This window comes from Eretmochelys imbricata, chromosome 6, assembly GCF_965152235.1.
Source record: "Eretmochelys imbricata isolate rEreImb1 chromosome 6, rEreImb1.hap1, whole genome shotgun sequence".
Taxonomy (NCBI): Eukaryota; Metazoa; Chordata; order Testudines; family Cheloniidae; genus Eretmochelys; species Eretmochelys imbricata.
In genome coordinates this window covers 126,119,826-126,264,004 of record NC_135577.1, presented here as the reverse complement: position 1 = coordinate 126,264,004, position 144,179 = coordinate 126,119,826, and the positions used below count along the sequence as shown (strand labels likewise).

The 144,179-nt window shown below is 46.8% G+C and overlaps 1 protein-coding gene across 7 annotated transcripts; it reads left to right on the top strand.

The window, feature by feature from the left end:
- The first annotated feature begins 32,660 nt into the window (after positions 1-32,660).
- Positions 32,661-131,437, top strand: GNG2 (G protein subunit gamma 2). 7 transcript variants are annotated; one of them, XM_077819640.1, is made up of 4 exons: positions 32,661-32,695; positions 121,452-121,516; positions 123,976-124,091; positions 127,739-131,437. In XM_077819640.1, exons 3-4 carry the CDS (start codon positions 124,005-124,007, stop codon positions 127,865-127,867), a joined length of 216 nt encoding a protein of 71 aa, XP_077675766.1. In that variant the 5' UTR covers positions 32,661-32,695; positions 121,452-121,516; positions 123,976-124,004; the 3' UTR covers positions 127,868-131,437. The 7 variants fall into 7 exon arrangements, with proteins under 7 accessions (XP_077675766.1, XP_077675761.1, XP_077675762.1 ...); XM_077819635.1 differs by lacking the exon at positions 32,661-32,695 and adding an exon at positions 42,541-42,681; XM_077819636.1 differs by lacking the exon at positions 32,661-32,695 and adding an exon at positions 42,703-43,006.
- The last annotated feature ends 12,742 nt before the right edge of the window (positions 131,438-144,179 follow it).

Below are 144,179 nucleotides of genomic sequence, written 5' to 3'. Positions count from 1 at the left end.
CCTGGAAATCAAAAAGGAATCCTACAAAAAGGGGAAACATAGTTGCATTGCTAAGAAGGGGTACAAAAGATTAGCACACACATGCAGGGACAAAATCAGAAAGGCTAAGGCACAGAATGAGTTACACCTAGCAAGGGGCAAAAAAGCAGTAAGAAAAGATGTTATAAATACATTAGGAACAAGAGAAAGATGAAGGAAAGTGTAGGACCTCTGCGTGGCAAGGAAGGCGAGCTAAGAACAGATGGTCTCAAGAAAGCTGAGGTGTTCGATGCCTATTTTGCTTCAGTCTTCCTTGTAAGAAAGTAAATTGTGACCAGAAAATTAACAAAATGAATATTAACAACAGGGGGAAGGGCACCAGCCACCACAGGGAAAGAACAGGTTAAAGAACATTTAGAAATGTTAGCTGTATTCAAGTCAGCAGGGCCTGATGCAATTTATCCTAGAATCCTGAAGGAACTAGCTCGAGCTAGTTGTTAGTGATTATCTTTGAAATCTCATGGAGGCTGGCTGAAGTCCCAGAGGACTGGAGAAGGGCAAACATAGTATCTGTCTTTAAAAAGGGGAACAAAGAAGACCCCAGGAACTATAGACCAGTTAGCCTAACTTTGATACCTGGAAAGACACGGGAATGAATTCTTAAGCTATCAGTTTGTAAGCACTTGGATGATAATAGGGTTATAAGGAATAGCTAGCATGGATTTGTCAAGAACAAATCATGCCAGCCCAATCCAATTGCCTTCTCTGATGGAGTTACTGGCCTAGTGGGTAAGGGGAGGCAGTACATGTGATAGACCTTAATTTTAGTGAGGCTTTTGACACAGTCCCACATGACATTCTCATAAGCAAAGTAAGGAAATGTGGTCTAGATGAAATTACTATCAGGTAGGAAGACTGTATTCAAGGAGTAGTTATCAGTGGTTTGCTGTCAGACAGGGGGACATATCTAGTGGGGCCCCACAAGCGTCTGTCTTGAGTCTGGTACTATTCAATATTTTCATTAATGACTTGGATAATGGGGTGGAGAGCACACTTATAAAATTTGTGATTAACACCAAACTGGGCAGGGTTGCAAGTGTAACACCAACAGACCCCAGTTGGCGGCGGGCAGGATCGAACCGGGGACCTCTGGAGCTTAGTGCATGAGCCTCTACAGCAAGAACTAAAAGGAAACTGTCTGTTAGCTAAGGCTGTAGAACAGACTCATAATCTCTCTCTCTCTAAGTGGTCTTGGTGCCACCAGATGGGACAGAACGCCACACCCAGGAGGTGTGTGGGTTACACAAGCACTTTGAAGGGTAGGATAAGCATTCAAAATGACCTTGACAAATTGGAGAATTGGTCTGAAATCAACGAGATGAAAGTCAATAAAGACAAGTGCAAAGTAGTTCACATAGGAAAGAAAAATTAAATGCACAATTACAAAATGGGGAATAACTGCTGAGAAGAAGCTGGGGCATATAGTGGACCACCAGTTGAACATGAGTTAACAATGTGATGCAGTTCCAAAAAAAATCAAACACAAAAAACCTAGTATCATTCTGGGGTGTATTAACAGGAATGCTGTCTGTCAGACACAGGAGGTAATTGTCTGCTCTGTTTGATACTTGTGAGACCTCAGCTGAAGTATGGGGTCCATTTCCGGGCAGCACACTTTAAGAAAGACGTGGACAAATTGGAGAGAGTCCAGAGGAGAGCAACAATAATGATAAAAAGTTTAGAAAACGGGACCTCTGAGGAAAGGCTAAAAAAATCTGGGCCTGTTTAGTCTTAAGAAAAGAACATGGGGGAACCAGATAACAGTTGTCCAATATGTTAAGGGCTGTTACAAAGAGGACAGTGATCAATTGTTCTCCATGTCCACTGAAGGTAGGACAAGAAGTAATGGGCTTAATCTGCAACAAGGGAAATTTGGGGTTAGATATTAGGAAAAACTTTCTAACTATAATAATAGTTAAATACTGGGATAGGCTTCCAAGGGAGGTTTTGAATTCCCCATCATTGGAGGGTTTTAACAACAGGTTACACTAAGACCTGTCAGGGATGGCCTCAGTAGAGGTGCGGGGACTGGACTAACCTCTGAAGGTCCTTTCCAACCCTACATTTCTATGATTCTGTGTAATATTCAATCTGAGGGTTTGTCTACACTACCGCATGGGGTCAATCTAAGATACGCAACTTCAGCTATATGAATAGCGTAACTGAAGTCAACGTACTTAGTTCTACCTACCGTGGTGTCTTCGCCGCGGTAAGTCGACAGCTGACAGTATCCCATCAACTCTGCTTGCACTTCGCGTTCTGGTGGCATACCAGAGTCGACAGGAGAACGCTCAGAGGTAGATTTATCGCGTCTATACTAGACTCGATAAATCGACCCCCGCTGGATCGATCGCTGCCTGCCCATCTGGCGGGTGGTGTAGACAAGCCCTGAGTATGTGCAGAGGAAAGGGAGTCTTATCTGGAGTATGCTGGCTATTTACGCTTCCAAGAGTAATGCCTCTATATGTGTTTCCCGGCCCCAGCAATGCAGCCCCAACCAGCATTCCACTCTGACTGTGGTTGGGCAAGCCTGGGTATTTTGGCTGTTCTTTTTCCTGAATGTTCTTGCCTCCACCCTCACTCGGTGTGCCTAGGCATCTAACAGAGAGATGGATGGTCAGTTTCAGCTAGCTTTATAGGCCATAGGAATTGCTGTATTGGGTTGCCCCATAGTCCATGTAGCCCAGTGTCCTGTCTCCAATGACGGCTGGTACCAGATGCCCCAAATGAAGTAGCAAGAAACCCTACCGTAGGCAAGTTTGGGATACATGGGCACGTCAATGTGGGATTATGGTCCACTGCTTGGTAGAGTCTTTGACTGGCATCCTTTTCATTTTTTCTAAGTCAAAATAAAATATAATAATTCTTTTCAGCGGGCGGGGTGGGAAGGTGTATATTCAGACATTCAACCTCAGATTTTCTCCATTTGTACTAAACTGAAGTGTCCTGCTGATGGCTGGCACCTTTTCCCATTTGAGGGGAGGAAGGATACTCTTCATGTTAAACCACAGGGCCAGACAAGCTAGACCATGGGGGTTGCATGGCTAGCTCTCTGGGACCTGGGGCACGTGGCAGAGGCCCAGGCTTTCCGACGTGGCCGATGCTTCCATTTTTGCACGCCTGGCTGGAGACATGCACAGCAGAATTAGAAAACAACGGGTACAGGCTGCAAAAACAGACCCACAGCAGCCAGTCTCAGAGTCCAGCTCACCTGATTCGTGAGCTCATGTGGCTCACACTGTAATAGCTGTGTAGACGCTGGGGCTAGAGCCCGTGCTCTGAAACCCGGCGCGGTGGGGGAAGAGCTCAGAGCCCAGGCTCCAGCTCAAGCTGAATGTCTGCACTCCTTTTAGCCTCGTAGCCTGAGCCCAAGTCAGTTGACCCAGGCTCTGAGACTCACTGCCGGTGGTTGGGGGTTTTTTTGCTGTGTAGTTGGACCCGAAGAGTCTTGTGCACATCCGTGAAACGCCCAGGCAGGGTTCCAGCCGTTGCACTGTCCTCCGGTTAAAAGGGGAGGGTGATTTAAACCCACAGAACTGGCCACTTGAAACATGTGACTAGAAATGTCACTGTGCTGGTTTTAGTCCCTAATCGCAGGATGCAAAGCTCCCTCAGAGGGAGAGCAACTCCCCGTGCTCATTGCTGGGGTTCTGTGCTATGTCTGCTCAAATCCAGTGCAGCTGGCATGCACGAAGCGTTGCCCAAGTTGACAGCCTCTGACAGGCCTGATTAGACGCATGAGAACCATTATGCAGGCGGGGGAGTAATGGACGCTGCAGCAGCGAGCTATTAGCCAGAGTTTCAAACTGATTAACCCACGACCTGGTAGCGTGCGATGGCAAGGAAACCTGCCAAAAATAGCTCCAGCAAGCCACTGGGAAATAGGGCTGGAGCCATGCAGGAAGGTTCGCGCTGAGATCTCTGCATTGGAACATGAGCAGTTGGATCTGGCCTGGGGTTCACAACAGGTTTAAGAAAGCGAGAGAGAGTAGATTAAACTCCGGAAGTTGGCAGGGGGTGGGGGGGGGAAGGGGGCAGCAGGAAGAGTGTGAATTTAGCATCACGAGAGCCTGTCAGGGATCTCTCCCCATCAGATGCTACATGGAAAGTGCATTCACACAAGTCTAGTCCTTCCGGAGCGCACGACCGCCGTGTTACACACACAAAATTCTCTGTTACTCACCCACTCTAGGGACACCCGCCCTTACCCTGTTCCTAAGAGCTCAGGCATAACTTTACATTCTAGGACACCCACGCTTACCCTCTTCCTAGGGCTCAGGCGTAACCCTCTTAATTTAGGCATTTAACTTTACCTTTCCGTGGGCGCCGGGCTCTACTTCTCCAAGCTCCGGGTAAACACCCCTTCCCTCTGGCCTCAAAGCAAACACCAATTCCCTCTGGACTCAGGGCTTAATCTTTTGCAGGTTTACGGGGTCTTTTACCAGTGAAAGAGCCTTACACACTAATATCCTACTTAACCTCTATTTAGTAACAATCACCAACACAGAATGCACACTCTACACATACAGTGCTCACCACTCCCAGTAAGACAGATGAACTTTTCTTGATGTCCAGTCAGGATCAGGTCATCTGGGGGTCTCCAGTTTCTGCATGGTGTCAGTGGCAGAGCGTTGAGGTCTGGCAGCTCTGAGCTTGGGTCTGTGTCCTGGAGCTGGTTCCCAAAGAACTTCCTTTGGGACCCCCGTTTATCTAGTGAAACTTGAGTCCTGCTTAGCTCTACCTTAACCAACTATTTTACTAACCAATCCTAACATATTGAAACAAAATTCGCTAACCAATCATACCCCACCACCTTAATTGATTTACATCTAGCAAAATTAATTATGTAACAGACAGAAACAATGAAAGAACCAGACAGAGACCACACAGACAGACAATAGGGAAGTGGGGACCATAATGACAAAACGATAAAGAAATGAAGATTTCACACCCACAACTGTTGATAAGTGGTTTCTTGCCAGACAGAATGCTATCAAACTAAGTTTTCTTTAACCACCTTAAGATCTGTTTCTTTATCTGGTGATAGTGGGTGCTATTAGGACAGGATCTCCTTCTTAACGGCCGGATCTTATAGTGTTTTAATGTCATTTAGCTGGAACGTGAGGATGCGACTTCCCGCTTCTGAGCTAAGGGCTGCTGCTCTCCTAACATGGCTGCAGACAAAGGCCTTAGGCCTTACAATATGGCTACAGGAAAAGGCCTTATCATTACAGTTGTCAATCTAGCAATGACAGGCTCTCCGCCCTCCCACCAAGGGCTTCTGACTATTTCTCCCCTTTCAGAGTCCTAAGTGAAGCAAACGAGCAATCCCAGGGTAGTGAAAGAGATTAAACAAAAAGGCAAAGAAGACAAAACAAGCCCGCAGGCAAGTCTAGCCAGGATATTTGTCCTCTTGTTCTTCAGAAGGGCCCTGGACGGATCATGGCCTCCCCAAAGCTTTCTGGGGCTCCAGTGTTAGCCTGAAACAGATTTTAAGGTGTATACTTTCTGAGGCCGCTCAGAAGATGGGCTAATCTGCAGGCCCTTCCCGCTCCCATACCCGGGGTAGTTAAGAATAAAATCAACAGGGTAAGGTGCAAATACAGCAAGATTTATTAGACCAACGTGGTCTTAAAAGCAGAAGCCTTGTTACAAAGCTAAATAATAATAGCACAGGTAATAGCAAAAGCACAAGTAATAACAAACAGCTCAGTTATTAACAGCAGATGCAAATGGACTTGCAGTCCAGAGCCCACAAACCTGATACACTGGGATAACCAAAAGACAATAAAAGGAAACTACAGTACCAGCTCTCTCCTTGTCCAGGGCTCGAACCCCGATCATCCAAGGGATGAACCCTGACTGTCCCACGGAACGAACCCCGACACCACAACGAGGATGGTTCTGGAATCCTGGACAGAGCCAATGAAGACTGGAAACGCTGGACCACGGGAACGCGGGAACAGGATGCGACGATCACCAGGTACGTGGCTTGTCTTCTGTCTTCCGTGCCCTGTGCGTCATCCTGAGCGGTAGTGGGCGGACTCGCCGGTGGAAATGGAAACAGGTGCGTCCAGTGTACGACACCGCTGGAACCTGACCCCTTACGCTATGCTCCTGGCCGAGCTGGACTCCTTCCACCGGCTGGTAATGTGGGAGACGCTGGCTGCCACGAGGCTGGACAGCCCCGAGCAGCAGTGCAGCTCCCACCTAAATAGTCTGCGGTTGCTGGGCAGGCCACGCAGTCACATGATCCTAACCGCTCCCTGCCTTTCCCACTCTAATTCGAAAAAGGCAAAGGGCGGGGCGGGAAGCTCTCCGTGAAGGAGGGCGTCCAAAATGGAGTCCAACTTGTTGATTTTACAGAACAAGATGGAAGCTAGAGGAGAAACATACCAAAACAAAGATTTTACCTCAACACCAGGACAAGCTCTACGAGACAGTCTCCTCCCCGTTTTTGGGGACAGAGGATCTGTGTTCCCTCTTCCTCAGAGAAGAAGAGGGAAGCTCAGAAACCTGCTCCCTCTCCAGGGCTGCTCCTGGCACTACTGAGCGGTGCTTCCTCCTTTAAACTCCTCTTCCAGTCCTGGCATGACTTGCAGGTGCAGCACGGTGAGGCGACTCCAGCCCAAAGGAGCTCCTGACCCCCTTCCATGCTGGTGTGGGTTTATACACCCTGTCCCAGAGCCATCATCATTCCCTGGCCCAGGAGCCAGGCTGCAACCCGCTGTCAGTGATCCCTGGGATACCAGAAGCATGTCGGCCTTCCGCTCGCATGACAACAAAACACTTGGAGGAGGGGACGATCTCCCCGCACGCCCATTCAGCACTCAGCTTCACACTCTGCAGCCATGTATTTAAGCTGTCCTTGTTTCCATTGTCTCGCCAGGAGTTTCAATGCAGCTGGGGAATGCAATTACTAACCAGTAAGGAAATGCAACCATTATGCATGTACAGTGACTGTGATGCTGGCAGGCCAGGGGCTAGCTCATGCCAAGGTCTCAGCTGGACACTGACAGATACACAGCTGCAATCTGCCTGTGGGTTAATAGTGGTACAATAGGTGTTAGAATGATAAGGAAGCTGTAACGATGCTGGTTCTGGTGGGACCCAACTGAGAGTGCCAATTCAGGACAAATTGCTTCAAGCAGGGCAGTTACAGCCCCAGGCTGGGGTTTCTATGCGCACCAAGGCAAACCAAACCAGCCAGACAGAGAAGACTTTGGTTTTACCCCACTGGCTAACCACAAGTCACACAAGCAATTCCCTTAGACACTCCAGTTTCCCAGTATCAGCACCAGGGCCACTCGTTATGGGGACAGATGGTTATGAAAACCAAGACCCCAGTAAAAGAAAAAAGGTTCTCTCGATCCTAAAGGACCAAGCCCCAGACCCAGGTCAATATACAAATCAGATCTTACCCACAAATCACGCTGTTGCCAATCCTTTAGAATCTAAAATCTAAAGGTTTATTCATGAAAGGAAAAAGATACAGATGAGAGCTAGAATTGGTTAAATGGAATCAATTACATACAGTCATGGCAAAGTTCTTGGTTCAGGCTTGTAGCAGTGATGGAATAAACTGCAGGTTCAGATCAAGTCTCTGGAGAACATCCACAGCTGGGATGGGTCTTTCAGTCCTTGGTTCAAAGCTTCAGTGTAGCAAAGTCCCTCCAGAGGTATGAAGCAGGATTGAAGACAAGATGGAGGAGTTGCAGCAGCTTTTTATATTCTCTTGCCAAGTGGTCTTTCTTTCTTTGTCCCAAAGACAAGCTGTCCATCACATGGCCTGGAAACACCTCAGAGTTCTGACCATAGGCAGGTCCCTGCATGCCTTGCTGAGTCACAAGGTGTATCTGCCTTCTCTCAATGGGTCAATTGTGTAGCTGATGGTCCTTAATGGGCCATCCAGCAGACTAGGCAGAGCTGACACCAACTTGTCTGGGGTGTCACCCAGAAGCATAGCATAAGTTTGAAATACAGACAGTATAGAGCCAATACTTATAACTTTAAATACAAAAATGATACAGGCATACAGATAGCATCTTCATAACCAGCCAACCATGACCTTGTCTTAGACACCTTATTTGACCCCCTTTATACAAGATTTGGTGCCACTACAGGACCGTGGTTGCAACAATGTTCTGTACAGTCCCAGTTCAAGTCAATAACATCATAGAATCGTTCAGTGTTTGGACTCTGTCAGATACTTGTGCGTTGGTGCCTGTGTTAAATCTTACTTGTTAATATCTGTGCTCCATATTGTAATGTAATATTGGAGCAGGTGTCATGTGACTGCACAAATCACCACAAAAGAGAGGGATATTAATTAGTGGAAGTAGTTGGTCATCTACAGAAAGCATCACACCCTTCCTGAAAGACGAGACCCCTTGATACCAGACGGGCTACCGCAGGATCTTACAACTGGAAACGCGCTACATCCGGACTGAGAAACCATCAACAACAGGACTAAAGACCCTTATTGTTGCTCTGCTCTCTTCTCCATGTAGAGGAGTCATGTGAGTGGACGGCTGCCATCAGCTGAGTGTGCAGCTCAGCGCACGTTAGGAGGGAGATAAAAACTCCAGACCAATGGCGCTAAGGATCTCAGTGCTGCTTGGACTCTGGGTGGGCAGGGTGTTTCTAGGCATAAGCAAGAGATCCCCAGCTGCTTAGCCTGGGGTAGCCCTAAAGGAAAAATAGAGCTTGCTGATTATAGATGCCTACATTACCTTCTGAAATCTAAGGCCCAGTCTACACTACAGACCTTAATCGATAGAACTACATCGCTCAGGGGTGTGAAAAATCCACACTCCCAAACAACATCGTTATACTGACCTAACCCCCCATGTAGACATTGCTATGTCAGCGGGAAAGCTTCTCCTGTTGCCGTAGCTACCACCTCTCGCGGAGGTGGGTTAGCTAGGCCAATGGGAGAGCTCTCTCCTGTCAGCTAACGGCATCTTCATTAAAGCATTACAGTGGCGCAGATACATCAGTGCAGTGTTTGAAGTGTAGACTTGCTCTAAGACTGTAACTCATTCACGTGTCTATATTTGCTTGCTTTAACCCTGTAAATAATGCTCCGATTTCCTTTTCCTAGGTACTATAGGATTGGCTTCAAGCCTTGTCTTTGGTGTGAGACCTAAAGTGCAATTGACCTGGGGTAAGTGACCTGTCTTTTGCGATCAGGACTCATCTGAATATTGCTGTGATTCTTGGTGTAAGAGCCCAGCTATCTCAGAGCTATGCTCACCTGGGGAGTAAGACAGACCCATGTAGCCCAGGGGAGTGTCTGAGTCTCTGTATTAAGGCCATTAAAGGGCCTGAGGAGTTTGCCCTTGGTACAGTGGGTTGGTGAAATCGAAGTTTAGAACTCACAACCACTGTGGGGCTTGTGCCCTGTTTTTTAACAGCCTGCCCCCAGGTTGGTACTCATGCTTTTGTGTCACCATTGGGAGCATCACAGGATGGGTCCATGTGGGCACCTCCTTGAGAGAACTGCTTCTCGCGATGCTAATATTGACCAGTGCTGTGGAACAGCAGTTTTGGACAAGGCTACACTACCAATGAAACAGGGGGAACCCTCTGACCATATGTCTTGGTCCCAGTTTCAGGACATACAGTGCTACCATGAGAATGAATGGGCTACTTCTCAATGCATGGGCATATGATTATTTCCTAACCGGAACTCACCACTGGCCTAAGTTGTGTATCCCAGAAGAGGTCGAAGCAAGTTACAATTCATTATGTGTATTGCAGTAGCACCCACGAGCCCAGGGCTCCCTTGTGCCAGGCGCTGTACAGACACAATGAAAATATGGCCCCTGCTCCCCTGCTTGTGGGGATACAGACAAACATTTTGAGCAATGGTGTTTCTTCTAGGAAAAGCCCATGTTACAATACAACTCCTCTTGTGTCCATTGACAATACCAGGGAGGTCAGGACTGCTGCGTACTCATGCTTATGACTAGATGCCGCCCGTGAACTCGTGTGGTGTGGGGAAAGGGTCCTTGTGACTACAGAAAGGAGCAGGCAGACACAATGGCTGCCAGGATGCTGAGTGCAGTATTGAGCCCTAGAGAGTATAGAATATAATGTCACTGATATCTTGTGGCTCACGGACCATAAAAGGGGAGACCATATCACGGACCATAAAAGGGGAGTTGGTGCTTTTAAGCCAGTTCCATTGGCATCCTTGTTGGCAGTTCCAGTAGGTCCATGGACTCAGTAGGCCATGAAATCTGAGCTACTCATGCACCCCTAGAGATGGTCTCTCCAGAACAAGATCAAGGTTCCCTGGGGAGATGGCGGGGGGGCAGTCTGCGTTGCTTTTGTCACATGGCATCCCTTTTGTAAATGAGCGTAGGACTAAAGGCTGGGATTGTCACAGGAGCCCAAGGGAGTTAGGCACCCTACTCCTATTGAATCCAGTGGGATTTGGGCACTCACCTCCTGTTGACTTCATTCACCCTCCCAGCCGCCGTCTCCCGGCCTGCTCCGCTGGTACCTGCTGGGATTTAGTATTGACAGGACTGTGAAATGATGAGGGAGCAGACGATGTGGAGGTAGCAAGGACGGTGAGAAGTGCTGGTGTTCCCCAGCTGGCGTCAGCGGAGCATGTGACGCACGGAAGGAGAGCATATTGCACTTGTCTTCTGCAGAGACCGAGGCCCCGGAACGGCGCCTAGACGGTCCCCATGGCGCTGTGCTCCGTGGACTCTAACGGGCCAACAGATTTCCAAAAGATGTCCCACTTCCTGCCTGAGCAGAAGGCTGGCAATGGAGCCTTAGCAGTCTATGTCACGGCCCTTGACACCAGCCCTCTTGAGAGTGTCCCGGGAGTCTCGGGATATTCTGTGGCTTTTCTGGATGCCCCAGCTCCCAGAGTCGTAGGTGAGAAGCTTGGCTTTCATTTAAAAATCTGAGTTTCTAGAACGCCTCGTTCTAGTGAAAAGCTTGAAACCCTGAGCCCAAAGGCTCACTAAAGAAGCCAACTGAAAGAACCCTCAATTTATTCTCATTGTTTAAATAGCATTGTAAAGCCAGTGCCGTGGCGTTCACATTTGGACCTGGCCACATTGCCATGGAGGGTCTAACCTCTTTCCAGGGCATGCTCTCCTCTCGAGGGATCTTTTCCTCCCCAGAGGCTTTTATCGCTGTGTCCGTGCCCCTCTGTGTAGTCCCGTGCACCTGTACAAAGCGGTGTGAAGTGCTAGGATATCAGGATAATAGTGTATACCAAGAGATGGAACGTCTGTGGCCCCATCCCCGTCGTACCTGCATGCCTCAGCCTTTGCTCTATTTACCCTCTCACCACCTCTGTGAGGGAGGGAAGTAAGAATTATTATTCCCCTTTTACTGAGAGGCAAACTGGCTGGCCTTAGGTCACACAGGGAGTCTGTGGCACAGCAAGGACTTGACCCCAAGTCTCCCAAGACCTCAGCTAGAGCCCTAACCATTGGGCCATCTTTCTTCTCGCTTGCACTGCTATGAACACCTGCCCAGTGTGCAGAGCAAAGGAGAACCTGTTTGTCACAGCTCCAGTCGAGCGCCCCCTCTTGGCCACTCACTAGACGGCTGTGAGGGGATCCTGCTGTTGAGTCCCCGCGTGTTTCAAGCCCATAGATCCCAGGCCCTGTCGCTGCCTTAGGGCCTGCAAGCACTCACAGGGTGCAGATTTTCTATCTGGCACCCTTCCTATGAGCTTAGACCATGCAGCCTACTGCCTAGCTGCTGGACCCAAACTTCCCCTGTATCTTATGCCCACGTTCGCTCTGAACTTCAGGTGTGCACCATACTGGCTGCAGTTTAAGGCTCTCAGGGGCACAGGATAAGGTGGAGTATGTAACACATGCAGACTTTGCACTGGATGCTAACCCGTTATTGCTCTTTCTTTAATAGCACGACAAATACAGAAACCTGTCCAAGTGTGATAATAAACTCTACACACACTTCCCTGCCTCAGTTTCCTCACCACTCCAGGGCACTCTTCTGGCTGGGGTCAGGGTCACGTGGAGCTGTCCAGGGTCCTTCGTTTTGCAGTGCATGGCTTGGAGCCTTCTTCCCTCGGCTCACCTACTCTGTCTGTTCCCTTCCCCTGGCCTGCCCAAACTTCCTGTGTGGCTCCTTGTTGACCCATTCCCCATGAGTCCTTGTGTAACCTCCTGCTTGGTCACCTGTGTCCTGCTGAGAGAATTTCCACTCACTCCATTTCTCGCTCTTCTTCAGACAAGAGGAGAAAGCCTCTGCTCCCAGCTTGAGCAAAGACATTGTCCCAGGGACCTTGAATAGACAGTCGAGTTCTGACGACCCACCGCTGTCCCTGGGCTGGGAGATACAAGCTTACAGGCTTGACAGCAATGTCGGATGCACAGAGCCAGAGAGGCCTTCCATCCTACAGCAGTTTCATAATAGCAACTTCAACGTATCAACCAGATAAGTTATACAGAGAGACTCCCCAAAACCATTACACTGTCCCAGAGTACCCAGAAGGTAGACATAAGAAAAAACAGCAAAGGGACTACAGTTAATCTCTGCAAACAGCAGCCCAGTGCTTGCTCTGGAAAAGAACAGTAACTGGTTACCAAGGGCTTGATCCAAGGCCCATGAAAACCCTTCCATTGTATCAACTAGACTTTGGATTAGCCCCCACGTGCAGGTGCCCTCTGCAGAAACATCACTTTATAAGGGTTCAGGAAAGGGATAGTCAACTATTTTTTGTGGCGGTCCAAATTTCTTGGTCAAGGGACAATCAAGGTCCAGACTCCAGAGAAAATAATTCAAAACATAATAAGTAAATAAAAAGATTTTGGGGTCTGTTCAAAAGCGTCTGGGAGTCCAGATTTGGCCTGCAGTCCACCTATTGACTACCCCTGTGGGAAGTGGAAGGGGGTGGCATGGTGGGCGTCCCATAGTTATTTGGCTAATCAAATGAGACCAATCAGCCAATGCCCCATCTCTTTTTTTTGGCGTTGGCTTCCCCTCCGGAGCGTGCTTCCTGGTTTTATTTCTTCTTTTCTTGCTTTCTTTTGTTTTTCTTCTTCCTGCATCCGGCAGGAGTCAAATGCACTTGAACGGCCATCCAAAAATATCTGCTTTCCGGAGGGGATTCCAGGCTCTCTTCCTATTGTCTGCCTGAAACACCTGGCACGTCACTTGGCCTTGTGAATGAATGCCAGGAGCAGAAGCAACATTTGAATAGGTAAGGGTGAGTCATGGGCCAGCTGAGCTTCCAATAGCTCTGCAGGACAAAGGGAGAATTTGGGCAAGAGGGGGGACCAGTAGGTGGCAGGATAGGAAGAGCCAATGGATGGATGGGGTTGTAGGATCATCTATTTACAGCAGGTATGGGGAAGGTTTGAAGTCACACACTCGGGCATGCCGGCAGAAGTGATTCTACCCATCTCCTCAGCTTCCTGCAGCCGTGGTTCTCATGAGGCCATCAAAGAGATCTTGTTTCAATTTGGGAGCCAGGACAAGTTCATGCAAATCTGTCTCCCAGTACTGGTGAGGTTATGTCTGCAGTCTGCTGTCCCAACCATAAAGGAAGGATCCGTGCCTGCTCGAAGAAACAGTGGCAGTCTAACATAGACAGTGCAGTGCAGACACAGGCCTAGTCTCAGATGCTCCCTGTGCTTTCTGGGGTGGGCGTCCATGTGGTTGTTGGGCACGCAGGGAGCAGGAGGGAGTTCTGAGAGCAAGGGGTGGCGTGGCAGGAGGACTCAAGACATGGGTGGGAGGAAGAGGCAAAGGAGGTGTTGAAGAGGTCTGTGTGGGAGGAGGGACATGGGAGTGGGGACAGAGATGTACTGGGGTTTGAAGGTGAGTGGGAGAGGGTAGAACTTGAGGCAAAAGGCAAGAGAGATGGGGGGTGGGGTTGGATTTGCAAACACTTCATTTTTTCCTGATTTTTTTTTTGACCCAAAAATTGCAATTTGGACAACGTCGCCCTGCCCCCAATGGAGGGATTTGGAAGCAAGTGCAAGCGGGCAACAAGAGAATGGAGATGGGGGAGATACTGGAGATACTGTGCAGTAAGAGGATGATTGAGGGCTGCAGATAAATGTGGGAATGGCTGGATTGGAGATCACCAAAGGGTGGAGCACCAAAGGGTGGTCCACTGGATTGGAGATCATGCAAAGGGTGGAGGGATGAATGGTGTGCGGGATGGGAGATGTTTCTACAGATACAGCAGCACCCTGAAGCTGAGAGATCGGTGTTCAAGCCCTCGTGTGGCTCCCAGGTTGCACCATGCATCTCAGTCAGAGGGGACGAGACCCATGGTGTCTTGGAGTGATGTAGTCCAGTGAGCTGAGCCCATCAAGGAGCAGGACTACAACTCCCACAAGCCAGTGCAGACCCCCGCAGGAAAAGGTGGTGTAATGCTGACTATTTCAGTTCACGCTGAATGGAGATTTCGTTTCAGTTTTTCCCAATGGAAAATCAAAACATGTTGGAAATGACACATTCTATTGGCTGGAAAATTCCCGACCCACTCTAACCCCAGCAAAGGGACCCAGTGAAGGACTACGTGCTGTGTGCGGCTGCCCGGGCATGGGCCTGTTATTTTGATATAAAGGCACATAACACGTAATGCAGAATGCCTGGGCACCAACGAGAGAGAGACCGACTGAGCCTCCTCTGGCTGGGAGTGTTTAACTGGATCAAAATACAGACACTAGACATCTGGTCCGCTTTGCCCAGGATTCTCCACTGGCCCATCCTCTTGTTTGGGATGCAGTGATTCAAACATCAGACCCAACTGCCTCTCAGATACTGAAACCTGCATGTGACTAGCATCCGCAGTCTAAACAACCAGGATCTTTTGCAATGGACCAGGCGGCTCTGAAATAACATTTCCTTATGGCCTGGACTGGGTTTGAAGTATTCAGGTGCCTTTTCTCCCTCCTGTTGCCTTGTTCTGGTCCTCCCCAGGTCACTTTGCATACAGCTGCCCCTGCTGTGAGGAGATTCAGGCTGAGGCCTGTTGACTGGCTGCGGCCTGCTGCTAGCCAGCAGGGTAACATTTGCCAAGTGCTGGATAATGGGAGCAGATCAAAGGAGGCGGATGTAAATGTTATTCACGCCAGGGTACAACATGATTCGGGAAGGAGATTTGCCTCCCTGGTTCAAGGGGGAGGACTGAGTGGATTCGAACAGTAATTGACTGATGGGTCAATTCCTCTCCTTGTAGAAGTTCATCACAGGTGAGCTTAGCTGAGGCCACCTGGGAACCCAAGACTTTACCATTTCAGTTCTTTCTGTAACCCCGGTTGTTGGCGGGCAGGATCGAACCTGGGACCTCTGAAGCTTAGTGCATGAACCTCTACCGCATGAGCTACAAGCAATATAGCCCTTAGCTAAGTCTTAGAGCAGACTCATTAATCTCTCGCTAAGTGGTCTCCGTGCCACTAGATGGGACAGAACACCACACCCAGGAGGTGTGTGGGTTACATTTCCACTTTCTCATCCCGCCAGCCTTCTGACTGACGATGGACTGTAGGAAACAGCTGCTGGCAATTGGCCAGCATCACCCACTCCAGATCCAAATGTCTTTAGAATTCAGGGGTGCTCCAGGCCTGGCGATTTGCTTTGAGCCCATCTCCAGTTGCTACTTATGTTCATCATCATCATCATCCTCATCATGCTCTTTGACTACTACGCTCACTTCGTCCCTGGCCTTGTCGCCAGCCACGGTGCCCCCTCCTCCCACCCACCCCAAGTCCATTGACAATGCTGCTGCCAGGATCCAAGCCCTGGCTCATTGCTCTGGCCACATCACCTATGTCCTTCCACTGGCTCCCCCTCATCAGCTAGAGCAAACATAGGCTCCTTGCCTACGAAACCCTTATCATTCAACCCCACCTTCTCCATACCATCTACTAGTTTACTAAGCTGTCAGTGCTGGCCTTTGTTCTGCCCGTGATGGTGGCGTCGACCACCTGCCTGTCCACTTCTCCTCTAGCACCTTTCTGACGATCTCCGTCCCCCACAAAACTGCCACAGATATGGGGGGAAGCCCTGTCAAGATCCATAAAGCTGTCACTGTCACGAAGCCTGGGTCCCTCCCCGTCTGCCATTGGCAAGGCAGGGGGTGAGCTGTGACCTCTCTGCTAAACTTTGTTTTAGCTTTCCCCGGCCTCCCATCCAGCCCACCGTGTTGGTCTGTTTCACGCCCCTGTTGTGGCCAAGCTGATGTGTAATCTGTGAGCTCGCTGAGACAAGGACTGTTGGCTTTGTTCCATGTCAGCACCAGGCACAAAGGGGGCTTGACTCTTGATTGGGATCTTGGCGCTCTCTCGTAAGACAATAACACAGTCCAGTGGAGGGCATGTGCCCTTTAGCAACTCTAGTTACCAGGATGCAAACGCGACAGCAGTTGACTTTCCTACCCTGCCCTTTAATGGGGTTGAGTGGAAGCTGGAGCATTCCGCAATAGGATCTTTCTGTTCCTTCATCTACATTTGTGCAATTCTAAGACTACAAACAAATCCACTCTGCAAAACAGAGGCCGATTGGAAACGCCCCCCACCACCCAACCCCTCTGGATGTACAATTGACCCCCTGGGAATTCTGTAACCCACTAGTGTTAAGGACGATCCCCCCCACCGACCCCGGACTGCCGTGCTGAGCTTCATAGAATGATGTGCACCTCATTTATGATTTCCTAAAACAATTGCCGCTGACGAGCTTTTCCTTTTGTGCCCCAAGACTAGAACTGGCCCTGAGAAGAGCTGTGCCCAAAGACGGACAGTTGAGGCACTAGCCGTTACAGGTGGGCTTCAGGGGTTGGCATACGGCCCACAGTAGTTCCTTGCTATTTGCCAGTGCAACAGGAAATACCAAGCGTAGCTAATTGCATCACTCAGGAGGCAAAGGCAGGAGGAGAGAGAGAGAGAAACAGACTCAGAGGGTTTTTTTATTGTTGTTTGTTACTAAGAATATCCTCCAGATTTTATTATAGTCAGATGAAAACTTAGATGGTTTCAAATTATGATCTGATAGTTCCCTGCGCACAGACCTTCAGCCCTGCTCTGCCTCCTTTTCCCAACCACCGGGAGCCACCTCTGAGGGCTGGGGAAAAGAAAGGTAAGTTAGGGTGTTTCAGAGAGCTCAGCAATGGCCCAATTCTGCTCCCAGTGAAGCCGGTGGTAAACCTCCCATTGACCTCAGTGGTGGCAGAAGTAGGTAGGCCAGTGCTGAATGCTTCTGAAAATCCCCACCGTGCAAGGAATGTCTCTAGCCCTAGCCCAGCCAGTCCTGCGCTCACCAGCATCTCACGCTGCTGCCCAGCCAAAGGGGGGCACTACACAGCATCCTGACTTAGAAGTGGCCTGACACGGCCCTCGTATGAAGCACTGGGAGCATCAGTGTTCAAGGACCTTCTCTTGGGCTCCGTGGCCCTAGGAAAATGGTCCATTGTTCACCGCCATGGTGCCCAAGAGCTCAGTCCCCTGCCAGCTGAAGTCAAAGGGAATTGACTTCAGTGGAGGCTGTGGATCTGGCCTATGGTTCCCTCCTCCCCCCTCCCTGCCCCGCTGGCCCAAGAGACATATGATGGTGATAGAGCGAGTCTTTCAAAATGTGCATTGAGGTCTGTGACCTGGTCATCTGGCCCTTAAGGTCAGTCCTCTCCATCCCATGGCATGGCTCTTTAAGAGGTGGAGGTGGTCTGATACACAAGGCCTGAGGAGATATGGGCATAGAGGTCCTGGGCAGATGTAGCATTTAGATGGACTCCTGTTACTGTACCTTGGAATCTTGCAGAGAGGGTGAGGCAGGGCTTCCCTCTCACCCTCCGTCGTATCAGGACAGATGCCTGTAGACACTCATGGGAGTAAGAGGACAGCTGCAGGGCCCTGCGTTAGCTGGGAGAAGCCAGAAGCCGGGGAAGGTCTGGTCACTGAACCCACCCAACCTGAGGGTAGAAGGATGGATTGGGGAAAGGGCCAGCTGCACGTGCCTCTACAGCTGGCTTAAAGTACAACACCTGCTATGGAAGGAGAGTTAGGAGGCCGCTGTCTTAAGGAGAGGGGCAAAAGTCCTGTGTGAAACGCAGCCCAGCTCCAGGAGAAGGGCTGGGACCTCCTGAACAGGGGCGGCAACTCGCCAGGATTCTTATATGGACCTAGAGTGGGTGTGAACTGGAGTTTCCCTCTGCAGAATGAGTAAATAAACCAGTCCCCAATGGGGACTGTATAGAGTGTGCCTGCAAGGCCACAGAAGGCCACAAGGGGGGATAAAATCCTCGGCTTGTCCTATACAGTCGTCTTTAATGATCCCTGATTGTGCTGTCCTGAGGAGCACTGCACGCTCTGCAGTGTCTTGTTGAGAATCTTTTAAACCCCCCTCTGGGTATGCAAAGGTGTGATTTGCAGCTTGTGTAGACACAAACCATGTTACCTTTGATCCAGCTAGCCTGGCTAAAAATAGCCATGAAGACGCAACAGTGTGGACTGTATTCGCCCACCTGGTACTCCTGAGTTCAAACTCCCATCACTAGCCCATGCTGAAGCCCATGCTGCTGTATCTTCACCACTATATTTAGCGAGCGAGCTAGATCAAAGCTGGCTTGGGTACCTCTCGACATGCTGCAGTCACACCTCTGGTTGCAGCGGCTAGTGCTGTATAAGGGTGTGGGCAATTCTAAGGGTCACCCTTCCCCTGGTCACACAGCAGGAGCTCTGTGAACGCTGCCCAGAGCAGAGAGCTGGCCACAGCCAGGGACAGGCTTTCGCTTGGGTGCTGTTATGTGGCCGCAAAGTTACAAATGGCATTAAAAATATTTGTTTAACACAAGCGCTCCTTGCATGGACACTGTGACAGGGTGGATTAGGCCCAGAGGTAGGTTAGGCTGGAGGCCTCAGGGTCCTGCCACATTTGTCTCGGGTAAGCAGCAGTGGAGAGGTCCTCCAAGCAGGCTAGAGGGGCTGCAGGGGAAACAGCCAATCAGGACCCAGGAGGGCACTATAAAAAGGATCTACAGAGCTGGGGAGAGGGAGCAGTTCTTTGTTTGAACTGGTGGAGGGTGGATGGCTGATGGAACTGTGGTACAACGGCCAGCCCAATGCTCATAGGGACCAGGGAAGCAAGGAAGAGCTCCTGGCTGGCTACTGGGCCTCAGGTTAGAAGAGCCCAGCGCTAAGGGTAAGACATTGGTAAGGGCTGGGGCCGCAAGGAAGTGGCTCAGGGAACTGAAGACAGTTTTACTAAAGCAGTGAGTGGCTGCTATTCTTAGGTTCCTGGGCTGGGACCTGGAGTAGTGGATGACCCAGGGTTCCCCTCACCCCACATAGGTCACTGGGGAAAGGCCTACAATTGGATGTCAGTAAACCCCCAGAAGGGGACTGAACTGTCAGGAGGCCCAGCTGAAGACTGAGGGCAAAACCACTGCCTACAGGAAGGAAGCTCTGGTGGTACAGCCCAATGGCAGGGCTGGGACTGTTTAAAGACTGTGGACACACCCAACCGGGGGGGAGGCATTTGTGAGAGGTGGGTGCCAACCCCATTACAGACACCATAAGCCAGACACCCTCCCAGCTCCTCTTCATCCCACATGGCCGCTTTAGCTCTGTGACTGTTTGTAATATCCGCCTGGCCTGGCCAAACCATCATGGAAAATTTGCCAGGTCAGCCACAAAATCTATACGTTCACCTTTCACTGTAATGAGAAAACTGTTACTTTACTCTCAATGATCCCCCTCGGCAAATGGGTGAGTGGAATTCTGCACAGTTGCTTGATCAGGCTGTGCTACGGGGAGGTGCTTCATGGAACAAATGCCAGCTCCGGATCCTGTGACACAGAGGCACGTTGGTGGTTCACTACTCTATGTTAGCAACTCTGCTCAAATCTGACAAACTCACTGCACCTAACACGCTGTTGTCGTGATATATACCCAAAAGGTGACACGTAATATCTCACTGGAAAGCTAATAACTCACTGATCATTAATATTCTTGGGTGGTGTATGTACAGGGTGCGTACAAAGAGTTATGGATAAAGTATGTTTGGCAAGCAAGACCTAAGTCCAGTCTGTCCTGGACAAAGGAATGTGTATTTGCTTGTCTGGCCAGGCTGGCTGGCAGGCAGAGACAAGGAAGGTACGTTTACATGTAAGGTAAAACAAAGCTAACGAGCAGGAGAGAAAACATCCTGGCTTCTGTATCCCAGCTGGAGAGAAAAACTTCATCTGGGGATACGCCTCAGAAGAATACATTGCAAATGTTTACTGGGCTATAATGAGAGGGGGGCTGAACCTCAAATGATAAGCAACTGAATCAGCTGCTTGTATGCAATATCACTGTATTATAAAAGTGTATCAAGTAAAGTTTTTTCTGCGATGCACCGGTGATTCATCTCATTGTGAAATATCTCTGTTAACACTGTATGAGGAATTATGGATACTCACTGATATTCTGCTTTAAAGTCTGTGACCAAACACAAGGAGAAACATGTTTGCTCCAGACAGGAGTGAAAGCAGCTATCTAACATCTCCAGTGTAAATTAAACATCATGGGATCACAAAAATGGAAATCCCATTTACACATGAATCAGCATGGTGATGGGAAGTCAACAGGAAGGGGAGAACAGCAGGAAATCTTCCTTCCTCTGATAACAAGGTGAATAAACTTTGGGAGATATAAGCAGAAATAGAAAAGCATTTTGGTGTCCATCACATGGGAGATTCAAAGGGCCGGAGCTCTTCAAATCACAGAACACTGGATAAATATCTAACAGTAGCAAATGCCAGGTGCTTCAGAGGGAATGAACAGAACAGACAATCATTGAGTGATGCATCCCCTGTTGCCCATTTCCAGCTTCCCGCAATCAGAAGCTAGGAACACTTCAGAGCATGGTTTTTGCATCTGTGCCCATCCTGGCTAATAGCCATTGATGGACCTTCCTCCATGAACTTATTCTTCAACCAAGGGGGCTGAAGTCTCTGGGAAATGACTATAGGTGAGAAACCTGCTTAGGAAAAGCAAAAATTTTCAGAACTTGCAGAAATTAAGTTTTAGTCTTAAAAGTTCTGTTTGCTTGTCGCCCTTTCTATCTTTATTCTTTATACTAGGTATCCCTTAATCCTATGTCCTTTTGTTAAATATACTTTTACTATTAAATGAGTTTTTGGTGCTTGAAATAAGAGTGTGTTTGATGCCAGTTAAATTGATGAGCCTGCAGTGTGTGGTCTCTTTAAAGGAAAAACAAACTCAGTAACTTCTGAGAGTGTTCCAGGAGAGGGCTAGACACTGCAGGGGGATATCTCTGGGGAACTTGGGAATTGGGGTTCACGATTTGTTACCTGAAAGGCAAGGTTTAGGCCGGCAGAGCCCTGAAAAGTTTGCTGGTAGGGCAGACAGGCTGGTGTCACGCAGCTGAGCAGTAGCAAAACTCTCACTTGCTGAGGCTGAGGGATAACACGGTTACTCACAGTTCTGGGTGCCTCAGCAGATTGTCACATTGGCAGACAGTGTTGGGGAAATTCGGGCCTGGGAGGGGATTGGGATCACCCTGCAAGGAGTAACTGGGCAGTGGAAGTGAAGGTGGGACCTGCATACGTATATGCTGGCGGTTGGTGCCCAGGTTGTGAACCTCAGTAGCCTAGCATTGAAGGCTGAGTTTCAGGGCCGGTAGTGACACCCCCCTCCCCTTCCTGGTCTGCACTGAAGAGATGCTCTGGGCACTGCGAGCCTATTGCCTGGGACCTGGGTCACACCTGGTGTGAATCAGCAGTAAAGCTGTTGAACTCAGTGAAGATCTACTGGTGAAAAATCTGAGTAAGATCAGAAGCAGGCCCTACTCTTGATGTGAGCTGTGGTTTCTGTTTGGGCTAACATGTCAGTGTACATTTGTTTGGGGTAGGTCGTATGCCCTGTAAAACCAGGACTGGCTAGGAGCTCTTCTTTGACCTTACTTTGCTATTACAACCACAGAGCATGGTGAACGTATTACTTTGTTCTTAAAAATAGAAAAGAATTCTAGCTCCGAACTGATTTGGCAGGGGTGGGGAGCAATTATACAAATCTTTTCCTGCTGGGTTAACTGTTGCTTCAAATACCCTGAGGACCCCTTTCCAGGTTCTGCAACTGGCAGCTGACACCAAAACCTGTTGGAAACTGAACCACCGAAACTGCAGTTAGAACTGGTATCATTTGGTATAGCAAGTGACTCCTTCCACTACCGATACCTTTAACTTATGAGAAAATGTATCGAAGTATTCTTGATTTCTCCAGACCACTGCATAGTTCTTCCCTTGCTGCTTTGCTTATATTAGCTGCCAGTGGCATGATGGCAAAGGACTTGCCCATATAAAGCAGAAGATGAGGCTAGCCACTTCAGGCCAGTAAAGCATAAACTGAAAGCATGTGGGCATGCTCAGTTAAGAACAAAAGTTCTCTGAAGATAAATGTAAAAACGTCATTGGAGTAAGGAAACCGCAGAGCAGCTGCTGAAGGGGTCTTGGAGCTGGCTGATAAAAATATTAATGCTTTACAAGTGACATGGAAAAGGAGAAGTCTGTTTCTGCTTTTGCTGCTTTATGATTGTGAGAAGAGAGCCTGGAAAAAATTAATTTTGTTTGGTTTTTATACTTTAGGAATAGCAGGAATATTAACAGTCATATTCCCTGTTTTTTCATGAGAACTCCTATGACAGTGATGTCCAATACGTTTGCCACTAGCCACATGTGGCTAATAGGCTATTGAATTGTGGCTAATGCATGTGGCTTTTTTATAATGTGGCTAATAAGAAAAATTCAAAACCACAAGTCTGGCTAGCAGTGTGGCTAGCATCGTATTTCTATTGGACGCTGCTGGGGACTAGAGAACTGAAGCAAGACTTGTCTCAGCCTTCACTTGTGTTTGAATCTTGAACAAAGAGCTTTTCTCCCAACTGGCTGTCAGGAGTTTGAAGTACATAGAAGTTAAACAAACTCTTTGGTTTTTGTTACCCCCAAACGCCTTCCCTCTCTCCGTTGTTCAAGCTTCAGTCTCTTGTACGTGTGATGTCAAAATTCCATAGAGACTCTTGGCAGTAATTCACAGTAAATTGGACTGGCTTTTTCTACCGTGGCAACAAGCAGCCCTCACCCACTCTTAAAGAAAACACTACAATTTCTATATACATCATAAAGAAACCAGTGGTTTGAAATAGAGCTGGGCAAAATTAAGAGGCAGGAGCTGGGAATTTTACAATTTTTTTTTAAATTCCCCCCCCCCTTTCCAAAATTTAAATATTTAAAATTTGAAAAACTTCAGCTAGCTATAGAGGTGGTTTTTAGAAATGGAACAGAATTACTGAAACTCATCAATATTATTCCCGATTTTCTTTATAAAATTTTGAAATTTCATCAAAATTTTAAATTTTCTCCCCAGCTCTGTTTCAAACACAACTTCCCCCCTTAGAAGCATTTCCATTTTTTTCAGCTATTAAAAATTAGATTTCTAAAGAACACAACGTTTATGGTGGATAGTTTTCTCCTGCAAAACTACAGTAAGTGTGGAGTATAAGATACATTTTTGTAATGATGTGACATCATTAGTAGAGACAAGGGTTAAAGCTGGTTTCTACTGCAAGGGGTTTTATGATAGTGTTAATACAAAAATAATTCCAGTCCTGATGTTTTGCTGTAGCAGGATGATAGAAAAATAGTTTTTATATACATGTTCCTTTGACCCACTCACTTGCACTCTGCCCACTAGTTTCTCTCCTCCAGGATTTATTCTGGTGTTCCCAGCCACTGAGCAACTTCAACCACTTAAGATATTTAAAAACAAGCTGCCACAAAAATATTTTCTCCTCTCAAATGATTCTATGTTTCACCCAAGGGTGCTCTTGGTATTTCTGCAAAGAGACTAACAAATCCATGGCTGCCCTGAAGAGTCTCTGGATAAGATGGTTCAGGGAGAGTTCTCCTTGGGTATTCATTTCAACAGTGCCCCAAGTGTGTCTGACCATGGCACCTGGTACTAATCTAGTAATCCCCGGGGTACAGCTGAAATGATGTGCAATGCTATTGGAATCTGAAGATGCATGTATAACTGTATTCATGGATTCCTGTGACGGGTCATTGTCGCAGCCTGGTCCAAGCCCCCTCTCTGTTCGAACACCAGACTGTTGTGATCGGATCCTGGTTCCCCCTGTGGTTCCACCTGGAACTGGGGTACCACTGACCCCGTGAACCACCAGCCTGGACCCTCTCTCACATTGAACTGCTGTGACAAGCTGCAAAGCCCTCCAAGCTTGCACTTTCACCAGCATTCACACAGGTAGGGACACCCCTGCTGCAGTTACATGCAGGCTGTCTAATCACCAGCCTCCCAGCCTAGGACCCCAGAGCAGGACCATCCTGCCCTGGTCAAATCTGGCCAGTACGTGGGTTTAATACCAAGTCCACCTGTATGTGAAGAGGACCATACACACTTGTGGTAACCAAGCTGAGATTTTTCCCAGACACCTTAGTCAAATGCACACTGGTTTGGATTAAAACATAAAATAAATTAGATTTTCAGTGATTATAAGTGATAGGAAACAGATCAAAGCAGATTACCTAGTAAATAAACAAAAACCACAAACTGAGCTTAACATACTAGATAGGTAGGATATGAATTAGCAAATTCTCACCCTGAGTGATAAACAGGCTGGCAGATTCTTAAGTCACAAGCTGCTTTTGCTTTGCAGCTTAGGTTTCCCAGGTTTACATACACAGGATACCATCACTTCCCCCTCGTTCAGTCTTTGTTCCTCAGGTGTTTCCAGGTGTGTTGTTGTTGGGAGAGAGGGGTCCCATCATGATGTCATTTCCCGTTTTTATATCGTCTTCCCACTTGTTGGAAAGCTCTTTTGCTGTGACCTGGGTCAAACAGTTCCCATGGCGCAGTGCTATCTCAGAGAGGTTTCTGTTGTCCACAGTTCCTGGGGAATCCTGGTGCTTGTGGCATTTCCTCAATGAGCCATTCACATTGTTTGACCTTTTTACTGTCGTACCTGAAAGGCTGTGTGTGGGTGTGTTCAACCTCACTACATGTTTCAGTATCACATACGTAGCCAAACTTCGTAACTTCACATACGCCGATAGCACACACAATCCAATGGGATATTACTGTCTAGCAGATCAAGACTTTTAGAATGATACCTCACAAGGCACACTTTGTTCAAAACATTTCCTAATTATGTGGCAGTGGTGAACAGACGTCCTGTTTTTAAAGGGATAGACCTGTATTTAAGCCCTCCTGCAGGTGTCCTCACGTTTTCTTAAAAAACGGCAAATTGTCCCATATTTTATCTCTCCCCCACATCGGTACTGGTGGGTCCTGCTGCCAGCTGGATCCCTGTTCGCCAGCTGCCTGCCCACCAGTGTTAAGTGGGGATATCCAGTGGCCAGCGATAGGGGTGGGTGTGCAAGGCTGGTGGCGGGGCGAAGATGCAGTGCGCGGGGGCTGCGTGTTGGCTCTCAGCCAGTCGGGCCCCGCCCCGTTTCTGACCAGCAGTGGCTGCACTCTGCAGCAGCCGGTGAGTGCGGGCAGGTGGCGAATGGTTACCTGTTGCCTCTGCTGCCATCCATCGTCCCTTTATGTTCTCCCCCTCACTGTCCTCTCCCTGCTTTGCCCCTTTGCCCCCCAGCACCACTGCTCCTGCATTTACCCCCCCCCACACACAGCAAAGTGCGTCCCGTTTCCCAGCGCTATGTGGAGAACCAGCCCCTGGTCAGAGCGCTCAGCTCACCAACAGCCTAGCCGACAGCTCCTTCCTTCCCCCACTGCCTCTGGCTGGGCTGGTGCCCTAGGAAAGCCCCAAACCCTCCGGCCTGGGGCGCTGGCCAGGAAGAGTCAAGCCCTGCATGTGCCAAAGTCCTGCACCCTGCTGGCATGGGGAAGGCTCTCTGTCCCTCAGCTAAGATCTGGGGTGGGGGTGGGGACGGGGGAGGAAGCAATTTCCAGCCTCTTCATGCCCCGAACCTGCAGGCTCCGCAGCAGCCCCCGCAGCAGGGGCTTAGCACCCTCTTTAACTGCCCTCCCGCCCTGCCCTGGGCCCTGTCCCCAGAGAGCATGGGGCTGCTGCGTCCCCTAGGCACTTTCCCCTGCTGAGCCACCTCTTTGGCCAGGTTCCCTGAAGCCCCTGCAGTCAGGTTCCCTGGTGCACAAGGCATCCTTAGGGCTTAACTCCTTCCTGCCCATGCTGTAGACAGAGGTGGCTGGGCTATGTTGGTGGCCTACAGCAGCCTGGAGGTGTTAGCTGTCTTTCGGCACTGTGGGCAGGAAGGGACAAGTGAGGAGGGCGGGTGCGGGAGGAGAGAATAGATGAGCTGTAACGGCCCAGGAGCCAGGAAACAGAGCTGTAAACAGGGGAGTTTCAGTGGGAGTTTGTAAGGGGAGTTTGTATTGTGGTGCTTGTTTGGGGTTTGTTTTTGCTGTCGGGGGTGGTGTTTTGGTGTGTTTCCTGTTTCCCAGATTAACAGGATTTAGCGGGGAAGGCTATTACAGATACAGAGGCAGCAGTGCGAGTGACCCGTGTAGTGGAAGACACAATGAAGATGACTGGATGTGGAAGCTGTGGTATGTACATGATCCTGGAGTGGGTACCTGGTAGGAGTTTTGTCTGCATGAAATGCCGTCTGATAGAGCTGATGGAGGAAAAGATCCGAGATTTGGAGACGCAGGTGGAAAGTCTGAGTTTAGAAAGGCGTTCGAGCAGATTATGGAGCAAAGACATGAGGTATCTGAAGGGAAAAGCTCAGACTTGCAGATGGAAGCAGAACTGAGGAATTCTGAGGGGAGACTGGGTGAGGAAAGTGGTCAGTGGAAGCATGTGACTAAAAGAACCCAGCAGAGGAAAAGATGGGCTAGTGAAGGAGAAATAGAGCTCAAGAATAGGTTTGTAGAGTTGGCAAATGAAGAAGGGGCTCAGCAGGTAGTCACTGAAGGTGGAAGGGCAAGGAAGAAAAGAAGAGCGGCTAGTCCTATAGGAAAAGGAGAAGAGTCAATGGAGACTACACCAAAAATGAGCCCCAGGAGGATACAGGATGGGTTGAAGAAGATTACAAGGGAGAATAGGAATGGAAAGAACTTGCAGCCAGAGGGAACAGGGGATAGACTGGAGAATAGCACCGTCACCAGGAAAAGGCAGGTCTGTGTGATCAGGGACTCTTACTGAGAAGAATAGACAGGCCTGTAACCAGAGCTGATCCAGAGAATAGAAGGGTGTGCTGTCTTCCAGGTGCTAAAATATGGGATGTAGACCTGAGGTTGAAAAGGATCCTAAAGGGAGCGGGAAAGAATCCCCTAATTATCCTTCATATGGGAACAAATGATACGGCTAGATTCTCGCTGGAAAGTATTCAGGGAGACTATGCTAGGCTGGGGAAGACGCTTAAGGAAATCGAGGCTCAGGTGATCTTCAGTGGGATTCTGGCTGTTCCTAGAGAAGGGCAACAAAGGTGACAAGATTATGACTATCAACAGATGGCTTAGACAATGATGCTATAAGGAGATATTTGGGATGTATGGCCACTGGGAGGCATTCATGGACAGAGGACAGATCTCTCGGGATGGACTTCATCTGAGTAGGGAAGGAAATAGACTTCTAGGATGGAGGCTGGCACAACGGATTAAGAGAGCTTTAAACTAGGAATTTGGAGGAGATGGTTGGGAGATGTCCAAGTAATCTCCACGCCGGATTTTAGCATTGAGGGGGAAGAAAACGAAGTAAGAAAGTATACAGCCTTGGGTAGGAGAATGGATATAAGGATGAAGGGCAGTGTGGATACAAGTCTAATAGGTTATACTGATAGTAAAATGACCATGCCTAATAGGGTACAGAATGTGAGTGAGGCCAAACAGCAAAAATTAAGATGTTTGTACACCAATGCGAGGAGCCTAGGTAACAAAATGGAGGAACTAGAGCTACTGGTGCAGGAAGTGAAACCAGATATTCTAGGGATAACAGAAACATGGTGGAATAGTCGTCATGACTGGACTACAGGTATTGAAGGGTATGTGCTGTTTAGGAAAGACAGAAATAAAGGTAAAGGTGGTGGAGTAGCATTGTATATCAGTGATGAGGTAGAATGTAAAGAAATAAGAAGCGATGGAATGGATAAGACAGAGTCTGTCTGGGCAAAAATTACATTGGGGAAGAAAACTATTAGAGCCTCCCCTGGGATAGTGCTTGGGGTGTGCTATAGACCGCCGGGATCTAATTTGGATATGGATAGAGCCCTCTTTCATATTTTTAATGAAGTAAATACTAATGGAAACTGCGTGATCATGGGAGACTTTAACTTCCCAGATATAGACTGGAGGACGAGTGCTAGTAATAACAATAGGGCTCAGATTTTCCTCGATGCGATAGCTGATGGATTCCTTCATCAAGTAGTTGCTGAACCGACTAGAGGGGATGCCATTTTAGATTTGGTTTTGGTGAGTAGTGAGGACCTCAGAAGAAATGGTTGTAGGGGACAGTCTTGGCTCAAGTGATCATGAGCTAATTCAGTTCAAACTGAACGGAAGGATTAATAAATAAATCTGCAACTAGGGTTTTTGATTTCAAAAGGGCTGACTTTCAAAAATTAAGGAAATTAGTTAGGGAAACGGATTGGACTGAAGAACTTATGGATCTAAAGGCAGAGGAGGCCTGGGATTACTTTAAATCAAAGCTGCAGAAGCTATCGGAAGCGTGCATCCCAAGAAAGGGGAAAAAATTCATAGGCAGGAGTTGTAGACCAAGCTGGATGAGCAAGCATCTCAGAGGTGATTAAGAAAAAGCAGACAGCATACAGGGAGTGGAAGATGGGAGGGATCAGCAAGGAAAGCTACCTTACTGAGGTCAGAACATGTAGGGATAAAGTGAGACAGGCTAAAAGTCAAGTAGAGTTGGACCTTGCAAAGGGAACTAAAACCAGTTAGTAAAAGGTTCTATAGCCATATAAATAAGTAGAAAACAGAGAAAGAAGAAGTGGGACCGCTAAACACTGAGGATGGAGTGGAGCTCAAGGATTCATAGATTCATAGATATTTAGGTCAGAAGGGACCATTATGATCATCTAGTCTGACCTCCTGCACAACGCAGGCCACAGAATTTCACCCACCACTCCTACAAAAAAAAACCTATATATAGGCATGGCCCAATATCTAAACAAATACTTTGCCTCAGCCTTTAATAAGGCTAAAGAGGATCTTAGGGATAATGGTAGCATGACAAATGGGAATGAGGATATGGAGGTAGATATTACCACATCTGAGGTAGAAGCGAAACTCAAACAGCTTAATGGGACTAAATCGGGGGGCCCAGATAATCTTCATCCAAGAATATTAAAGGAATTGGCACATGAAATTGCAAGCCCATTAGCAAGAATTTTTAATGAATCTGTAAACTCAGGGGCTACACCGTATGATTGGAGAATTGCTAACATAGTTCCTATTTTTAAGAAAAGAGGGAAAAAAAGTGATCCAGGTAACTACAGGCCTGTTAGTTTGACATCTGTAGTATGCAAGGTCTTGGGGAAAAAAAATTGAAGGAGAAAGTAGTTAAAGACATTGAGGTCAATGGTAAATGGGACAAAATACAACATGGTTTTACAAAAGGTAGATTGTGCCAAACCAACCTGATCTCCTTCTTTGAGAAATTAACAGATTTTTTTAGACAAAGGAAATGCAGTGGATCTAATTTACCTAGATTTCAGTAAGGCGTTTGATACCATGCCACATGGGGAATTATTAGTTAAATTGGAAAAGATGGGGATCAATATGAAAATTGAAAGGTGGATAAGGAATTGGTTAAAGGGGAGACTACAAGGGGTCCTACTGAAAGGTGAACTGTCAGGCTGGAGGGAAGTTACTAGTGGAGTTCCTCAAGGATCGGTTTTGGGACCAATCTTATTTAATCTTTTTATTACTGACCTTGGCACAAAAAGTGGGAGTGTGCTAATAAAGTTTGCGGATGATACAAAGCTGGGAGGTATTGCCAGTTTAGAGAGAGACTGGGATATCCTACAGGAAGATTTGGATGACCTTGTAATCTGGAGTAATAGTAATAGGATGAAATTTAATAGTGAGAAGTGCAAGGTCATGCATGTAGGGATTATTAACAGGAAATTTAGTTATAAGCTGGGGACGCATCAATTAGAAGTAACGGAGGAAGAAAAGGACCTTGGAGTATTGGTTGATCATAGGATGACCCAAAAAGAAAAGGATGACTATGAGCCTCCAATGTGATATGGCCGTGAAAAAAGCTAATGCGGTCTTGGGATGCATCAGGCAAGGTATTTCCAGTAGAGATAAGGAGGTTTTAGTACCGTTATACATGGCACTGGTGAGACCTCACCTGGAATACTGTGTGCAGTTCTGGTCTCCCATGTTTAAGAAGGATGAATTCAAACTGGAACAGGTACAGAGAAGGGCTACTAGGATGATCCGAGGAATGGAAAACCTGTCTTATGAAAGGAGACTCAAGGAGCTTGGCTTGTTTAGCCTAACTAAAAGAAGGTTGAGGGGAGATATGATTGCTCTCTGTAAATATATCAGAGGGATACATACTGGAGAGGGAGAGGAATTATTTAAGCTCAGTACCAATGTGGACACAAGAACAAATGGATATAAACTGGCCATCAGGAAGTTTAGACTTGAAATTAGACAAAGGTTTCTAACCATCAGAGGAGTGAAGTTTTGGAATAGCCTTCCAAGGGAAGCAGTGGGGGCAAAAGACCTATCTGGCTTTAAGATTAGACTCGATAAGTTTATGGAGGAGCTGGTATGATGGGATAACATGATTTTGGCAATTAATTGATCTTTAAATATTCATGGTAAATAGGCCCAATGGCCTGTGATGGGATGTCAGATGGGGTGGGATCTGAGTTACTACAGAGAATTCTTTCCTGGGTATCTGGCTGGTGAGTCTTGCCCATATGCTCAGGGTTTAGCTGATCGCCATATTTGGGGTCGGGAAAGAATTTTCCTCCAGGGCAGATTAGAAGAGGCCCTGGAGGTTTTTCGCCTTCCTCTGCAGCGTGGGGCACGGGTCGCTTGCTGGAGGATTCTCTGCTCCTTGAAGTCTTTAAACCACGATTTGAGGAGTTCAGTAGCTCAGACATAGCTGAGAGGTTTTTCGCAGGAGTGGGTAGGTGAGATTCTGTGGCCTGCATTGTGCAGGAGGTCAGACTAGTTGATCGTAATGGTCCCTTCTATGAATCTAAGACACGGGCCAGGTCATCCCTTCCCCAACTCCCCTTTCCCTCCCACACAGTGCCGAAAGGCTGCTGCTGGCCACATCCTGGTGTGAACCCTGGCAGAAATCTGAGGAAACGGGGCATGTGACCTTGTGCATGCACGCCCATACCCATATCCCTGCATGTGTTGCCTCGGGAAGACATGGTACCAGGAGAGGTGGGTCCATCCTGGAAGGCAGAGAGCACCGGGAAGGGAGGGTCATGTTGCTCAGTCACACCCCCCCACACCCCCTCCCCCTGTGTGAGAGAGGTGTATGGGAGTGTGTGTGTGCGGGGGGCGTGGCATGGCGTAGGGGTGTGTTTGTCACCCCTCCCCCTGTGACCCCTAAAGCCAAGAAGGTAAATAAAAAGAACCCGACTAGGCAGTATTTCTTTTTAACAGGGGCTCAGTCAGCTTAATGTTCATTTGAAGGTTTGTACCGCATAGTTCTGATTGCCGTTGAACTCACTTGAATAGGAGTAATTTTACCAGGTGTCCCGTATTCAGCATAGGGAAATATGGTCACCCTATGAATAAGGGGGTTGCCAGGGTGGTACAATGGGTAGTGGCTGAACACTGGTCGTAGCTCTGGATCTCTCAGACACACTCCCAGGTGTGGCCCCTGTGTCCGACACCCTCCTTGGGCAGTGGGACCCTGCAGTCCAGCTGCCTAGACCCTGGAACCAGAACCAGGGCCCTCCCTGGCCTCCTGTTGCTTAGTGCGTTTTCCCAAAGCCCACCTGGCTGTGGGAGCTCTGGTTTGCCAGTTAACCCCTTCAGGGACAATGTGGCGGTAAAGCCAGGAACATGGGCTTAGCAAAGGAATTTCTTAGCCACAGACACTTTACTCTCAGAGCACAAGAGAGTCACTGATCTATGGAAACCAATAAACAATCCTGAATGCCACCCCACCTTGCCAGTCCCAGTTAAGCCAGCCTAACCCCTGGTGTAGACAGCCCTAGGTTGCTGGAAGAATTCTGTTTCTCTAGCTGCTGCCTGTCGGGGAGGGGGATTACCTGTGCTGATGGGAGAACCCCCTCCTCTCAGTACATGTAGCGTCTACACTGAAGTGCAGCCAAGTCCCTGAGTCCCATTTGACCCTCCCTGGTGTTTAAAGACCGAACCAGTTGGACTCAATTGAGAGTTATCTGCGATGACTAGAGCTGAAATCTCACCAGTTTAGGGGCTCAGCCTTAGACCGGGTGTGGGACCAGCATTGCCACGAAGACGCAGCGGCAGCTGAAGTCCCCCCACTCCCCGGCGGAATCACTAAGAAGTGGGCTAAAGGGTGGAGCCTCGGAGCGTGGCATTGCAGGCGTGGCCGTGAGTGGCAAGCAGTAGCCGAGGCGGCGGTCAGCGGTGGCAGAGAGAACAGCAGCAGCGAGCCAGTGGCAGAACTGAGGCTGCAGCCGCACCTCCGAACTCTGGGTCTTCGCTGATCAAGGACAACCACTGTGAGTGGGGTGCCGCAGGGGGGAAGGGAAGTGCTGTGGGAAAGGACACTGGTCCGTGGGACTTCAGTCACGTCACGAGTCCCTCTTTCCTGCTGTTTGGTTTTTTTTATACAGTCGGTTGGAGAGGCGCAAAGGAAAACGGTGGGGGGCGGGGGGGACGCAACCCAGGTTTAGATCATTTGACAATGTAGAGTTTGATTTCAAAGCAGCTCCCGTGACTGGCTGGGATTCTGGCATCGGAGGTGCTGTTCCTCCATTGGCTTTGGTTAGATTATTGGCATCTGCTAATGCTGTTGAGTAGGGCGCTGAGAAAGCGTTTATGAAAGTCCTCTGTGCAGCAGTTATATGTAGCCATCCTTTGACCTCCCGATGGCCAGCAACGGTCGTCACGCTCGGTCCATTAAATGTTGTAACAAATCCAGTTGGTACCAGGCCTCGTGGCAACGTTGGGGATGGCGTACAGCTCCTCCGGCTTCAGAAGCACAAGCCTCTCCCTCCTGGGCTAATGGAGAGTATCCATTAGGTGTTGGCAGTACAGGACCTATGACACAGATAAGCTGTGTGCGTGTGCCCTGAATTAAAAATGAAAATTTGTGAATCCTTTCAACTGCAATTAAAATGAAGCCCCACACGATCAGATGAAAGGAAAAATCACGAGAGCCACATTGTGGCTATAAGTAAAGTGGATGTTCAAGACTTCCAGTTTGGGGGAATTAGTCACCAAAAAAAAAGGCATCTGTGTAATTCTCCTGTCATCTGGCCAATATGCCTGGCAAAAGGTATTCCCCCCACACACACACACACTTCCTCCCCCCCCCTCCTATGCAGGCTCATGATCATTGAAAAGGACTTCCACTCCCCATCTGGGACAGAAAAAGATTTACAGTGAAAATGTTTTTCCCCTCTCTTGGGTGTGAGGAAATAGGATTACAGGTTGTTGGAGAGGTTTTTTGTGGATTTTTTGTTTTTTAATTACTGCCTGCCTTGTGTTGCACAAAGGCCGACATCATCCACTGCATTTGCATGGCAACATAGGAAATCAGTCATTCAGTGTTGCCTTGGTAACTAGAGGGGAAACCCATGTTATCACAGTCCATTGCATCCTTTCCAGGAAATCTACAGAAATTCTAGATGAATGCAAGAAGCAAAAGGGAGGGGAAGCTCAGAAGTTCTTATGACATGCCCTAGCAAGACAAGCTGATTGTAGCCTGTGTTTATGCAAGAGTTAATCAATGGTATTGAAAATGATAGCTCTCCATCAAAGGTTTGTCTCCTAAACCCATGACGCAATATCAGGCCCAGATGGTCTAATTTCGAATACTCAGTTACAACGTTTCGAACTGAATTGAAAAGGGGCCTGTTTCCAGTCCATGCTCAGGCAAAGGCACAGGATGCAAAAGTCACAGCAGCCATGTGTGTAACCCCGGCAGTGCAGCAGATAGAGAATAAAAACAATGGTGTAACTTTTCATACCACCATTGACTTCAATGGCACGACAATGATTTTCCCCACAGGTGGAGGATATGGTCCTGTGAGCGTCGAAAAATGTCAGAACTTTTCCATTAGACCAACTACAAAATCAGTCCCCTGCCACATTGCTACTTGTTCCTTATTCAGATCTGTGCTCGTATGAGATGTCTGTTTGCTGGTCGGTGAGAATTTCCAGAAATCATGAAAGGAAAGTCTTGTGGTTAAGGAGATGGAGTGGGAGTAGACCAGGGTTCAATTCCTGTCTCTGCCCCTTGTATTCCTTTGTGCACACTATTTAACATCCCTCGACCATCATGTCCCCATCTGTAAGAGTGGGATGATTACGCTCACCCACTTCCGTGAGGCTTTATGAGCCTTCTTCCATTAAGCTTGTAAAGTGCTTTGAGGTCCGTGAGGGAAAAGCTCTATCAGAAAAGCTAAATGTTGCCATTATTTCATTAAGATTGTACATAAGGTGGATAGATGTAGTCTGACAGCTCTGTGGCATAGGTCTGAGAAGGATGCTTTAGATAGGTGTGTTGTACTAACAATTACTAAATGATACATGATGTTCATCACAAGTCAACTAAAAGATGCTAACTAGAAGGGCATCTCCTTGAGCTCCGTCTCCGCGGGTGATCCTGTGTAGCAAGCTGTGGCTGCGTGCATGCATACTGGCTGTCAACAAGGATCGCATTTGTGATCTGCTGTACCAAACGGCCCAGGGCCCTGCTACTTATGATCAAGGAGCGATTGTTAGCTGTGAGTAAGCAGGAGGTTGATGTAGCTACAGTAGGTAGCCACGCGTGATAGACATGCACTAAACCAGCGCATTACACTGGGCTATTTTGAGTGTGTATAAACTGAAGCCATTAGCTTCAGAAGTTTATATTGGTTACAGAGGTAGGCTCTGACCCCGGTGGGAGACGTTACTGCGTGTCCTCAGAGACCCAGGCTCAAGCTTAAGGGTCAACTCTTGGTGATACAGGATACTGGTCATGGGTCCACCCATGCATCCAGGCTTAGAAAGTCCCCTTATTAGTAAACATCTCTCCAAATGATTTCATGCAGCTAAACAGTCCTCACGGCTCTCGGAGCGCCTCTGAAAATCAGGATCAAAGTGTCCCAAATGAGGCCCCCCCAGACCAGTGACCACTTCTGAACATTGCTGTCTCTTTATCCTGCTAATAAAGGGTGTCTCTTGTAAAATGCGTATTATCATTATGGATGGGTGTTGCCAGAACACCTAGAGGTCCTGACCAGGACTCCGTTGTGCTAAGCACTATGCACTTGATCAGGGAGATGGAGCAGCTTCCAGATGAGGAGTGATTAAAAAGACCGGGACTGGTCATCTTAGAAGAGAGGACTAAGGAGGGATATGACCGAGGTCTATACAATCATGAATGGGCAGGGGGGAGAAAGTGAACAAGGAAGTGTTGTTTACCCTTTCACGTAACACAAAAACCAGGGGTCAGCCACAGAAATTAATAGGCAGCAGGTTTAAAACAAACAAAAGGAAGTATTTTTTTTTTCACACAGTCAACCTGTGGAGCTCATTGCCAGGGGACACTGTGAAGGCCAAAGTTATAACTGGGATAGATTAATCAATTAGCCAAGATGGTCAAGGATGCAACCCCCATTCTCTGGGTGCCCCTAAACCTCTGATTGCCAGAAGTTGGGATGGGATGGATCACTTGATAATTGCCATGTTCAGTTCATTCCCTCTGAAGCATCTGGCATTGGCTACTGTCAGAAGACAGGATATTGGGCTAGATGGACAATTGGTTTGACTCAGTATGGCCATATACTTTTACATTCATATAAAAGGAGTCTCTGACTCAAAGAGCTCTGGTTCTTGCTAAAAGCTCTGTGGTCTCCCACATTCTTTGGGGCCAGTACCCCTGGTTTAGAGAGGATTCATGATACTTTTCAGTAGATTGAAGATTTCAAATCCCTCATATCATTCCTTCTCTTTGCAATCTTTTCTGCTAGTCAGAAACACAATCAGCTCCGTTAAGCTGCTTGAGCCAAGCCAGACAATGAGCCCATTAAAATATTACAGCTTTCATTAAGAATTTTAATAAAGCAGCATCATGTAAAACGCCACCTGATTCCATGGAGATTCTTGCTTCACAGCCCCCAGGGGCATGTTTACACTGCAGCAGGGAGCGAGCCGCCCAGCCTGGGTAGTCAGACTCGCACTAACGGGGCTCAAGCTAACTCAATAAAACCAGCAGTGTGGACCTTGCTGCACTGGCAGAGGGTCAGGCTGGCCACCCACACTTGGACCCTCCTGATCCCCTGGGTGAGCTGGTATTTAGCAGCTCAGACTAGCATTTTGAACTTGCCAAACCTGCAAAAATCTATATGTTTTACATCTATAAAGCATTTCATTCCATCTTCAGTGTGTATAGTTTCCTGCAAAGAACAACTGTAGACTTCTTTTGCTCTCTGTGCCTGTAATTTTGCAGGTGCAAATAATTATCCTGGTGTACAGTTTAGGCTATTTACACCTACAAATCAGATATTTAAAAGTCTCTAATCAGGTGCTGACAGCTAAATGAGCTAAATTGTGTCTGGTTATTTTTGGGTGCAAATACTGGGGGCAAAAAAGGAAGCCATCTTAAAAAAAAAAAAAAAAACAACCAAAAACCCAGCAATAAACCCTACCTCAGTGCTTCCCTATGGTAGATTTCTTCCCACATGTTCCCCTTTAGAGCTTTCAGACTTGTTACAGGACACTTTAGATTAAATGACTAGAAACGGAGTTATATTTGTTCTTACAACATCAAAGAAAATACGAGGGACCAAATATTTAAATAGCCTCCTTACAGATGTAGTGTCACCACCCAAGGCAGTGCAGCTAAGTGGACGGTGCCCTGGACTGGGGGGCTGAGAAGATCTGGGTTCTATTCCCAGCTCAGCAATGCTAGGGGAGAGGGAGATGGGGACAAACCTGCCTGGCCTGCAGTTACCTCACCCCAGAGGATTCACTGCTCCGTTTGGAAAGGTTTGCTTAGAAGCAAAACACTTTGATTAGCTCCTACAGGCAGCATGGTGGTGGGTCAGGGCCAGACTGTGAAGGGGGTGGGGACTGGTGGAGCAGGCTGACAGTGTGTATGGGGGGGTGGGGGAGGGAGGCAGGGGAGCAGGGCTGCAGTATGTTTGGGGAAGTCAGGCCCGAGAGGTGGGGGGAGCAGAGTGGGGACAGTGTGGGGGGGGAGGTAGCAGTGTGTGTGTGGGGGTCAGGCTACCAAATTGGGGGGGGGAAGCAGTGTGTGTAGAAGAGGGTGGGGAATAGCAGAGGGGGTAGCAGTGTGTATAGGGGAATCAGTCCGGGGGGGAGGGTGCCGGGTAGCAGTGTGTGTAGAGGGGAGACCAGCAGGTGGGGAAGTGGGGGGGTCAGCGTGGGGGGTAGTAGTGTGTGGGGAGGGCCAGCATGAGCTGGGAGTGGTAGGGTGGGTACGGGATGGGGAGGAGATGGAGGTGGGGGCAGTGTGTGTAGGGGGTCAGGCCGGAGGGATATCCGTGGGGGAGGGACAGTGTGTGTAGGGGTCAGACCGGCCTGGGGGGGATATCAGCGGGGCAGAGTGTGTTGGGGGTCAGGCTGGGGGATACAGGGTGCAGTGTGTGTTGGGAGTCAGGCTGCGGGATGCTGGCGGGCAGTGTGTGTAGCGGCAGCCAGAGGATATGGGGGGCCAGGCTGGCCTGGGGGGGGTATCAGTGGGGCCAGGCTGGCCTGGGGGGGTATCAGTGGGGCAAGTGTGCGTTGGGGATTAGGCTGCGGGATGCTGGGGGGCAGTGTGTGTAGCGGCAGCTGGGGGATATGGGGGGACAGGCTGGCCTGGGGGGGATATCAGTGGGGCAGAGTGTGTTGCGGGTCAGGCTAGGGGATACAGGGACAGTGTGCGTAGGGGATGAGGCAGAGGGGGAGTGTGTGTAGGGACAGCTGGGGGATATGGGGGCGCAGTGGGGGGGTGGAAGTGTGTGTAGGGGTTGCGGCTGGGGGGATATCCATGGGGCAGCAGGGGGGGAGGGGGTGGCAGTGTGTGTAGGGGTTGCAGCCGGGGGGGATATCCGTGGGGCCGGGGGTGGGGGGGATATCCGTAGGGGGCGTGGCAGTGTGTAGAGGGGGTGCGGGCGGGGGGGGGGATATCCGTGGGACAGAGGGGGGGTGGCAGTGGTGTGTGGAGGGAGTGCGGCCGGGGGGGGATATCCGTGGGACAGCGGGGGGGCAGTGTGTGGAGGGAGTGAGGCCGGGGGAGGAATATCCGTGGGATGGGGGGGCAGCGTGCGGCGGGGGGGATATCCATGGGACAGCGGGGGGGGCAGTGTGTGGAGGGAGTGCGGCCGGGCGGGGATATCCGTGGGACAGAGGGGGGGTGGCAGTGGTGTGTGGAGGGAGTGCGGCCGGGGGGGGGGATATCCGTGGGACAGCGGGGGGGCAGTGTGTAGAGGGGGTGCGGGCGGGGGGGGATATCCGTGGGACAGAGGGGGGGTGGCAGTGGTGTGTGGAGGGAGTGCGGCCGGGGGGGGGATATCCGTGGGACAGCGGGGGGGCAGTGTGTGGAGGGAGTGAGGCTGGGGGAGGGATATCCGTGGGATGGGGGGGGCAGCGTGCGGCGGGGGGGGATATCCGTGGGACAGCGGGGGGGGCAGTGTGTGGAGGGAGTGCGGCCGGGGGGGGATATCCGTGGGACAGCGGGGGGGGCAGTGTGTGGAGGGGTGCGGCCGGGGGGAGGATATCCGTGGGACAGCGGGGGGGGGCAGTGTGTGGAGGGGTGCGGCCGGGGGGAGGATATCCGTGGGACAGTGGGGGGGGGCAGTGTGTGGAGGGAGTGCGGCCGGGGGGGTATCCGTGGGACAGCGGGGGGGGCAGTGTGTGGAGGGAGTGCGGCCAGGGGGGGATATCCGTGGGGTAGGGGGGTGGCAGTGTGTGGAGGGGTGTGGCGGGGGGGGTATCCGTGGAGCAGAGGAGGGGGTGGCAGTGTGTGGAGGGGTGCGGCGGGGGGGATATCCGTGGGGCGGGGGGGTGGCAGCGTGTGGAGGGGTGCGGCGGGGGGGATATCCGTGGGGCGGGGCGGTGGCAGTGTGTGGAGGGGTGCGGCAGGGGGGGATATCCGTGGGGCGGGGGGGTGGCAGCGTGTGGAGGGGTGCGGCGGGGGGGGATATCCGTGGGGCGGGGCGTGGTGGCAGTGTGTGGAGGGGTGCGGCGGAGGGATATCCGTGGGGCGGGGGGTTGCAGCGTGTGGAGGGGTGCGGCAGGGGGGATATCCGTGGGGCAGAGGAGGGGGTGGCAGCGTGTGGAGGGGTGCGGCGGGGGGGGTACCCGTGGGGCAGAGGAGGGGGTGGCAGCGTGTGGAGGGGTGCGGCGGGGGGGATATCCGTGGGGCGTGGCAGCGTGTGGAGGGGTGCGGCGGGGGGGGATATCCGTGGGGCAGAGGAGGGGGTGGCAGCGTGTGGAGGGGTGCGGCGGGGGGGGTATCCGTGGGGCAGAGGAGGGGGTGGCAGCGTGTCGAGGGGTGTGGCGGGGGGGGATATCCGTGGGGCAGAGGAGGGGGTGGCGGTGTGTGGAGGGGTGCGGCGGGGGGGATATCCGTGGGGCAGAGGAGGGGGTGGCGGTGTGTGGAGGGGTGCGGCGGGGGGGATATCCGTGGGGCAGAGGAGGGGGTGGCGGTGTGTGGAGGGGTGCGGCGGGGGGGTATCCGTGGGGCAGAGGAGGGGGTGGCGGTGTGTGGAGGGGTGTGGCGGGGGGGGATATCCGTGGGGCAGAGGAGGGGGTGGCGGTGTGTGGAGGGGTGCGACAGGGGGGGTATCCGTGGGGCAGAGGAGGGGGTGGCAGCGTGTGGAGGGGTGCGGCGGGGGGGATATCCGTGGGGCGGGGGGGTGGCAGCGTGTGGAGGGGTGCGGCGGGGGGGATATCCGTGGGGCGGGGCGTGGTGGCAGCGTGTGGAGGGGTGCGGCGGGGGGGATATCCGTGGGGCAGAGGAGGGGGTGGCAGTGTGTGGAGGGGTGCGGCGGGGGGGGTATCCGTGGGGCAGAGGAGGGGGTGGCAGTGTGTGGAGGGGTGCGGCGGGGGGGGATATCCGTGGGGGGTGGCAGTGTGTGGAGGGGTGTGGCGGGGGGGATATCCGTGGGGCAGAGGAGGGGGTGACGGTGTGTGGAGGGGTGCGGCGGGGGGGATATCCGTGGGGCAGAGGAGGGGGTGGCAGCGTGTGGAGGGGTGCGGCGGGGGGGGTATCCGTGGGGCGGGGGGGTGGCAGTGTGTGGAGGGGTGCGGCGGGGGGGATATCCGTGGGGCGGGGGGTGGTGGCAGTGTGTGGAGGGGTGCGGCGGGGGGGATATCCGTGGGGCGGGGGGTGGTGGCAGTGTGTGGAGGGGTGCGGCGGGGGGGATATCCGTGGGGCGGGGCGTGGTGGCAGCGTGTGGAGGGGTGCGGCGGGGGGGATATCCGTGGGGCAGAGGAGGGGGTGGCAGTGTGTGGAGGGGTGCGGCGGGGGGATATCCGTGGGGCAGAGGAGGGGGTGGCAGTGTGTGGAGGGGTGCGGCGGGGGGGGTATCCGTGGGGCAGAGGAGGGGGTGGCAGTGTGTGGAGGGGTGCGGCGGGGGGGGATATCCGTGGGGGGTGGCAGTGTGTGGAGGGGTGTGGCGGGGGGGATATCCGTGGGGCAGAGGAGGGGGTGGCAGCGTGTGGAGGGGTGCGGCGGGGGGGGGTATCCGTGGGGTGGGGGGGTGGCAGCGTGTGGAGGGGTGCGGCGGGGGGGATATCCGTGGGGCAGAGGAGGGGGTGGCAGTGTGTGGAGGGGTGCGGCGGGGGGGGATATCCGTGGGGGGTGGCAGTGTGTGGAGGGGTGTGGCGGGGGGGATATCCGTGGGGCAGAGGAGGGGGTGGCAGCGTGTGGAGGGGTGCGGCGGGGGGGGTATCCGTGGGGCGGGGGGGTGGCAGCGTGTGGAGGGGTGCGGCGGGGGGGATATCCGTGGGGCAGAGGAGGGGGTGGCAGTGTGTGGAGGGGTGCGGCGGGGGGGGGATATCCGTGGGGCGTGGCAGCGTGTGGAGGGGTGCGGCGGGGGGGGATATCCGTGGGGCAGAGGAGGGGGTGGCAGCGTGTGGAGGGGTGGCGCGGGGGGGTATCCGTGGGGCAGAGGAGGGGGTGGCAGCGTGTCGAGGGGTGCGGCGGGGGGGGGATATCCGTGGGGCAGAGGAGGGGGTGGCGGTGTGTGGAGGGGTGTGGCGGGGGGGGATATCCGTGGGGCAGAGGAGGGGGTGGCAGTGTGTGGAGGGGTGCGGCGGGGGGGGTATCCGTGGGGCAGAGGAGGGGGTGGCGGTGTGTGGAGGGGTGCGGCGGGGGGGGGATATCCGTGGGGCAGAGGAGGGGGTGGCAGCGTGTGGAGGGGTGCGGCGGGGGGGGGATATCCGTGGGGCAGATGAGGGGGTGGCAGTGTGTGGAGGGGTGCGGCGGGGGGGGATATCCGTGGGGCAGATGAGGGGGTGGCAGCGTGTGGAGGGGTGCGGCGGGGGGAGGATATCCGTGGGGCAGATGAGGGGGTGGCAGTGTGTGGAGGGGTGCGGCGGGGGGGGGATATCCGTGGGGCAGATGAGGGGGTGGCAGTGTGTGGAGGGGTGCGGCGGGGGGGGATATCCGTGGGGCAGATGAGGGGGTGGCAGCGTGTGGAGGGGTGCGGCGGGGGGGGTATCCGTGGGGCAGAGGAGGGGTGGCAGCGTGTGGAGGGGTGCGGCGGGGGGGGTATCCGTGGGGCGGGGGGGTGGCAGTGTGTGGAGGGGTGCGGCGGGGGGGGGATATCCGTGGGGCGTGGCAGCGTGTGGAGGGGTGCGGCGGGGGGGGGTATCCGTGGGGCAGATGAGGGGGTGGCAGCGTGTGGAGGGGTGCGGCGGGGGGGGATATCCGTGGGGCAGATGAGGGGGTGGCAGTGTGTGGAGGGGTGCGGCGGGGGGGGGGATATCCGTGGGGCAGAGGAGGGGTGGCAGCGTGTGGAGGGGTGCGGCGGGGGGGGGATATCCGTGGGGCAGATGAGGGGGTGGCAGTGTGTGGAGGGGTGCGGCGGGGGGGGGATATCCGTGGGGCAGATGAGGGGGTGGCAGTGTGTGGAGGGGTGCGGCGGGGGGGGGATATCCGTGGGGCAGATGAGGGGGTGGCAGCGTGTGGAGGGGTGCGGCGGGGGGGGGTATCCGTGGGGCGGGGGGGTGGTAGTGTGTGGAGGGGTGCGGCCGGGGCCGGGGGGCTCTGCGGGGTCCGAAGCTGCGGGGCCCGCGGGCGGGGAGCGGCCCGTGGGCGGAGGCGGCTGCGCGGGGCCGGGCCGGGGCGGGGGCCGCAGCGGGCGCGGGGCGAGCGCGGAGCCAGCGGCGGGGAGGAGGAAGTCGGAGCCGCGCTGCTTCCTGTCCCCGGGAGGATGATCGCAGACAAGGCTGGGTGGGGACGCCGCTGAGCCCGCCGCCCCTGCCGGAGAAGGCAGCTCCAGCTGTTCCCCCTCGGGCGAGCCGCGAGCGGCGCTAGAAGGTAAAAGCACCGATCTCAGGGCGGCTCCGTTCAGCTCCGGCCCCGGCTGCTGCTGGCTAGCGAGGGGGGCGAGCTGGGCGAGTCTCAGCCGCCGGGTCCTTTTGTTAAACCGACCCATTTACACCGGGGCAGGCAAGCGGCGCGACGCTGTTTCCACCCAGTTCCCCGCGAGCCGGAGCCGGAGCCGGGCGGCGCGTGTGCATCGCTCCCCGTGAGCCGGCGCGGGGGCTTGGTACGGTCGCTCGTTTAAACCCGCCTGCTCACACACGCTATATGGTTGTGGAGCGAGGCTGCCGCTGGAGGATGTGAATTGCAATCATCACGGGTAAAAGCGTGCGCGGAAATTGCTTTGCTTGACAGCCATAGGTGCAACTGGGCTCGAGAGATCCGCCTTGCGTGGCTGCAGTTTGCAAACGGTCTGGTCGTAGGCACTGAGGGTCAGAGGAAAGTGGCCGCTAGACAGGCATACCCTGCTCAGATAGCCACGGAAACCGCCCACGCTCCGCTGGGAGGTGTTAGGTATATTTGAAGTTGTTTACTCTAAAGCAAAGGAAGAAACGGATTCGTTCGAACCCGTAACCGTGCGTTCGTTTCAGCTGGAAATGCTCCGCTTTAGGAAGCATTTCCAAAGTGTTCACTTCAGCTTTCTCGACAAAATGGGCCGTGGCATTCAACCTGATGATGGTGAGATGGAGCACCAAAAAGTAGAAGTGCAGATTGCTGGTCTCTTAGCAGAATGGTGGCCAATAAACAAGGTGCAGAATGCTTTCCCCTGGAGAGATCCTATGATAAGTCCGTTTTAATTTTAAAATATCAGTGTCTCCTACTCCCCTTTGCAGTGCCATTCACAAATCGGAATACAGGGAAGGGACTGTTTTGGGAATTCAGATTGTAAAAATTTTGCATGGAAAAACAGATTGGGGATTAGACTGTCCATAAAAATGGGACCTTTTACAAAGAGTCCAGTCTCCTCAACAAAGATTTAATTTAGAATTTTTGATCCTCAGTTAATCAATTGATTTACCATTGTAGGAAAAGCTTTTTCATGGATGAATGAGGTCTAGTGTTCCATTTATTTATTTGTTTGGGGAAGGGAAGGGGAGGGGAGGAGAGGAATTTTCATTTAACTGAAATCAACCTTCCTCCCCGAAATAGTCAGTATAAAACCAAACTCCAGCATTTCAATCATACATAAATGTCTAATTACCAGTCTCTTTGGATTAGAATCTTTCCACCCCTTAAAGTTATCATTTTATACCAAAGATGGAATACCAAAGTATTATCCACACCCTTACTCCACCTCCTCATACAGAAGCATTTGGACAAAGCACAAAGGAGCATCTGTACAAAGGATTTGAGTTCAGATTATTATTTTTATTACTGGGATTTAACAGGAAATACTGGTGATCTGTAACTGTTTAATGAGGAGTAACCATGGCAGAGGAGTATTTTGTCTACATTGCTGTTAGAAATATATGCAAAACTATATAAATGATATACAGATGCAGGTGGAAACGAACTTGGGAAACTTAATTCCCTGGGTTTGTTTTTCAAATAAGGGACTCGATGGAGGAGAATCACTTGAAATGTAAGTCTTTCTTGCTACCTTGATTGAAAATGGCTTTATGTGTATACAAAAATCCCCATCTCTCTCACACCACCCCCAAGATATTATTAAAGTTAGAGAATAATCAACTAAAAGGTTAACTTGTAGGACAGAAGTAATTTTCATACTGTGATACCTGTTGTATTTAGCTCACTGTAGTCATTTAAAATTCAGTTTGTTTCCATATTTTATTTAAGGAACCAGAGACTGGCATAAAACTGATTTTTCTGGCCAACTCCCAATCAGGATCCTCCCACTGCTCTCCCTAAGACAACACCGAAGCACAGCTTGTAGTTCTCTGCCCAGTAAACAAACCTCTGAATTGTCAGATAGCTTGGACCAGAAGATTAACCTGTATTTCTATGCTGTATAAGGGAAAAGGTTTCCATGTATACTGGCAGCATGATATGTCCAGTGCAATAATGGGTTTTATTTTTGGTTGTTTTGGGGGTTTTTTTTTTGCTTATAGTTTGGCTGTATTAACTGGATTTCACTGAATACATTTTGAGACTGAAATTTTTAATCCTCTTTTCTGCCATATGGCCAGTGGATGAACTGAAATGAGACTCCATTAATTATCCCATAGAAAGCACTAGGGTGAAGCGCTTGTGTTTTTTAAATTGCCTGCATCTCCTGAGTAGATGTGGTGTGTTAGAAGCACTCAGTGCAAAAGCCTGTCTCTAATGCTGTAAAAGAGCCACGCGGAGATTCTTGATCAGTTTAATTTAAGGCAGTGCTCTGAATGCAGGCCCCATGTGCTGTTGAAGCACTTATTCAGAGGATTATAATAGGTCTTTTCTAATACACCACAAATCTTTTGATTATAGCATTTCTCAATTCAGCACAGCATTGCAGTTGGTACCGTCCGTTCCCTACCCCATTGTTCACCATGAATATGGACATAAATCAGTACCACTAGCCTGCTGATCTATTCTGCATCAGTCATAGTACTGTTTGGATGAGATTCCTCCCCACCACCCCGCCCGGAACCAAGAAGGGACCAAAATATATTAGTTTTTTTGTTTTGCTTTTGTTATGTTTTCCCCAGAAAATAAACTTCCCCTCCCCCCCTTTTAAAGCTGGCCTTAAGAAGAGCTCTGTGTCAGCTTGAAAGCTTCTCTCTTTCACCAACAGAAGTTGGTCCAATAAAAGATTACCTCACCCACGTTGTCGCTCTTATCTCCTGGAACAAACATGGCTACAACAACACTGCAAACTACATAAGGAGTCATGTCTACATACTAAACATATTTTTTCTTCTCATTACAGTATTAGTTACTGTACCAGGAGCCTATCAGAAACAAGTGTGGAACCGATGAGTGTTTCCAGAATGGGGAATCAGGTCATGAGATCCCATGTCCTGTTGGTTCTTTAATATATTTTTTCCCTTGCACAGATGCATTTTCTATTTTTGCTTTAGGCAAGGAGGGGATGGAAGAAAGGGCAGGCAGGGTGCCCTGATTTAGGGAGGGCGTTCTGGGTATAAGGAGCGTCCTGGAATATGGTGCATCCACATCGCGTGGGAGTGGAAGGAGGGCATTCAGAATGCGGGAGGAGTTGGCAATTGTAGTGCATGGGTGGGGGGATAGTGGGAAACCGGGCTGGAGAGTTAGGGAGGAGCCAGGCTGTGCACAGTCTTGGAGAAGGATTTGAACTGGATACAGAATGATCCATTTTCTTTACTGGAGCTGCTAATTGCTTTTAAATGCTGCATGAGGAAGGTTTCTAAGCAGCATTCAGGAACGACTTGGCTAGCACTGTGAGTTTCTTGCTGGACTGCTTCTCTCCAAGGCATGCTTCGTGCCGCTGTGCTTTTCCATCCCAGTTATCCTTGTGACTGAGTGTTAAAGGAGGGAGTGTCCACTTTACTTGTGGGAGTTGCAGTGTGTACCTTCTGCTTTTGTTCGTCAATGGTGTATTTAATTTCCCATATCTGCCAACTCAGCCTCCTCCTATGTGATGCGGATGTGTCTTCAGGCAATGCACAGGAGGTGAGAAATATTTGTGGTCCTGTCTCTTTGTTTGGGAAGCCTTTTCCCTACTCCTTTGGGGGCAGTGTAGGTGCTGTACACCCAGTGGCAATCCTATCATAGAATCATGGAATATCAGGGTTGGAAGGGACCTCAGGAGGTCATCTAGTCCAACCCCCTGCTCAAAGCAGGACCAATCCTCAATTTTTGCCCCAGATCCCTAAATGGCCCCCTCAAGGATTGAGCTCACAACCCTGGATTTAGCAGGCCAATGCTCAAACCACTGAGCTATCCCTCCCCCCTATGGAAGGTGGTATGGTATATATCTTGAGCAGGAGTGATGAACAGAGCGAGTTCAACCAGAAAATATCTGGGACTATAAGCAGTACAGAATTGAGGATCCCCTCCTGCCCGCCCCCCCCCCCCAAAAAAAAAAAAAAAAAAGGTGTCTTGGATTTTGTTGCCTGCAGCTTGGGAACTAATCTTGAAATGTGGGAGAGCAGGTGTAGCAGTGAGGTTGTTTCCATACCCTAGTGAGAGTCTGGTGTGGTACCTCTAGGGAATCCCGCTGGCACAGCTCTTACTCCCCAATCTCACCGGGGCCAGCAATTTATTCGGAACATATTGAGACTAGCTCTCCAGACGCAGAACAAGCAGCAGAAATCGGCTCACCTGAGATCTTGGCATGAGCAAGCACTGCCCTAGTGGGCTGCCGCTGCAGGGTGCGTGTTCCAAGTTCAGGGAGTCTGGGAGCCTCCGCCCCATGCCAGCTGGAAGCTCCAGGGAGGGGTCAGTCCTGGTTAATGAAAACCTCTGTCCCATTAGAAAGTGACTGTAAAACACAGTTCAAACCAGACAGGGCTGCACTTAAAGTGCTGCTCTGTCTCAGGCAGTCTGCAGAGACATACGTTAAAGGAAACCTTGGGAGCTGCATTGGCTTCCCATTCAACTGAAGTAGCTAACTTCAGATGGGCTCAGCCAGTGCCCAAGCATCCATCTTGGTGCCTTCTCTAGCCATCTGGTTCTCGTGCTGGCCTTCGAGAAATTGGCTCGCAACTGGATTTTGATTTCAGGGAAAGTTATAAACCTAGTTTCCTCCCTGTTGTTAAATACTTCGGTGTGTGCATTTCCTGGTGGCACGGCACTACCTCTGGGTGTGTGAGTGACGATGCGAGGAGCCAATACCATCTTAACCTCTTCTGGATGATGAGTCAGATTCTGCCCTCGCTTACACGCCCATGCCACCGCAATGTGGCCAAAATCTGGCAAATCTCTCCCCTGGTGGGGGAACGTGGGGTACTGTAGGGTCACCATATCTGCTCTTAGGCCAACCACTCTGCCCACTCAGCTGCTAGCCTAGGATGTGTGGTCAGAAGATAGAGGGGCGGTCAGGCCTCCCCTTCATTCCAGTGATCCCCAGCCATCATAACCACTCCTTGGGGTCCCCGCCCACTGGTGCAGGTTAGAGTAGCCTAACCCATAGCCGGGGACTGGCCTGGTGAAGGGCAACCCCTGCTTGTGCAAACCCTCTCCTCAGCTGCACCAAGAACTCCTTGGCCAGAGCTTAGGATCTAGCTCAGTACCTTTATCTGCTTGGCTTCTGGCCAGTGAGCTGGCTTACCATGAAGAGTGAACAGAATCCACAGGTTTTTTGTTTGCGAGTTGTTTGCCTAGAAGGAATCAGCCAGTTAGTTGCCAAGAAAAGGCCGATTTCAAAGATGTGGAAGATGTAATGCAGAGGAAGAAGAAGTAGCCATTCTGGCTGGATTCAGGCCAAGGTGACGTTCTGCTCTCATTTTGAAAGGTGATGATGTTAGGCTGTGAGAGAAGAAAAGGGTTGGTTTGTTTTCTGGCAAGCTCTAAATCATACTTGGTCCTGCAGTAACTTACGATCAGCAGAGCTTTCCATAGTGTGTGTCTAGGTGAATGATTCATGATTTCTGCTCCGTATTTCCTAATTTGCCAATGAAATCTGCTTTCCATAGATGACAGCTGACAATTAGCCTTGGCTCTTGTTAGCAGAGGACAGTAATTGGCAGATGCATTGGAGAACAGCTGACTCTAGCCTTGGGGAAGATAGAATTAGAAGCAAGTAAAATGGACTGAGTGCCGGGTGAACAGAGCTTTGAGCTTCCACCGAACAGTGCTGAAAAGAGGCTAGTGAGAGCCAGTGTGACCATAAGCCAAGCCAAGCCAAGTGGCCTGGAGGATGCTCCTTGCATGCTGGGGGCTGGGTTCTCAGGGCTGCTGAGGCCCTAAGTAGTGGAAAGTGGCTTTAAAGCAACCAGAGATGGCCTGTGGAGCATTTGCTCTGTGCAGGGGAACGCTGCTTGCCAAAAGCTGACAGAGTCCGTGCAGCAGTTTTGTGCACCCCGTTCACTCCTCATACTGGGTGGGAGGAGGGGATGGTTTTGGGAGCAGGGAGGGGAACTCTGCTAGCCCTGATCCTCCACTGGCATAAGTTAGAGCTGCTGACCTGCAACTTTAACTTGTGCCTAGGCCCTTTGGCTCAGAGTTAGAGAACTATAACCAGGTTCCTTCTGTGTTCGCCCTCTACTTGGCTGAGTTTGTTTGGGGCGGAGAATCTGCCCCATCAAGTTAGAATTCCTTCCATTGTATTCTCTAATCCACTAGCAAATATCATGTCCTTGCTTCTCTTGCTTGTTTTAGTTCTACCTTTTAAAATAGGGCCACGAGATTGCAAACCATTTGCAACAGAAGCACATATGTTATCTCTAAACAATTGACAAAGTCCCATTAATTGGATTATAGTGCTGGGACTTGCATGGATTTATTTTAGATGGCTGAAGCATACAAGGGGTTGGTTTTTTTCTCTGCTCACACCAAGAGGAAGGCAGAGCCGATTCTGTCTCCAAAGATCACAGCAGCTGTGTTCCACGATAACTGAGGGGACAGTATTCCTTCAAGGCGCGTGCGTGCGTGCATGCCGTCTTCAGCCTAAAAACGGTGTTTCAGAGGCAAAGCTTTTTTTCTTTCTAAAAATCCGTGAGTCATTTTAAGAGACAACCACCTCCAGTACATGTGGTTACCATAGTAATTAGCCCTGGCAAGATGGCGGATTGTGCGATGTTAAATCCCTGTTGAAGTCTCTCACCAGGAGAGACCTGTAGTTGTGTGGACTCTAGGAGAGACCCTCAAGAGTTTTGGGGCCTGATCCTGTATGCGCCACCCAGGTGAAAGTCCCCAAGGAAGGTAGTGGGAATTTTGCCTTTTTTGAAGAGCGCAAAATTAGACCTGAATGATTGTAAATTTTGCCCTCGACTCCAGAGCTGCGAAAGCCACCGTTGCCTGAAGTCTCCTCGCACACAGGACCCTGGAGCTGGTTGTCCAAGGTTTTCAAGAAGACAGGCCCCCTTTCATGCCCCGCCCCTCGGGAGAGCGTCTGTTACTAAGGGAGTTGAAACGCTGAAGCAAGGAGACAGGCTGGGGGAGCGGGTTCCTCTTCTTCAGAGGGCAGATGAGAGCCACAAGGATGCCGAGACAACACCTCCCAAGTCATGAGTGCAGCGGGGCAGGGCCTGTGTGCTATGCTCTGGCTCTTCCCTCCCCGTTCCAGAGCAGCATGTTGGTCAGCGAGTGAGGCTGATGGGGGGGGCCCACTTTGTTTCTAAGCCACAAAGCTGGGAAATCTGGAAGTGCAATGCCTTGATGCCTGTGGGACACAGCAGCGAATGTCCAGAGGATTGGAAGGGGGTCGGGGCTACCCTGCCTGTATCCATCCACCCCAGACACAACCTCACGTCGGAGGGATTTTCCCTCTGATACTGCTGCTTGCTGCCACCCTCACTTTGAACGTTTTTCAGGGCTATTCCCTGAGCTTGGTTAAAAAGCCAAAACAATACACGGACATGGTGCCTCGGGCCCGACTGCGATTCTCCTGCCATGGCTAATGCTCATTCTTACTTCTGTTTCTTTCGCTACATTCTTATGGGGTCTGTTTCACTTCCTTGCTTCCACTTGTCTCATCTTTTTACTTTTTGCTGATTGGCTCATCAGTTCGGTGAAGCTTGCTTTGATGTATCCCCCCCTCCCCTTTCTAAAACCTCGTCAGATGTTTTCTCATTACTGGCTTCTGCTTCAGCGTGTTGCTTTGCCGAAGTGCGGGCAAATCGGATTTTGAAGTCCTCCTCCCTCTACTGGCTCTCCTAAGATGGACAAGATCTTGTATTGTAGCAATGGAGGGAGACGTGCTTTAATGCTTTGAATGTAGGCAAAGAATGGCTCCTTCGCAGAGTGGATCTGTGTAGGCTAGAACTCTCATACACCTAGTCCATGGGCTGGATCCCCGGCCTGTTTGATATCTGTATGTGGCTTGCATTGTGTCCAATTCTGGGGAATCTAAGCTTTCATTTTAAAACCCTCGCTATTTTTAATCATCAGCATTGTGAAGAAAGTTCCTGTTTGAATGTCACTGGTACGGTGTTGTCTGCCAGATTTGGAAGATACCTCTCAAAGCCAGTGTTTCAGGGTGTGAGCTCCTCACTCGCACTAATCGCATGAACTTGAAAAATTAATTCCAGGTGATGAAGACTAAAATTTCATTTGCCACAGGAAGGCTGTGATCTCTGGGCAAGCATCTCATTGACATCCATGGGAGATCTGCTGGGGATTTAGGATATAGCCCTAAATTGATACCCCTGCTCATGGGCCATAGTTAAACATGGGATTTGACCCTCTCCCCTGAAAGAGTTTGACACCACTCATGTAAATGTCACTGTTTCAAATGATTACAAATATGATGCACTGGCAAGGAGGGGGGGCATTACAATGGAGTGGGGAACAGTTCCATTTCGGCTGCATCTTGCACCCTGCCTTCAGCTCGACTTTTGCAGACGGAGCACCACTCACCGAAGGAAACGTTCCAGCATTTACAAACAGCCGGCCAGCTTTCAGCTCTTAGCCTAACTTATAGCAGGAAGCAGGAGGTCAGGTAAAAGTTTAAACTCACATGAGCTTTGATGGAAGCAGGAGTAGCAATAGGCGTCTGGGAGTTACTTATGTTGTTCAGACCCTTTCCTCTTTTCTAGCTGCTGCTGTTTCTTCTTTTTGGTTCCTTATTCATGTCCGTTTCTTCTTGTCCCCATCTACAATAACAGCTGGAGTAGTCCTAGGGAAACGGTGAGATGTCACCAGTGAATGCTGTGGCCAGATCTAATGAGCATACAGTGCTTTGGGTGTAGAACCTGTGACTGACGGGGGGCCCCTGAGAATCTGGATGTTTGAAATCTATCCCTGTCACCTCCGCGGAGAGCCAGGCCTGACAGCTTAAATACACAATTGCTTCCCTCCCAAGGGCAACGCACAGGGCATGGGATGCCCCTTAAATTGGCCATCTTGCAGCAGCAGCTGTACGTACAAATCTAATTCACTGGCAGAAGTCCGAGGGGGAACTACTGCTTCACAGGCAAGTGCTCTGTGGCTGTACTAAAGCAACAATGATTGGGGTTCAAGTCGGTCAAGACAGCTCCAGCCAGAATCTGTGGTCTGCCAGCCAAAATGGTCTTTTATTTAAGACCAAGAAACGTAATACTCAACGTGGGAGGAAAGTTAAGTTTGTGCAACATTGTGGTGAGCAAAGCATCAGTAAATACAGTGTTACGGTTCCCACGCCAGCCGTAACCGGGGCCTTGTGTTGCTTCATATGCTGTTAACTTGCCTGGCTTTATATAAAAATATGACTATTAATGCAAATACTATATATACCCAGGGGAACCAGGTGATGGTTGCTGTGGGAACCAAGACTTTGAATTTCCTGACTGGTGTGCAGAAAACCTCACTCATCATTTTGCATTAACAGTTTATGGCGCCTACCTTTTCTAAAGGCCAATCTGTGATGGGTGATGTGAGCTTCAAATGTATGCACCAAACACTTATTGCAACTCTTAATTGACTGCAGCTAGGGTCTGGCTCCAGCTGCATAGGGGGTCTGATCCATTGAAGTCCTTGGGAGCATTTCCATGGGCTTTGGTCGAAGCCCATAATTCGTAGATTAAGGCTGTTTGAAAGTGGAGCTCTCTCCAAAGCTTTGAGGGTTTGGAGAGAGCAGGAGCCTGAGGCAAACCCTCCTGGGTTTGGGTTACGAGGCCAAAGCCCAATTGACGAAGTCTGAAAAACCCAAAGCCACTTTGGTTTTGTTCACTGTTCCATCCAGAGCTCCCCAGCTTGCTGCACTGTAAAGCAGTTAGTGTCCAACAGTGTGCAGCATGGTCCGAGTCTTGGACAGCTCCATCACTTTTGTTTTATTAACCATACTACTTCAGACATGTCCAGGTCATGTGTCGTCCCACGGCAAGTTTAAAATAGATCTATATTTGGAGATATCTGAATTCAAAGAAAGTCTCTCAAGATTGACTTTAGCCAGGAAAAAACACATTTCTCCCCGCTTCCTCCCGCCCAGTGAAGAAATGAGCAAATGGAATTGTTCCAAGCTTTACAAACAAATGAATCCTCTGCCTGCAGAACACTCCATGGTGACTGGACAATGGATGTACTGTGACTGCTGCTTAAGCCAAATCAAACTAGTTTTCATCCTTATCTTGTCCTCCCCTTGCTCCTCACTCATTAATTTTCTTCACTTGTTATCTCTCACCATCATTGTCGCTCAGTCTATGTAGTTTTTCTGAGAGAGGATCAAGAGGTGACTTGACTATGGTCTACAGGTACCTACATGGGGAGGAGATTTCTGATAGAAGATGGCTCTTTAATCTAGTAGGAAAAAGTGTAACGAAATCCAGCAGTTGGAAGCTGAAGAGAGACAAATTCAGAGTAGGAATAAGGTGCAAATTTTTAAGTGTGGTTGGTGGGTAATTAAGCATTGTTCAATTTATCTAGGGGGATGGTGGATTGTCCAGCTCTCGCAGTCTTTAAATTAAGGCCGGATGTCTTTCTAAAAGAGATGCTCTAGTTCAAACTGAAGTCATGGGCTTAATGCAGATGTTACTGGCTGAGGTTCTCTGGCCTGTATGATGCAGGAGATCGGACTTGATGATCATAACGATCCCTTCTGGCCTTAAAATCCATGAATCCTCTGGTAAGGTGGTCAGCTCTTTGAGGAAGGGTATGTCTCTTTATTACACAGGTACCTCACTCTGCACAATGGGACCCAGATCCCTGATTGGGGCCTTTATGTGCTACAGCAATACAAATAAATAATTATAATTAAGAACATAAGAATAGCCATACTGGGTCAGACCAAAGGTCTATCCAGCCCAGTATCCTGTCTACCGACAGTGGCCAACACCAGGTGCCCAAGAGAGAGTGAACCTACCAGATAATGATCTAGTGATCTCTTTCCTGCCATCCATCTCCACCTTCTGACAAACAGAGGCTAGGGACACCATTCCTTACCCATCCTGGCTAATAGCCATTAATGAACTTTATCCAGTTCTCTTTTAAGCCCTGTTATAGTCCTAGCCTTCACAACCTCCTCAGGCAAGGAGTTCCACAGGTTGACTGTGCGCTGAGTAAAGATAGACTGAGACAAGTATAAGCCTGAGCGTTTTTTTCTCCCCCAATTACAAGTGCTTGGAAATGGGGCTCTTATAATGAAGTGTTCTCTCGGTCATAACTAGCGTCAGACTTATATGTAAATGTCAATATCTTCCTGGTGCCAGGAGCAAACAACTGACTGTCTAGTGATTAGATTACTCAGAGAAGTTGAAAGTGAAATCAGTCTTGGAGCAGCTCATGGTGAAAGCGACGCCCTTTGCAACCCTGGCTGAAGTTACAGCAATCCAGCTACACTAGTCACCCTAATTGATTTAACTGTATAGCTTTAAATGGGTTATTGTGATCCACTTACTCGGTGTGACCGCAACATGAATGGGTGTTGCAGGACTGGGAAGCAGACAAATGAGAGAGATACTGTACTAACTTTTCACACTTGTTAGATAAGCTCTTCTAGCTGGTGGGTGGGATCTTGATCTTGGTAAAATAGGTTTATCAAGCAGTCTTGTAGTCCTACCACAACAGCCTTAGGGAAGAACATTTCCCATAATTGTTACTAAAAGCAGTTTTTCTTGCTGGAAAAATTGCTGGCCACAGCTAGGTTCTGAAAGAGTAAACCTAGTCCAAGAGATAATAGGAGGATATAAGCCAACTACCAAATTCAAGTAAGATGTCTGAACATCAGTTAAGGAAGTGTTATTTTACCCCAATCGTTGGATCCTCCTGTCTCCGTGCAGCAGAATGCTCACTTGATTTCCTAGGGTGTTAGGCACACTCAAGCCCCAGTCTTTCAGTGTGATGGGGGTGGATGCACTTGTGTGTCCAGGCTGAGTCCTGTAGAAATCAGTGTTGTTCACCAAAGGTGCAGGGCAAGGTCATGCAGGGCCAGACACCAGGAAGATTTTGGGGGAGATTTTCTTATGGTTTTGAAGCAGAGATGAGAATGGACTAGCAGAGCATTGCTCTGCATTACTCATTGTGATAAAACACCCAGTGCACGAAATCCAATGGATAAGTAAAAGGAAGGAGGAATATGTCTATGTGACATTGTGGGTAAGATTTTCACAGCCGTCTATGGGATCTGGATTCCAGATCCCATAAGGACCTCCCACACAAGGTTAAAATGAATGGAAATTCACTTCAGTTGCAATAGGGGGATTGGATGTCCAAAGAGGATGAGGTTTTTTTAAATGGTAATTTGTAGGTAATTTAGGTTTGCTCAGAAGTAGGAGAGAATCTCCCTCTCCCAGGTTTTCCCTGTGTGTAGAGCATTTAGACAAAGAGAGGCTTATTGCTATACCATTGAAATTAAACTGTGCCCTCTCAGCACTCTCTGGAAACTGCTGTGCCCTTTGGAGCAAAGCCAGTCCCGAAAAGTGTGCTTCAGTCTCTTTAAAATGCCAAGATTATTCAGCAGCACCTAAGGAACGTGAATTTTAATCGCTGCTGTGGTCTGTCAGCTGTGGAATCTAAGAGTGATTGGGTGCAAAGAGATGGGAATCAAAGTAGTTTTAGGGGTCACAGTCCTAGGGTGGCTGGCCCTTTAAGGGGAAATGGGGCCTCAGCCCCACCTGTGACTAGATGTGCTCACCTCCCCAGGTGGGTAATAATGAATGAGGCCATGTGACTAACTTGAGCCAGGCCTGGAGAGAGAAGGGAGGAAGAGACAAATTCCTGGGCTAGTTCTTGGGGCAGGGGGTTTAACTTTCCCACCAGGCAGGACGGAAGCCTGGGAGCAGCTGATGGAAAAAGCGGGAAGTAGCAAGGCTCCTGCAGGAACCCTGGAAAACCAGGGGGAGAGCAGCAGAGGCGGCTGGTTTGCTGACCATGTGGAGCCAGATGGCTGGAAAAGGCAGGTGGAGGCCTGTGGAGAATTCTGACAGGATAGGGCTAGGCATAAACACTGGCTCCGTGGGTACTACGGGGCTGGAGCACCCATGGGGAAAAATTCGTAGGTGCTCTGCACCCACCAGCAGCCACGCTCCCATCACCTCCTTTCCCACCCTGAGCCTGCTGCATCCCTGTTTCTCCGCCCACCTCCCAGCACTTCCCGCCACCAAACAGCTGTTTGGCGGCGCTTAGGACTTTCCAGGAGGGTGGAGGAGCAGGGACGTGGCGCGCTCAGGGGAGGAGACGGAGAAGAGCCGGGGCAGGGGCGGGGACTTGGGGGAAGGGGGTGGAATGGGGGTGGAGTGAGGGCAGGGCTAGGGCTGGGGGTCAAGCACCCACCAGGAACCGTGGAAGTCGGCGCCTATGGGGGCTGGGTGTAGCTTATTTTGAGACTTGACTTTCAGGATTGTTTTAAACTGTTCTGTTAATAAACTCAGCCCCCAGGAATGGTGTCTCTGAACAAAAAGCCTTTGTGGATTATTCCTGGGAACTGAGCAGAAGGCAGCTGAAGCAGAGTAGCCGTAAGGTCGGGTCTCGGGAGGCGGTTGACCCTGTTAGTCATCAACTGGAAATTTAGTCAGTTTAAAAAAAACAAAACAACAAACAAACAAAAAACAACAACAAATAAAACCTAAGTAAGAAGTGGTGTCAGACACTACTCCTACCCCTGGGTCCCCCTCCCAGGGCTTGTGGCTTACAATCACATTTTCCTATTTTAAAGTGCTTTTGTTTAGTCTGTTGCTTTGGGAAAGATCTGTGCAGAGCCAGCTGATGGATTCTGCAGGGGAAGCACTGAATGAGGGAATCTGTCTACACCGAAAGTGCTGTCAAATGCAGAATGAACAAACTGGAGAGGGGCGGGGGTGGGAAATGGGGAAAGAAAACTTGTTTTCTCATTTTTCACGTATTGCCATCTCGGGTGTTTAAAAACGTCAGGAGAGAAGGAGGAGTTCTTAGCTTGTTGGTGTCCCTTAAGTTTCAGGTGGCTAACGCAGCATGTCTGTGAGGAAGTAAACCACCATTAAGACCAAAAAAACAAACGGACTCAACCAGTTTGCTGGTGTCAGCTCAACGGCTAACCAGGAAACTGTTTGCATTGCTTCTCTGTATGTCTTGTCCCACTTTTAGCTCCCGCTGAGGTGCTCCATGATGTCATCCTAATGGTCTCTGATAGTTTCTGGGGCCTAGGGGAGACTGAGCAATATAAGGCCACTAAAATGATTGGGATTCTTGTTTCTCTTTGAAGCTGCTCATCTTACACCCCACAAAAATCTTCCTTCCTGCACTAGAGGATCTGTTCTATTGCAAGCAATTGACAAGATGAAATCCTGTCCCTCATTGAAGTCCATGGAAAAACGCCCATTGATTTAAATGGGCCTAGGATTTCACCCACTGCACATGTGGGTAAACAGGACTAGAGCCCTTATGTTTAAGCCCCATTAATATAGGCGTCTGCAAGTTGAGCTAAGGGAGAATTCCTGCAGCTACTACTGGTAGTAATAATACCTAGCTTTTATGTAAACCCTCTTCATCAGGAGATCTCAAAGCGCTTTACAAAGGAGGTCAGTATTCTCTCCATTTTATACATGGGGAAACTGAGGCACTGGGCAGTGGAGTGACTTGCCCATTGTCACCCAGCAGGCCAGTAGAGGAGCTAGGAATAGAACGCAGGTCTCCTGAGTCCCAGGCCAGTGCTCTGACCACTAGACCAGCAGTCCTTTCGGGGGAGGGGGGCCTGGGGCCCCCCTGCTGAAACCCTGAGCCCTGTCGCCCCCCTATGGAGCTGAAACGGCGCGGTGTGGGGCTGAAGCCCTGAGTTCCCCTTCCCTCTCCCCCCTTAAGCCAGGAGCAGCATGAGGCTGAAACCCTGAGCTTCCCTCTCCGCTGAAGCTGGGAATGGCGGGGCTGAAACCCCAACCTTCCCTCCCACCCCCCACTGAAGCAAGGAATGGGGCTGAAGCCTTGAGTCCATAGGCAAAGTTAAAGGGGCACAAGGGTGTTGCCACCCCCAAACTGTAGTGCCTTACCCAGAATGGGCCTGTCCTGGGGGCAGCTCCACCCCCACCACATCCCTCCTCCTCTCCCTCAGGCCCCCACCTCTGGTCAGATCTGGGTGGGAAGCTGGAGCCAGGCAGCTGCTCCTCTGGCTGCGGTGGTGCCATGGAGTGGGCAGCTGTGGCATTCCCCTGTCTGCTGCTGGTGCCCAGGTTGTGGCTGCTCCTCAGCTCCTACCCCCCTTTTCCTGCTCGCGCAGCTGATCAGAGCTGCCCAGGCTCCGGGGCTGGCAGAGGCCTCAAAAAGAAAAAGTTGAGAACCCAGTAATAGAAAGGCCCTCATCCTCTCTGTGGTCCGGCCACTAGATGGCAATGCCATGTGCACCTTTCACTTCCCTATTGAGTGTGTATTGTCTGCAGCCTGGGTGTTAGTTTCTCTTCACCCAGGGAGGAGACGTTCCCACAAACCATGAACAGATGCACTATGCTGTCCAGCGTTTGCAAGTGTCCAGCGATTGCGTGTCTTGCTATCTTGTGTTACCCCTGTTTTTTGAGTCATTGAGTATATGTTAAAAATCTGACTGGTGAGCCTCCAGTTTGGAATATATCCCCCGAGAGGAAATTGACACACTCACCATAGAATTTAGCTTGCAAAATGCTCGGCTGTGTACAGACACCCAGTAAGAGGCAGTCCCTGTCCCAAAGATCTTGCAGTGTAAACGGATAAAGGGTGGGATGGGAAACAGACACAGAAATAGATTGTCAAGGTCATGCAGCAGGCCAGGGTGGCATTGGGATTTGAACCCAATTCTCCTAATTCCCAGCCTACTGCCTCATCCCGTGGACTACGTTGCTGCAAGCTGGAGTTCTGTCATGTGTAAGTTTAAGGATTATGGGCTATCAGAAAGGTTCAAACATTGGACCTTCAGGTTCCCCAGCATGTACCTGTACCACCTGAGCTTAAGGGGTAACTGTTGCACGTCCCATGACAGCTCACTGTAATAATGACAGCTGGTAGCATTGCTATTAAGGTTGTCCGACACTTCCCATTATAAGACCCTGTTTTCAGTGCCATGTAACTTTATACCTCAGTTCCCCATCCATAAAATTGGGCAAATACCCTCTCATCTCATAGGGGTGCTATGAAAATAAATCCGTTCTGTATTTGTGAAGCACTCAGATAATGTTGTGATGAGGACCACAGACAAGCCTGGGGGGAAACTAATCATTCTGATTTCAGAGCAAGGTGTGAGTAGCATGCAGTGAACGAGGCCTTGGGACGCAGGGATAGCTCAGTGGTTTGAGCATTGGCCTGCTAAACCCAGGGTTGTGAGTTCAATCCTTGAGGGGGCCACTTAGGGAACTGGGGCAAAAATTAGGGATTGGTCCTGCTTTGAGCAGGGGTTGGACTAGATGACCTCCTGAGGTCCCTTCCAACCCTGATATTCCATGATTAGGTATGCTATGTGGTTAAGAAGAGAGAACCAAACTGGATAGATGCTCATTCCTGAGCACTGTCCATCTTGTGCACTGAATGAGGCAGGGGTCCTGTGAATAAAATAATGTGTGATCATGTAATTAAAGACTGTCCAATTAAGGGGCCAAATTAAGCTGCACAGGCATCCTTAATTGTCGCATTTCCTACATGTTCAGTGCTTGGCTTTGCAATGTTCCTTTAACACAGTATTCTACAGAATATGCAATGCATGATGAGGGGGTGTGGCATAAAACTTCTAGCTGCATGAAATAGCAATACTGGTATTAGCTGGGTGTGCAAAGCCATGAGTGAGGTTATGCAGGTTGTTCCAAACGCATGCTGCTAAAACCTCCATACCGCACCGCCAGGTAGTTCGTGTATACCCAGGGATATTACAGAAAACCCACTTTCGAAATGTTAGACTTCTTAAAACTTTTACTGGGGCTATTGCTTGTGTCCCTCCACCTGTGAAACCAGAGGGGTCGGGGAGAGAAATATAGATTAAGAAATTGAAAATCTCTATATGTCCCCTGAAATAGCTCTTCTGCACTTTGCAACATCTGAGCTTAAAGAAACCCAGTTGCTCAGGGGTTTGCTGGGAACCTCCCCTTAAAGTGGTTTAAGTTCCTGTTTCTAGCTCTGTTGCAGTGCTAGATACCAAACCTTCAACCAATCACTAGCTCAGGTCTTCAGAGGGGGTGTGATACTGGGGGGAGGGGAAGTTCCACACTGCGGGAGGCGGGGGGACTATTTATGCGCCAGGCTGCTTGTATTTTTCTGAATGGTGGCTGTATGAAGCTGCTCAGAGGTTTGGTATGTTAAAGGAAGTCTTTAGGATATGTCTGTGTGCAATTAGACACCCACAGCTGGCCCCTGCCAGCTGACTCGGGCTAAGGGGCTGTTTAACTGCGGTGTAGACCAGTGGTTCTCAACCTTCACAGAGCACTGTACTCCTTTCCGGAGTCTGATTTGTCGTGTGTATCCCCAAGATGCACCTCACTGAAAAAACTGCTTGCTTACAAAAATCAGACATAAAAATACAGAAGTGTCGCAGCCCACTAGTCCTGAGAAAACCATATAATTATAAAATAAATTAATGGGAATATAAATATTGTACTTACTTCTCAGTGTTTAGTATAAACAAGTCATTATCTGTATGAAATTTTAGAGTTTGTACTGACTTTGCTAAGTGCTTTTTATGTTGTTGTAAAACTAGGCAAATATCTAGAAGTGTTGATGTACCCCCTGGAAGACCACTGTGTACCCCCAGGGGTACCTGTAGCCCTGGTTGAGAACCACTAGTGTAGACGTTCCAGCTCAGGCTAGAGCCTGGGCTCTAGGACCCTGCGAGGTGGGAGGGTCCCGGAGCTTGGGCTCCAGTCCGAGCCTGAATGTCTACACCGAGGTTAAACAGCCCCTGAGATCAAGTCAGCTGGCATGGGCCAGCCACAGGTGTCTAATTGCAGTGTAGAGGTACGCTTTAGTGGGCAGAGTGCAGGTGGGCAGAGTGCAGGTTAGAGAAATCTAAGGTTCATTGTAAACCCCCGTTTATTACCCACAGAGATCATCCCCATGTGCAGGGAGCGGTTAGTGCTCACTGCCAGAGCAGCTGTTCGCACAAAGCGCCTCTGCAAATAGACACAGACATTTAATTATGGAATCTCTGGTGTTTACAACACTTCTAGAGATCAGTAAGAGACAAGAGCTGCTACTCTTAACCTCCCCACACAGATGGAGCTAGGCGACACGTAGCATTTTCCTGATGACTGACTGACTCCAGAAAAATAGTGGCATGGTTAAGAGTATATTTGTGCTAATTATAGCAAGGTCCTTCCAGCTCTGTCATATATACACTCCTCCGACAGTATCATAGCACTGTTCTTGGGAAGCTAGCTTCTTCTGCATTTTAAAAAAAAAGGGCATTCTTATAAGGAGGACCGTGCTAAAGAATGGAGAATTTTAAAATTGGGAATGACGAGGACATATTTTCCTCTTAACCACCTGCAATAGGGAATGTGTGTAACTCCCATTCTCTACCCTTCCGCAGAAAGCCTGCAAAGTCCTATGCACCGCTAAGTCCCTAGCGATGCTGACTGTTGCGATTTTATCGCATGTCTTGTGATACTTGGAGGCTTTCTTAAAGCCCCAACTCCTGGAGGCACGTGATTAGGAAAGAATCTAAGCTTCTGTTTTTTTTCTTAAGTAAGTTTTTAGCCACCATGGTTGGGGAGAAAAGCTTGAAAATGTGACCCTGCTGCACCCCAAATGCTGTAAAACAGAGGCAAATAAAATAACCCCCAAATCACTCAGATTCTAAGCCAATATCCTGTTTTTTGGGAGCCTGACTCATGCTTTTTGAATACTTGTGGGTGGCAGTTCTGAGTCTGTTGGTGATTTACTGTATGAGTGTCCAGTGTCTAGTACGTTGGGACCCTGATCTGGTCGAGGTCTGTAGAAACAATATCATAGCAATCGTAGGAATGTAGGACTGGAAAGGAACATGATAAATCATCTAGTCCAGTCCTGTGCACTGAGGCATGGCTGAGTGTTAAGACCATCCCTGACAAGTGTTTGTCCAACCTGTTCTTGAAAACTTCCAATGATGAGATTCCACAACCTCCCTTGGCAATTTGTTCCTGTGCTTAACCACCCTGACAGAAGTTTTTCTTAATGTCCAATCTAAAGCTCCCTTGCTGCAATTTAAGCCCATTGCTTCTTGTCCTATCCTCAGTGGTTAAGGAGAACAATTTATCAACCTCCTCTTTATAATAACCTTTTACGTACTTGAAGACTGTCTTCATGTCCCGCCTCAGTCTTCTGTTCTCCAGACTAAACCATGTCATGTTTTCCAGATATTTAATCATTTTTGTTGCTCTCCTCTGGACTTTCTCCAATTTGTCCACATCTTTCCTGAATTGTGATGCCCAGAACTGGACACAATACTCCAGTACCGATATGGGCTCAACTGAATAGAGTAGAAGAATTACTACTTGTCTTTCTTACAACAATCCTCCTAATACATCCTAGAATGATGTTCGCTTTCTTGTGACAGTGTTACATTGTTGACTCATATTTAGTTTGCGATCCACTATAACCCCCAGATCCTGTTCTGCAGTAATCCTTCCTAGGCAGTCATTTCCCATTTTGTGTTTGTGCAACTGATGATTCCAACCTAAATCTAGTATTTTGCATTTGTCAGTGTTGAATTTCATCCTCTTTATATCGGACGATTTCTCTGGTTTGTCACGATCATTTTCAATTGTAGTGCTTGCAACCCCTCTCAGCTTATTGTCTGCAAACTTTATAAATGAACTCTCTCTGCTGTAATCCAAATCATTTTATGGAGATATTGAAGAGAACCAGAGTCAAAGCAGATCCCTGCAGAGCCCCTCTTGATACGCCCTTCTGGCTTGACTGTAATTCATTGCAAACTATAATATATATAATATAAATTACTATGTCCCAAAAGCATGTTTTGAACCTTTGTGGCATTTAGTGATGCATAGGCCTTATGCACTGGGACTTGTGGGAACTATGCTTATGCATAGAAGGGAAGGGGGACAGAACAATTAGGTAGAGCTGGTTGAGGGGGAAAATTTACCAAAAATGTTGAATTTTTTTTTCCTCCCCACCCCCACCACAAATTTCAAATTTTAAAATATCACAATTTGTTGTTTTTGTTTTTTTTAACCTTCTCTCTACTCTGTATATTATAGTCTAGCATTTTAAAAAACTGTGGGTGCAGATTTATCTAGCTCTTAAGAATGCCCTGGCTGGGGATAGATTTCATAGAATCATAGAATATCAGAGTTGGAAGGGACCTCTGGAGGTCATCTAGTCCAACCCCCTGCCCAGAGCAGGACCAATCCCCAACTAAATCATCCCAGCCAGGGCTTTGTCAAGCCTGACCTTAAAAACCTCTAAGGAAGGGGATTCCACCACCTCCCTAGGTAACGCATTCCAGTGTTTCACCACCCTCCTAGTGAAAAAGTTTTTTTCCTAATATCCAACCTAAATTTTTCCCACCGCAACTTGAGACCATTACTCCTTGTCCTGTCATCTGCTATCACCTGAGAATAGTCTAGATCCATCCTCTTTTGGATCCACCTTTCAGGTAGTTAAAAGCAGCTATCAAATCCCCCCTCATTCTTCTCTTCCGCAGACTAAACAATCCCAGTTCCCTCAGCCTCTCCTCATAAGTCATGTGTTCCAGACCCCTAATCATTTTTGTTGCCCTTCGCTGGACTCTCTCCAATTTCTCCACATCCTTCTTGTAGTGTGGGGCCCAAAACTAGACACAGTACTCCAGATGAGGCCTCACCAATGTCGAATAGAGGGGAACGATCACATCCCTCGATCTGCTGGCAATGCCCCTACTTATACACCCCAAAATGCCATTGGCCTTCTTGGCAACAAGGGCACACTGTTGACTCATGTCCAGCTTCTTGTCCACTGTCACCCCTAGGTCCTTCTCTGCAGAACTGCTGCCAAGCCATTCGGTCCCTAGTCTGTAGCGGTGCATTGGATTCTTCCGTCCTAAGTGCAGGACCCTGCACTTATCCTTATTGAACCTCATCAGATTTCTTTTGGCCCAATCCTCCAATTTGTCTAGGTCCCTCTGTATCCTATCCCTACCCTCCAGCGTATCTACCACTCCTCCCAGTTTAGTGTCATCCGCAAACTTGCTGAGGGTGCAGTCCACACCATCCTCCAGATCATTAATGAAGATATTGAACAAAACCAGCCCCAGGACCGACCCTTGGGGCACTCCGCTAGATACCGGCTGCCAACTAGACATGGAGCCATTGATCACTACCCGTTGAGCCTGACAATCTAGCCAACTTTCTACCCACCTTGTAGTGCATCCATCCAGCCCATACTTCTTTAACTTGCTGACAAGAATACTGTGGGAGACCGTGTCAAAAGCTTTGCTAAAGTCAAGAAATAACAGGTCCACTGCTTTCCCTTCATCCACAGAACCAGTTATCTCATCATAGAAGGCAATTAGATTAGTCAGGCATGACTTTCCCTTGGTGAATCCATGCTGACAGTTCCTGATCACTTTCCTCTAGTCTAAGTGCTTCAGAATTGATTCCTTTGTTGGAATTTGTTGATTTGTTGACAGATTCTAAGGGTCAAAAAAAGAATTTCAGATTCTAAGTGCCCAATGTTATCTATCAAAGCTGGGTCTTACTGCTTTCAAAGTAAAGCCCACAGTGATTTAAATAATAATTTTTTTAAAAAATGTTAAATTTCTACACTGTATTTCAACCCTTACTCCTGGGGGAATTCTGGACATGCTCAGAATTCATGTCCCTCCACAGATTTCTTTGCTTCACTGCAGAAAAATGACTTTCTGATGGGGAAGCAAAGGGAAGCCACAAGAGCGGCTATGCAACCCTCACTGGCAGTAGGCTTTTGGTGCCCAGGGCAGCAGGCAGAGAGGTAAATCACTGTGGGGCAGGGGGCGGGACTGGGGAAGACCCAACTGGTGGCTCCTACCCTGCGCCAGGCTCAGCTGCTAGTCCCAGCTGGACTGAGGAAGACAGAACTTCCTCTTCCCCTGCACAGCATCCAGGGCTGGATCAGACCCACCCCCAGATTTCTCCCCAGGCATGAGGAAGCTCTGCAAACTACTCCCTGCTTCCTGCACCCATCACTCCTCAGCTGCAGGGGGAGGGATCTCTGTACAGGGAGCTGCCCCCGCATCCGCCCAACCCCTGTGCATCCAGACCCTCTCATACCCAGACCCTCCCACCAAGCCTCACCACCCTCTTGCACTGTGAACCCCCCTCATGAGGCCCACCTCCTCTGCACCTGGACCAGCCCGATGAGCCACCCGCATCTGGACCCCCCATACTCAGACCCCTCTGCCAAGCTCTGTCCCTCCCCAGGTGCCCCCCAACCCCACTGAACCCCCAACGACCTTCTCCTGGACCCCCACTGCAGAGTCCCATTACTGTTGCACCCAGAACCCCTCAGCAAGCCCCTGTGCATCCAGATCCCCCACTGAGCTGCCCGCATCCAGCTTACCCCACACAGAACCCTCTCAACCCACATCTGGATCCCCCCCACACTAAACCCCTCCACACTTGGATCCTGCAGGGCTGAGCCTGCCTGCCCACACCTGGTGCACCTGGCATGGAGGGGCAGGACCCTGGGGTGTTTCTGGGGCAGGCCCGGTCCTTGCACTGTGTCAGGATTGGGTGCAGTCTCACCTCTGAGTCCATGTCCTGGGGGCAGAGGGGGAGCAGCTGCAGAGTGATCTCCCACCTCTGTGCAGCCAGTAGCCTGTGTTTCCCCAATGCCATGCTGGAGCCTCCACATTTATGTGAAAAATTTCTGCAAAATTCTGTAAATTTTAATATATTGTGCGCAGAATTTTAAAATTTTTGGTGCGGAATGCACTCGAGTAAACCCTGTGTAACCTATGCCTGCTTGGCGCTCTGTCCCCCTCTAGTGGCACTTAGCCCAGCTACCGATTGATGAGTCTGCTACAACCATGGCTAATAGTCATGCACCTTTTAGCTCATGCAGTAGCTGCTCGTACATTAAGCATCAGAAGTCCCAGGTTCGATCCTGTCAGCTGACAAGAGGGGTCTGTCATTTTGCACAAGGCAAAATGCCTAAACCACCTGAAAAATAGAGTTTATAGTGGGGAAAAAGTGGAAACTGACCATGGATGAGCATCATAGATGAGATGTTTTATTATTCAAGTGAAACGAGTGGAGGAAGATGATTTTGTGCTCCTAAAGCAAGCTGTAGTGAAGCATTCAATTATCTCACACCCTTGTGGAAATAAGTAGTCAACAGAGAGGTCCATTGTCTTTCACTAGGTTGAGCTGTTGATGCTCTGAAGCAAATGGAAGAGGCATCAAAGCCTGGCATAGGCACCGACTCCATGGGTGCTCTGGGGCAGAAGCACCAACGGGGAAAAAAATAGTGAGTTCTCAGCACCCACCAGCCGCAGCTATTTGGTGGCACCCCCGACCAGCTGCTTGGCAGCTCAGGGAGGGGTTTGAGGGAAGGTAGAGAGCAGCGGTGGGTGGGGGCCTCGGGGAGGGGGCTGGAGGAGGCGGAGCGTGGGTGGAGCCTCAGGGGAGGGGGGCGGAGTGAAGCCTTGGGGGAAGGGGCAGAACAGGGGCAGGAAGAGGTGGAGCGAGGGGCAGGACCTTGAGGGGGGGAAGGGCGGAGTGGGGGCAGGGCCTCAGGGTGGAGTTCCCCCCCCCCGCTCCCACGGGAAAACTAAAAGTCGGCACCTATGCCTGGTGCCATTGCAGGAATGTGATTTGAGGTCATAATGGGGATAGATTTCTGCAGCTTCTCTCACCCTTTAATAAGGGGCTTGAACACAACTTCTGGCCACTTCGTTTGGATCTTGCGTGAAGTGTAACGTTAAGTTGCAGAGGCGTTGCTCGTGCATCTCCTCCAGTTGCTCCAGTTTCATTGCTGCAATGTGAGAATTGTGTCCTGGATGCTAAATCCAACTGTTGTGCCTCCCAATGTGTGTTTCTTGGCTCCCTAGCCAGGACTGAATAAGAACGAGCAGCTACTCACATTTGCAAAGCAGCTGCTGCTACGTTTTTGGACCAGCAGCTTGATATTATGTGGGTTCAGTGCCTGGCTCAGGCAAGGCAACCGTGGATTGTACTGAGAAAAGAGTAGCAAGGGAACAGCACTTGGGCAAAGAGACCCGTGATGTGGGAAGGGGCAGTATCACATTGTACTTACTGTGACAATTTGGGAAAAAACAGGGGTGAATAATGGAGCCGGGATTTGCCATTTTTATCTAAATGTAGGGGTAGCTATTAAAAACCGTAAGGACTGACCCATCCAGGTTCTCTTGAATCTCAGGCTAGATTGCTTGCGGGAGGAGGGGATGTGGATGTGGGGAGATGGGTAACGAGATAGCAACCTTTCACCTCCAGGTTATTGGCTTATTCTGGCCCAGGTCTGTAGTCACTAGGCTTAGTCATTTCACTTGTTTATTCATAACCCTGGAAGCCGCTCAGGTACCATGGTGATGCTGTGAAAAATATAGGAGCCTCAATAAAATAGCAACCACCGCTACGCGACTGGTGTGAAATGAGTTTCGCTCCAGTTCTTGTTGGAGTGGCCTCCTCGCACATGAGAGTCTGGCTGGAAATCTCAGAGAAGGCAAGGGTTAGATGGGCATGGAAGCTAGCTCACCCTACCACCCTGTGACAGTGGTGCCTCGGGGAGCCAACTGCAGTCACTCAGTCAGGGTGAACTTTGCAAACAGACGGCAAACAAACCCCAAACGCTGGTGGATATTCCAATAATTAGATTTACCAAGGCAGCCCCAAACAGCTTCTATAGCACCTCCCTGGTTACTCAGAAGTCTGAATAATGCAGTTCCCCTAAAGTAGCCAGCTTCCGGCCTCCAGCCAGACACACATGTCAAACATATGATGATAAATTCTGAAAATGTTATTTCTTCATAGAAAAGAAAAGGTTCTCCTGACCCCAAGGACCAAGCCCCAGACCCAGGTCAAATGGTAACTCAGATCTTACCCAAAATACATGCTTATAGTCAATTCTTATTAACTAAACTAAAATTTATTTAAAAAGAAAAAAGAGAGTGTGTTGGTTAAAAGATCAATATACATACAGACTTGAATTCAATTCTTGAGGTTCAGATACATAGCAGAGCTGAGTTTGTAGTTGCCAAAAGTCCTTTTAGAAATAGTCCACAGGTTATAGTCCAATGTCCGTACGTATTCAAGGTGACTCCAGTCCGTGACTGGGGATCTCAATCCTTATGGCTTAAGGTTTCCCCCCTCTTGAAAACCACAGCTGATCTGAGATAAAGAAGGATCGTGGCCCAGGGTTTTTATACATTTCCTGCAGCCTTTTGGCCTCAGAAAACAATAGGCATAACTTTCCTTCTTCCAAACATCATGGCAATTAGCACAGGGTAATTTATCCATTAAACAGTTCTGATACAGGTTACCACAACCTTCAATATATAGACAATAATACAGTTTCCCTCAAGTGTCTTCCTAAATACTAATACTTCTTTTGATCTTTGAATCAAAACTATAGACGAGACTTGTTGGCTTACATCACAAGACATGAACAAACATCTACCCTTCTATCTCTAACAATACAGGCTTGCATTTCAAAGCTTTCTTAATTTACATATCTTCCTAACCAGTCTCTCAAGTTTGGCCATGGGTCTGGTAAGTCTGTGAGTTAATTGGTTTCAGAATAGCAGCTCTGTTAGTCTGTATTCGCAAAAAGAAAAGGAGGACTTGTGGCACCTTAGACACTAACATTTATTTGAGCATAAGCTTTCGTGAGCTACAGCTCACTTCATCGGATGCAATTCATTCTGTCATCTTTCAATAAGATACTATATTACACTCATAACGTCACACACCCCTACAGCTGTTCCCTTAACGCTGATGCTGCGTGCCTTGTTTGAAGTGATGGCCGTTGTCCGGTGCATCCTGTACAAGTATTTCAGGAGCAATCGTACAAAGATTCACACACGCTGATTCCAAGGTGTGATTTGGTGTCTCGCATTAAACGTTATGGGTTGCTTTCCCTGTAAAAATACACGTTGTTTGTCTTTTGTACAATCCCCCTGTAATTTTTTTTTCAAACCTATGTGGTCACCATACAGAGTGCAGCTAGACAAACTGAGGCTAGAAAAAAGAGGCAAGTTTTAACTGTGAGGGTAATTAACCATTGGAACAGCTTTCCTAGGGATGTGGTGGATTCTGTGTCGCAGGAAATTTTTAAATCAAGGTTGGGTGTATTTCTCAAAGGCAGGCTCTAGCTTCAACAGGAGTAATGGGCTTGGTACGTGAACCACGTGGTGAAATTTATGATCTGTGTTCTATGCAGAGCAGACATGTTGATCCTAAGCATCCCTTCTGGCCTTAGAATCTATGTATCTATGAGTTGGTTTGCACGGGCTGCCAGTCTGATTCATTTTGCCAGCACTAAGTGTTTTGGGTTATGCTTCTTGCCTTGCTCTAGTTAAATGTGTCCGTCATAGCCCAGTATAAGATATTCAGTGTTCATTTAATTCCTTTCTGGTCCAAATTCTTTGCCTTTACCTTGTATTAGTCAAAGATAAGGGAAGAGGAGTGCGATAATGAAATGTACAATCTGTTCTGTGCCGAAAATCGAATACGTGTCAGAGGTCCAAAGAAACATGTTTTAAGATTCATAATATCAGAAGATTGCCATGCAGTCTTTACCTGAAGTGAACTCTGTGTGATGTAAAGCGCTAAATGCAAGACTGCAATGCCCAGGTTTAGGTCACATCAGGGGTCAGATTGGGCCCCCTGGTGATCCTGTACTTTTCCCTGGTAAAAGAGCTCTTGTGCTCCAGAATCTGTGTATTTATTTTGTTTTAAAAATACAAATGTCTAGCCCTTATAGTTGCAGAAATAATCTACTGAATATGGACCTGGGCAGTAATGTTGCATGAGTCTTCAGGCAGCTTGAAAGACTAGCTTTAAAAGATGTGAGTGCTTCATTTATCACATTGGGTGGTTGACTCTGAAGCCTAATTATTACAAGGTAAATCTAAATGTTGTCTGTTTCACTGCTGACCCAGGCATGCAAGGAAGAAAAAGGATGGTCATAGTATAAAGATTTGCGTAGCCTATTATGAGAGGCAACATCTTTTGGCATCATTGGTGGGTGGGTCTTTAGTCGGGGGTGGAGCCTGGGGGGCTACCAGCACTTATTTTTTTCCTCTGCAGTTTGATGCCTGGCTGAAGTGGACCCAATTCCTGCTCGAAGCCAAGAACTCAGTCCCTGCATTTGGATGTAGTTGCTCTTTCTTCAGCCCCGTTATGTCCAGCTCTGACAACTGGTTCCAAATAAAGAGCGTGATCCTGGTGTCCTATCTCATTGCAATCAGTGGGAGTTTTTCCTGAATAAGGCCTACAAGGGCTGGGCCCAAATAGATTTTTCCACTAGCCGAGCCCTATTTAAGAACAACATTGAAGCCTGAATAGAAGAAATTCACTTGCATTTTGAAACCACTGGAAGACTTGGCAGTGGGATGATACAGCCAGAGCCAGCAGACTGCAGAAGCAGTGAAGGGAGTGAATATTTGCATTTCGATTGGAAATCTGGACACTGCAAATGAAGCCTGGCCTTAAAACGGTTTGGACAAAGACATAGTGTGCCTCAGAGATGAGGGGGTAAAACTGCTGGCCAAAACTAGGGGCAGAGAGGCAGCCAATAGATTGAAGGGCTAACCCATCTTCAGTGCAGCCTTTGCATACAAGAGAGAGAAAATGCTTCTTGAATTTTTACATAGAGCCATCTCCTGGGTCGTAACCCTCCGTCTGAGGAAACTCTGGTATAGCTCTCAAGAGCCAGGGGCAAATACCGATTTCAAAGTCAAAGATGGTCCTGCTTTATGCAGTTGCCTCTGATTGTCAGCATTAGGGAGCTGATCTCTTCAGTTACACTCAGATGATTTTTGAAAAGGCCCTCACTAAGGGGTTCATGGGGAAATTGCCTAGACGTGGTATTTTCATATGTCAGTATAAATTGAGGTTTTCCTTTGAAAGCCCAGATAACATGCTAGTGAAAAGACTAAAGCTTGAGAAGCTGAAATACAAACAAAACACAGTGTGGTAATGGTGAGTCCAACCAGTACTACAGAAGTTTTCATGCTGGAATGGAAGGAATATTGCAAAACCCCAGGCCCTTTATAGTAGCTCAGTTTCCCAGAACTGCCTCTGAGCCCTCATGCCTCTTTCCCAGGATTTAGCTTTCAGTTTAAGACTGTTTCCCAGAATCCCCCCGCATTCGAGCCTCCCCCAGTCAGGTGCAAACTGTCTCCTTACTCCGAGACCCTTCAGCGAGGTGCATCATTTAGAGAGGAAGGACGTGCTTTTTGAAGGAGAATAGGTGAATATGCTCGGACTGGCAGTATGAGTCTTCACTGCAGATTTAACTCGAGTCAGAGTAGCTGCACTGGGATATAATTAGGTTCAGTAGAATTGAGTTTTAATTTTATTATAAACAACGAGGGGTCCTTGTGGCACCTTAGAGACTAACAAATTTATGCCGAAATAAATTTGTTAGTCTCTAAGGTCCACAAGGACTCCTCAGTTTTTTGCGGATACGGACTAACACGGCTGCCCCTCTGAATTTTATTATAGTTTCTATGTTTGTTTCTAAGCATTGTTTCCCCCTATTTTTATATATTTAAGCTTTCAAAGTTGCAGGAAATCCTGGGTGGGGGACAACAGTAAGGATTTAATGACAGCCGATATTGAGGTTCAAAAAACCACAAATTGTCAACATCACATGTCAAAACTTACGAAGTAAATATCCTTAAATCAAACCCCAATAAATTCTTAAGTAGCATTTTTCTTACTTTCTTGCTTTGTAAATCTTTATCATCATCTATGGAAATATTTTTTTCATTGGTTGGTGTGTGTGTGTGACAGATTAGCAATTTCCTGCAACCTCTGTGGGATATCTTCTTGTATTGAGTTTATGTACCAATTGTGGGCCAGGGATTGTATGTAATTTGGGGGAGGGTGTCCAGAGTCCCTCCAGGGACTAAGAATAAAGGGGTGTGATTAGGTAAATTTGCTCAGGATGTAACACCTCCAGAGAGGTACCACGCCCTGGAGAGGCTCCCATAAACTGGTTCAAACTGGATTCTCCAGGGGCAAAGACAAAGAAAGGACTTCTGGATAGACAGCAGGCCCTTTAAACACAGGCTGTCTGATCCAGCAAGTGGGCAGGACCCTCTGTCCATGGGAAGCCCTAATCTTTGAGGAAGGGCTGGAAGGACCACAACCCTTTTGGGAGACTGGGGGGCGTGGGGTGATCTCTGGTAAGCTCATTAGTATGTGTGTAGGTTCTTTTAGTGTGTTTAATGTTTTCTCTGTAGCGCTTTTACCTTAAGAATAAATGTGCTAGCTTAGAAAAAGGCGTGTGATACCTGAAAACCATGGGTGATCACAGCTGTACATAGCCTCTGAAGAGACAGCAAAGCGCAGAGGCAGGCCTGCTTAGGCAGTCTGGCCTACTGGGAATATCACAGTCTAGGAAGGGAACTGTGAAGCCTGGAAAAACCCCAGTCAGGAGGGAGAGAGACACATGTCTCTACCCAAGAGAGGAGCTCAGAGAGGGTGCCCTGCTGGGCCGCGGAGGAGGAAATACAGGTGCAGTTGCCCTCCATGAAATTGGCATTGACTGACACTTCACAGTACAAATCTAACCCTTCCGAGCCTAGCTCTGACACTTGGGTTGCTGTGTCCACACCGGCACCGCCCTCGCTTGTGCGTGCGTGGTGCTGAGTCTTCCGGGAGCACAGCCCAGGGTTCTTAGAAGGGCCGTCCGCTGAGCCCTTCTAGGAATTCTTTCCCACGGAGTTGTGGGAGTACTTGTCCGTCCGTTTAGGGCACATGGGGGAATTGTGGGAAGGCATTGGAGCCCTAGGAGCACTCGCGTGGTGCTAGCTTGTGTCCGCACTACAGAGTGGTCATATTAGCCGCTGACAACTTGTGCTAACTCAAGTTTTAGCCTGTCGCTCCTCTTGGGCCCACAATGGGAATTAAAAGCACCACCGCACGTAGGGGTTTTTGTGTGTGGACAGGACTTGTGTGAGGGTAACATCCGAATTAACTCTGCAGTGAAAACAAGCTCACAGGTGGCAAACTAAAATACAGCTCAAAGCCAGGCAAGTCAGCGTTAAGGTAGGGAGTCATCCTGGCCCCCAACTAAACTAACTTAACAAGCCATGGGCTTCTCCAAGCACCAAGCTGTGGGATCTGTGCCTTATAAAGAGTTACTCATCAGCTTTTCAAGGACACTTGGAGCAGGAGACAACTACAGTAGACAAGAGAGCCCATTCATGCTGAAGAAAGGGATTTGATTGTTTCTTCTACTCCCAGGGAGGCTAGGCTTGGGGGAATCCCATTGGTTTACTTAGTCTGTAAGCTCTTTGGGGCAGGGATTTTTCTTTACTATGTTTGTACAGCACCTGGAGTGAAGGGCAGAGGCAGCCTCTGGGAGTTATCACATTGCAAATAATAAACCTGTAGGCTCATGTGTGGCATATCCTTGCCAGAGGAGTGACTCTGGCCCCATACTTTGATGCCCCATCCTATGCCCACTCTAGAGAGTATTGAATGTTATCAAGGTGGCATTGGACGTTTATTGCCTTCACATTTGCTCATTGCTGCATGCTGTTAGCTGACACTCTTGTTGCTCTGCTGGGGTGTGCTGTAATAGTCTGGCAAGACGTAACTATGTAAATTAAACCTCCATGCAGTTGCTGTTACCCTTCCGAGCAATCTCAGCATATTCCTGAAATAAACCCTAATGCTACCAAGGCAGAGCTAACTGAAAATTTCAGACTGATGTTTATCACTTTTAACCAGACAGCCCCAATCTTGCCATATCCATTTTCCGAATGGCTAGGCAGCCCCCCAGCACTGTTTCATATCAATCTGAAATCGGTTTCCTGTACAGAGCTTCACATTTGACCTTCAATCTGGCGTGCTTAAAAAAGAAGCAATGCAACCGCCTACGCTAATAAGTTTCTTGGCGTTAAGTGTAGAACTTGATTGTCAGCAAGTGAAACGTCAGTGAAACACACCCACGTTAAACGGCACGCAAACCAGTCTCTCAAACCTTCCATTGTGAATTACTCCTCCCAACGGAGCGTGTCCGGGAATAGCAGAATCCTAATTGCCAAACAGGCCAGAAAAGAGAATGGATGGAAGAAAAGTCTGGACTTCATTTTATATTCCAGTGGTATGAGTTTTAATAAGACAGTTACCATAATTTGTGATTAAATTGCCCTAGCCAGGCATGTACACGGCATGTTTTCTTAGCAGGTGCAGGGCCTTTCACAAATATATCGGCTATGGCTTAGCAGTTGTGAATGCAGCTCGCTGGTCAAAGAAGCTGCGATGCCCTCTGATTCTCAAACGCATTGTAGCCCTTTTGATAGGTGGCAAAATGCAAAAACAGGAATGCTAGATTATGAGGAAGGATGTCTCACAGATGTGAGACCTTGGGAGCCGGGAAACTTCAAAGACTGTTCTACTGAGATGTGCCAGATGCTGTGTGCACATGGGATGTTCGTAGACTATTGTACCAATGTATCTGCATGTTCCTGGCTCGCTGGGTGGATTTCCTATGGAATCTGGACTCGCTGGAGGGTGATTAATGCAGAGTCCTGACGCCGGTTAAGCTGATACCCTGCACTTTGAAGCGTTGCCTTCTGGGGGAAGTGGCATTGACTGTTACCTGTTTTGGGAGGCCAAGGCCCCAAACTGATCTGACTCAGGGTTCTCCTGCATCCAAAAACTGACAGGAGAGCCCTGCTGGAAGGGGTTGAAAGATTTTGCAATCTACTGGAGTCCCCAGGGTGGAAGATGGAGAACACCAGGGACAGCAGGCCACAGATAAGCTCCTCATTGTTTTCAAGAGACATTTTCTCTGTAATGCTTTTTGTTCTGAATTAATACAAGGCTTTATGAAAGCTGACTGGCCCCTGGTTAACCCTCTCCTTGCCTTGGAGAGAGAGCAGGATGGCAGGTGCTTAACTAAACTCCCAGTACTAAGGTGATAACAGTGACCTGCAAGAGGAGATTGCACCCTAAATCCCTAATCTTGGGGGAGGGGAGTGTGAGTTCCTTCCCTGAGCAAGGTGACAGCCAGAGACCAGAGCCCTGAGAGGGGGAGGAGGGCAGAAGTGAAGTTAACACTGGAACTGGAACGGAACAGGCCTGTGGTTAGTGCACTAGCATGGGACTTGGAAGACTTGGGTTCAAGTCCCTATTTTGCCACAGACTCTTTGGGTAACCAGGGGCAAATCATTTACTCTCTGGGCTTAAGTTCTCCAACTGTAAAATGGCATTTCCTTACCTCCCAGGAGAATCAACACCTCAAAGATTGTCAAGCTGTCAGATACTTTGGTAAATACCCAGTACATAGATCCACTGGTCATTAGTTTTTGGATGCCAGAGACAGCAAAGGTTGGGGTGGGAATTAGACGCCCCATTGGCGTAACACTGTGGCCCATTATGTGGAATTGCACATTATGAGCAACTTATCTTGAAACTAGCCATTATATTGGCTCAGTCCTGTAATTAGACAAGTTTATTCCCTTTTTGATTAGGTCTTTGAAGGAACAGGCAGGTGTCGGTTATAGGAGAGGGGAAAAAAACCACCTTCGCAATTACTATTCATTGTGGGGGTGTGGACAATGTAATTTACAAACCTGTCAAATAGTCTAGTGCTACCCATGGGAGCATTAATGTAAAGTAAACTGAGGCTGACAAGTGTTTCATTAGACAAACATCGCTGTTTGGTAGACATGCATTAAATGCACTGTAGTGCCTGGTGGTAAATAACAGGCTGTACACTTTTTGGTCCATAATTCAGGCCTGTCTGAATCCACAGAAGCAATTCCTAAGATTGATTTGTCTACCTCCAATAGTGATTGAATAATTATTCAAATTGCCCTGTAGGTAATCCAGACACCGTATGTAATTTAAGGACACATTTAGTATATTAAAGATTTCTGGCATTTGATTGAATTTTACTGGTGAAACCTATTGGAAAACAAACAGCATTCAAATTGTGGGCAAATGTGATCATACAGTGGTAGCCCCTGGAAAAACTTAGCACAATTACTAGGCTCTGCATCCTGGACCATAGTTCAAACAGAAGTTATACGCTTGATACAGAAGTTGCAAGGTGAGGTTCTTTGGCCTGTATTATGCTGGAGATCCAGCTAAATGATTATGATCTGGTCATTGTAAATCTGGCCATGAATTTCACACTGGACCAAGCCGCACTGCTCAGCTACTCTACGTGTTGGCATCCCCACTCCACTAGGCTTGCCACGAGACTTAAATCCTGCAGCAAACCTCCTGCAGCACAAGCTGAAATCCACCCGTGGCTAACAGAGCTGGAAAAAGCTAGCTGTTGAGTGTCACCTTATTTCCTCAAAAACACTGAACCACATTCTTACAATGGTATGGCACGTCCTCCATGGAGTTACATCCAGGATACATTTCCATGGAGTTCCATCAAGGTTACCTCAACAACTCAGCGCAAAGGAAACACCTGGCAACCCTTGGACATGGTATCGTTGCATTTGTCCCAGAGACTTCCATGGGAGTTGCATCTGCTTATATCCAATCTGAACTTGGCCCATCACAGCAGAAGGTGGAAAAGGAGATTAGAAAGGTAGGGCAGTGAGTTGGGATAGTTTCTACCCCATTTAGGGCCTTAATTTAGCAGCCAGAGTGGGGAAAGGGGCCAGGCCTTGTCATATCTAAGAATCTGGCCCAATCTACTTTCTAATACTTAAAAACGGGGAACCCAAACGAGGGAAATTGTTGAAAACCCCCCAACCCCCACCCCCAAGGGACAGCCCTGTAGGATTTAGGCAGGGTGGTCGCTTCACTGCATTACAGCTGATTTGAATTGCTGACGCATTTGCTAGTCTTACATACCTGGGATATAGTCCCACTAGCTGATCCGGACAGAAGACACAAGCAGAGGGTGAAGCTTTACTTAAGTCATGACCTATGTAATGCTAATTTGAGAACTTTGCCTGCTGAGACATTGAAAGCCCAATTTAAGCTGCATCTCCCCCTGCATCAGTTTATTCTTAATTTCCTGATTTGCTTGTCTGCTGTCTATTTCCGCAAACATAATACGTATGTTTTTTTTTTTAATATATTATTTGTATAATTCCCACAGCGTGTCAGGCACTGTGCTAACAGGTCTGCAGACTAGGTCCTTCACCCAAAAAGCTAGCTATCGCAGAGCCAGATCCTGCAAACCCTTATATGCGTAACATTCATGATGCTCAGGTTCCCAGTGATTTTCTATTATTTCTATGCCACTAGCATCTAGATACCCCATTGTGAGGCGTACTCTACAGAAAACTGTGTCCCTGTTCCAAAGAGCTTAATATTTAAGGGGTGTCAAAGTTTGACTCAGACTCACAATTTATCAGACCACTCTGTTTTATTAGCAAAGCTGCTCTGCTAATACATTTAGAAGTGAGCCCCCCGAGTGGGGCTTGTGTCTCTTAATTTATACAGCTTGCTGGAGAACAAGTTACAGAGACGTTACAGACAAAAGAAGAAAAAGATTTTAGTCACCACCCTTCGAGATCCCTGAGACCAGTCACGTATCTTCAATTACCTGCCACCCTTAACAATCTCCTTTAACAGCTTCCAGTTAACTTAACTAATTGCCCTTCACACCTTCCATTCTGATGCCTGCTTCTCAGACGTGCTGGCTCTATCTTAATTGCTTCTCCATTCAAAAGCTAACTGTCCCTACGTGTGCTCCCTCAGATACTTTGTAACATGTTTTGGCATGCCCTCTCATATACAATGTATCCAGCATGTCCCCTTATACAACGTTATACTTCCACAGGGGTATGTCTACACTGCAGTCTGAGGGGTGATTGTGGCATGAATTAATATAGCAATGTAGACACCGTGGCACTGTCTGCCATGGTTCTATTTTTAGCTGAGCTAGTGCTGGTAAAGCTAACACAGGATTGTCTTCCCATGCCGCAGTCACACCGCGGATTGCAGTGTAGACCACGCCAAAAGACAAGACAAACCAGAAAGCAACTTGCCCAAAGTACTTGCCAAACGATCTCCTGTCTTTGTGTGAGATGCCCCGAGTAGATACTTGGTTGGTGAAGATTGAAGGATGGGATGGGATGGCATAGGAAGTAACGTGCATGGCCAGTGATGTGTGTCATGTGCCTTATTCATTCCAGAGCTGTTAGACGTGAGCAAATGGACAGGAAAAGAATTTGTCTTTGAAGGGAGAGCAGAGGTTTATGGGTCTCTGCGGAGAAGGGTGTGTTTTAAGGAAGGACATGAAAGAGAAGACCACGGAGATAGGTGAGGCTGGATAGGAAGTGGGCTCCAGGATAGTAGGGGAGGGATATGAAAGGCAAATGCAGTGGCAAAATCCACAGTATCTAAAAGCTCAGACATACAAAGGCACTGGATTATATGCAGAAAGCTTGCCGGGGCAACTGTGTCTTCTGCATTGGCAGTGCCCAGAGGGATCAGCAGAATTCCCATCGGCTCAAGCTCAGTGGTTTGAAATAAAGCCTTCCAGAACACAGGACCCGATGTTTTTTCTGAAATGGTGCCGTTCTCAAGTCTGCAGAACCTTAAACGGCTGGAACTGATGCTCGTCTGCCTTGTGCCCTGCGTGCTCGTTTGCACAAATGACTGGCCTCAGTGCAGGGCAGTGGGCATCGGGTGCAGAGGGTTCTGTGCCCGCTGCCTTTCGGGAAGCAGATTGTTAAGCTTTTGTTACAATTCACAAAACCTTAAACAGGCTGAGTCCCAAGTATCCAGCTGAGGTTCTAATATCCTCTGTTACTTCTGCCTTCTAAGGCAGGTGTGAGGTGAGAGAGGTGGTCCTGCGGACTCATGGGTCGAAGAATAGACATAGCTCACATCTGACTCAGCAGCCAGGGTCAGTGCAGTCCCTTCTTACTGGAGTCGGGAATTACCACAGATTTTAGGCCCTGCCATTGAATCTGTTTGACATCAGCTGGACATCATACTGGTGGAGGGGTCTGCCAGCAGGGATCCAGTTGGAGAACTGGGGGCTTCGCTCGTTCTAAGAGAAGAGCATAGATCTTGCCGTTTGCCAGTTTTCAGCCAGGCTTTTATTTCAATTATTTGAATGATTTTTGTGTCATGTTGCATCCATTGTCTGGCTCACTGTTGTAGAGACACAAGGGGTTTGTGAGATGCTGGTACCATAAAAATAAAATGCAATATTTATTAGAAGACTATTATAATTGTCACTCATACATTATTCTTAGAGGATCCTGTTCTTAATTTATGTCCATTATTTCCCTCCCTCCCTGGCTGATGCTTCGAGATAAATGCCTGTAAGGAGGATTTTTTCCTCCCTCTCCTTCCTGCTTTCCTTCGTTCTTGAATCCTTCTTCTCCTTTGTTGATGTGCTGACTGGTGCTGTGGATGCATCAGCTCGCAATGAAAAGACTAATCTCTCAAGATCATGGTAGAGAGAGAGAAGGCTGCTCTTAAAGCAGAGACCTAGAACAGAGAGAGAGAATAGCGAATGATAAATTTAGATTTTTTTTTAGGATGGGGGAGGGGTTCCACAGACTCTTAAGTCCAATAGAAACGTTTCCATTCATTTTTTAAAAACACCAGTAGACCGTGGTTTTTTAAATCCACCCCTTGCACCCAGAAGTACAACTGACTTGAGTGATTTTCATAGTTGCAGTTCAGAGGAATGCAGTGAGCAAACGGCATTAGTAGGCTTTCAATTTTAATCACCTCTGGTGTTTGGTAGTTGTATGGGTAAGGAACTGTGTCTACAGAAGGAAAAACTGTTTACAATGTTCCGTTTCAATACAATTAGAGTTAGAAATCAAAGATGGGGCGGGGGAAGAGGGAGAATAGATGAAATTATCAAGTCTCGTGGCATTGAGATATTGGAGGATGTGCTCTAGTGGTCCATTCATATCCATCTTAGCTGGCAAAAAGCAATCCTGAGCAGCCCACAGTGCTTAATGTTCCTTAATGCTGCATGAAAGACATGATCCTAGAATGAACTAACTAACTTTAACAGGATGGTAATTGCATCATTTGAATTGGATTTGGAAATGTCCTCCTAGGCTGGTAATTCGGCACTATGGATTGAGATTTAAGTATGGCACGTTGTCCTTACATGTGTATTTCTTTGCTCTTGTCGTTTGTATCGCAACTGTAAAGACGGTGTTGAGGCTGGTAGGTTCAAATATTTTCCTCCTCCTCTCTGTTTGCAAAGTCCAGGTCATTTTACACTATTTGCTTTTTCTTCTGATGAGACATCTCCACGACTAGAGGTTTGCAACCCTGGCAGCCTATTCTGTACGGTCATCTGCTAACCTCTTTGTGGATGAATATTGTCCTTTTGATCCACCCAGGCTAAAACATTATCCATCCGAGATCTTTTTTTTCTTTTTCTGCCTCATGTTCTTCTGCCATCAACTTTCCCTTCCAGTGCCCATAAACAAGTATCACCCACTGAGCCCCCTAAAATGTGCCCTTTACATAAGATCTCTGACTAGCTTTTGCTAGAGATCCCATCATTTCCAATACTTTTTCCTTGGTTATGCAGTCTACCATAGTATTTTGAGAATTATTCTATAACACTATCATTTGAAGGACTGTGGGGTTTTTTTATTGATTGAATGTCCCATGTTTCGTAGCCATAATTTCACATAGACCAAATGTAAGTTTTTAAGTCTCAGAATTTAAATTTATGTCCTTTGTCATCAGATGTTTGTTCTTCCAGAATGTCTCCTTTGCTCTTGCTATTCTGGTGTTGACTTCAGTATCTGATCATGCATCTTCTGTAATGATGGCTCCTAAGTAGAAATTATGGCTGTGTCATTCACTGGAACCTTACATGTTTTCCTAGGATCCTTGCTAACACGACAATATTTTTTGTCTCATCCACATTTAGCTCTAGACCATATTCTTTGCCATAGTTATATATAATCTCCACTAACTTCATCAGACCCTTCTTCTGAATCAGCCAACTGTGCTGTGCCATCTGTATAGCGATTTTCCATTTTCTGTTCCTCTTAATACCACCTTGTTTCTTTGCTCAATTACTAACTCTAAAACTATTGCTTAGAGAGTTAAATTCATTATCAACTCAGCAGGAACTATGGGAAGGAACTACCCAAGGTAGATTGATTTAAATCACCAAGTTGAAAGCCTCGATTTAAATCTTCGATTTGTCAACTTTTCCATTTGTACTTGTTGTTTTCTAAGAAAGGTGCGTCCCCATTGGTTGATATAACCATTAAAACATGTTGTTTTACAACTAAGTAGAGCCTTGACATTATATGTGGTACATATTTTTGCTACCTAGGAAGGTACACTAATAACTGTATTATTATTTATATTGCTTGAAGTTTTCTTATTAATTGTACACTTTTTAGAATGTTAGAAAATAGTGAATGATATACTGCTTATTAACGAGATAATTAATTTTTTGTCATGATTTGTGTCAAGCTGCAGTAACATGGTAGAAGGAATTTAATTAAACACACAAAACAGCATATAAAATTTATGTTTATTGAACAATCCTGTACCCATAGTACAGCCTGTGAGTCCCCCACAGGATCAAGCCCTTAATACAGTATTTGACTTTTTTTTGTCATATTTATAAAGCTTAACCTTAAGTTAGATGTCCCCCCATCCCCTCCCGAGTTTTTTCTTTATCTAGAAAAGCAGCCTTTAACTCAATGTTTTCGATAGAGCCTCATGGATTCAGCATAGTTAGTTTTTATTTAAATGTTTTAAAAGATTATAATATGTTTGGGCCTTAACGTATTTTGTATTAAATTCAGATTTCATTTTAAACAAGTTTATTTTTAAAACGAAAAAGTTGTTGCAATTTAAATAACAATAAAAATCCAATTTTTAAATAAAAATCCAATTTTTATTTTTATTTTTTAAATCCACTGCTGTAGACTTTAGTATACTTCCACTGGGTTATTCTAAGTAACTGTTTGTGGGTTTGGAAGAACTTGTTATAAAAAGTATGGAAAAATACTTTGACTGCACTTTAAAGTTACCTAAGGTTGGTTTTGGCCTTAGATAAAGAAAGTATCTATCTATCTATCTATCTAACAAAATGGCTAACATAAGCAGTATAGATTATTGTTCTGATAGATCCATTTTAGTTTTAGCTATATGAATTCTTATTTAATATCACATTGGTCTGTAATGAGGACTGTTACAGCATACAGACCTACATACATTTTGTATGGAATGGAGCTGGGCATTTGACTAGTCCAAAAATAACTAGTCAAGTGAGGGGTCAAATATTGTCAAAAATAGTCAAATATTTTTAAAGCACTAATTTATTAGAACAGTAACAATAGTAATAAAAAAGAGTAAGACTTTATGGTCGCCAATAGGCTTAGCCTAAAGGTAGATACTTATGCCTAATTAAAAACCACAACAAATAACTGAGTTACTTTAACTCAGTAAAATGCAAAACCCAATGAAATGAAAAATGAAAGGTTGATTCTAAAAAATGAAAGGAGGAGGAGGAGGAAGAGGATGATTATTTTATTTTATTATTACCTTTTTTCGCAATGTTAGGTTGGCATTTAAATGTAAGCTTTCTTCAAGACGGAACAGTTACAAAAGGAAAGAATTAAATTAAATAGCAATAAAACAAACATTGCCACTATAAAAGAAAAAAAAACATGTTAAAATGTGCGTATACTAGGTAGGCAGCAGACCACCTCTGCTAGCATGTTAATGGCTGTGCACTTATTCTTTGTGTTGCAGGAGGAGGTTTACTGACTGTGAACCTTTCTCTCCTTCGCTCACTCCCTTCTGAGTTAATTTCTGTATGTTTGTCTAGTCAGATTAGGTCCTGTGCTCTTCAGAGCAGGGATTTTTAGCTTGTTTTAGCCTTGTAAACCACCCTGTATGTTGCTGGCCTGGTATCTAAATAAAGATCTATAGACAGTGTTTGTTCTGGAAGATGGCAGTGAATCATAGAACTGGAAGGGACCTCGAGAGGTCATCTAGTCCAGTCCCCTGCACTCAAGGCCAGACTAAGTATTATCTAGACCATCCCTGACAGGTGTTCGTCCAACCTGCTCTTAAAAATCCCCAATGATGGAGATTCCACAACCTCCCTAGGCTAGTTATTCCAGTGCTTAACCACCCTGACAGTTAGGAAGTTTTTCCTAATGTCCAACCTAAACCTCCCTTGCTGCAATTTAAGCCCATTGCTTCTTGTCCTATCCTCAGAGGTTAAGAAGAACAATTTTTCTCCCTCCTCCTTGTAACAACCTTTTATGTACTTGAAAACTATTATGTCCCTTCTCGGCCTTCTCTTCTCCAGACTAAACAAACCCAATTTTTTAAATCTTTCCTCATAGGTCATGTTTTCTAGACCTTTATTAATTTTTGTTGCCCTTCTCTGGACTTTCTCCAATTTGTCCACATATTTCCTGAAATGTGGCACCCAGAACTGGACACACTACTCCAGTTGCGGCCTAATCAGCACAGAGCGGAAGAATTACTACTTGTGTCTTGCCTACAATACTCCTGCTAATACATCCCAGAATGATGCTTGCCCTTTTTTTTTTTTTTTTTTTTGCAACAGTGTTACGCTGTTGACTCATATTTAGCTTGTGATCCACTATGACCCCCCGATCCCTTTCCGCAGTACTCCTTCCTAGGCAGTCGTTTCCCATTTTGTATGTGTGTGCAACTGACGGTTCCTTCCTAAGTGGAGTACTTTTCATTTGTCCTTATTGAATTTCATCCTGTTTACTTCAGACCATTTCTCCAGTTTGTCCAGATCATTTTGAATTTTAATCCTATCCTCCAAAGCACTGGCAACCCCTCCCAGCTTGGTATCGTCCGCAAACTTGAAGTGTACTCAACAAGTGAATCATGTTGCTCAACTTTCAGTTAGTTCATCTTTTTTCCACTTTACATAGAGTAAAGTGATTGATCGAGACGTTTTAGCAGACTTGTTAACAGATAGCACCATGATGCAGTCAAAAAAGATAGGCCATCACCTACATCAGGGTATTCTTCCTGGAGTATTTGACAGTATTTGACCTTGGTCAAATAATAGGTAGAGACAATTGACTGGTCAGTTGATTGGCTTGCCAAGCCTAGCATGGGAATGCTGTAGTGTTGGCTAGATGGCACTGTATTAAAATAATGTACAGTTGATCAGATGGTGTGGTGGGGTGGTTATTGTCTCTCTGGAGACCTGGGTTGATGTCAAAAGCAGAACAACTTGCCTTGTCCTTCGGAGGTATTTCACCCTATTACAGCACCTGTCAACACAGCCGAGTTTGACTGAGGAAATATCTAGCAGAGGCATAACCAGGGTATTGCAGATTACCACGCGGTGTACCGGCAGAGCTGTCTGAGGAAGCCTGGGCCATCTGACAGTGCTGTCAGACTCACTTTTTAGGAACTATGAGATCCACACCATCTTTTATGAGAGTTGTGGGTTGGGGAGAGGCAAATCACTGCTCAGTGAAAAGTCAAAATACCTTAAATGTTGAGCTTCAGCCTGGACCAAAGGCTTGTAAGTGGGTTATAAATCCTTTAAACCTCCCCAGCCCTCCAATGAGTGTGTCACTCCTATGTGATACGCAGTAAGTGGAACTGAAATGGTGTCAGAGGAGCTAATGTTTTTGTCCTGAATGTGGCCTGATAGTATGTTACCCGACCTCTGTTGCCTGCAGGGGTGAATGAACAGATATTCTGTTAATAGGTTGTGCGCATAATGGTAGTTTTGGGTGCTATACCGTGGCTGGTTTAAAACTGCCATTGAAGTTCACATCTCTCTGTAAAGGACACCTATGAAATGGTCATCAGAAACCTGGGTCAGTGCAACCTAAGTTAAGTGTAGTGCTGTGCATCCAAGGCTGGACAGGACCTGATGTGCATAACGTACCCACACAACACAAGACTGCCCAAGGACCATGCCTCCTGGGGAGCCAGTGATTGTGATGCAGCCCTGTACAAAGAGTGTCCCTTAGTGGGCATATGATGGGGCAAAAAGGAGTTTATGAAGGATGCCTGAGAGGCTTGCCATTGACCACCGGGGTAGATGGTACCTTTGGAACGGCTATGAGTAACGGGAGGAGGAAATGGGGTGTCATCAGGCAAGCAAGCAGAATTCCATGAGCGCCTGCTACGAATCTGGGTGTCTGAGCCAGGGGCCGATTCAATATTGCCTCAGAGGCAGTACTGTGCAGTTAAATCAAAGGCTAGCCAGCCCATACGATTGCGCCTCTATTGCACGAACTCCAAATTGTAACTAGAATGCAACATACAGCGTACTCGGTGCTTCATTTGTGCCAGGGTTGAGCCCCGCGGGGCGCCTCTAGACTCTTCAGTTCGTAACTCTGGCCCCTCTGGGCTTTCTGCATCCGTTATGAATGTAAAAAAATTGCTTGAGCCCTGGCACCTCTTCCATTACAAATTAAGCACTGAGCGTAACGGTGGATGAGGAACTACTGTAGTTACTGTTAGTCTTGCTATCAATGGGTGTCACTAGCCTGCAAACCACATGCCCCAGCTGGTTATGCTTTGCCTGCCTCCTAAATCATTCCACTCCCAATAAATCAAGTCCTATATGTTTGTCCAAGGCAACAGCAGGGGAAGTTTTAAAACTGAGCTGTCTAATGAGAACACAGATGTTGCTTTACGAGAGTGACACAGAAAAAGGATTCATCCCTACAGAGCGCGAAAGGTATTTGTGAAAATGAAAGGAGACTGTACCATAGCCGCAACATGAGAGGCCAAGCTTAGGTGGGGGGCAGGGGGATGGAAATTCCCCCACATCAGCTTTACGGTGCTTTGTGGTCCCGTCCTGTTATTAAGGACTTCAAGAATGCTGCCCTGGGATGTTTAATTAGAGTGGACCGACCTGTTCAATATACCGTACCGGGCGTTCTAGATAGGACACGGAGCTGACTTGGGAGGGGCGCGGCAGGCCCTGTTTTAGGGGCTGCCTAGCCTAGTGGAAGCAGATAAAGTGTTGATTAAGACACAGGGATGATCTGCCTCTGTGTGCGAACTGGGAAGTAGGTCCTGGTAAGCTACTCCTCTGGGCCCGGCATGGGGAAAATCTCCACCGGTTCCCACTTGGATTGTCTCCAGCTGCTTAATGGTCACCACCGCAGAGGGGCCTTTCTCATGAGAGCGCCACCACCAGGGGGAGCGGGAGTGCCCCAGGACTCCTTTTACCGCCCCTGACCACCAGGCTGCTACCCAGTGAGCCACTGTGCTTGTGGGGAGTAGTGAGAGAGGTTTACGAGCCCGATTGGCCGGGCCTGAAGGGGCGAAGAGCTTGGTGTGCGGCGTCGGAAGCAGCATGTGGTTGACCAGGCAGGCTAGGCCTTGTCTGGATCCGTGTTTCATCCTTCAGTGGCCAGCGACTGGTGTAGGTGCACTACTGCAAGTCCCTGGCCTCACCGCAGAAAGCCGTGGTTGGGCGCCGTCTGAACGGATCCTGGTTTCGAAACCAGGATTAGTTCAACCAATGCACATCCCTGTTTTCTTTGTCTCTGCTTGGGCTTAGCACTGATGCAGCTGTGCTGATTGCTGGCTGCTGACGGCTGAATTGGGGCTAAAGCTAAGTATGGACCAGGCCTGAGCCCTTCTAGACACCTCATGCGGCTGAAAGTTACTTGTCCCAATTTGGTGGCCCGGGCCTGTGAGAATTGCAGCAGAAGTCAGCGCCCAGTTCTTTTAATTGCATTAGGAAAGACCCAAGGTGCACCAACTGCCACCTTAACCTGTTTCTTCGTTAAACTAAAAGGCTTTCACTGAAAAAGAACACAGCCGTGGGGCTCAGAAGTGAAATTTAATTGACATAATATGGGTCACCCCACCTACAGAGAATTAGCAGGGAGGCTTGTGTGAGCAACCTACTTCCCTTTACCCAGCCCTCCCAAAATTGGCTTGCTGCACCGCTGTTCCAGGATTTTACAAAGGGAAGTAACTTTTTAAGAAATTATAAAAGGTAGATCTGGGGGAGTAGCCTGAGGCAAACGCACCCTGTTCTAGGCCTTACAACTCTTCCAGCATGTTACCTGCAGAGTATTAGGAAAATCCAAGTCAGTGCCCCTTGCAGCCACGTTTTATGAAAGCCTAAATGTGATCTTTACTTGGCATTAGCAATGCCTCTTGGGGCTCTTAGGACGCTACAGTGACCTGAGCAGTGTATAATCTTAGGGTATGTCTACACTGCAGCATGAGCCTGGGCTTAAGGCTAACCCCCTTTGTGTCTATCCCAGAGCTCAGACCCAGGGTCCCAGGACCCTGCACAGCTGGAGAGTCTGAGCTCGAGTCAAGCCAGAACCCAGGGTCCAAGCCCTATTGCTTCCCAGTGTAGATGCAGCCCAGCTTGACTCAGGTCCTGGGAGTAATCTGGGAGTATCCCACAATTCTGTGGGACAACTTCCTTAGTCAGTCTCTCACTTTCTCTCTCCCAACAATCTGCAATCCACTGTATGGAAAACGGTAACCATCCTGCACCCTCTTGGCAAAGCAGTAGCTCAGGTCAGCATTAACCCATCATTCTCTGCTGATCACCGATTCGCCACAACAGTATCAGAGCTTTCAATGGAGACTGAACTGATGAAGTCTTTTGCAAAGCGAGCTGCTTCTTGGTAACATGCAGGGTGGACAGTAAAGTTTTCCCACAGTGCACCACGTTCCTAGGACTAGAGCGGCCGCATTTTGGCAGGAGGGCGAGGCACTAGGGACTCTGACTCGGTGTGCACGGTACAGTTTCGAGAACCAGTTAGAAAGTTCTTAATCTAGGGTTAAAATACAGTGTGGACGCTCGAGTCCAAGTTCCCTAATATAGGGGAGCTGACTCGAGTCTCACTAACCCTGGGCTTACATTGCAGTGTAGACCTACCCTTTAGTCTCCTTTTTGCTGCTGCATTTCTTTCTCCTTTTCTTTCTTTCTTACTTTCTTGACTAGGGGCAGCTGCAGACATGGACCCCTTCCCGAGTTTCGGGTATGTTCTGCTCCCGATCCACTCCTTTCCCCTGCTCCTTTCCCTCTCACATCCTTTTCTCCCCAAGTCCCCCACTGTGTTCTGCTCCCCAAACCTTCACCTCCGGCTGCTGGCTGCCCTCCAGCAGTGATCGTTCCTGGTAGGTACAACCAGAAATGAGTTAACTTGGTTCCCACCGTTAACTCGACTCCATTGTGCTTTCAGTTAACCCCATGCAGGCATGTGAGAAGCTAAATAGCTCTTGCCTTCCTGGCCCTGAGGGGTGGCTGGACAACTGTCCTTGCCAAGAGCTGAACCGCGTGGATGATGGGCAGTGTCTTTTGAAATCTGTGAAGGATCGTCTTGTCCAGCACCTGGACTGTGAGCTTCCTGGGACAAGGACTGTCGTCTTTGCTACTTGTCTGAACAGCACCTACTACAATGAGGTCCTGATCTTTGGGTGGGTTCTAGGCACTTCTGTAAGATGAATACATAATAGGAGGTCAGGATAATATGAGCTCTTCCTGGTCTAGATCATTGACAGACTATCCTGATTTGCATTTTTATTTGCATCTTCCCCCCTCCTCCAGAAAACCCATCTATCCATCATAGAAGCATGGAAATTTTGGACTAGAAGGGACCTCTGTAGGTCATCTAGTCCGTTCCCCTGCATTGAGGCAGGACAAACTGTTATCTTGACCATCCCTGTTAGATGTATGTCTAACCCGTTCTTTAATACCTCCAATGACGGAGATTCCACAACCTCCCTAGGCAGTTTGTTCCAGTGCTTAACCACCCTTATTGTTAGGAAGTTTTTCCTGACATCTAACCAACACCTCCCTTGCTGCAGTTTTAAGCCCATTGCTTCGTGTGCTGCTCGCAGTGAATAAGAAGAATAATTTATCACCCTCCTCTTTATAACAACCTTTTATGTACTTGAAGAGTGTCTTCATGTCCCCCCTCAGTCTTCTATTCTCCGGACTAAACAAACCCAGTATTTTCAGTCTTTCTTTGTATTTCATGTTTTCTAGATGTTATCATTTTTGTTGCGCTCCTCTGGACTTTCTCCAATTTGTCTATCTCTCGCACGAAGTGCGGCAACCAGAACTAGACACAATGCTCCAGCTGAGGCCTTATCGGTGCTGAGTAGAATGGAAGAATTACTTCTCGTGTCTTACTCACAACACTCCTGCTAATACATCCCAGAATGATGTTCGCTCTTTTTTTTTCTTTTCTTTTTTTTGGCAACAGTGTTACACTGTTGACTCATATTTAGTTTGCAATCCACTATAATGCCCAGATCCTTTACTGCAGTACTCCTTCCTAGAGAGACGAGGTGGGTGAAGTAATTTAATCTTTTGCTGGACCAACTTCTGTTGGTGAGAGGGACAAGCTTTCGAGCCACACAGAAGATATGACCTTACCCGACTTGTGTCTCTAATATCCTGGGACTGACATAGCTACAACTACCCTGTGTACTCCTTCCTAGGCAGTCATTTCCCATTTTGTATAGTATAGTTCATTTTGTGTCCTTGGCCCTTGAATCACTACTAATTGGCTGTAAAATCAGTCCCATTAAATATACAGAACGTTTTGCTCATTTAAGCGCTGCCCTTCCAGTCAAATGCAGGGTAAGAAGGATAATGTTTGAAAATCATTGGTTAGAGAATTTGGGGGCGGGAGAGCAGCACCCATCTGCACCCTGCATGGCAGGCAGGATGACGTTGGCGTGTGAGCGCAGGGCTTTGCTTCTCCCTAGAACTGTGACCAGAATTGGGAGACCTTTGGCTGAACCTTTTTCGTCAAAAAACGCAGACTGGGTCGATGGGAACATTTCACGAACTTCGGTCGAATTCATCCAATTCTTTCTGTTGAGGGCAGCGGGGGGCGGAGGACCTGTAAAAATAATCAGAAAAAAATCAAAACTTTTTGACATTTTTGATTCTAAATGACTTGTTTTGAAATTGACTTCAGTTTTATTTTTGAAAGCTTTTAAGAAGTTTGAGAGCTCAACAGTTCGATTCAAAACGAATTTTTCTGTTCCAGTTAGCCGAAAATTTCAAAACCATTTCATTTCCGCTCAACCTGAAATGAATTGTATTTATTTACTGTATGTCCACTGAACTGCACTATCAATGATCTGCGTGGCTCTAATTGTAATATTACCGGCATCTTGCATAAGATGCAGTCTTACCGTTGTTTACAGTGGACTGGGGGTTGTGTAGTTTAGATGTGGACAGAGGCACTGTTTCCTGAAATGATACAGTTCAGTAGATATGGGCGTGTAGCTCCCAGTGATGATGACATCGCCTCAAAGCCACTTAATTCTCAGAGGCATTAACAAACACGCCCTCATGCCTACTGCTGGTACTTTACCACCAGACTGATGAGTAAACTGGATTATGTTTCAACGGCCAAGGATTTTTATTTTATTTTATTTTTGCTAGCAGGTGGCTGCCTTGATTGGTGCTGACCATAGGCGCCGACTCCGTGGGTGCTCTGGGGCTGGAGCACCCACGGGGAAAGAAAATAGCGGGCCCTGCCGATCAGCTGTTTGGCAGCGGGCAAGAGGGCTGGGGGGAGGGAGCGGGGTGGGAAGAGGCGGCATGAGGGTGGGGCATTGGGGAGGAGGGGCAAAGCAGGGGCAGGGCATGCTCGGGGGAGGGGGCAGAGTGGGGGTGGGAAGAGGCAGAGCGAGAGTGGGGCCTTAGGGGAAGGGTCAGAGCCCCAGGGCAGAGTGGGGGTGGAGCACCCACCCAGAAAGAAGCAAATGGGTGCCTGGGGTGCTCACCCATGGGGGCCACCAGAAGAACATGTATGTGGGTGGCCCTCCCATTTTCCAGGAGGGCTGCAGTGGGGGTTCCCAGTCAATCCCATTGTGGCCCCTAATGATCTTTCTCCATGCAGGAACTAGGCCTCTGTTTGATGCTTAGGAGAATTTGCAGTTGAGAAGAGAGTTAAAATAGATGGGGAATTGCCCCTTCTTCCTTTGGTGCAGCCCTTTTCTTGCCTATTCTCATCGGTATTGCTCTGCCTTCTGTATCCAAGGCCAGCGTGCGAAGCAGGGCAAAGCTGCTTTCCCTGGGCCCATATTCATTCTTCACAGCCGTGCTGTCCTCCGAATTGGAGCTAGTTCATGTGTGCTGCTCCCAGAGCTTTGATTCTGAATTAGAGGGCTGGGATCACGTTCAGTGTGGACAGAGATGGCTCAGTCCTGCAGATTGTAACAGCGGCTAACTCATTTGAGGAAGGGCCTTCAGACACTGATCAGAAAATGGTTACGGGAATGTGCCACTTTCCGTTTGTATTAATGGTTTTGTGGAGGGGGCGTGGGGGAAAGCAACCGTGGCTTTATTTTGTGCCCTCTGTTCTGCTTGTTGTGCCTTTCCACCGACCAGAGACTGCATTATGCATGACAGTGCTGTGATAACTCCCACTCCTAACAGAGCCTGTCCTCCGATTAAAACTTGGAACACACTGTCTCGGTTAGTGCACCGAGCATTTTACCCTCAAGGTATTGATTTAAACAATGTACTGACTAATTCCAGGAAGCATGTTCTTTTAACTAAAGTGGCCAGAAGTCCCTTGGTTTCATAAACTCAGTGATTTTTATGGCCAACTCGGGGACCATTATGATAATCAGATAATGGATGAGAAAATGAACAAACCGCACGTGACAGATGTTAGTCACGTCGCTTAGTGCACGTCTGCCAGGTGCTTGGATACTCCAGTGATGAGGGCTGAATAAGAACCTGTGTAGAATAGAATAAAATAGCATGACTCTCTATGCATAGATTCTAAGGCAAAAAGGGTCGCAGTCCCTCCTATAGATCGCAGGCTCTTACATTTCATCCAGTTACCCCTGGATTGAGCCCAGTGACCTGTGTGTCGCATCCAGGGGTGATCTGAAGACATCAAGAGATGGAGAATCATCACTTCCCTTGGGAGTTTGTTCCAGTGGTGAAGGTGATTAACCCTTAAATATATGGGCCGTATTTCTAATTTGAATTTGGCTGCAGCTTCCCGCCCATTGTTCTTTTTCTGCCTTTCTCTGCTAGATAAAAGAGCCTTTTAGTAACTGATAATTTTCTCCCCAGGAAGGTGTGAGCGCATTGGCATCAGGTTATAGGGGATTTTCTCCAGTCCCGATGTGTTGTTTTTCTGGCTCTTTTCCGCCTCCTCTAATTTTTCATTATCCTTTTTAAAATGTAGACACCAGAACAGTACAGAGCAGGGGTGGCCAAACTGCAGCGTGGATTTTTCACACCCCTGAGCGTTGTAGTGAACCCAACTTAATTTTCTAGTGTAAACCAGGCCTGAGATACTGAAGCTTTGTTCTGCTTTGATGTAGTAATGGGGTGTGACCTGTTTGGTGTATTTGAAGCTTAAAATAGATTCTTATGAGTAATGCACTTCAGGTGCTTATCGCTAATTAATTAATTCATTTGTATGATGGATACCTAATTAAAACAGTCTAAGAGAACTCCTCTGAGGCCTTAAACTAATGGGACTGCTAACAGGGTTGTTTCTTTGCTGATGTAACTTGTTGGATTGATTCCCACAGGCTGGGCCGGTTTATTAGGCTTTGTTTGAACGTTACTTAAAATGAGACGCCAGTGAAGGTGTGAGTTGGGTGGTATCATTTGAGAAGAGAAAACTCCATTAGGGAAAAAGAAAGATCAGGCCGTAATTCTAAATGTGATACGATGTGTAAGTGACTTGCTGTAAGAGGGAGAAGCAAGAAGCCTCACCTATGAGCAGAAAGGGAACAGTTTTGATTTTCATTGATCTGGAAAAAGAAAACATGCTCACAGAAGCAGAAGAAATCGCCCAGCAGTGGGCAATTGTGGAGGCAAATGTTGGCAGCCCTTTCAAAGAGCATGTGCCATGGATCAACTTTTTGATAAACAGGGTTAATGATCAAGCGACCGGTTCTCGGTTAGATACGGAAAGTAACCTTTGCTCACCAGGGAAAGGACCTGAAGTATCTGAGTGGCGTAAGAGTGTCTGCGAAACAGTTGTACGTTTAGCGCAATTAATGATACTTACACTAGGGGGTTCCATTTTGCTTGAAGCATCACTTACCAGGGCAGATAATAGGAGAAAAAGAGAAATGAATTTGAGAGAGAATTTGACTGCAGGCACTTGTGATTTGTACCCTTGTGAGAGGGGAAACGCCGGACCCAGTGCCCCAAGGTGATACACAAGCTTTAGACTTAGTTCCCATACAGAGTTGCGCCGTTTTAACTCCGGCCAGGTTTACGCTACAGACTTTTGCTAGCGTACCGTGTCGGTCGGGGTGTGACGGGCTGTGGCTTGTGACAGACGTAGCTATGCCAGCGAAAGCCCCTAGTGTAGACTTGGTTCTACCAGCAGAACTGCATCTTTGCTGGTATCGCTGATTTTGCTTCAGGTGTGGGGGTGGGAGAGGAATAACCTAGACCGGCAAAAGCACGGTATTCTGCCCGTGCAGCTGCGTCCACACAAGGAGTTCTGTGCTGGTAGAATGATACTGGCAAAGCCTGGCACGTGTAGACCTGGCCTGAAGGACTGATGTCACACCGACTTAGTTAAAACCAGTGCAACTTTGCGTGTAGACCTGCCTTGAGCTAGTTGCACCGGGAAGCAGTGTACATGTCACAGAACTAGCCGTGGGTCTTTACATAATCAAGAACACCCATTTCCTTTCACCAGTTTCAACTCCTAACAAAATGGCTCTCTTCATAAAACATATTAATTTTATTTTTTCTTAATGAACACCTTCCCCAAACCTCTATGCTTTTAGACTAGCAAGTATTTAAGAGTAAGCTGTTGTAAACAAAACCCCAAAAAGGATCTGCTAATTAACATGAAATAAGTGCTCTTGGCTGCTCCCATTAAGGGTCAGCAGTCCAGAGTTGTACAAAGAGACACTGTAATAATTTTGCGATTATAGGAACTCGTTGCTTCCAAGCCAAGACTCTTGTTTTCCCCCGGGGACACTGGGGAGGGGAAAATGGGGTTGCTGATCCAGCTGTGTACTTGTGAATTTATTGCACAGTAAAACATATTGGTGCTTTCTATTGGGTATATGATGAAAGCTGTAATTAAAATCAGATTTTGAAGGGAGCTATTTGGGTGCTAGGTGTTTATCCACGAAAGTTAACCTCTTGATAGCTACTATCAGGCACATTTTGAAGTTGGGAGCTTTCTCTAATGAGACCCAGGATTTTAATGCAGACAGGTGATCCTCACAACTGTCATACAATCATTCCCAAAGTAAAGACTTCTATCTGCTAAGCAGGCTAGTCTGGTCCTAAGGAACATTGACAATCTCAGGTCAGAAGTAAGTATTTCCTAGATCACCACATGGTCAGCCAATGCTGGTTTTTTGGCAGAAGTCTTCTCCACACTTTGGTGCCCAGGGGAAGATGAACACTATATAATATACCTGGGTTTGGATGTCCATATTTAAAGGATTGTGGTGCCCGGAGGCACACTGCTGCAAACATCCATTGTAATCGATCCGTGGCCTTAGGCGCAGTGAAGAATAGGAAAAATGACCTGGGCTCACCTGAAAATGTCCATTCTATGAGTAATAAGATCCACCAATCTAGCTCTTCCTGAAGACACCATGCGTGATCCAGAATACAGATAGAAATGGATATCCCAGGATTTGGGTTTGTTGTCACTGGAGTGGAATTTCCCGTGCTCTGCAGCAGGAGTAATAGTAACACAATCTGTAATGTAGGAAAGCACACTGATCTGAATCTCACTTTGGATTGATCTAAGCTGGAGGGAATTTCAGGGAATCTGCCCTTGACTGACAGGTCTGCTCTCAACCCGCCCCAAGCTGCAAGTCGACTGACACTCCCATTGTAATGGATCTGTGGACATCCTTACTCAAAGAAAGGACATTCTCAGATAAGCATAGATACGTTTTCCTGTTGTGCATGAAGTAGGAACGGCTTCTGCAGCAGCTCTGAGGAAGCACAAGCTACAGTGGCCCCAACCCCCCGACCCATGGGTCAGCTTTGTTGGGTGGGGCCATGACCTTATTTTTGTCCCTTTCCCTCCTGTGCATACTAGCATCCAGGACAGATTGTGTTGCTCTCTACCTGCTTGGAAGGGAAAGGAAGGCTCCTTGCACCCTCTTTCTCGCCTCCCTGCAAAAGATGCAGCTCTTACACCTGTGCAGGCAGGAGACTCAATCTGGACCTTCATTTGCAACTGACCCCCAGGTGATGGTAGATTGCAGGAAACACCACTCACCTTTACTGTGATGCAGCAAAATGTGGTTGTCAGAGCAGGCTGGTCCAGTGCTTAGGGCACTCCTCTAGGACTTGGGAGAGAAGGGTTCAGGTCCTTACTCTACCACAGGCTTCCCATGTGACCTTGGGCAAGTCACTGAGCCTTCCTGGGGGGTTGTGAGGCTAAATACATAAAGACTGCAAGCTGCTCAGATACTGTGGTGCTGGGGGCCTAAGATAGATAGGCCAAACCCTGGAGTTACTGGGCACAAACACTGCCTGTCCCAGGGAAGGAAACTTACATCCATCATTCAGATACTTGGACTTCCGTGTCCTGGGTATGCTGAACTTATCTACTGAAAAATTCCATCTGCAGTAGGGTTTAATAATCCCCCAGTACTATTTAGATGCTGTGAAACATTCCCCTTTTGTGGTTTTTGCATTTATTTCCCTTTAGTTGGTCTCAGGCACTTTGTCCTATGGAAATAGTTTTTGTCAGAGGGATATGGTGTGATTAGACATCTTAGCATCTGAGCTATTGCTTCTGCTACCAGGAACTGTTCACTTCTTTCTGAAAGGCTATTGCACATTGACGGGACGTGAATGTGCCGTGCCTGCGTTTATCTCCTTGCTGATCTGTGCATTTAGTAGTGAACGAAAATTATAAACTAAAAAATAACCATTTATCCCCCAGATTTTGCCTGCTTCTTTTTACCTCCTTTTTCTCAGCTGCTGTAAATATAACGTAACCGATCCCAGTGTGATGGGACAAGAGTGAGGAGCATCTCAGTTTGCGTTTGATTTCCGTGTCCACAGCTGTCAGCTGTGCAGGGATCCAAGGTTCTCTTCAGCTCGAGGTTCCCAAGCTATTTTCCCTGTGCGTTCCTGTTCGGTTACCATGCCAACAGTTCTTAATTCTGTTGAAAGATTCCAGTGTTTGACTTTCGTTGTGAGATAATTGGCTTCCAAAGGTGGCCCAGATTCTCCCCTCCTGTTCCAGAATTTCAGCCTAACTGGCCAGCTGAGAGGTCCCTTGGCCCAGGAGTTCCCATCTGGTATAAAGTGGCATAGTTGGCTCCTGTGTCAGTTGCCCCTCCTCCACCGCACCCCCCCTCCCCGCGCACACTCTGGTGTACTGGACGGAAGACGCCTGCACTATGCCAATTCACAAATGGTGTGTGGTCATCAGTTGGCATAAGTTAGATCAGCCCCGAAACTGCTCTCATTTCAGACATAGGGCCCCGGCAGACACAAATGCACCATGAGAATCAGGGAGGTGTAACTTGCCCCGACCCTCCCCCCCCCGACTCTCCTGCACTCAGCTGATCTTGAGTTTTGTGCTCATGTTTTTACTGTGAACTGAATTTTCCTTATTCTATCTGGCCTCCACTGACTTCTCAAAAGCATCCCAGTGGATGGAGAAGGCAGGCGGGATCGGGCGACATTTGAGCTGGAATGCAGAAGTGGATGTGTTCCCCCCCGTGGTCCACCTTGCCGCCTGGCAGCCGTAAGAAAGGAGGCTGACAAGCAGGAACAGCTTCAGGACCCCAGGTTCTGACACCCTCCCCTGATAGTAAAGCTCCTCTTTAAAAATGAATCACTCCAATGTGTACGATCAGCATTTCCCAAACTCCTGGCAGTTTAAACCCTTTTCAGGAAAATGAAACCATTTGTGTCCGATTCTCCTCCCCTGCTCCCGCCCCCATGTCGACCTTGCAATGTGGTGCTAACGTTGAACACATGTAGTTAAACATCTTCCACACGCTCCCAGCCAAGCCCTCCATGTTTTCCCCAGGATCTGTGCTCTGTACTCTTTGACAAACATTGTCTTAAATGACAGGTTTCAGAGTAACAGCCGTGTTAGTCTGTATTCGCAAAAAGAAAAGGAGTACTTGTGGCACCTTAGAGACTAACCAGTTTATTTGAGCATGAGCTTTCGTGAGCTACAGCTCACTTCATCAGATGTTAATGGCGACCATTTTCCCGTGTAATCTTACACCTAACTGTTTCCAAATCAGTTTCTTACACTGCTTCTCATGTCATGTGTATTTTTTTTTTTTTAGCTGTTCATTTCTTCCAATCACAAGATGTTCCGGCCTGTGTGGGTTTTTTTGGTCTGATGATCATGCTGCCTTCGGCCTTGTGTCTAACCACCACAAAGACAAAATGTCACTGGAACCTGAAATGCCCGGTCATCTCTTCATAAAACCACTGTTTGCAAAAGGAGAAATTGAAACCTTGAAAGGCTGTGGTGGGAAAGCCCGTGATAACACAGCAGCTTGTGCTTCTAGCTCAGTTGGGTGGTGTCCATGCCTCTGACCACTCCTACCAGGAGGTTCAAGGGGGGCAGATTTTTAAATAGTGCACGCCAAGATCGTGCGCACAAGCCATGCCGACAGACCCTTGCCTGTGCTTGTGCACGTACAATTAAGCTCATGCACAATCAGCTTTTGCAATCTTTCAGGCACTGTTTTTCAAGAGGTTTAGAGCTGCCTCCAGTACAATACAATGTTGTTGACATGACAGGCTCGGCTAGTGGTGCCTGAGAATAAGAGCGAAAGACCCTGCAAGTTTGTGTTATAGGTAAGGGCCACACAATGTTTGGGGTGTCAACCTCTGTGTGCGTTTGTCAGCAGTGTCCACTCCCGAGCCAGTGCAAGATTTGCAGTGGAGCGTGGTGCCATCTCTCACCTTTCTCCTCAGGTCAGGCACAGTTTCCCCTGATTGCTTTTTGATGCCAAGTCTTTTGTGATTCCCAATAGTGAGAGGGAATTTCTCTCTCTGCCCTGTGTTTGGCACGTTGGAGTAATAACGGCAGCAAATTCTCCTACAGCGCTTTTCATTAAAGCTTTTACAAAGGCGGTCGGTATCATTATCCCCATTTTACAGATGGGGAAACTGAGGCATAAGAGCAGCCACAATGGGTCAGACCACTGGTCCATCTTGCCCAGTATCCTGTCTTCGGCAGTGGCAAGTGCCAGGTGCCCCAGAGGGAATGAACAGGGCAGGGCAATTATTGAGTGATCCATCCATCCCCTGCTGTTCAGTCCCAGCTTCTGGCACTCAGAGGCTTAGGCAGAGCACGGATTGCATCCCTGATCATCCCTTATACCCACTGATGGACTGATCCTCCAGTTATAGTTTTGGCCTTTACAACATCCCTTGGCAACAAGTTCCACAGGTTGACTGTGCGTTGTGTGAAAAAGTACTTCCTTTGGTTTGTTTTAAACATGCTGCCTTTTAATTTCATTGGTTCTTGTGTTATGCGATGGGGTAGATAACTTTTTCTTAATCACCTACTCCTCACCAGTCATGATTTTATAAATGTCTATCATATCACTCCTTAGTTGTCTCTTTTCTAAGATGACCAGCGCCAGTCTTTTTAACCTCTCCTCATATGGAAGTTGCTCCATACCCCGATCAGTCTTGTTGCCCTGGCCTCTACGTTTTCCAATTTTAATAGATCTTTTTTGAGATGGGGTGACCAGAACTGCATGCCGTATGCAAGGTGTGGATGTACCATGGATTTATGTACAGTAGAACCTGAGAAAAACACCTCGGGAATGGAGGTTGTTGATAACTCTGAAATGTTCGTAACTCTGAACAAAACGTTCTGGTTGGTCTTTCAAAAGTTTACAACTGAACATTGACTTCATACAGCTTTGAAACGTTACTATGCAGAAATAAAATGCTGCTTTTTAGCATCTTAATATAAATGAAGCAAGCACAAACAGTTTATTTACCTTATCAAATCTTTTTTTAAACTTTCCCTTTATTATTTAAGTAGTTTTCATTTAACTGTACTGTACCGGATTGCTTTTTTTTTAGGATTATCAATTAGTCGAAGTTAAAAAAATTAATCACGATTACAATAATTTAGTTGCGATTAATCGCAGTGTTAAACAATAGAATGCCAGTTGAAATTTATTAAATATATTTGGATGTTTTTCTACATTTTCAAATATATTTATTTCTATTACAACACAGAATACAAAGTGTACAGTGCTCACTTTATCTTATTTTTATTACAAATATTTGCACTGTAAACATGATAAACAAAAGAACTAGTATTTTTCAATGCACTATAGTACGTGTACGAGGTGAAATCTCTTTATTGTGAAAGTGTACCTTACAAATGTAGATTTTTGTTGTTGTTACATAATTGCATTCAAAAACAAAACAATGTAAAACTTTAGTGCCTTCAAGTCCACTCAGTCCTACTTCTTGTTCAGCCAATTCCTAAGACAAACAAGTTGATTTACATTTACGGGAGATACTGCTGCCTGCTTCTTATTTCCAAGGTATTTATGTGCCAGATATGCTAAACATTCGTGTGCCCCTTCATGCTTCGGCCACCATTCCAGAGGATGTGCTTCCATGCTGACGGTGCTCATTAAAAAAATGTGTTCATTAAATTTGTGACTGAAGTCCTTGGGGGAGAACTGTATGTCTCCTGTTCTGTTTTACCCACATTCTGCCATATATTTCATGTTATAGCAGTCTCAAGTGATGACTCAGCACGTGTTCATTTTAAGAACACTTTCGCAGCAGATTTGACAAAACGCAAAGAAGGTACCAGTGTGAGATTTCTAAAAATAGCTACAGCACTCAACCCACAGTTTAAGAATCTGAAGCGCCTTCCAATATCTGAGAGGGACGGGGTGTGAAGCGTGCTTTCAGAAGTCTTAAAAGAGCAACACTCCGATGCAGAAACTACAGAACCCGAACCACGAAAAAAAAGAAAATCAACCCTCTGATGGTGGCATCTGACTCAGATGATGAAAATAAACATACGTCGATCCGCTCTGCTTTGGATTGTTATCGAGCAAAACCCATCATCCGCATGGACACATGTCCTCTGGAATGGTGGTTGAAACATGAAGGGACTTATGAATCTAGTGCACTGGCATGTAAATATCTTGTGACACTGGCTTATAATAGTGCCATGTGAACGCCTCTTCTCACTTTCAGGTGACATTGTAAACAAGAAGTGGGCAGGCTTATTTCCTGCAAATGTAAACAAACTTGTTTGTCTGAACAATTGGCTGAACAAAAAGTAGGACTGAGTGGACCTGTGGGCTCTAAAGTTTTACATGGTTTTATTTTTGAATGCAGTTGTTTTCTGTACATAATTCTACATTTGTAAGTTCAGCTTTCTATTATTGTTTAAGAGTGCAATTAATCATTTCCCCTGGAGTGCGAATATTAAAGATTAGTGAAGAAGGCGTTGTTTGCTCTTGGGCACTGGAAAACAAAATCACTTCTCCACCAATACACAGAAGACAGCAAAGCTGGTTTGTGTTTTTGTCTTGTGAAGGAAAGCCCCCCCCCCCCACACACACACACACTCCACCCAACTATTTCCTAACCAACAGCCAGTCACAGCAAGATGGTAAAGTCGTCAGGACAATAAGGAAAACCGCAGCTGTTTGATAATAAGCCTGGGGAGATATGGGACTGAGGGGGGAGCAGTGTCCCAGAAACACTTTTTTTTTTTTGATGGGCAACGTTCAAGAACACATTCCAATGTTAAGTCATAACCTTTTGTTGGCAGAGCAGCTCTGGGTGTTGACTACCAATGTTTGTTTCAAAAGGAGGGAGAGGGGACGCCCAATTCAGTATTCCAGATCAACCAGTGACAAACAGGCCCATGAGAGAGCACGCTCTTTTTATTCACCCAATTATGACATGTTACAAAGTAAGTAAATACTACTGAATTTCATGGTGTGATCACATTAGGTGAGTACAATATGTACAGTGTACCCCATCTCCATGGAACGCTTTTCTAACAGCAATAAAATGTGTGTGTGTGTGGGGGGGGGGGGGTGTTCATTGGATCCTAGCCTTCCCTGTATAACACTTACTTTGTCCTGGACTTAGCACCTTCCCCCCCTTTTTTTTTTCTATCAAGGGCTAATAAAATAAGCTAACTATTTTCCCTGACAGTCGACTGCATCTTATGTAGCAAAACGAGGGAAAACATTGACTGAAATGAATATTGGCCAGGATACCCTGGGTATGAAAATGGAGCCAGCAGGGCAAGGAAAATGACTACTTCATCAGAAACAGGCATGCACCTTGATCTGCAAGCTCGACACGTTACATCCACTCTGTTTAGCACAGTTCTACATCAGCAGACACGCTGCTCAAGGGCTGTAAAAATGACAGAAAAATTCCAGAGCAGTGTGTTTTATTTCAGTGTGTAATTTGGCATTTGGAAGATCTGGAGATCGTTCAGATGCTGTTGTGGCTTTGTACTGGAGAGTGCTTAGAGTCCCCAGTCAGGGGACTCCTTGTGCAAGGTGTTGAACACACCATTTACATTCCCATACGTTCAGTATTCTGACAGTTATTTGCACAAGTGTTCCTATCATGGCTAACAAAATTATGGGCTTTCACTTTTTAAAACAGTTGGATATAGAAAAGTGATTGATTTATTTTTTTAAATCAAGACGTCCTACACACCGGATCCCCCGGCATTGCATTTTCTCTGTAATATTCTCAGAACCTAGTGTGGCTGCAACTTCAGTTGAGTCTTCTGAACTGCCTTAGTGGCACAAATAGCCACATGGAAAAAGGTCAGGACTGGAGCTGGTCACGTATATTTTCTGCAAATGTTTCAGATGAAACAAACAAAAAATGGTTTAGCGTGAACTTTTGCTTTTTTGCCTAAATGAAAACAAAACGAAAGAACAAAAATCTGTTTTCAGCTATCTCCACCCTGAGAAAAGAAGAGTGAGAGAACTCAGAATTGAACATTTTTCATTCTTTCACTGAAAAACCAGAAAATTTTGACCAAAATGAAAATCTCCACAGGAAATTTCCATGACTGTTGAAAAGCTGCCTTTTATCAAAAATATGTTTGATGGACAAGTTTCCACCGGCTTTAGTCTCGACCTATTCTAAGGCACAAGCTTAAAAAGGTGATAAATCCTGGAAAAAAAAATTTCCTCTCCTGTCATCCTTCCATCTGGCTTTCCTTTATTGTTTCTATCCCATAGCATGGGCGACTTCAGTTGCGTGCTCAGATACAATGGGGATGGGCCTGGTATAAAAATGTCTATAGAATAGAAGAGAGGCACCCAAAATCAGTTGCTACTTTTTTGACTGTCTAGGCTGAAGGACTCAATCTGCAGGCACGGACAGAGCCTACAGTGGGCAGCGGGCTGCCCGTGTGACACTCATTGCGGGACCAGGGCCTAAGTGACTTGGCCCAGGATATGCGGTGTGCCAGCAGCAGAGCTGAGAATCAGAGTCAAGAGGCCTGGCTCTCAGTTCCGTGATCTAACAGCTAGATCATGCTCCTTCCCCAAACTTCCCCACTAGTGCCCTTGAGCCTGGATCTGCAGGGAATGCCTCTCAGGTTGAGATGGTGTTTTTTGTCGATGTAAAAAGCTAAACCCGGTATCATGCGTGCGGTCTTTTATTAAAGTAGTAGAAGGGCACAGAGCAGGAAAGGAACCTGTCAGCTATCCCTGGGTTAGGAAAACATTCATATGCATTTGGACTTCATCTATGTGACCATCCCTATTGTTTACTATTTAACGATTTGCCAAAATCATGGCACCCAGTGAGGAAGGAGACGCTTGGTCTTACACCTACAAAAAAGTAGCAACTCTCCCACACACACGATTTTGGCTAGCTGTTAGCGTGGCCTTCAGTTGGGCAAAGTTTTAGTGGCCCCTTTAAGTTCTAAACAGTGGTTAACTTTTTAAAAAAGCATGCTCCAGAGATAAGGCTGTGGTGTTATCAAGTATTCTGAGGACAATATCAACCAGGAGGGCAGCCCTGAAGCTGTTTGTACATGCCCCACTGCATTTTGAGGCCGAGTATGCAGCTGTGTAGTGTGGACAGTCCGGGCGTGTTTTCATTGCCGGTGAGAACACTGGTGTCTAAACTAAAGTTTTTGTCTGTTTCCTTCCATTTGTGTAATTCTGCAGGAGGATGGCAGGAATTAATATCTAATGGTATGTTTGATACTCCAAAAAATTCTCTCTTAAGAGTAAATACTAAATCTGGGGACTTTTTGAGGAATATTTTTGGTTGTTAAGGAAAGGAAAATTCTGCTTGAGTACTGAGGGTTGATGTTCTGCTGTCAGTGGGCACATGTGGGTCCCACTGAGGGCCGAACAAGGTAAGCCCATTCTGTGACGGCAGAGGAGCTCAGCTCTGCCAGGTACTAGAGTATTCTGGGAAGCTGTAAAGTTCCCTCCAATCTCCTTGATCTCAGTGAGAAACGTTGGGTGCTCACTAAGGCATGAAGTGGGACAGCCCATTCTGAGAAAGCTAGTGTGCGAGTCTCACCGTCCTCTGTACATCTGTACTAGACCTAAAACCAGACATTTCTCCCTTTTTATAGGGGTGCTGCTAAGGTTACTGCGATTTAATAAGCCTCAAAAAATAATGAAAAGAAACCCAACCCCATCCTGATCCTGAAGTGTCTTCCAAGCTCCCCAAAGCAAAGGTTGCAACACTCTGACAACTTGCCTTCTCTGTTGCATGACCCACCAACAAACCCGGGCGCTGGGTTTCTTAGCTGTATGTCCTAAAATCAGAATCCTTGTTTGTTTCATACAAGAATGGAGTAGAGGAATGGAAGTACTTAATAACAAACCCAAAACCCGGAGGAGAGGTTTAATCTTAGTCCTGTAAACCTTGCAGATATCCCTTAATGTGAGTTTTCGGTCACCAGAGAGCTAGATACTGTTTTACCCAAGACCTGTTCCCTTGAGATAATCACTGATGTACTCTACTGTGGTGTACAGAGTAACTGCTTAAAGAGCATCAAGTAACAACGGAAAGCTTCCAGCAAGCAGATAACATTCATGAGTCTTATATTCATTTGCCTTTTCTCTTCTTTTTTGTAACCAGCTAACTTCAGAAGTACTCGTAGCTTTTTATTTAAATACAGGAGCCATGGTTCCCATTTGGGAACTTTTGGGGTGGGAGGCTTAATTCTTACCTCTTCATTCTGCGAGAAACAAATAGTAGAATTTCAGCACTTCAGTTACTGGTTTGCCTCTGGGTAAGTTTTAACATTTGATTAGGTTTAAACCAGTCCCTTAAGTTATTTTTCATTTTCCATTAAGAAAGGATCGGGGTGACTTCTTTTCCTCGCCTAAATCAGTGGTGTCCTCAATGAAATTGTCAACGACCTTGTGTTTTGGGGCGGTGTCCTTTGTTCCCAGAGCTTTAGACCAGAGGACAAAGGCACTAAGGGAGAGTGAGATTAAGAAATTCTGGTTATTTTTTTTGTCTGTCCAGCCCATCAGACAAAATGGAGACTAGAATCAGGCTCGACTTAGTTCAGTTAATTTCACAAACGTGTCAATGTCCTAAAACACCACCACTGTGGCAGGTTTCAGAGTAGCAGCCGTGTTAGTCTGTATCAGCAAAAAGAATGAGGAGTACTTGTGGCACCTTAGAGATTCACAACTTTATTTGAGCATTAGCTTTCGTGGGCTAAAACCCACTTCATCAGATGCATGCAGTGGAAAATACAGTAGGAAGATATATATATATACACAGAGAACATGAAAAGATTGGGTATTGCCAGACACACTATAATGAGAAAAGGAGTACTTGTGACACCTTAGAGACTAACAAATTTCTTTGAGCATAAGCTTTTGTGAGCTACAGCTCACTTCATCGGATGCTACAGCTCACTCTCATCTGTGAGTTCAGAGTCAGACTGCAGGCAGATGTGTCAGCCCCACTCCATCTGAGTGCAATCACAGTTGACATCTCCGCTGGGTCCGTATTTTTATAACCTTGCATTTATAAGGCAAACAAAGATTCTACAAACATTATTGTATCATGTGCGCTGTTAATCCTTTTAGCTGCCCAACTTCCATTAGCCTAATGATGGTGGTGTTTGAGGGAGGGATGGGGAATTGAACTCTGATCTCCCAAGTCCCAAGCTAGTGCTGTAGCCACTCAGCCATTCTTCCTCTCCGCTCCCTGCTTTATATTACCTTTTACTTTCCCATCTCGTTAGTGGCTTTTCCTGCTACACTCATCTTGTGACCATTTACGTGTGGTTCCCTGGACCAAATCTGGAGGAGCTGAGTAGGTGGGTGCGAGTCTAGCAACTTGTCTAGATGTAAAGTTGCACTGGTTTAACTAAAGGTGCGAGGTAAAATTGATTTTAGTCAAACTGGTGCCAAAGGCAGCCTGGACACCCTTGGCCGACGTCCACACTACGCGCCCGTGGTGGTGGCATGTAGGGTCCGTGTAGCTACACGCCGCAGTGAAAAGCCTGCTACATCCAAACTGCGTTGTGTAGCTACACGTGTCCATGAAAAGCTCTGGCAGGGGAAGGAGTGGGGAAAGCTCCTGCCTCCTGCGAGAGCCTTTCCTCCCCGGGGGAGTGTTTTCCCAAGGAGGGAAAAGGCTCCGGTAGCAGAGGGGCAGCAAGACACTACACTGCTCCTTGTGGCACTGCGGATGGGGAGGCATGGCTTGGGTGCGTAAAACCATGCCTCACCCTCTCCTGCTCTTTATACCCCTGCTGGGGGGCTACATGGGTATGTACTTGACACGCTGCCCAAAGGTACACATGCCTTTACATTGATAGAAACCTGATCTATATGTATTTAGCTTATGGCAACTGGGAACCAGTGTAAGCTAAACTGAAATAAGAATGTGCAAACTAACCAAATTAAGTTAAACTGGTGAAACTTCGGTGTGCAGACAAAGACAGGGGGGAGCGTAAATCCCATTCATTGTCAATGAGACTTAGACTCCTAGGGACTGGAATCAGTTTTGAAAACGGGAGGCAGGCTTCTAAATCAGTTTGGCACTTTTGATAATTTTATCTGAGGCCCAAGGCAGTTTGAGTATAGCTGAAATTCAAGCTGTAACCAGTTACCGTGTCTCCAGCACTGTGGGTCTGTATGTCTCCAAGGGCTTAACTGTATCCTCTGATTCTAAGGTTTTTACTTTCCCAATCCGCAACTCCCTGTGTGTGTCGTCAGTTTGTTTTCTGCCTTTCGTCTAACTTGAGATTGGACTGTTGCCCACCTTGAGTGTTTAAAACATCATGTGTTAGGCCTGCCCTGGAACCATGAGACTGGCTGAGAAATCGGCGGATTTTAAAAATTAAATAAATGGGGGGTTCTGTTTTGCCTTTTGGAGGATTCAGGTCACACAAGCTTTTCTCTCACCTTCACATGACTCCAGGAGCTGGGGCTTTAAGAAAACAAAATTGTGACATTTGCACCCTGGAGATTGTAAACTCTCCACCTCAGAGGCCTTGTCTTTCTATTTCATCTCAAAAGTCCCATGCACACCTATGGCACCATATAACTATATTAGAATTATTGTTGGGTTTTTGTTCAATTTGTATGCCTTGTTTTCTTTCATTCTTTTTCAGGTCTTTATACTCTTGATTCCTCTGACCTGATTTGTTTGTATATTTCATAGTGGCCTGTGTCCCCTCTGGGAGCCGTGTTCCATATATTCTGGCTCTGCCATACGAGAGAGCTCCCAGAACTTCTTGATTTCCTCAGAATTTTTCCACTCTGCCTCTCGGGGCCGTATAAATTCATAGATATTTTCAGCCAAAAGGGACGACGCTGATCATCTAGCCTGACTTCCTGCATAACCCAGGTTACAGAATGTCACCCAGCAATCGCTGTAGGGGAAGGAATTATTTATTCTTCTCCATGACATAGAGGAACAATATCAAGCCCAATAACTTGTGGTTGAATTGGAGCATGGCTGTAGCTTGGAGCCTATTCATCCCATCTGGATTTAAAGACTCCAAATGCACCTTTCATTTTGCTTCACCATTTGAAACGTAGATCTTTATTTGCCATTAGATATGTCCTAACTTCAACTTCTAACCATTAGACCTTTTTTCTGCCTTTAGCTGCTAGATTAAGAACCTCCTAAAATCAGATATCTTCTGCTTGTGAAGGTACTTTCAAAAGTGGAAAGATAGAGTATTCTATAGACTTGTATATTGCAGCTCATTGATAATTCGGGTCTGGGACTGTCTTTTGTTTAACACCTTGCAAAGTGATTGGTGCCAGTCGGTGCTACTTGAGCGTAAATAAAAAACACGCATTGTTACTTGATTGTTTTAATAGCATTGCCATTTTTATGCCTTTGATGGTGTGACTCCAGGAAGGATGTTGTTACTGTTGTGCTTGCTCAAATCTTTGCTTCTTGCCAACACTTGAGGGAAAATATGTGAATTCCTTAAAATAAAAAGGACTCTGTTTCATTGGTAGTTTGTTCTAATACTGGGTACCTACATATGACTAGGCTTGGAAGGATTAGATTATGATCAGTAAATGTCGGTGAATGTCAAGTTCACTATACACAGACACACCCCCAAACCACCAAAAAAATATTTCCATTGATAATCATCAAAATTTACAGATAAGCAACATAAGAAAAATGCAGCTTGAGAACTTAGTAGAGCTTGATTTAGTGATACTTACTTTGTACATGTTGACAGGTGATGTTGACAATTGTGTGTTTTAATGGTTATAACACTTTCATTTTTTGAATCTTAATGTCTGTGGTTATTAAATAATTATTGTCTGACACCTTCCCTCCCCCCCATAATTTCCTGCAACTATGAAAATTTAAATCAGTAAAAATTAAAACCCATAATTTTATGCAACTGTGAACATTTTAATTGATCAAGTTGGAAAAAAAAATGCCGGCGCAGGGTCTGTCTGCATTGCAATACTAAAACCAGGAGCCTGAGCCTGCAAGCCCAGTCAGCTGACCCGGGCCAGCCCCCAGAGGCACCGAGTTCCTGAGTTCCTGGGGGTGCTCGACCCCTTCTCTACCCCACCCCTTCCCACCCTGTTCCTCCCCCTACCCCCCAGCACCACCTGCATGCCACTGTACAGCTGATCACTGGCGGCTGGGAGGCTCTGGGTGGGGAGGGTGAGGAGCTGATTGCTGGGACCCGCCAGCGGGTGGGAGGTGCTGGAGGGGGAGGAGCTGATTGCTGGGGCTGCCGGTGCGTTTGGAGAACCCACTGTTTTTTCCCCATGGGTGCTCAAGCCCCAGAGCACCCACAGAGTCGGAGCTTATCTGCCACGGCCATGCTATGGGTCTTTTATCTCCTTGTAGACATACCCTTCATGCCCCACTTCCATTGACTTTCAATGGGATTTAGGTGCTTAACTCCTTTAGACTCTTTGAAAAACGCCAGCTCTCGTCTCTCTATGTGCTGGAACAAAGTATCAAACTATCCTTGGTTATTTCCACTCTCAGCCACCCACCATTTCTGTAATACCCCTTGAGAACTCTGCCTGCTGCTTCTATTAACAGCCCCACGGCCTGTTTTTGACACAATATTTGTACCAGTGCGACTATCAATTAGGGGCGTGATTATTTTTTTACCAAAATAGTTACCAGTACAATCCCTAGTGGGTGCAGTTCTACCAGTGTGAAGGTGGTATATGCGGGGATAGTTAATTCCCCTTCACATATGGGAATAAGCCCCTTTATACCAATATAACTGTGTCTATGCTATGGTGATTGTACTGCTTTATCTATAATCAAAGTGGTGCAACCTTTGGGTGTAGACAAACACTAAGTCACTGCTGCATAAATGACACTGGAAGGAATTATGCTGCCGTACACAGTGTACATGGAGGTCTTGCAAATAGAAACGCCATCTGAGGACGTGGGCATCCAGGGGAAGTGTCTCTCTCTCCCTCTTTATGGATAGCAGCCTAAGTGGGTGTCGCTGATGCAAAAAGGGGCATTGCAGGGGCGGAAAAAACTTCCGTTGCTGTCCCAGTGAAGGAGTTTCTCCGCCAGTGACCCTCCTGGGTGGCCCCAGTCTAAAGGAGGAGCTACTTCACCTGCCCAATCCCACAGCACATCCCTGGGGTAGAGCAGAGACAGAAACACCATCCGCCTTCCTTAGGGATGCATTTCTCCTGGGGCCCAGTGGGCTGCATACTATGAACCAGCAGTGCTGAAGTTAACCCAGCTGTCTGAGTTTGTCCCTCTCCCAAACCCAAGTCATCATTTTCTAACTTGGATGATACCAGTCCCAACCTGGACAAGCAAATCTCAATTTGGACGGTGTACTACACTTTCAATCGAAATGCCGAAGGTTTATTCAGTATTCTTTATTAAACCCTACCATGGGGTATACCCCGAAATGCTTTTTGTGCCCTTTAAAAACAATCCACCTGGACTCGCTTTGATAGCTTGCCTTTTCAGTGACGTTCAGTGAAACTCTGGGACTGCTTACCAAACTGTCACAAATCCCAGATTGCTCTGAAATCGCTGCAAGTCCTTATTTGCAGGGGGGCTCAGTGGACCAAAATGTCCCATCAAGTGCCCTTTGGCCTGCTTTAAGCAATTGTTCGCACAATCACCATGCCAAACATGCCAAAAAACCCAGCCCAAGTGGGAGACTTGTCCAGGAACAAGGCTCAGCAACAAAACAACATTGTTTTTAAAGACCTCTATGATGACAAACTGAACTTTTCCTGGGACCCTCCCCCGCTCCTGCTCTCAGAAGGTATCCGATGCTAGCATGATAATGAACCCATTTCTATGGAAACTCCCTCGTTACCACTCTTTTTTGCTGGCTCCCCTCCAATTTGTGAACTGCTTTTCAAAATTGAAAGACCGCCTCATAAATCACACACAAATATAGACTGCATTAAAAAGAAAGCATCCTTAAGTGTATGAACACTAACCATGATTTATGAATCAAAACCTTTGTTCCAGTTAAGGAAACCCCTCGGCCCGATTTTAATGTTTCATTTTTTCCCTTTGTTAAGAAAATAATGAAATACGTGTCACTTGGGCATCATTAAATCTTTCATACCTTTGGGTTGGATCATCAGCTGTGTTGAAGTGAATAGAACTGCATCAAATTACTCCTGCTGGAGATTTGGCCCCTGGCTTTATTATTTTGATCAGTGTAGGGTGTTGAAGGTGGGGTTAATAAAAATTGTTTTCAAACTATGAGCGGCTTATTTTAGAGGGAAACCTTTTCAGAAGCAACAATAATACTGAAAAAAAATACCCCAACCAGCTTTCACAGCTTAGCCTGAGGGATTCCCACGGCAGAGAGAGATAATAGTGGGGGGAATTATGTAGATGGGGGAAAAATAGTTACTTATTTACAGCTGTCCTATCAGATCTGTGGGTCTGTGTTCTTGCACTAGACTCATCACCCCCTAACATTAGGCTCAGTCCTCTCACCGGTATCTTTACCTTTCTCACATCCGGTCTGCAGGGACCGGACTTTGGGCGGTGGTTGTGGTCGTTTTGTGAACGAGGCTTGGGAACTGGGATTTGCTTTTTGCTGTGAGGTTACCGAGTTTCATGGTCACGCCTGATCCCGGAGGGCGTGGGGGGCAGTTTCTGAGAAAGCACTTGCTCGCGCGCGCTCTCTCTCTCTCTTTCTCTCTCTCTCTCACACACACACACACAAAAATAAAAAACAACCAACTCCCTCTTGAGGATAACAGTGCCATTATTTCTGTGGACTGCGGCTGTTGTGGGATGGCTGAGGTAGCTCACAGTCTTAACACTGTCTGGAGGCTAAATACATTGTAACATCCCCATTTTACAGATGGGAAACTGAGGCACAGAGAGATCAGGGCCTGGTCTATATCCGGTTAAACTATTTCAATGGGGAGGGAGGTTTTTCCTCCATTACCGAAATCGTTGTACCCGTACAACCCTGAGTGTGGATCCCTCCTTGCAGGACTAAGCTATGCTGCTATAAACACCTCCAGTGTATAGAAAAGTTCTGTGTGCAGAAATGTCTGAGGGCCAGGTTTGCCAAGGTATTTAGGCACCGAAAGCTGCAGGCAGGGACCTAGTGAGATTTTTAAAAGCATCTAGGCTCCTCGCTCCCATTGCAATCAGTCTGGTTCTAATTAACTTTGCCAGGATCACACAGGAGTAGGAAATTGAACCCTGCTGGCACCCTAACCATTGGGCGCTTCTTCCTCTCTAGACCTGATCACAAGGGGTGAGGTGGTTTCTGGGTAAGCTGAGCCAGTCCTTAGAAGATGGGGGCTGGAACCTGGAATTCTGGGCGAAAACCTTCCAAACCTAGTCTCTACTGGACTCTTCATCCAGTATGAGCCAGATATTGAACCCATTTACATAGGTGTAAATCTGGAGTGTATCTATGTGTTGCAGTGGAGGTGTCAGACCAGAGGGTAACTGAGTGCCAATGCTGACTCATAAAGCCAAAGTTTGTCAAGGACCCACCCCTGCATACAATGAATAACTTACCCTCAGCCACAAAAATAACCCCATGGCCAACAATCAGCTAGAAAGGAAACAGCCTTAGGCCTGCCTGGAAGGATGCTACAGATCCTCCCAGAGTGCTGAGCAGGAAGGGCAATCTGGAGTGATTGTCCCTTGGTGGGAGAGACCAAGCCACCTGTCCTTTCTGGGCTGTACCCAGGATATGGCACGGTCTGAACCTCACCAGTTCCAAGACACTTTCAAGTCCCATGATCCATGTGGTCCCACCCATTCATGCTGTGTGGAGGGGAGCCCGCTCTCCCAGCCTGTGAGGAGGGGGAAAAGAAGCTGTGTGATAGCATTTCATCTGGTAACTGCCTCTCCCCGCCCTCATTTGGGGCACATCTGGCTCTACGGGTCTGGGGAAGAGGGCAGGAGTCAAAGGAATAACTGCTGTACGTTGCATGTTCACCTGTCAGAACAGCAGGGTTTGCGCTGTAAAATGTGCCATGAAGTCACCTGGCTGCAGCTCTGAGCCTACAGAGGAGTGATGGGTGGGAGCTGAGCGGGAGGCAGGTTAATGGCACTGCTAGCCCTGGCCCCATTGCTACAGCGGGACTGGAGGGAGCACAGAAGCAGATGGCATCTCGGCACTTGGGGGCCTGCCTTCTGCATGTATTCCCTTGGGTCTCTGCCTAGTGTGGGCTGTGGTGGCCTTCCCCACTCCAGGAAAGTGGCACCATCTCTTGGAGGCGGGGGAGTTGGTGAAACTGGATTATAAACTTGGTGGACTCACATGGGCCTGATCCTCAACTGATATAAATGAGCGTAGCACCATTGACTTCACGACCCATTTACATTTCTCTTTGCCATTGCTGAGTTCTTCTAGAGGGGAAGATACAGGGAAAGGCATGGTTCTTATTAGCTAGAGTAGCTCAGTGAATCTTAACACTCTACAGACTTGTATTGGATAGGGAGTAGCAGGCAACTTTGTAAATTAATCTACCATTGATTTAAAAAAGTCTCCAGTGGTTTGGGATCAAAATGAAATTAGACTTTCTGTTCTGTGCATGCACTATGTTCCCATTAGTTGGTACCATCATGGGCCATTCTAGAAAAAGGTATTTTCCAAATTTAGCATGAGTTAAATGACTGCAGCAGGACTGGAAAGAAGTCATAGGAACACGATGGAATATAGTGTTGATTAACATTCAGAAAAGACACGTTAGGCTACAACCACCATTCACCTGGGTGAAGATACGGGGCGTCCGTGCAATACAAAACAAAGGCAGAGACGAACAAAATTCACAATAATTGTGGGGGAAAATAGGTTCTCTGTGTTAGTCCTAAAATGATGGACTGAGTACAAATGTCTTCTGAGGAAGAGAGAATCAAGCCAAGGCACTTCCAAACAGACAACTGCTTGATCCACTGAACACTTACGTAGCAAAGATGGATAAACAGGGTAAGTGATGGGCCCCTGTGTTTAATGCTCACCCTGAAAGCTGCCCGAATCATCACGTCCCATAGGTAAAACGCTCTCCAAGTTCTAAGAACTTGCTGGGTCAGAGTCTAAGTTTAAGTACATACGTAACTCTAAACATGTGAGTATTGCCAATGATGTCGTGGGCTTAAGTTCCTTGCTGAATTGAAGCATTGGGTCATGATCCTGCAATAGGATCCATCAGAGACGCCGACTCCATGGGTGCAGAAAAAAATTAGCAAGGCGAGCTCCCCTCCTCCCTGCCAGCGCCTCCCGCCTGTCGGCACCCCGCTGGTCAACTCCTCTCCCTCCCTCCCAGCGCCTCCCGCCCGCTGCGATCAGCTGTTCTGTGGCGTGCAGGAGGTGCTTGGAGGGAGAGGGAGGACTGAAACAGGGACAGGTTCGCTCAGGGGTGGGAGCAGGGAGGGGGTGGAGCGGGGACAGGAAGAGGTGGGGCAGGGGAGGGGCCTTGGGGGGAGGGGTGGAGGTGGAGGCAGGGTCTGGGGCGGAGCAGGGGCAGGAAGAGGCAGGGCAGGGGTAGGGGCTTGTAGGAAGGGGTGGAGTGGGGGCAGGCCTAGGGCAGAGGTCAAGGGGGGGTCGAGCACCCTCTGGGTAGACCTAGGTCAGGACCTAGGGGATCCATGCAGGTGGACCCATTCACCTGGGCTAAGGCCCACTGACTCCTGTAGGGCTCCGCATGGCTTATTTGCAGGATCGGGGCTTTAAAGAGCAATGACAAAATGTTAATGTAATTTTTAAATTTGAAGGCAACAAGTGTAAATGGCCAAATAAGGGTGTTACCCTGAGAATAATGAACAACATGAAAGGTGTTTTTGGTAGACAGCACCATTTTAAATTCCATGTATTTTCGAACTCTAAAGAACGGCATGAAATAAATTCAGAAACACGGGATTCAGATGAATAAAGCCTGGCCTAGGATCTCCAGCTACTATAGTTCTTAGGGGGGACTGTCTTAGTTTTTCTGTTCAAATGGAAGTATTTTTCCTCTGAACACAAGTGGCCAGTCTGCAGTTCTGGAGCCAAAAAAGCATCAAAGAGGAAAATGTTGCTCAAGTATACAAAGCACTCTTATTTATTTTTTAAAAACTGGGAAATTCAGACAAGTCGGTTAGCTCTTCTGAGTGTAGGCACTGGGGAGGCTAACCCAGCTGGAAAGTTTTAGGGCCTGGAGAAGTGTCTGAGTTTCATCCGATGAAGTGAGCTGTAGCTCACGAAAGCTCATGCTCAGATAAATTGGTTAGTCTCTAAGGTGCCACAAGTACTCCTTTTCTTTTTGCGAATACAGACTAACACGGCTGTTACTCTGAAACCTGAGTTTCTTGTGTTTTGCTTGTCAGATGAATCCAGCCCATTACAAAATGCCATAAATAATCCACAATCCCTGTGTACACAGGATAAGGAACAAAACAATCGTGAGAAATACACAGCTGTAACTGAAGTGTAATACCCCAGGGACATAGTACCTATATACTATACTTTATAAACATCATTATCATGGAAATAAACAGTATCCTTACTCATTAACCTGCGGTCTCCAAGGCAAGAACCCCATTATCCGAAACATGTGCATCATTAAGCTGCAGATAGAAGAGGCTGTCTGTATTCCATTGTGAATTTCACTAAAAGGTTTCTTTTCCCTGCAAAGAAGACAAATTCCTTTCTTTGTTATAGAATGGATATTGCTATATTTTAATGTGGTTTTCTTATTTATATTAGATATTAAAAAAGTTTATTCCTCATTGGGATTCAGGAACTGCTGTAAAGTTAAGTTGCTTCTTAGTATGTTTTCTTAAGATTCAGGTAGACTATTGGTCTTGGATTTTCTCTTGACTTCCCTTTGGCTCTGATTAAATTGGTTCCAATTTACCACTGGAAAATGCTGTCCTGCATAATTACTACATCTGTGCTATGAGAATCTTATTCGAGATAATGGGTGGCATGTATTGTCTAACAAAAAAGCAGGAAAGTGATACTGGGAAATCCCAGTAACACAAATAGGATACCTAATTACACACGCATGCACACATATTCTGCAATAATAATCTCTGTGTTATTGTTTCTGCACAAATCCACCCAATGGCAGCTGACATACCACTGTATTTGGACCATCTTTGGATCTTACCAATCATCCAGCTAGTTCAGCATCCTGTCTCTGAAAGCGGCCAGCACCAGATGTTTCAGAGGAAGGTGCCAAAAATCTTAAGTGGATAATTATGCAATAACCTGATAATAGGAGAAGTTTCTTCCAAACACTCATGAGTGGTTGGCATATTCTTTGGAACCTGAGTTTTATAGCCCTTTTTATACGCTTTTTCCTTTGTCTAATATAACTGTAGATGCTCTTGTTATCTGTATAAATGTCTATCCTTTTTCAATCAGCTAAGCTCTTGCTCTCAATATCTAGCAATAATGAGTTCCACAGGGTAATTATGCATTGTATAAAAAAGCATTTCTTTTCTCCAGCTGTGTTTTGTTTCTTTTTAATTTCATTGAGCGCTCTTGTATCTGAACTTATTATTGTCCAAAGATTGTCCATGGTTTCCTGGAGGTTTATGCTCGTGCGTAGTTGTGTGGTTGGTTGGTTTGAAAATAATGTACAAACTTACATTCAGAAAAGCTCCACAGTGAAACTGAACTGAGAAGAATTAAAAGCTTTGCAAAAGTATAGTTGCTATTGTCAAAATAGCAATTTAAATCAACGTCATATAAGATGAAAAGCGTGCATTTAAAATTGTGGTTGAAAAGATGGGTATTTGAACACGGAGGGTAGTATATGATCAGCACTTCAAAATTTATAATCTTAAAAATTTGCTGTGAAGATGAATTACTGAGGGAAAAATCCTAGCCCCTGTGCACAACTTCAGTAAATGTGCTGTGTTTGATGGAGTTTCACCCTGGGAAGTAATTGGTGCAGAGGTTCGGAGCTGCAGTTTCTTCCTTAGCTGCTGCACCACCCCAAAATCTTCTTGGCGAGATACACAGAGTCATAGTCCATCTTCAGCAGGATGCATTTATTGAGCAAGGCAACTGCAAACTACAGACACACACATGGGCTTCCACACAGCTTGAGCTCTAGCTGTGTCTCCTCTACTTACCAGGGACTGCACCCTGGCTGAATCCCAGTACACCATACAGAGACATCTAGTGGCCAAATGACAATATTGCAAGTAGTTTACACCTCACACTTCCTCACTTGTGGGCTTACTTACTTGGCCTGCAGTCCACATGCCACAGAGCTGTGGAGAGTAGTTTGGGCAGCACGTCCCCAGCAGAAGGAGCCCCTGCTACATAGCACATGAAGGCTGTGGACCTTCTGAGTGCCTCTCTGAGGATCAGAGCAACATCATTTCAGCTACATTCAGAGCCTTCCATGGCCAAGGATGGTGCTGTTTCAAACTGTAAATCTCTAGCTAAGCAGAAAGGAAGCTTTGATAAGAGCAAAAGATGGGAATTGCATATAACACCCTGTTTTCACACACTCATACTTGATAAGGAAAAAGTGAACGAAAGCATCACTCACTGCAAAATTTTTAAATTTTCCTTATTGAGGAATAGGGTCACTGCTAGCTTTGGGAGATCCCAGGAATGTAGATAGTGGATTTTTCTTTTTGCTTTTAATTCAGGTCACAATTTTGCTCCCTGCAGTAGGGCGCTCTTTCACATAACTTCTTTGCAATTCTCCTTCTCTGCCCCAGTCTCTGATTCATAGCCTCTGCTCAGAAGTACCTTTCTACCAACTGATAAGTTTTTAATTTCATCTCTAGTCATACACTTTGAAAGGCATGTCAGTAATGGTCTCAAAGAAAAACACAATTTTATATTTGTTCTGTTCTTTAGGAATATTTTCTATCTGGAAATATCAAATATTAATATGTTAAGGTAAATGCTCATGTTCGTGTCCTATCAGAGGCCCCAATCCTGCAATTTACAATTGGGGCTGGAAGAAAAATTTCAAACTAAACATTTTCCCATTGGGAAATGGGGTTTCTTTGAAATAAAAGTTTTCTATTGGGAAAAGTTGATGTCTGGAATTTTCAGCCAAGAGAGTCAAAATGAACCATGTTGTTTAGTTTCAAGTCGATGTTAATCCCTGTTTCTGCCTGAGGTGTCACCATCCCTTATACACGTCATAGGTCTGGGCATTTCCTATCCCCATCCTCCCTATCAGCCCCACTCTCTGGTTGGCCATCATTTCCTGGGATTCCTCGGAGCCTCTCCCGGCAGCTGAGCCAGTGCTGAGCCTCCTGGAGCCAGCGGGGGTCTGCCTGCATTTTAAATGGAAGGATCCAGGGGGAATGATGGAGGCAGAGATGGGAGCTTTAGCTCAACGGCAAGGCCTTTTTTCATATGTCCTCAAATGAGAAATGGCATTCACGCATGGTGAACAGCTCTTGAATAGCGTACGAAAGGCATTGATGTTCTGTCACTCTTTTTTTACTTCTGATGTCTCCTTGATCACTGAGCTATGACCCTTTTCAGATAACAGAGCTAAAAACCACCTTCTGCAGCAAATCCTACTCACCTTCGCATGTGTAACCGCCCTGAATCCAATGGGGCTATTCAGAGAGAATGGTGAGCAGGGTTCGGCCCTCTAACGTTGCTGTTTTCTTAGGGAAACCAGTCAGAGCATCGCAAAGTCAGGCTCTTCACTTTACCAACATAAACAGTAACATGCTCGCGTGCATATTTCAGAAGGGAGGAGGGAAAAATAAAAATGCAACACAGCTAAATGAGCACGGCTGTGGAAAATTGAACTAACATGGTCCCTTCATTTTTTTCTGATTGACTTTGCGACAGCAGCCCCCAATCTTGCAAACACAAAGGTACTTTAACTTTACGATCATGCATGTCTGCACCCCCTGGACTCTCCACTCTGGGGGCTGCTCCTGGTAGGAAAAGGGTAAAAAGGGGGAAAATAATGAGAAAAGACATTCAAAGGTAGAGCAAGCTGGCGCCAGTCAGTGGCTATTGCACATTCTCAGTAGTTTGCACTTTCCAGAGCGTGTGTCTCAAAGTGCGAGCTGTCAGACTTGCTAATGCTTTCTGCTGTCTGTGTACACTCTGCAGTCTTCAAATGTTAATTCCTTTCTTCCCCATCCCGTACCTAGCTATGGACTGTGGTGAGGTACACAAGCTCCGCCTCAGGTGAGGGCAGCAAGGGGTTAATGATCTGACCTGGAGACAAGGAGTTAAATCAGGAACACCTGCCAGAAGCATCAGACCTGGATGGAGGGTCCTCCAGCTGCAGTTAATAATCAAAGGGGACCTGGATATAAAGGGAGGAGGCTGCCCTGGTAAGGGGAAACTGTAGCTCTGGAGGGGACTGATGTCACAGAGTGATCACCCTGTGAGTAGGGGAGACTGTACAGGTCTCCCTAAGGGATAGCATAGACAAAGGGATTTTTCCCTCTAGTTCTGTCCCCAGTCTGTAGACAATACAGGCAAGGGTGCTTTTCTGCTTGTTTTACCTGCCTGATTTATCAAACCTGCCTGCCTTTTGTGCCCGCTCCCCGATGTGATCTCTGCCTATGGGCTTGCTTCTCAATGAAGACTATTTGCATGCCAAATCTCCTTTCCTGTTCTTTAAATTATGGGGAGGGGGGAATGTCTAGGTTTTTCATGGTGTAGAAAGGAAATATTTCCCATCCCAACTCAAAAATGGTGAAAGGGACTTTCTAAAAAAGTCCCTTTGAGCAAAGACCAACTGTCTGTGGAGAACATCACTCCACCAGGTGAATTCTTCAGGGCTCTGAGCTAGTTGGGTTGTAGCGGAAACTGTTTTGCAACCCTAACTGTCCCGTTTCACTGTGAAGGAAATGCTGTAATAATGCTCTGTATGTACAGGAACACTTTTCATCTGAGGCTCTCAGGGCACTTGAGGTAGTGTGGTGTAGTGGCTTGATCACTGGACTGGGAGTCAGCAGACCTGACTTCAACTCTGCCGCTGACCTGCTCTATGACCTTGGGCAAGTCACTTTCTGGCTCTGTGCCTCTGTTTTTTTCCTCCTACCTTTGTGTCTTCAGACTGTAAATTCACTGGGCTAGGAAGTGCCTCCTGCTTAGAGTTGTCCGGTTTTTGACCAGAAAGACCCCTTGAAAAGGAAACCTGACAGTGTCCAGTCAGCTGTGCTGACCGGACACTAAAAGTCTGGTTACTGTGGGCAAGGGAATAGTGGCAGCCTGTTGGCCAGCCCTGAAGCGGCAAGTCCTGCAGCAGGACGCCAGGCACCAGCTCGGGCCGCAGGCAGCCCCTTTGAGGAGCATGGTTTGCAGGGTGGCAGCAGAGGCCAGAGTGCAGGGCTCATGGCGAGTGGGGTAAGGAGCTCTCAGCGGGCAGGGATCGTTCCCCAGGAGGGAGAGAGGCGAGCTGCCCTGCCAGCCAGGTGCTTTTTCTGGCTGTGCTCTGGGGTGGGCAGCGTAGGGGAAGGGGGCTGCTGGGCTACTCCTGTGTGGCTGCAGTGCTCTTCTGACCTTTACTCCCTGGCAGCCTGCTGGAGCTGGGCTTCGCAAGTCCCTTGGGGCTATTCATGCTGGAGGTGAGGCGGGGAGAGGGGTGGGACCTCAGGAGACGGGTGAGTGGGGCTTTGGGGGCAAGACATGGGCTGGGGAGGGCCTGGTTTTCGGACATTAGAAATTTGGCCACCCTGCTGCTGCATGTTTGGACAGGATCTAGAACAAGGGGAGCCTGAGCTTAGCTGGGACCTCGAGATGCAACTGCAGTAGAAATGACTTGGGCTTCCTGTGGGGTAGACAGGAATCGCTCCTCCCACCGGGTTCCGCTAGGGAACACCGCATTCAAATGTTAGCAGCTGCTGAAAAGCTTTTCACAATGAAACTGGGCAAATTTACCCAAACTAGGTCCCAGTCTGTCTTCACTGGCTTAAAAAAAGCCTGCACTGTAGAGAATGGCACTTGGAGACACATCTGTAGCCAATTAGTTCATTTTATCATGCATGTATTGATCTTGGTCAAACATTTTCTTCTCTGAAATAGCTCCAGGTGCGTAAGGAGGAGCAAGTCTAAAGTTGAAATGAACTTACCCTGTACTCTGAACCATGCAGAGAGCTGCACAGGAAAGCTATCTTGTTTTCTTCCAGCTCTTGTCTGTATTTCTCTGTCACAGCGGTTCACTGCTAACCGCAAAGCAACAAGTTTGTCAGTTTACACGTAGATTAGCTAGTGTAAATGCGGACATCTGTATGAAAGGCAGACTCTAACCCAGTGAACTCCTTCCAGCATTCCAGGCTCCTAAATCAACAGGAGGTAAACTGTAAACAGTGCTTGCTCCAGGGGTTGGCAGGAAGCAGTGAAATTGTGGGTGCACTGGTCCCTAAAGGGCTTGCTTCTCCAAGCAGATCTCCAACAAACCATCTTTCAGCTACAAATCTAATAGAATTTAATGCACTCTGCAATTCAGTGAGGAAGAGGTCAACTGCTGTTGTAGTTATGTATAAAGTATTGTCTGAAGAGGCTTAACAACTTATCTTAAATCTCAGAACTCTATCTTGCTTCTTAAAATGTCATCTTATAATTTCCTTATACAGCTCTGTGTTTGTCTAGATAATCTGTGTGCATATCACACAATCTATATAAAATAGAATACATGAAGGGGTGCTGTAGCATGATATTACAGTTCTAATAGCAGGAATGTGGTGTGGTTGCATAACTGAGCTATGCAGGAAGAAAAGGAGGACTTGTGGCACCTTAGAGACTAACCAATTTATTTGAGCATAAGCTTTCGTGAGCTACAGCTCACTTCATCGAATGCATTCAGTGGAAAATACAGTGAGGAGATTTATATACACACAGAACATGAAAAAATGGGTGTTATCATACACACTGTAATGAGTGATCACTTAAGATGAGCTATTACTAGCAGGAGAGCGGGGGGCAGGGGGGAGAGAACCTTTTGTAGTGATAATCAAGGTGGGCCATTTCCAGCAGTTAAAAAGAACGTTTGAGGAGCGTTGGGGGGGAGGGGGGGATAGATTGTGTAATGAGCCATCCACTCCCAGTTTCTATTCAAGACTAACTTAATTGTATCCAGTTTGCAAATTAATTCCAATTCAGCAGTCTCTCGTTGGAGTCTGGTTTTGAAGTCTTTTTGTTGTAATATTGCGACTTTTAGGTCTGTAATCGAGTGACCAGAGAGATTGAAGTGTTCTCCAACTGGTTTATGAATGTTATAGTTCTTGACATCTGATTTGTGTCCATTTATTCTTTTACATAGAGACTGTCCAGTTTGGCTTTTCCAACTGAGGGCCACTGACAATGTTATACCATATCACCCTCATGTATTCTATGTAATATAAATTAAATGCACATGTAATGAGAAATCTCCTTCATTGTAAAATGTTTTTTTCCTCTTGAAACATTTCTCAGTCCATTCCTGACCCAAGTGAATTAAAAAGTCTTGTAAATAAGGTAAACGTAGTGTAACTTTCTTCCTAGTTTAGTGAATTGGAATCAGTATTTGATCGGTCTGTGTACCTATCAGTCATCCTCTGATGCTTATGACTAGACCGGGCCTGTTTATATGAGGAATGAGACAAGTGGAAGGAATTTCTGTCGGAAATCCTGAAACTCCGCCCTCCTAGTCTCACCCCTGTTGCAGTATGGAAAAGTGAATAGAATAAAAATCAATACGTCATCTCACCAAGCATCTTGGAATAACCCCACCCCCCCAGTACATTCTGCCTTTCTGAACTGAGTTTTAAAGCTTGCTGAGCCTCTGAATGATGTTTTGACACCTCTTCCTTTCCAAGTACTGTCTGTACCATCGCAGTCATTCAACGACCTTGATCTAATGTAAAGTGTCAGTCTAATAAATATTCTCTTTTTTTTTTTTTCCCTTCCCCACTTAAAGGTATTGACTATTGAAGATCAGCAGACCTTTCACTAGAGAAGCAAATCACGGAGAAGACCGTTTTGGTAAAACACTTTGTTACTTAATTCTAAGTGCAAAGGGCACATTGGGTGTGGAGAAGGCATGGGGATCAGGAGGGGTTTTTGTGGAGAGCTCTTCTTCGAGTTCAAGGTCTCCTTGAAACACGCATCCTACCTACCAGCCTGAGTCCCGGACTCAGTGCATCGTCCCCATAGGCTGGTGGAGAGTCATTTAGCCATGGGTGGGCTTGCGCCCGCCCACTTCCCAGAACCCACTATGAGCTTTCTTTGCCACTTGCTCCTCGTTGCTACCCCAGCATATCCTAAGCTGACAGGCCTGAATGGGAACTGCACTGCAGTGGCTTCATGTCAGGCTCTGGTTTTCTCTGAGCAGTCCCCAAGATGAGTTCCTGAGTTGAAGGATTTAACACAAGTGCTGTAGGGTGACCACCCTTGGATCCTTCCCTTTAAGCTGGCTCAGGTTAAAATGGCCAAAACTAGACCTTCTGACGGTTTTCAGAGCCAGTTGGAGATCCCTTGAGGGGGGGTTGTTTTGAAGAAATGCCTCTCTGCCCCCTTACTCGTTATCTCTCTGAAGGAAAATATGGGCCATAGAGAATACGGAGCTGACTCTAGCTTGGTCTTTCTAGCTCAGAAATTCTTACATGTGCCCATGGAGAAATGATAAAATATTTGGATAGTCATTGGCTGGGAGAAAGAGTGAGAACGCCTGACTGTCCCCAGTTGGGAGCAGGGGGGATATCTAGGTTCCAATCCCTGCTCCAGTGACTGTTTGTTTGGACAAAGTGGAACATCTTCAGCCTGTGAGATTGAGAGAGAGCCCAGAATAGACAATAGCCTGGTGCTTTGGGCACACGCCTCGGGGGGGGCAGGAGCAGAGATTCGAACCTGGCTTTCTCACATCCCAGGTGAGTGCTCTCACCACCAGGCTAAAGGCTATGGGGGGTGCATTACTGCTGCCTCCTCAGCTTTTATGAATTGAGCCCTTCATTTTATTAAAATACCTGAAATAAAATCTTTCAATTCTCCAAAAATTTCAGTTTCAGTAGGACACAAACTGATTTCCCGCCCCCCCCCCAACCCCGGAACTGCCAGAAATCTGAAAAGTCCGTTTATTCTCCTAGCTCCGCCTGGGATAGCCCAATGCACTTCAACTGTGTCTCATGTCTTACATTGATCATGTCTGTGCTTGCAAAGTACTAATCCTGCTTAAATGGAGCCCTTGCTGGAAAGATGCACACACTGGTTTTTCTGCCCAGTGTAGGCAGAGCCAACTTAAAAAAGCATGCTTTATAGAGACCATGTAGACTTGGCAACATAATGAACGATTGCAGTTATCCTTTTGTAGGAAACCCTAAAGAAACAGGAAGTGACAATATCCTGTTTTGCATCTAAATGCTCACTTGTTGTGCGGACAGTGAAATGCTAGACCAATGCACCATGTCTGTCTCTAGAAATCGGTATATTACAGCCAACTACTTAACTGCACGGGTGCGTATTTCCTAATTATTTTATAGTAAAGCTTGGTATTTAAATACAGTATAATGACTGATATTACTGCTACAGGCAGCTTGAAAGACACTTCAAGCTGTCGACTAGAGACCTTGTTGAAAACATCCGTTTGCTGTCATGTAAAGTTGAAACTGAGAGGGGCTTTTATGGTAGATGCTACTTTGTTCCAGGACTGGAGGAAATGCTTGCTTGCATTCCGTGCATAATTATAGCGCTGTTGTTCTGATTGGGAAGGTAATGGGAAAAGTTTCTCCATTAATGATACTTCTCGCTCCTACCCACCTGGAAGTGAAAATCCTAATTACTGATTTAACTATCTGCTCTCTAGAAAGCTTGCTGCATTACGCCAAAAGTGAAAACACCATTGGCTTTACAGCTGGTCTGCATCAGAGCAACAGCAGTAGCCCAAAGAGCAGGCTAAGTGCAGTTTAAAAATCTACCATGGGGAACAACAAGGTGATGGATGGTTACAGCACTGGAGACTCAGCCCCATCAGAGCTGTAAAACTAAAGTATGTTCCCGTCTGCCTCCAACCCCAGATCTCTTTCCCTTTCCCTGTCCAAGTAAGGATATAAACGGTGGGCCTGCTTCTTTCACCTAACACCAACAGGCAAATCTAGATTTAACTTTGTTGGTGTGTAGTGGTGTGATGAGAGAACATTGCTTAATGCTGGAATAGTGCTTCTGGCTATGGGACCCTTATCATTTTTGACTCCTAACTGCTATAGACACTGCAAAGAGGAGGAACATTGCTAGAAGCATGACAATGTTACTACATCCAGGCTTTACATCTTTTGAGGCCATTTACCCATATAAAAAATGGATTGAGACCACACTAAACTTCACACACACACCGACATCTCTGTTAATCACAGACACCCTTTATTAGATTCCATGGCACTGCGGCGCTTGCGACAAATCCAGTTTATTAGTTCCCTGATGTATTGCCTTAATTCACTTGGTTTCCACAGCACATCTGAAAAGCGCAACCACCACTCAGATGGCCAGCAACAACACCGCCAGCATCGCACAAGCCAGGAAGCTGGTGGAACAGCTGAAAATGGAGGCCAACATTGACAGAATAAAGGTAAAGCATGGTTGAAAGCACTGGGTAACTAGCATGTTCTTTGTGGTTCTATGATGAGTCTTCTGCAAGTCATATCAAGTCATAGATTTTAAGGCCAGATGGGATTACTGAAGCCATGTAGTCCGTCTTATAAAACACAAGCTAGAGATCTAGAGTGTCCCTCAAGTCCTAGAGCTCTGTGTATTTAGCTTATTGAACAAAACATTAAGTTGAATTGATCGTGGCCTACAGTTACCTAGGGAGAAGAGATCTGATATTCGAGAGCTCTTTAATCTGGCAGACAAAGGCATGATCCAATGGCTGGAAGTTCCAGTGTGAACTTGCGTACTTCAAATGTTTGTTTTTAACAGTTAGGGTAATTAACTGCTGGAATGGATTAGCAAGGGGTGCGGTAAATCCTCCATCACTGAGTCTTTAAATCTAGACTGAATAGTTTTTTCTAAATTATGTCAGGCTAGATGCAGGAATCTCACTGGGCAAAAATCTCTGGCCTGTGTTCTCTTGGAGGTCAGACTAGATGATCATAATGGTCCTCCTGTCTTCAAATCTGTGACATTAAGAAAGTTTCCTAGCTTTCCTATTCAGTGATGGATACTTTGCTGGTGTGACCATGAACTGTACCCAATGGGCAAACTAGAGGGTTTAGGAAATTCAGTTAAACCAGTGGTAATTATATGGCCTTTTAGGAAACAGGAAGATGCTCTTTCACAATGAATTGGTATTGTTTGAAGACGACTACAGTTGAGCATCTCATTTAATGTATTTCAGACACTTTGTTCTTCAGATAATGTTAATGCATGAAATTGGGCTCAGTGGTTTACCTGGACTTGCTTAGAGAAATGCAGCAAAATGAAAAGCAAAGTTATCTTTTCAAGTCTCTTTTCCCAATGGGGCGGGGGGGAAAAGAGTGATCCTTTCGGGGAGGTCTTCCTCTGCGTTGGCTGCATATAGGTCTCTTAGTGCTGGTCCGTACGTTACTACACTGGAATAATGAGCCCCTATAACGTTCATCTGAGTTGTAGTAAATGGGCACAGTTCTGCCTCTGCCCCTCCAATATTTACCAACTTCTGTCCTTAAACGGTGAGCTCCTCAGGGATTGGGCTGTCCCTTCTTGGTTTGTCCAGAAAGCCCCTAGCACGTGATGAATGCTACTATAAACAATCATTACAATTGTGATCATGGACAGATTCGGTTTTTAGAGGCCAACATTCCAAACTGGGTGTCTGTATTGAATGTGGGCACAGACACGTAATGGTGCGTGCCAAAAAACCAGCTGCCTGCACAAAAGGAGAATTATGCATCTATGGCGGCTGCTTCTTCAGCTTAAGTACCAATCTGATGCATTCAACTGCATGGTTTTCATGCTCCGGTATATATTCCGAATCTTGTCCCCCAAATACGTGCAGGTTTTGAAAGGCGTAATGTAACTCTGCTGCTTAAACTGTGTTCAAGTTGGCTCCAAGTCAAATGTCGCTGATTCCCAAGTGGGACATACCAATATCTGAACTTCATCACTTGGTAATGTCTCCTCGCTGCTCCAGAGTTTCCACTGAGCTAGTTTCCTGTTCTGAATAGATAACTGTATCCACCAATATTTGTTACCATGGCAACCACAACCCTCCACTGGAAGGGGTCGACGTGGTATAAAGATGACCTGCCACATCCCTTTTTTATTTATAATCGTGGATAAATATTGTAGCATGTATTTTTGCAAGCTATTTGCAGTCTAGTGTGACCTGCACAGTGTGAATTTTTTTTCTTGGTAAGATCAAATCAGATCAAAGGTATTGATGGATCAAAAGCCAGTCTGTAACTCAACGGAGATAAAAATAGATTTGCAGCCCGCATAGGTTTTCTCTTAGTCTTTGCTAATAGATTTGTGTTAGCTGTTAAATGCCTTGAAGAGAGGCTGCGTGGTGGTGGTGGGGGGGGGGGGAGAGAACTAGAAGGCTGGATTGCCTGAAAGAGATGCAAATGAAAACCATCTTAACATCAAAAGAAATCCACACAAGTTTTAGATAGTTGATAAAATACATTTTATTGTGTAGAAATTGTTTCGGATTTGGACATCAAAGATGCTACAGCAAAAATGCAGGTCTGTTTTATTCTTCCGCTTTATACTGAAAGTGGAAGTTACCATCTGATCAGGTGATCTTCTTTACTAGGTCAAATCTCCCAGCTGGCCTGCCCTGACCTCTTATTGACCTCATCAGGCTCCTGAAACACAAAGTAAACTGAGCTTCAGAATTGATTACGCGGGCGAATATTGGTGTCTGCTCCTAGCAGTAGAGGGTTGGCTGGAGAGTGGCTCTGTAGTAGGTTTTTCAGGTTCTAGGAGTCGGAGGCCTAGTCAGATCAGGTGGAGGGCCCCCTAGCCTCCAACCCTGGAAGATAACTGGTGGAATCCAAGAGCTAGGAGATGAGACAGGAGGTCTCGCAGGGTAAAATAACCATAGCAACACCCTGCCTACAAGGAAGCTTGTGCAAAGATTTACATCGATTGTTCTTAAGTTTAGACTAAATTGGGAAATCTCCAGGGAGCGGATGAAAGTTTGGGACACTGAATCTGTGCATGTGCAGTGTTGAGGGGGTGACCAGCCCATTTATAAGGCCAGGAGAGGATCTTCAACATTCAGGCCATGTCTACACAACCCGCCAGATCAGCGGGTAGTGATCGATCTATCTGGGATCGATTTATGGTGTCTAGTGTAGACGTGATAAATGCAAATACTCCATACTGGGAAGAAAAACAATGGAAGTTCCAGTTGTTACAGCACTAGCATCTAGGAAGGGTGAAGTTCAGTTTGCATTATATTTTCTGGTTGGAGGTCTTCCCTCAGGCTTTCGTCAGGCAAATTCCACTTGCATGAGTAAGGACTGAATAAAGCCTGGGCGAGGATCTCCACTTTGGCCTTTATGTCTACACTACAAATAGACACCTGCAGCTGGTCCATGCCAGCTGACTTGGGCTGGGGCTGCTTAATTGCAGTGTAGACATCCAGTTTGGGCTAGATCCCAGGCTCTAGTGACCCTGGGAGGTGGAAGGGTCCCAGAGCTTGGCTGCAGCCTGAGCCAGAACGTCTACACTGCAATTAAACAGCCCCTTAGCCTGAACCCAAGTCAGCTGGCATGGGCCAGCTGCAGGTGTTTGGCACTAGTCACTTAGGGTATGTCTACATTGCAGTTAAAGTGTTAGCCCAACTGCACGGAAGTTTGCTGATGCTTACAGCTGCTTCAAAAGGGTTTGTTCTCTAAGTAGAAGAGTAATGCAGTTTAAAGGGGGATTTCCCCTCTTTCTGCACCATTTTAAAATGGATCTCATAGTTCAGGAGTACTTCAGATTCCTAGCCTATTCCATTCTACCTAAGCGTATTTTACCTAAGGGATACTGTGAATGCCCAGTAGTGAACCAGGACAGTGCTATGATTATTGTAATGTCTAGCTAGAAAGTCCATCCATTGGTAGTGAGCAGAGTGGAGGAGCAAGTAGGAACTTGAGGCAACTTCTCAGTCTTCCATTCGGCCAAATAAGACCCTTTAATTCCGTGCTGCTGAAGTACTCCCTCCTTTGTGTGCTCTGAAGTGGAGGCGCTCCAGACAGTGTAGCTCATCCAAGGCTTATACAGTGTGTGTGCATTTATTTTCAGGTGTCAAAAGCAGCGGCAGACTTGATGGCATACTGCGAAGCCCATGCCAAGGAAGACCCTCTACTGACCCCGGTGCCAGCTTCAGAAAATCCCTTTAGAGAGAAGAAGTTCTTCTGTGCGATTCTGTAAGCCCTCCATGAGCCTGACATGCACTTGGCCCGCTTTGAACACTGATGTAGCGTTTTTAGCAATGTGGACAACTTTCTAGTCCACGGAATTTAAAAAATAACAAGGCCTGGAAGCTCCAGAGATGTGCATGTTTAAAGAAACTGGTCACCTTTTGGGGCATAAGATCTACATCGTGAGGCTGAAGATCTGAGGTAGAAAAATATGTAAAGATTAAGCGTGTCACTTTTCTGCTCCCAAAAAACCCCAACAAAAAACAAACCCTTGTTTGATTGTTTCCATCTTTAAAAAAGACACTTGAGCTGAGCAAGGTAAAGGCTGAGGCTGTGTATAACCTCACTGGAATGATTATTGTTGGGTTTTTCCAAATAATACTCTTATTTAAGTTGAATTGTCAAATATCACAACAGGCTAGATTACTATTATATTCATGTTCGGTCTTGTGCTTGTTTGTTTTTTTTGCATTAGGGTAGCCCAGAGATGGATGGGATTCCTCAAAAGATAACAAACTAAACCGTTTAGCAAGGGCTTAGTCAGTGATAGTTCACATCTGCCATGTGAATGCTGTCTGTCTGTGTTTCTAGCAACCTATTACCACGATTTCTCACACTTGTATATGGTAGCTTCAATTTTGCAAGTAAAAGTAAATCAGGTGTTGTGATTGGTGCTTCATATTTTTGTGACTACTTTTAAGTAATAGTGCATGAAAATATCCCTGTGTTCACTCCATTTAGAAACTTCTATTGTTTGGAGCCACGTGCTGGTGGAAAAGCTGTAGAGAAAAAACAAAAGATGTTCTGACAGCAAAGAGAAACTACTCAAATGCCTTAGATGTGCCTGAAATACCTCTCCTGTTATGTAGGGTTGCCAGCTATTGAGGAGCCTATTCCTGAAATCGGGATGGTTTATACCAGGAGTTTAGGGTCACTCAGATCCCTGGAGGTCACAGGGTAAAACTAAGAAGAAAAATGATATACATTTATTTTGACCAAGTTTTCTCTGGTCCTCCCATACCCTTCGGTGCCTCCTCTTTCCCCATATATCTTGATTTTTTTTTTTTTTTTAAATATCCCTCTATCTGTATTAACTTTTCACAGCAGCACATCTTCTCTGAACCATGTCCCTTAAGCAGCATGACAGAACCAGCACACAGCAAGCCAGCTGCTCCACTGTACTAAGTGGCTGATCCAAACACGGCTTGACTCAGCGGGGGGCTTCAGCTGGAAGGCACTGCAAGCTTGTCCACCCCCTGCCCAATTCTCTGCTTCTGCTATGCTGCCCCCAAGGGGTATCTTTTCCCAACTCTGTTGGCTCTAAACTCCCTCTGCCAACGACTCTGACTGCTAAATTCAATCCCCTCTTCCCCCACTGATTATTCAGAAAATGCTTTTAATGACAGAAGGGCCATAGCACTCTGTACCCCAACAATGGCAAATGCAGGTGGCAAATGTGCATATGGTTATAATAGTGAGAGGACTCCATAGTGAAGGACTAAGGGTGATCTATCAACCCCTGAAACTTTTGTTAATATGTTGGACTCCTGTTATCCAGTCACTAACTATCCAGCCCTTTCTGAGCTCTCACCATGTATTTCTTACCGCTTTAACATCCCAGCAGGAAACAAGACGAGAGTAAAGAAAATCAGGCGCATCTTTCAATAAAGCCCCCAACTACAGGATGGAATATTGACACAACATACCCCTCACGGCTTAAGGTGGAAGCTTGCAACTTCCTTGCTTTGTGCATGTAATGTTTTGAGCAGCTGTTATAGGTGTGCCTCCATTTATAAGCCTACAGGCGGGATAATGAGGCATTAAGAAAGATGTAGAAGTGGCTCCCTAATCGATCGGATGAGCCCTGCCAATCAGGGCAAAGCCAAACCGTCAGAATGGTGTCCTGGTGGCAGCACCCAGTGCTTTGCTTACATGTAGCCTGAAATTGACATTTGTTTAATAAGCTTTAGGAAACTTGCCATAACCAGATGGAGAGTGAGAAGACAAGCCCATAGGCTCAAACATATCAATTTGAACACCACAAAAACCTAATATTTCAGATAGAGGCTGAGGCCATCTGAAATGGCCCCATAAAGAGTTCTGAGAGACAGGTTACAGTATATGACTCAAAACATGAATCTCCTCAAGGTCAGCTTTGCCTTTCTACTGCTGTTAAAATTGTGTTCTGGCCTTTGGCCTGAAGTGGGACTGCTGTGATTGCAAAGACACCGATACGCCTCAAACCTAAACCGCATTAATAAAGGATCTGATCATAAGGTTCTGTGCCACTGGTTGAGAGCGGCTCTAGCTTTTCATGCTATTCTGAACCCTTAGAACACTTTCATCTTTGGTTCAAAAACCCAGCAGCTATAAAATTAGGATAATTCCGGATCCATGGCAACCCTGTTAATATGAAGTTCCAAATCAGGTATGAGTTCAAATTTTTGTATTTAAAAGGACAGAGTCTTAAGGTACCTGTCAGAAAATCTGTATAGCCTGTAACAAAGTAGAAATCTTTTTTTTTTTTTTTTACACTAACTTTTCTACTTACATCCTTGTGTACAGGCAGAAGGGTTTCTGTGGCAAAAACCACTTATTGTAACAGTGGATTCTCTTTCTGATTCTCGGCATCTGGGAATATTTATACAATACAACCAGTAGCTAAATGGTGTACGACTTGCCTTGCTAGCTTTCAAATACAAGATCCTGTATTTCAATCTTTATACTGTATGTTTGACTAGCTTAGGTTTCATTTGACCAATGAGTAACTCTACAGCTGTTTTCACTTGTAGTGGTAAAAACAATGTAAATTGCAACTGTTTTTTTTTTTTTAATAAGATCTACTATAACTGACAATGAAGCATATCTTAATTAGCCAAGACCCTAAATCTCGCTAATCCTGGAACAGTACTCCAATCCTGTCATGAAGTTTTGTCATAACTTTTTAATGACTTACATATTTTACAGCTTAAATTCTTTAAAAGAATGCTACATGAAATGAATATAAGGAGATTTTTAAATTACACCAAAACATTCATTGTCTCTTTTTTTGTTATAATTCTGATATATTTTTTTTTAAACTGGGGAGGCAACCAGAAAATCTCACCCTAGTATTTATATTTACACAGACCCGCTTTCATTAGCAAAGTAGAAATTTTACTTACCACGAAAATTTTCCCCCATAAAAAAGTAAAATTAGTATTTCAATATTGAAAATATATTGATTCTGTATATTCAACATAATTTTTTTGACATACTGAAGGTCTTTTCAATAAAAATATCTGTGTGCGGGCACGTGATCCCTCCCCCCCCCACAGCCTTACAAACTTTGTTTATAGCAGTGGTGAGTTGCAACATGTACATTATATCATGTCAGCCAGATAGGTGGATGCATCCACCTACACAAGAAGCGATCTGTCCTCAGGAAGAGGGTCAGTGTAAATGTCAGTGGGGTTTTTTTGTTTTGCTTTTTGTTCTTGTTTTTTTTAAACAGGGAAACTTGAAGTTGTGATATAGTGCACACACTCATCCCATGTGATCAATGTATGTGTATGAAATAAAATTTTGGATTTGTTTCAAATATTGTCTGTTTGCTTTTTAAAGTAGCAGTGTTGGGGGGGGGGTCTTTTTCACAAGCTTACTCTCCTGCTCCTAATGACAGAACCAAATGTGTTTGGGGTATGATGTTGGTTTAGGGAACTTTCCAAACTAACAGTAAACCACAGATTTCTCCCCAATGTATTAAACGAGGCTGCTGGTTTCAATAGCAGCTTTTGTGACGGTGTGAAAGGGAAAGAGGCCTTTCAGAACCTCAGCTTTCCCAGGACCCTCTCTAAGCCCCTGTCTACTTTAAGGAAATTTCCACTGATGTAGTTAGCTGCTGCAACCTCCTAATGGGGACATGCTGCCCAGAGTTTATGCTGATACAGTTTACTTTGGGATGTTATCAGCTTAGGTTTACACCAATACAGCTTATCTTTTTGCCAGTGCAGCACATCTGTACAGGTACAAATCACCAGTACACAGGGCACAGTGGGTTGTAAATGTTTAGAACGTACCTCCTTCAGAGGATGGTGACTATATCCCACTGCAGGGAAGCTGAAGGTTCAGTCTGTACAGGGAAGGCCAGTTGTCATCCTCATTCCACCCCCCACCCCCTTGTTTCTCCCTCAGCCCCTCCTAAACGTAAAAATGGAGTCAAGCACGAAAAGCCGCAGCTGCTGCCTCCTGGAGGTGAGAGGGTATTGTCAGCCACATCCTAGCGTCTGCCTCTGGAAGAAGCTGGTGACTTGGCTCAGCTACTCAACACTGTCAAAGGCTTTGGAAACGGAGGATAAATTCTTGGATCTATGAGCAAGGATTGAGAGGAGGAGAGAATCTGTCTTGCCCCTGTTCCAAAATCACATAATGGAACTAGAGTAGAAAGTCCAGCCCAGGAGGAAATGACCAGTCTGCCATCAGTAAAAGGTACCAGGAAGCAAAGGGTTCCAAGTTCACCTCCCCATCTCCAGCAGATGCTTTTGTCTCCCAGAAAAAGGCAGATCTCCTCTCTTGTGGGGGCACGTGCTCAGCCTTTCCAGGATGAGACTCCAAATTCCCAGTTGCTGCATGGGAGCTCTGTGTGAAACACCAGCTTAGTGTCACTCACCTAGGTTCACTTAAACTGGCCCAGCATGTGGTCATGCCCCTGTGGAAATAATCCAGATTCCATTCTTTTTTTCCTATAAACTGTCTCCCCTTCCATACAAGCATACATCCACCCAGTGTGTGCAGCTGTCTTCTTCCTGGGGAAGCTTTGTTTTCCCACCATCTTCTCCTAAGGTCTTCACAGCATGAGTGACTGCTTTACTTCCTCTGTGCGGACAACATAAGTGCATTCTTTCCCAGTCCAAAGGAAAGGCTCCCACTCCCTGTTGCAATGACCTTCCAGCTGGTCAGTGTAAGCTCCTTGTACTGTCTGTGTCCCGTACAGTGCTGAGCATGCTGACACTTAACTAATAGCCTCTCCTTAACAAGAGGAATTAAATCAACATTTATCTTGAAGGGTGCTGCATTCCCCTGAGTCTCTCTCTATTGAAACACTAGCTGGAAATGAAATGCTTGCTCAGGGGATCAATACTGGCCCAGGATACAGAAAGCTTTCGCCTCTTGCTCATAGGCTCAGATATAGGACAGTACAATAGTAACTAACAGTCTTTACTATACAGAAGATGTATGTGAAATTCAGTTGGTCTCAGCTCAGTTGTTCCTAGGGGATGTCCACCTCACAAAAGCTGACTAGTTAACTTGTAGTGAATTATTTGTTTTTGGTTTAATTTAGCATCTTTGTTCCCCATATGGAAAAGAACCGTAGAATTCCATTGGAACGATCCAACAGCATTCCACAGAAATGAACATAAGAATGACCATACTGGGTCAGGCCAGTGGACCATCTAGCCCAATATCCTGTCTTCCAACAGTGGCCAATGCCAGGTGTTTCAGAGGGAATGAATAGAACAGAACAAATATCAAGTGATCCATCCCCAGTGGTCCAGTCTCAGCTTCTGGCAGTCAGAGGTTTAGGGAGAGCCAGAGGATAGGGTTGTCCCTGACCATCTTGGCTAGTAGCCATTGATGGACCTATCCTCCATGTGTTATACCAAGAAAATAAAAAACAGCAGGATCTTATTAAAGGGAATAAGGCAAAATGCCACGTTTATTGTGAATACAGAAAGAATCAGAGTAAGCAATCAGTTATCACTATAACATCTCATTCACTCACACACACATAGCCACACAAGTTCTGAAAAGTTGCTATAGTTACCAGCCTAGGAGTTGCTCATGCCAAATCACTGGCCAGGTGGCCTGGTCACGAGGGTGGAGCAGGGCCTTGTCAGATGCACATCCAATGCTCCTGGAGGTTGGTTTGCAGAATCAGACCCAAAGTCTTCAGGGTCTGTTTTCATAGGGATTTATCATCATACAAGTTTACAGGGTTTGCTTCATCATGCTGTTCTCATGTTTGAAGTGATAGTCAATCACTGTTCTCACGTTTGAGGTGATAGTCAATCATGCAGATGGCACAGCAATGACGGAATGACAGTATGTTGTTATCTTGTTCTTTGGCCTTCCTGTCCTTGGGGCAAGTATGCCCTCAGGGTTATCGGGCTATCTCGTCCACTGTATTCTTCAGCCAAACAGTCTTATTTTAAGGCTAGCACCTCAACCTTTAATCTTTCAATCATACATACGTAGATACAATCACACTCGCACGCCAATGTATATCCTGTTACATCTGAATTTTATCATCTACCCATCCTTTAACATAACCATTCTAAAATCAGTGGGACATGGCAGACTTCAATAAGTCTATTCATCCCACTTATTATATCTAAAAGGAAATGAACAAGATACGCATGCAAGGGTGGGGGGTTCACACATCTTATTCCAGAGGTCAGGAAAACAAAGTTGTACCAACCATAAAGGACAGCTGTTAGCTTGTTACTTTTGCAACAATCTCTTTGTCTCTGGATGTGCTTCTACAGTTCACAGTGACCTTGTAAAACTGACAGGCAATTTCAGTCGACATAGACTCAGCAGGGTGGCTGAGAAACCTATTTCTTTCTGGTTTCAGAGTAGCAGCCGTGTTAATCTGTATTCGCGAAAAGAAAAGGAGGACTTGTGGCACCTTAGAGACTAACCAATTTATTTGAGCATAAGCTTTCGTGAGCTACAGCTCACTTCATCCGATGCATATTTCTTTCTAATGGTCAGACCAAATTCTGGGGTCTGCTGTGGAGTCACTCTTTCTTACATTTCCCATATCAGAAATATACCAGTTATCAATCTAGTCCAACACATGAAGGTATCTGGGTTCAAAAAAGAATTAGATATGATATTGGCCTTCACAACATCCCCGGCAACGAGTTCTACGGGTTGACTTTGTATTGTGTGAACAAGTACTTCCTTTTGTTTGTTTTAAATCTGCTGCCTATTAATTTCATTGGGTGAACCCTGGTCCTTGTGTTCTGTGAAGAGGTAGATAATCACTTTCTCCACACCATTCAGAATTTTATAGCCCGCTATCATATCCCCCCTTTAGGCGTCTCTTTTCTAAATTGAGCAGCCCCAGTCTTTTTTATCTCTCCTTGTATGGAAGCTGTTCCATACCCCTCATCTATTTTGTTGCCCTTTTCTGTCATTTCCAAGATATATTCTCAAATATCTTTTTTGAGATGGGGTGACCAGACCTGCACGCAATATTCAAGGTGTGGGTGTACTATGGACTTATACAGTGGCATTATGATATTCACTGTTTTATTATCTATCCCTTTTCTAATGGTTTCTGTTACCTTTTTTGACTGCTGCTGCACACTGAGAGGATGTTTTCAGAGAATTATTCAGGGTTCTGTGTAACAGGATTTTATATAAGGAACTCTGTGTGACACTCTGTACCTCGGGGGAGCACCCTGTAACCTCCGTGTTCCTCATTTATATATAATTGTGATCTTGCATATAAAGCATGCCATGTATTGTATCGGGGAAAGGTTAGGATCTGCAGAAAGTCACTGTTCTATCTAAACATATATATCATTAGTGCACATGAAGTTATGAGATTGTGTTGTATGGTTGTCAGTCACACATGCTGTAAGTTGGGGAATCAGCCAGATATTATCTCCCCAGAGACAACAGCAAGGAAAATAACCAATGCCCGGGCAGGTGTCAAACAACCATCAACAGCCATTATCCAGCAAGGGAGATACAATTCAATGACTCACCTGCATAAGGCCACACCAGGGGAATTGTTCAACCTTGCATGTGGACTCAGCAATGCCCACCAGACATGGTTGGCCCTGGACTTGTATTCTCCAAGCACACAGACTAAGGGTATAAAACAGAACACAGGGGCCCCGTGCTTGGCCTTTATCTTTCCCCCACCTACGCTGCCAGTAACAAGGACACTGAGAAGACTGAAGTCTCCAACAGAAGGGACTGGCCCAGGTTTCAGGGGTGAAACCTGTGTACTATGAACTGCAGTAGCCAGTGGGGTGAGAAAAACTGCTTAATCTAGATGTTGCCCAGTCTTATAGGGTTGCGAGTTTAGACTGACTGCTTATATTTTCTTTTTCTTTTGGTAAGTAACTCTGACTTTTTGCCTATCACTTATAATCACTTAAAATCTATCTTTTGTAGTCAATAACTTTGTTTAACTCTTTATCTTTACTGTAACTTCACCCTTACCAAATAGTTCAGGCATCTATCCACGTTCCACTGATGAAGTGGTGAGCCAATTAATAAATTTGCACTGCTTGTCTTGAGCAGTGCAAGATGTTATATTCCTGAGGTACAAGGTTGGGAGCTGGGGGGATTAGGCTGGTGCCTTTCTCTGTGTGATTCGTGCTTGGCTCTGGGAGCATTCATGCAATCTAGCTGGGTGTGGGGTCTCCACATGTGGTTGTGCTGAGTGATAACAGCACCTGGAAGGGCTTGCTGCTTGTCACTAGCAAAGCGTTGTGAGAGACAGCCCAGACTGGAGAGTTAAGGGGGCACAGCGGTCTCATGGCCCCAGATTGCACCCCGGGGATCCTGTCACACTCTAAAAACCTGCAGAATTCAATAGAGAAGGATACCCTTTCACTGGTGCTTTGAATCTTCCTATAGAATGCTATAGCAGGCGTATAATTCTCTTTTAAATTCTATGCCAGTTCCAAAAACCTCTAGAAAAGCTAACAGGATCAAAAAGACTCCAGAATTCCAATTGAATTCTATAAGGGTCATGACTTTTCACTGTTTTATTGAATGCATTTGTTAGAAATTACTTGGTGAATGTTTTTATGAAGAACTCTTAAAAGTGACCCAGGAAGGTCTTAGGCGGCAGTGTGTAGTCAGCATTCGAAATACAAGTCATGTTGGTTCATTTTGATTGGATATACAATAGGGTTCAGTTTCCTGAATGGATGAGCTCTAAGAATGAGGTTTCAGTTTCCAAGTCTCTTGTTTACAAATTGTACTGGAACCGTTCTGAGAACTACATCACTGTCATTTGGTACTTCTGCTTCCAGAGCGGCATGGAATGGAAACACAGCAGTAATATTTATGGTATGATGTAAAATACACAGTAGGGTCTGGTAGTCATCTGGCAGCAAATATTGGCATTTCCAAAGCCATATGGGCCATTTCTGAACTCCATGCCCTGGAGACTACCTTATAAGTCAGGAGCAATATGAGCTAAACAATTTTTGTAATACAATTTGGTGCAAAGAGACTTTAACTCAGCTGGAGTTACTTTAAATTCACTCTGGTGCAACAATGGCCAAATAAAAAGGCAATTTTTGCTCACAGTGAAAACTTGGTTAGAAGCCACATGCTATCATGGCATTTTCCTTATCTGGTAGCTTAGCTTCCATGCACCTTAATCTGCCTAGCTGTAAAAATAGCACCTCCCTGAAAAGTGGATGTTGAACTGAAGTTGATCTTAGGAAAATAAATGTAAAGGAAAAGATGGGCAAAGCTAAAGCCAATAAAAGGAGAATTCTTATTTCATATCCATGGGCCTTGTGAGTTTATTATAGGAACAAGACTGCAATTGGCGAGTGTCTTAACAGAACTGCTCCATGGCCATATTTTTCCTAAAAGATAGGGACAGTGAGAGGAGGAAGTGGATTGTAGCAATAACAGGAAAGGTATGAAGAGAAGAAAAGGGTGTGCAAAATCATACGGTGTGTAGCCCTTTTAATATTTATTTTTTAAATGCCTGATAGAAATCTAACTTTCATCTTCATCTTCCCTTCTTTAATTTTGGTCATAAAACTCCGTATTTAGCTAGAAAGCAGTGTTTAAATTCAGCTTTATGAACGGATGTTTGCATTTGCACCTAAAAGATGCATATCGTATCTAATTAAAATGTGAAAAACGTTACTATAAATGTATCACGCTTTTCTTACAAATGCACTGTAAAGAATCAGGAATTAGTACATTTCTCATAAGCCCTCTGCTGGCCAGTTTGGACTTCTGCAGGCAAATTCTAACTTCATCCACCTAAAGCAGGCAGGTAAGGGAAACTCAATTCTTTCTCTTGTTTCCTGGCACAACAGTCTCATTGCCCATCTATCTCTGCAACTTCTACTGTACACAGCCTAACTGCTGCAGTACTTACCTTCTGTGGAGAATGCTGCAGCTTTGAAACATGTGTTCTAGTCTTATTTGAACTCAAATTCGAAAGGCGGTGAAAGCCAGAGATCCGTGAATGTAAATGTATTTTCTTATTTATAAAAAACCCACCCAAACTGTGCTTGGTACTGTCCATATAGCTAAGTTAAGATGGTCCTTGCCCTAGAGGTTGCACACTCTAAACAGCCAGTGACTAGACAAGGGACAGCAAATAGGATGTACCAAAAGCAGATGAATGAATAGTGATGTTAAACATGTATCTTCCCCCCCCCCCACAAATATTTATAATTTGTAAATACTTTGAGAGGATAATTTGGGCATGTAGCCTCTCAGAAGAAAGTGTTTGCAAGGAGAATGTGCAGGCAGATCAGCTTCGGAAAGGGCTCGAAAAAAGTGTCTCTCAACCTTTCTAGATGACTGTACCCTTTTCAGGAGTCCGATTTGTCTTGCGTACCCCCAAGTTTCACCTCACTTAAAAACTACTTGCTTACAAAATCAGACATAAAAATACAGAAGTATCACAGCGCAGTAGTACTGAACAATGGCTGACTTTCTCATTTTTACCATATAATTCTTAAATCAATCAACTGGAATATAAATACTGCACTTGCATTTCAGGGTAGAGTGGATAGAGCAGTATAAACAAGTCATTGTCTGTATGAAATTTTAGTTTGTCCTGACTTCGCTAGCGCTTTTTATGTAGCCTGTTGTAAAACTAGGCGAATATCTAGATGAGTTGTTGGTGTACCTCCTGGAAGACATCTGCGTACATGTACCCCTGGTTGAGAACCACTGCTCTAAACCCACAGGACCACATGGAAGAAAGAATAAGAAAGGACACAAGAGGGGCAGTTAGACATGCAGTTTTGGCAGAGCAAAAAAGGGCACAAGCAAAACTATGAGAGCAGAAATGTAGGAAGGAGCTAAGTAAAGCGGGACCTTGAAGGCAGGGAGAAAGACCTTGAATGCAATGGTTTTGGGATGTCAGTAATGGAAGATAAAGAGAAGCTGGACATGAATCAGGGAGGTGGGCAAGTTGTGTTTTGCAGCAGCATTTGGATGGATTACAGAGAAGTCAAGGCTGAGAATAAGGGTGGCCAGCGAGAAGGAGGTTATCGAGTTCAAGTTGAGAGACTACTAGGGTGGCATAGCTGGGAATGGAGGGGAAGTGACAAAACTCAGCTTTATGATGAGCCTGGGAAGTTCTTTAACTAATTTCCCACCTTGTCAATTGATCATTAGAATTTTGCCTTCCACACCCCACAGTTCCTCTGAGTCCTACACAACCACACATTGTCGTTCCCTGCCTTCTCTTGCTTGAGGTACCAATGCTCAACCACCATGCCGCGAACTGTGAGTATTTGGAGGCCACCCTAGAAGTGACCCAGGAAGGGCGATACAGAGCACAACAAGGTGTTTACAAGGCTGAGTACATTTGTCTCTGCCACTTTTCCTTCCCTCCTGGTCATTTCCTCCCTCGCTCAATTTGGGGCCATGCATAATAGCATGTAATGCTGTCAGCAGGCTTCTGGGTTGATCCATTCATGTTTTTTTTCTCCATATATTGTTCATTCTTTAACAAGGATAGTGTTATTTGTTGCTCATCATGCTGTAGTAGAAAGAGGGCCTGAAACATAAGCCCTTGTATCAGAGGCCTAAGCTAAAGTAGTGGTCAAAGCTTTGCTGATGTAAAGCAAAGTTAGGTTGTGAGCAAGAGGCAGGCCCTGCTCACAGAACCTGGCAAGAACGGGGCTAATATTGCAGAAATACTCATTCCTAAGAAGTGCTAGGCACAGAATACACACATAAACACATTCCAGAAGGGTGGTACCAGAACTCCTCGATACCAACGCATTCCCCAAAGAGAACAGGAACACGCTGACCATCTTAAAGATAAGGTCTGGATAACAGCATAATGAATAAAGATGTTTTGATTAAATCAACATGTACAAGGTAATGGGTGGCACCTAGATATGTCAGAGGGTGGCACTTAGCCAGGTCAGAGGGGCAATATGTAACTTGTTTGTATCAGGGTAGAAAGACGTATCTCAGAGGGAATGTCTTTGGCCAGCCGAGGGGGGAATGGAAAGTCCCGCCGTTCACTAAGCTGCGTCCATTGTCACAGGCATACAAGTGCTAATGTAACTATAGACATTGATGCAGGGAGCTAGGGCCGTGCTTCGTTGACAATAAACCTGGCCAGGTGCCTTCGTACCTTAATGGATCTTGTGGTCATTGGGCGGTTCGCTCGAGGTCTGCTGGGCCAGCTACCTGCACAGAACTGGGACGGCACACAGGGGGAACACACACACATGCAGCCAAACATCTGACACATGCACGTAAGTTCTTTTTTTGGTTTTACTCTTGAGAGCTCATAAACATTAAAATTAAATGCATATTGATTTATTGTAGATGCCCATTTAAGTATTGCTAAACTACGCTATTTATTATTTGTATTGTGGTGTTGCCTAGAGACTCCAGTCCCACCATGTTGGGCACTGCAGAATCATGTAACAAAGAGATGGTCCTGTGACACAGGCCCAGTGGTGGTTCACTACGCTATGTAAGCAACTTTTATTCAGGCCAGACATACTCACTACATCTAACACACTGTTGTCATAATCTATAACCAAAACGTGGCATGTAATGTATCATTGGAAAACTAATAACTCACTGATCATTAATATTCTTGCATGATGCATGCATGGCAAACCCACAACGGACTTTATAGATATATGCCGGAAATAGGTGATTAAATTGTGTTTAAACCAGGTACGTCGGGGGAAGTTGATAAACCGGTTTTCTCCAAAGGAAAGATGCCAGCACCTGAAACCAGGTGTGACCAAATTCAGTGGGCTATTCCTTTATATTGGAGGTTGCAAGAAGAGATCATTTGCATTGTGAAAATTACCAGTGGGAAGAAGCGTGGTGTTCGCACCCAGCAGGGAAAAGGAACTCTATCTGGGGATACATTTCAGAAGAATACATTTCAAAGAGCGGGGGAGTGAACCCCTACATTATCCTTCACATAAGGAGACAAGGAAAAGCAGCACCTTGGACACTGTGGGGCGACTAAGAGCTAGTCAGCCACTGCTGGAAAAGGAAAATTGGTGAAGAAACCACCTTGAACAAAGACAGCAGCTTAAGTTAGGTCATAGCCATTAGCAAGAGTAGTTTTACTTTGTTTGTTTGTAACCCTTTCTATCTCTATCCCTTACACGTGAACTCCCTTAAAACCTGTTTTACTTTTATCTGAACCAATCCAATGCTTTGATTGAACTGATTTTTAGCTCCAGTCAAGATAACAAGTTGCTCTTTAAAGGAGCAGGGTATTTCATTACTTCTGTGAGTGTCCAAGGGCTGGATGTTGCAGGGAGACAATTCTGGGGAAATTCAGGACTGGGTGGTATTGGAGTCACTCTGAAAATAGCAACTGGACAGTGGAAGCCAGGGTGTGATCTGCATGCATGTATGCCAGCTGTTGGTGTCTGGGCTGTGAGCACCTTGGGCTGCAGGGCAAATGGTGACACAACCCCTCACTAGTCTGGGATGAACCCCAAAACATCACGGGTCCTACCCCAAATAGTTTACAATCTAAGTACAAAATGATAGCCAACAGGTGATGGGGGAGCACAAGGAAACAGTAAGAACAAAACTCTTACAGTTACTTGGCTTCTGCTCTCTAAAGGCAGTGAGAGAAGTGCCCATCTTTCCTAAATGTGAGCTGGCTGGGGACTGAAGATCTAAAGTGATTATCTTTACATGAATAATTTAATAATGCCAGCCACATACAGTGTGTGCTTACAGAAGGGAGTTTCCCTGGACATTTTAGTTATCCTACAATCATAACTATCGTTTTAGCTTAAATGCAAAGTGTGAGTGTAGATACTGGACTCGGTAACTTTCTTAATATTAAATGAGTGATATTTGACTCCTACACAGTTGCTGCCTTAAATGTTAAATTACTGTAATTTAGACTTCATATTTGAGGAGGAAGTCCATCCGTCTCTGACGGAAGCAGTCCTCCTAAAATGAATATTTAGAATAAGGTCAAATCTTGTCTTAAAGAATGTGTCCAAAATAAGGCTTCAGTATTGTAGTAGCATATGCTGCGACAAACCCTGCACTGTGCCATGTTCCATTAACTTCAGCAGCACAGAGGTGATCCTGGGGAGCCTACAACAGGGCGTAAAATCTGACTTTATAACAATTATAAATCATCTTAAGGTGGCATTGGGCTTGGTTACTCAGTTGCCATCTATGGGAAAGCTCTGCCATGGCCTTCTAGTTCATGAAATGGATTTTTCTACGACCATGTAAAAAACAGGGGCTTGACTAAAGGTTTCAGAGTAGCAGCCGTGTTAGTCTGCATCTGCAAAAAGAAAAGGAGGACTTGTGGTAGCTTCGAGACTAACACATTTATTTGAGCATAAGCTTTCGTGAGCTACAGCTCACTTCATCGGATGCATTCAGAGGCTTGACTGTCTTTTTGTTTTAAAAGGAGTCTTAATTTTGCCTCTAACTTTTCATTCATATTTCATCGACTGCATATGCATGGCTAGCACTCTTCCAGCCTTTCACCACATTAGAAGCAAATGGACTTGGTCCAGTTATGGCAGGAGTAAAAGCAGATGGACTGGCTTGAAGCCTGTATACTCGCTGACAGGTGTAGAGAAGTTGCTGGCAGATGAAATGGAAGAAGAGAGTAATAGGGTGTACACAAGATCTGTAGAGCCATTTGGTGGATGGGAATGACTAGGCCCAGGCAGATGGAGAAGGAGGGACTACCCAGATGGAGACAAACACAGAGCAGAAAGGCAGGGTCCTGTTGACAAATCCTCAGATGACCCTGATTTTTAGTTCACTGTTTTCCTTTTTGTTTTGGACTCGATCACTGCGGAAGGAGTAGGACTCTAGAGTGCCTTCGCCAGAAGGCTAAGGCACTATGGCACTAGATTGGTGGGGGGTAACACCCAACAGTTGGGGACCCGCAACGGTGAAGTCATGCCTGATCATAGAATCATAGAATATCAGGGTTGGAAGGGACCTCAGGAGGTCATCTAGTCCAACCCCCTGCTCAAAGCAGGACCAATCCCCAACTAAACCATCCCAGCCAGGGCTTTGTCAAGCCAGGCCTTAAAAACTTCAAAGGAAGGAGATTCCACCACCTCCCTAGGTAACGCATTCCAGTGTTTCACCACCCTCCTAGTGAAAAAGTTTTTCCTAATATCCAACCTAAAGCTCCCCCACTGCAACTTGAGACCATTACTCCTTGTTCTGTCATCTGCTACCACTGAGAACAGTCTAGATCCATCCTCTTTGGAACCCCCTTTCAGGTAGTTGAAAGCAGCTATCAAATCCCGACTCATTCTTCTCTTCCGCAGACTAAACAAGCCCAGTTCCCTCAGCCTCTCCTCATAATTCGTGTGTTCCAGCCCCCTAATCATTTTTGTTGCCCTCCACTGGACGCTTTCCAATTTTTTCACATCCTTCTTCTAATGTGGGGCCCAAAACTGGACACAGTACTCCAGATGAGGCCTCACCAATGTTGAACAGAGGGGAATGATCACATCCCTCGATCTGCTGGCAATGCCCCTACTTATACATCCCAAAATGCCATTGGCCTTCTTGGCAACAAGGGCACACTGTTGACTCATATCCAGCTTCTCGTCCACCGTAACCCCTAGGTCCTTTTCTGTAGAACTGCTACCTAGCTATTCGGTCCCCAGCCTGTAGCGGTGCATGGGATTCTTCCATCCTAAGTGCAGGACTCTGCACTTGTCCTTGTTGAACCTCATCAGATTTCTTTTGGCCCAATCATCCAATTTGTCTAAGTCCTTCTGTATTCTATCCCTACCCTCCAGCGTATCTACCTCTTCTCCCAGTTTAGTGTCATCTGCAAACTTGCTGAGGGTGCAACCCATGCCATCCTCCAGATCATTAATGAAGATATTGAACAAAACCGGCCCCAGGACCGACCCCTGGGACACTCCACTTGATACCAGCTGCCAATTAGACATGGAGCCATTGATCACTACCCATTGAGCCCGACAATCTAGCCAGCTTTCTATCCACCTTATAGTCCATTCATCCAGCCCATACTTCTTTAACGTGCTGACAAGAATACTGTGGGAGACCGTGTCAAAAGCTTTGCTAAAGTCAAGGAATAACAC

What these genes read in the sequence shown, in the direction of transcription:
- GNG2 (XM_077819640.1), top strand. Translation starts at nt 124,005, where the DNA reads ATGGCCAGCAACAACACCGCCAGCATCGCACAAGCCAGGAAGCTGGTG. An exon ending in CCAACATTGACAGAATAAAG is followed by an intron (nt 124,092 to 127,738) that starts GTAAAGCATGGT and finishes ATTTATTTTCAG; the next exon opens with GTGTCAAAAGCAGCGGCAGA.